General features: G+C 43.9%; 15 protein-coding genes, 1 long non-coding RNA gene and 1 pseudogene across 26 annotated transcripts; 8 read left to right on the top strand and 9 right to left on the bottom strand.

Moving 5' to 3' along the window:
• The first annotated feature begins 2,184 nt into the window (after nt 1-2,184).
• On the top strand, nt 2,185-9,643 carry LOC114794363 (immunoglobulin lambda-1 light chain-like). 2 transcript variants are annotated; one of them, XM_028986871.1, is made up of 4 exons: nt 2,185-2,224; nt 2,303-2,630; nt 8,620-8,657; nt 9,142-9,643. In XM_028986871.1, exons 1-4 carry the CDS (start codon nt 2,185-2,187, stop codon nt 9,462-9,464), a joined length of 729 nt encoding a protein of 242 aa, XP_028842704.1. In that variant the 3' UTR covers nt 9,465-9,643. The 2 variants fall into 2 exon arrangements, with proteins under 2 accessions (XP_028842704.1, XP_028842703.1); XM_028986870.1 differs by lacking the exons at nt 2,185-2,224; nt 2,303-2,630 and adding exons at nt 7,679-7,778; nt 7,871-8,196 and having other exon boundaries at nt 8,624-8,657; nt 9,142-9,611.
• A 9,298-nt stretch (nt 9,644-18,941) lies between these two features.
• LOC114794354 (tetraspanin-10-like) lies at nt 18,942-21,149 on the top strand. Its single transcript, XM_028986858.1, has 3 exons — nt 18,942-19,139; nt 19,261-19,862; nt 20,567-21,149. Exons 1-3 carry the CDS (start codon nt 19,047-19,049, stop codon nt 20,892-20,894), a joined length of 1,023 nt encoding a protein of 340 aa, XP_028842691.1. The 5' UTR covers nt 18,942-19,046; the 3' UTR covers nt 20,895-21,149.
• A 634-nt stretch (nt 21,150-21,783) lies between these two features.
• LOC114794367 (retinal rod rhodopsin-sensitive cGMP 3',5'-cyclic phosphodiesterase subunit gamma-like) lies at nt 21,784-23,958 on the bottom strand. Its single transcript, XM_028986878.1, has 4 exons — nt 23,838-23,958; nt 22,780-22,956; nt 22,486-22,526; nt 21,784-22,360 (listed from the first exon to the last, which is right to left on the bottom strand). The coding sequence occupies exons 2-4, from the start codon at nt 22,950-22,952 to the stop codon at nt 22,284-22,286; spliced, it is 291 nt and encodes a 96-aa protein (XP_028842711.1). The 5' UTR covers nt 22,953-22,956; nt 23,838-23,958; the 3' UTR covers nt 21,784-22,283.
• A 1,635-nt stretch (nt 23,959-25,593) lies between these two features.
• LOC114794361 (coiled-coil domain-containing protein 137-like) lies at nt 25,594-29,730 on the top strand. The gene is made up of 6 exons (XM_028986868.1): nt 25,594-25,727; nt 26,093-26,229; nt 26,432-26,666; nt 26,981-27,063; nt 27,135-27,214; nt 27,331-29,730. The coding sequence occupies exons 1-6, from the start codon at nt 25,675-25,677 to the stop codon at nt 27,517-27,519; spliced, it is 777 nt and encodes a 258-aa protein (XP_028842701.1). The 5' UTR covers nt 25,594-25,674; the 3' UTR covers nt 27,520-29,730.
• On the bottom strand, nt 28,844-33,037 carry LOC114794351 (G-protein coupled receptor family C group 5 member C-like). The gene is made up of 5 exons (XM_028986853.1): nt 32,730-33,037; nt 31,085-32,051; nt 30,071-30,165; nt 29,788-29,904; nt 28,844-29,655 (listed from the first exon to the last, which is right to left on the bottom strand). Exons 2-5 carry the CDS (start codon nt 32,043-32,045, stop codon nt 29,623-29,625), a joined length of 1,206 nt encoding a protein of 401 aa, XP_028842686.1. The 5' UTR covers nt 32,046-32,051; nt 32,730-33,037; the 3' UTR covers nt 28,844-29,622.
• A 2,660-nt stretch (nt 33,038-35,697) lies between these two features.
• Nucleotides 35,698-40,827, top strand: LOC114794343 (BTB/POZ domain-containing protein 17-like). Of its 2 annotated transcripts, none has more exons than XM_028986842.1 (3): nt 35,698-36,051; nt 37,487-37,769; nt 39,216-40,827. In XM_028986842.1, the coding sequence occupies exons 1-3, from the start codon at nt 35,958-35,960 to the stop codon at nt 40,288-40,290; spliced, it is 1,452 nt and encodes a 483-aa protein (XP_028842675.1). In that variant the 5' UTR covers nt 35,698-35,957; the 3' UTR covers nt 40,291-40,827. The 2 variants fall into 2 exon arrangements, with proteins under 2 accessions (XP_028842675.1, XP_028842674.1); XM_028986841.1 differs by having other exon boundaries at nt 35,701-36,051; nt 37,484-37,769.
• Nucleotides 40,828-42,835: 2,008 nt separating this feature from the next.
• Nucleotides 42,836-54,316, top strand: LOC114794357 (dual specificity mitogen-activated protein kinase kinase 6). 2 transcript variants are annotated; one of them, XM_028986860.1, is made up of 12 exons: nt 42,836-43,042; nt 48,780-48,843; nt 48,998-49,046; nt 49,158-49,271; nt 50,081-50,200; nt 50,270-50,386; nt 50,760-50,808; nt 51,612-51,739; nt 51,817-51,894; nt 52,124-52,263; nt 52,362-52,407; nt 52,590-54,314. In XM_028986860.1, the coding sequence occupies exons 1-12, from the start codon at nt 43,024-43,026 to the stop codon at nt 52,665-52,667; spliced, it is 1,002 nt and encodes a 333-aa protein (XP_028842693.1). In that variant the 5' UTR covers nt 42,836-43,023; the 3' UTR covers nt 52,668-54,314. The 2 variants fall into 2 exon arrangements, with proteins under 2 accessions (XP_028842693.1, XP_028842694.1); XM_028986861.1 differs by lacking the exon at nt 42,836-43,042 and adding an exon at nt 44,121-44,257 and having other exon boundaries at nt 52,590-54,316.
• Nucleotides 54,317-56,262: 1,946 nt separating this feature from the next.
• LOC114794348 (5-hydroxytryptamine receptor 3A-like) lies at nt 56,263-84,758 on the top strand. Of its 4 annotated transcripts, none has more exons than XM_028986847.1 (11): nt 56,270-56,406; nt 73,902-73,973; nt 81,944-82,023; nt 82,139-82,287; nt 82,369-82,413; nt 82,496-82,602; nt 82,702-82,874; nt 83,099-83,220; nt 83,395-83,605; nt 83,684-83,839; nt 83,929-84,758. In XM_028986847.1, the coding sequence occupies exons 3-11, from the start codon at nt 81,981-81,983 to the stop codon at nt 84,192-84,194; spliced, it is 1,272 nt and encodes a 423-aa protein (XP_028842680.1). In that variant the 5' UTR covers nt 56,270-56,406; nt 73,902-73,973; nt 81,944-81,980; the 3' UTR covers nt 84,195-84,758. The 4 variants fall into 4 exon arrangements, with proteins under 4 accessions (XP_028842679.1, XP_028842680.1, XP_028842681.1 ...); XM_028986848.1 differs by lacking the exon at nt 56,270-56,406 and adding an exon at nt 73,726-73,748; XM_028986846.1 differs by lacking the exon at nt 73,902-73,973 and having other exon boundaries at nt 56,263-56,406.
• Nucleotides 56,937-65,826, bottom strand: LOC114794370 (uncharacterized). 2 transcript variants are annotated; one of them, XR_003750342.1, is made up of 5 exons: nt 65,464-65,826; nt 65,039-65,217; nt 58,257-63,439; nt 57,882-58,126; nt 56,937-57,745 (listed from the first exon to the last, which is right to left on the bottom strand). It is a non-coding gene; the product is annotated as an uncharacterized LOC114794370 (long non-coding RNA). The 2 variants fall into 2 exon arrangements; XR_003750341.1 differs by having other exon boundaries at nt 57,882-63,439.
• On the bottom strand, nt 66,403-75,230 carry LOC114794345 (inward rectifier potassium channel 2-like). 2 transcript variants are annotated; one of them, XR_003750336.1, is made up of 3 exons: nt 75,139-75,230; nt 71,684-73,355; nt 66,403-67,066 (listed from the first exon to the last, which is right to left on the bottom strand). XR_003750336.1 is itself a non-coding variant. In XM_028986843.1 (2 exons), exon 2 carries the CDS (start codon nt 73,113-73,115, stop codon nt 71,790-71,792), a length of 1,326 nt encoding a protein of 441 aa, XP_028842676.1. In that variant the 5' UTR covers nt 73,116-73,355; nt 75,139-75,230; the 3' UTR covers nt 71,234-71,789. The 2 variants fall into 2 exon arrangements, 1 of the variants encoding a protein (XP_028842676.1); XM_028986843.1 differs by lacking the exon at nt 66,403-67,066 and having other exon boundaries at nt 71,234-73,355.
• LOC114793831 (inward rectifier potassium channel 16-like) lies at nt 75,593-76,613 on the bottom strand (the record flags this gene model as incomplete). The annotated part of the gene is made up of 1 exon (XM_028985961.1): nt 75,593-76,613. A coding segment is annotated over one exon (912 nt), but the record flags the coding sequence as incomplete, so codon positions are not given.
• Nucleotides 84,759-84,891: 133 nt separating the features above from the next.
• On the bottom strand, nt 84,892-87,126 carry LOC114794366 (nucleoside diphosphate kinase-like). Its single transcript, XM_028986877.1, has 5 exons — nt 86,790-87,126; nt 86,038-86,168; nt 85,857-85,958; nt 85,365-85,477; nt 84,892-85,249 (listed from the first exon to the last, which is right to left on the bottom strand). Exons 1-5 carry the CDS (start codon nt 86,893-86,895, stop codon nt 85,129-85,131), a joined length of 573 nt encoding a protein of 190 aa, XP_028842710.1. The 5' UTR covers nt 86,896-87,126; the 3' UTR covers nt 84,892-85,128.
• Nucleotides 87,127-88,725: 1,599 nt separating this feature from the next.
• On the bottom strand, nt 88,726-106,857 carry LOC114794642 (exportin-6). Its single transcript, XM_028987330.1, has 25 exons — nt 106,388-106,857; nt 105,570-105,660; nt 104,252-104,364; nt 103,875-104,072; nt 99,534-99,693; nt 99,379-99,456; nt 98,024-98,486; nt 97,757-97,883; nt 97,310-97,419; nt 96,851-96,959; nt 96,018-96,110; nt 95,758-95,827; nt 95,177-95,336; nt 94,987-95,079; nt 94,751-94,898; nt 94,376-94,522; nt 93,234-93,405; nt 92,482-92,637; nt 92,264-92,378; nt 91,639-91,717; nt 91,445-91,537; nt 91,205-91,366; nt 90,512-90,610; nt 90,195-90,425; nt 88,726-89,323 (listed from the first exon to the last, which is right to left on the bottom strand). Exons 1-25 carry the CDS (start codon nt 106,388-106,390, stop codon nt 89,222-89,224), a joined length of 3,372 nt encoding a protein of 1,123 aa, XP_028843163.1. The 5' UTR covers nt 106,391-106,857; the 3' UTR covers nt 88,726-89,221.
• Nucleotides 106,858-106,925: 68 nt separating this feature from the next.
• LOC114794644 (protein N-lysine methyltransferase FAM173A-like) lies at nt 106,926-109,775 on the bottom strand. 3 transcript variants are annotated; one of them, XM_028987332.1, is made up of 6 exons: nt 109,636-109,771; nt 108,271-108,434; nt 108,077-108,181; nt 107,721-107,861; nt 107,589-107,639; nt 106,926-107,512 (listed from the first exon to the last, which is right to left on the bottom strand). In XM_028987332.1, exons 2-6 carry the CDS (start codon nt 108,430-108,432, stop codon nt 107,309-107,311), a joined length of 663 nt encoding a protein of 220 aa, XP_028843165.1. In that variant the 5' UTR covers nt 108,433-108,434; nt 109,636-109,771; the 3' UTR covers nt 106,926-107,308. The 3 variants fall into 3 exon arrangements, with proteins under 3 accessions (XP_028843165.1, XP_028843166.1, XP_028843164.1); XM_028987333.1 differs by lacking the exon at nt 107,589-107,639 and having other exon boundaries at nt 109,636-109,775; XM_028987331.1 differs by lacking the exon at nt 109,636-109,771 and having other exon boundaries at nt 108,271-108,441.
• A 122-nt stretch (nt 109,776-109,897) lies between these two features.
• On the top strand, nt 109,898-113,954 carry LOC114794293 (jmjC domain-containing protein 8-like). Its single transcript, XM_028986759.1, has 9 exons — nt 109,898-110,055; nt 110,125-110,220; nt 111,809-111,857; nt 112,011-112,107; nt 112,230-112,298; nt 112,461-112,580; nt 112,797-112,864; nt 112,955-113,089; nt 113,675-113,954. Exons 1-9 carry the CDS (start codon nt 109,979-109,981, stop codon nt 113,753-113,755), a joined length of 792 nt encoding a protein of 263 aa, XP_028842592.1. The 5' UTR covers nt 109,898-109,978; the 3' UTR covers nt 113,756-113,954.
• A 3,125-nt stretch (nt 113,955-117,079) lies between these two features.
• Nucleotides 117,080-122,101, top strand: LOC114794445 (interleukin-4 receptor subunit alpha-like). Its single transcript, XM_028986994.1, has 9 exons — nt 117,080-117,192; nt 117,316-117,386; nt 117,477-117,603; nt 117,697-117,860; nt 118,134-118,282; nt 118,421-118,574; nt 118,656-118,746; nt 118,834-118,909; nt 119,446-122,101. The coding sequence occupies exons 2-9, from the start codon at nt 117,335-117,337 to the stop codon at nt 119,953-119,955; spliced, it is 1,323 nt and encodes a 440-aa protein (XP_028842827.1). The 5' UTR covers nt 117,080-117,192; nt 117,316-117,334; the 3' UTR covers nt 119,956-122,101.
• An 888-nt stretch (nt 122,102-122,989) lies between these two features.
• Nucleotides 122,990-127,143, bottom strand: LOC114794444 (E3 ubiquitin-protein ligase RBBP6-like; annotated as a pseudogene).
• Nucleotides 127,144-137,834: the final 10,691 nt, after the last annotated feature.

The following is a 137,834-nucleotide window of genomic DNA, read 5'->3' as shown; positions in this document are numbered from 1 at the left end:
CTTAATTCATTAAAGAGATGATGGAAGACACTCCTGCAAACAAATGGAGTGATTTCATTGAATTTTTCTTCAACAAGTTCATTCCGTTTCAAGAAATCTCTTGTTACTTCATGAGACTCTCCTGTGTATTACTGTGGAACAAAGGATGACTCAGCTAAAGAGTACGTATCACAGTGATTGACAGCATGACGAAAACCTCCTGACTGCAGTTCAGCTTCTGCGAGATTTGTGTGATGCAGGGATCTTCAGTCCACCAGTAAATGTTCTGAACAATCAAGTAGAAAAGAGAATTGATGCTTTCAAAGCTGATGCTCCAGCTGGAGACGATCTGATTCCTCCACCATAGCAGCATCCTGCTGTTTTCTAGTTCTACACCTTCATCATCATCTCTCACTAGTCCTGTATGAAGAAGGATGAGTGTTCAGGAAAATGATACTTGAGTTGTGATGAGAAGAATTAGAAGAGAAAGTGACTGGCTGGAGGGAACTGGAGGCTTCAGCTTCTTCCTCTCAGTTCTGAACGTGAGGAGGTTTTTGTACGGGTGGAGATATGAAATGAATCACTGTGGTATTCGGCAAAGGAACCAAGCTGTTTGTCACGGGTAAGTCCACTTTCCATCTCATCCCTTTCATTTCAGTTCTCACTTCATGCTGTAAATTCAACTTTTGAACATACTTGGTATTTTTATTAAAATCTGAATTATTAAAATTTTAATTAAAGCTGAAATGTTTGAATATATGAAAAACAGCCAAAAGGCAATAAAAAGAGCAGCAGTTACTGTTACAGATTAAAAAGAACATACATTTAACAATTACATTATTTAAATAATAATTACTGTGAAATTAAATTATTGCTTAATTTAATTTCTGATTGTTTTTACACTTAGTATTACTGAGCTGTGATTCCTGAAATGCTTGAACAAGAATGAACATTTTTATTTTTATTATTTTTTCTTCCAAAGGTTCCAATTTGTAATTGTATATGTAATATGATTATTGTCTTTACTCTTCATAATTAAGTATTAAACGTTTCTTCATTGTAACTCTCTGTGGTGTAAAATGCTGTTAAATCTTGTTGCTGAGCTCGTTTCTCTCTTTGTTCAGACTCCACACTTCCTGCTCCTGCTGTGACTCTCTTCCCTCCATCCAGTGAGGATCTCCAGACACACCAAGTCACTCTGGTGTGTTTGGTTCAGGACGTGTCCGTGGGCTTCGCCGATGTCCGCTGGACCGTCAGTGGGAGTCCAGTCACCAGTGGGGTCTTTACTGGTCCTGCTGAGCAGCAGCCCAACAAAAAGTTCAGAATGAGCAGCTATTTGACCACACAGACGTCTGAGTGGAGCAGCGACAAGGAATTTTCATGTGAAGTGTCTGCTGCTGGGACAAGTGCCTCTAAAAAGATGAAGAAATCTGACTGCAGCGCCTAATTTCACCCTTTTATTCTCTCAGTTGCTGCTGCTGCAGTAAAGTTTTGTTGATTTGCTCTTGTCTCCTATTGAGTGTTTTTTCCTGTTCATGTTCTGCTGCAATTAAAGTCTTTTGATCAAAAACCCCACAGATTATTTTTGGATGTGGTGGTTGAAAGACGTCCTAAATAAAATCACCAACATGTTCAGCGAGTTCATACACAACTAGAGGATCACTGCAGTTTTCTAATAAAGCTCTAATTCAAATGCCATTTCCTTTAATCACTTGATGTGATGGTTTAAGGCATCTAAAATAGAATACTGTTAAAATCCATCAGTCATGTATTTAAGACTTCAGAGCAGATACTTAAATTCAAATAATATTGATATCTTGAATTGAACCCATTAAACATTCAATGGACCACCAATGTCACACCTTCCATTCCATTTATCTTATTTTATGTTGTTAATTGAAAATAAAAGTAATAGCAGGATACACCTGCTGTTCTCTGGTCAGTATTTATAGCTCTATGTAAATTTGCAGCTGCATTTTTTTGCTTTCAGTTCTTACAGGAACAAACGTATGACTGTACAACTGTTGCAGCTGGTGGATCTTGGTCTGTGTCTGACTGGGACAAACTGGTCTCTTAAATGTCCCCAAAGCAAAAGCCACGCCCTCTTAACGCACAGACACCTTATTTGAGACCCTGCAGTGTCTCCTGTCCTCACTGCTAATTTCTCAGCTTGATCTTAAGAGGGACTCCACCACACACTGCGACATGCTGGGGATCCTCTGCACCCTCATCACTGCTCTGGCAGGTAAGGGACGACTGGACATGGTTTTATATTGAATGTGTGAGATCTGCCTATTATACACTTCGTCTTGTTCTTTCCCAGGTATCAGTGGTGTTACTGTGGTGACACAGAATCCTCCTGATCTCACCAAGAGTAAAGGACAGACCGTCACTATGGACTGTAATCTGGGGACAGTAACTAATTTTTATGCTCAGTGGTATAAACAAGTTCCTGGAGGAATTCCTCAGTTTGTGCTTTTCTTCTACCACACTAATAGCGCTCCAACCTATGGTTCTGGTTTCTCATCTCCTAAATTCACCTCTAAACACACATCAAAGTCAGATTACAGTCTGATAATTAATGATGTGGAGGTGGGAGACTCTGCTGTGTATTACTGTAATACATGGGACAGCTCTGCTAAAGAGTACGTATCACAGTGACTGACACCATGACAAAAACCTCCTCACTGCTCACATTCACTTCTGCTTTCAGAAGACAAGAGAAGATGCAGAAACCTTCAACATGTAGACAGTGTGTACATTAGGTACTGAGAGAAACAAGGTCACTTTATTTAATGTCATTAAAGGCTTAATAGAAGCCACTCAAAGAAGACACACAAAGTAATTAATTTAAACAGACTATCTCAGTAGTGGCCTAGCGGTTAAGGAAGCGGCTCCATAATCAGAAGGTTGCCGGTTCAAATCCTGATCCGCCAAGGTGACACTGACGTGCCACTGAGCAAAGTACCGTCCCCACACACTGCCCCCCGGGCGCCTGTCATGGCTGCCCACTGCTCACCAAGAGTGCTGGTTAAAAGCAGAGGACACATTTTGTTGTGTCTATATAAAGGGCGGAACCCCCTTGTGATTGACAGCATGCTGGTTATATAAGCCATTTGGGATGGTACAAAATCATTCTTTGAATAAAAAATAATAAAAACAATATTATAGCATTCTTGACTTTGCTCCTTGTGTCAGAATTATAAAGTTAAATCTATAACATAATTAAAGTATCTAGTGGAAGGGGAAACTAGCAGGCTAGCAAGCTGTACATAATGGTAGACGGTGTTAATATTGTTAACCTGCATTTGGCAAAGTCATTTAGAAAATTTCCTCACAAGGAGAGACTCAGAATTAAACAACAGGGCAGACCGACGCCCAAGATTCATTTTGTACAAAAATCACGGAATGACAAGGTCCTGGTTTGACAAGGTTATCTGGCTGACTGGAAACGTGGGGTTTGTGGATCTGGGTAACTTTGGCAGGGCATTAAAAGGCAAGAAAACTACAAAGAACATGGCGACTGGACTTGTTGTACGAGCCAATTATTGGTTAATGCATTTGGGTGATAATTACATTAAAAAGGGGATCATTTGTGGGAAAACATAATGATTGTATTTGTTGAATTGCATGATTTAGTTAATATGTGTTGCTGTATTTTTAATTATTTCTGAGCTTCACTTGTATCGTCACTTGTAAAAGTTCAGTGGAAGCTTGAGACGTTGAAAGCAACACAGTTAACACAGTTAAGTAACACGAGTTGCCAGAGTGATTTACTTTGTGTTCATTCAAGTAAACAACATTTATTTCTTATATAGCCCAAAAACACATACAGTATGTCTCAATGGACTTTGACAAGCCCTACAGTTGACACCCCCACACTTGACCCTTCTGCACACAAGGAAAACTCCACACAAAAAAACTCTAGGAGAGAGAAGTCCAGAATGTAGCCCACTGTCAGATTACGTGTCCATAATGATGCTACTGGTCCACTTGAAGATCCCTGAAGCTGTAGCTGTAACGGTGGTGGTGACGAACCTCTGGTTTGTTTCATGGTATGTCCTTGTTTAGCAGTTGTCAGGAACCAGGATTTATTTGCTGGTCTCTTCACTGGGGTCTGCCAGTAGTCTGGGTGCTTGATTCCGTGTCTCGGAGAAAACAAACAGAAGCAGCAGCATACGGTTGCACTGTACGACCAATACTGAAATATGTGGTTATAGTGGTATATTGGTGCTACAGTGGCCCGGTACCCTAACTAGGACAGCCTAACTAGGGTGAATTTAACTTTGTCTGTGTCTAACAGGGGGACTCTGTGATAAACTGGACTTTATAATTGACACTGTGTCAAAGTGAAGTGAAATGAGGACTTTAACAAAAATCCAGAGAAAACAGATTGGATTTAAACACTGAGACTGTGTCTGAGTCCCGGACACTGACAGGCAAGCCATTTCACTCTGGTACTGCAGGGCAATACCATTTAGAGCTTTATGGGTCAAAAGTAGGATTTTGTATTCAATCCTAAATTTGATGGGTAACCAGTGGGTAACTAGTTCTAGTTAGAACTCTGGCTGCAGCATTCTGAACTAGCTGGAGTTTACTTATGCACCTAGACAGTAATGCAGTAATGCAGTAATCTAACCTTGATGTAATAAATGCATGGACCAACTTTTCTGCATCATGCATTGAAATTATATTTCTTATTTTCACAATATTTCTAAGGTGAAAGAACGCTATCCTAGTGACATTATCTACGTGTGAATTGAATGAGAGACCTGCATCAATGATGACACCTAGATAGAAAGGCTATCCAGGGTTATGGTGTAGTCAGCCAGATTATGTCTGGCTGCTTGAGGCCCAAGTACAAGTGCTTCTGTCTTGTCAGGGTTTAAAAGGAGAAAGTTGATGAGCATCCACTGTCTAATGTCCTTCAGACTATTCTCTATTCTGTTCAGCTGCTGCCTCTGATCTGGCATTGCTGGTAGATACAACTGTGTGTCGTCAGCGTAGCAATGAAAGCTAATACCGTGTTTGCGGATGATGTCACCTAAAGGTAACATGTATAGGGAAAATAGTAACTGACCTAGAACAGAACCTTGTGGAACGCCAAACTCTACTTTACTATGTGAAGATGAAACACCATTGATGTCCACAAACTGATACCGATCGGTCAGATATGATCTGAACCATACAAGGGCTGTTCCCTTAATCCTAATAACATTCTCTAACCTGGCAAGGAGAATAGCGTGTTCGATAGTGTCAAACGATGCACTCAGATCAAGCAGGACAAGCAGCGAGATGTTTCCCTGATCAGAGGCCAACAGCAGGTCATTAACCACTTTAACCAGCGCTGTCTCAGTGCTATGATGAGTTCGAAATCCCGATTGATATACTTCTTGGATATTGTTGCTGTCTAGGTACACACTCAGTTGCTGGGTTACGACTTTAAGATTTTGGATATAAACGGAAGGTTTATCGGTCTATAATTTGAAAGCTGACTGCGATCAAGATCAGGCTTTTTGTCTGATGACTGCTACCTTGAACGAACTTGGTACGTGGCCGGTGCTAAGCGACGAGTTAACAATTCTGAGGATAGAATTTATAATATCGGGTGCTGTTTGTTTAAGGAACCTTGTTGGAATCGATCCAAAGCGCAAGTACATTGATTTGATGATGAGATTAGTTTGATTAATTCATGCTCTTTAATAAGGTTGAAGCGTTCTAATCAGTGGTCGGCTATTTGAAGATTATTTTCCATAGAAATATCGGCGGAGCTATTTGTTGTGCTTTTAATCTTATCTCTATTCATGACTATTTTAGTATTAAAGAAATTCATAAAATCATCGCTACTATGATGATATTGAGTGGTAGTATTCTTTTCTGTCTTCTTCCTGGTTATCTTGGCTATAGTGTTAAACAGGTATCCGGGATTATTTTAGTTTTTGTCTATTAACGAGGACAGATACGTTGATCGAGTCGTGCTAAGAGCCTTCTTATAGTTAAGTAGGCTCTCCTTCCACGCTATTCTGAATACGTTTAATTTACTTCGATGCCATTTACGTTCTAATTTCCGTGTGGTCTTCATAAGTGTGCGCGTGTGATCATTATACCAAGGAATTAAGTTTTTATTTCTTACTATCTTCCTTTTGAGGGGATCGACTTTATCTAACGTACTACGCAGTGTTAATTCTAGACATTTGGTCGCTTGGTCAAATTCAGCAGGGTCTGACGGTGAGTTCATCAGTGTGGATAAATCTGGTAAGGTATTAATAAACCTCTGCTCTGTACTTGATGTAATTGTCTGTTTGTCTCTATAACGAGGGGGGTTGAGTTTGTTGTGTCTGAGACACAACAAACCGAAGGTATTTAAACCGAAGATCGAGCGTGTGACCACCTTCATGAGCAGGTCCAGTTATATGTTGGTTAACTCCAACTGAGTCTAGTAAAGACAGGAATGTTTTTCTTAGTGAGTCCTCTAATTTATCACAGTGGATGTTAAAGATACAACTAAGTTAGAGACAAAATCTGTAAATTCACTAAGAAACTCTGGGTCTGTAATGATAATCAATGGAATGAATTTATGATTTTTATTTTGTGAGACTACATGGGTTATGTTGGTATGTAGACTCTCAAAAGAGTTAAATCCATGTCTGGGTTTATGAGTAATACCAAGGTTATTATTATGAATTACTGCGACACCACCTCCTCTTCCAGTTAAGCGAGGTTGGTGTACAAAGCTGTATCCAGGAGGACTAGGCTCATTTAATGCTACAAATTTGTTTTGTTTTAACCAAGTATCGGTCAGGTACAGTACATCAAACCCCTGGTCTGTAATAATTTCATTGACAATGAGCGTTTTAGGTGTAAGGGATCTAACATTTAATAATACTAAATGTTTTTATACAAAAGATCTGGACTCGCTTGCATTTCAAACACTTCAAAAAGTGGCACAGGAGAACAAACCCGAGCGCCACTAAACTTGTTATGGATCCTTGAAAACGTTTCCATTCCAGAGGGCTTTCTCAAGTCGGACTGACTGGTCATAGAGGCAGGTTTATAAACCCTGTGGAGCCCTGAAGGTGGTAGTTGGTGGTCACCTGTGGATTGTCCTTCTCCCTGGCCTTCTCCCTAGCTTTCACCCTGAACCAGGGTGTGAACGACTTCGAAACTGAAAGAACTGCATTGTAAATGGATGATAAGTTACGTCTCTCTGTTTAATAGGGTTATTCGATCTTGCAGTAAACTGCTTCTCTCAGCTTTAGAAAACTCACCAGTTTTACAATGATTTCTGTACAAAATTCTATCTTTTATTAATTCACTCCCACAAACTCTCACATGATCACGTTCCCATGACCAGGAGAACACTGTATTGAAGCTGATGGGCGATAGCTGTCATTTGCTCAGTCATTGTGTTGTTCTCCAGAACTTCAAAACCCAGAAGGCTCGATCCTCGTCTTGTCCTTCACCTCCTTCACCGGTGTGGCTTGCAGCTTCGGTTGACTCATGTTCGCATAATTAACTGGTGGAGATTTACTCACTTTTCTCATCTCCTCCCACACAAACTCTTTCTATTTTGTCTACCTGCGCTGTGTGTGATACAAACTGCAGGAACAAATCACAATCACCTCATTGGCTGTTTGTAAAGCTCCTCCCCACTACATCCTGGTTCCTTATTTGAGACCCTGCAGTGTCTCCTCTCCTCACTCCAAGCTGCTCATCTCTCAGCTGCATCTTAAGAGGGTCTCACACCACACGCTGCAACATGCTGGGGATCCTCTGCACCCTCATCACTGCTCTGGCATGTAAGGAAATCCGTTTTGTGGTTTTAGTTGGATTCTGTCAGTTCTGTTCAGTTCTGCATGTGGTATTAAAAAAATTATAATTTACTCCACAGATGCCAGCAGTCAAAAAGTTTTGTCTCAAACACCAGAACGGTCAATGAAAACGGGTGAAGAAGCTGTATTTGACTGCAACATTGGAAGAGAAGATAATAATTATGTTTCTTGGTATAAGCAGGTTCCAGGTGAAGCTCCTCAGTTTGTGTTGAGGTTCCATAATTCTCACAGCTCACCTGATCTTTATGGAAGTGGCTTTTCATCCAGTCGCTTCACATCTAAACTGGCATCAAGCCTAAACTACCAGTTGATAATCAGTAATGTGGAGGTGGGAGACTCTGCTGTGTATTACTGTGAAACATGGGACGACTCAGCTAGTGCTGCTGTATCACAGTGATTGACAGCATGACAAAAACCTCCTGACTGCAGAGCCGGCAGCTCTGTACAGTTCAGCTTCTGCAAAATGTTCATGTGATGCAGGGATCTTCAGTCCACCAGTAAATGTTCTGAACAATCAAGTAGAAAAGAGAAATTATGCTTTTAAATTATGAGCTGATGCTCCATCTGGAGACGATCTGATTCCTCCACCATAGCAGCGTCCTGCTGTTTTCTTGTTCTACACCTTCATCATCGTCTCTCACTAGTCCTGTATGAAGAAGTGTTCAGGCTTTGAAATGATTGTTGAGTTGTGATGAGAAGAATTAGAAGAGAAAGTGACTGGCAGGAGGGAACTGGAGGCTTCAGCTTCTTACTCTCAGTTCTGAACGTGAGGAGGTTTTTGTACGGGTGGAGATATGAAATGAATCACTGTGGTATTCGGCAAAGGAACCAAGCTGTTTGTCACGGGTAAGTCCACTTTCCATCTCATCCCTTTCAGTTCAGTTCTCAATTCATGCTGTAAATTAAACTTTTGAACATACTTAAAATCTGAATTAATTCTGAAATGTTTAAATATATGAAAAACAGTCAAAAGGCAGAAAAGAGCAGCAATTACTGTTGCGGATTAAAACCAATATAAATTTAACCATTACATTATTTAAATAATATTTAAATTAAATTACTGCTTAATTAAGTTACTGCTTACACTGTTTTTACACTTATTGAACTGTGATCACTGAAATGCTTCAACAATAATTTAATTTTTTTTTTTATTTTAATTTTTATTAAGGTTCCAATTTGTCACAATTTTTAAAAATTGTATATATAATATGATTATTGTCTTTACTCTTCATGGTTAGATTTTAAGTATTAAACGTTTCTTCATGGTAACTCTCTGTGGAGTAAAATGCTGTTAAATCTTGTTTCTGAGCTCGTTTCTCTCTTTGTTCAGACTCCACACTTCCTGCTCCTGCTGTGACTCTCTTCCCTCCATCCAGTGAGGATCTCCAGTCACTCCAAGTCACTCTGGTGTGTTTGGTTCAGGACGTGTCCGTGGGCTTCGCCGATGTCCGCTGGGTCGTCGGTGGGAGTCCAGTCACCAGTGGGGTCTTCACTGGTCCTGCTGAGCAGCAGCCCAACAAAAAGTTTAGAATGAGCAGCTATTTAACCACACAGACGTCTGAGTGGAGCAGCGACAAGGAGTTTTCATGTGAAGTGTCTGCTGCTGGGACAAGTGCCTCTAAGAAGATGAAGAAATCTGACTGCAGCACCTAATTTCAGTTTTTAATTCCTTCAGTTTTTGCTTTCTATTGCATAATGCTACCTGCACATTTTAAAGCTTTTTGTTAAACTAAAATAACTCTTTTGCACTATTAAAATTGTTTTAATAAAGAGCATATTGCTAGCATTCGTATACCAATGTATCATGGATTTGAATATTCAAAGGTACAGCACAGACCACATAGAACAGCACATAGAATGTAATATTGAAATAATTTCCCTTAACTGGACTTTCTTTCTTTTGAAAAGAATATGGTCTTTCACTCATTCAGGATACACCTGCTGTTCTCTGATCAGTATTTATAGCTCTATGTAAATATGAAACTTCATTTATCTGCTTTCAGTTCTGACAAGGACAAAAAAACTCACCAGTGTTCGCAATGAGTAAACGTGAAATCTCTTGTACAAACTGTGATTAGCACTCTTTTCATTAGCAATGAGTTATGCAGAAGTTCTAGTTTAAGATATGCTTTAGATTATGTAGGAACAAAATAACAGACCAGTAGATAGTGAAAAATATGTGTTATTTTCTTTTTGGAAAGGACTATATTATTTAACATGCTCCAGCTTTTTAAAATTCCTCTTACTCTTACATTCATGTTTTATGTGAACCACCATGGTCTCTTAGGATTATTTTTTAGTTATGAAAACGACTGATTAAAGGAATGGCATTTGGTCAGAATATGTATAACTGATAAGAGGTGCAGTTTGCACATGTCTTTTCATGATGAGACATTTCCACAAGTCGGACAACAAATATGTACAGCTTATCTTTATGATCGGACACTGGAGATGGGATGCAGCACATTTCTTCATGCTAAGGCCCTGGGGGTTTCTGGCCTCTCATTCTCTGAAGCAAGGGTCCAGCCTTCTGGGCTTTCAGTGGGGCTCTCAGGGATAAACGCCCCGGTACCCTCTTGACTGGCTGGCGTGGGGCGTTCCACGCTGGGGGCTTTGGCTTGGGGAATTTGCCTGCCTGAAGGTCATCAACAAAAGCCTCAATTCTGTCGAACTTGGTAGTCAGCGCGACCAGGTTCTCCTTCAGTGAGTTGAACTGCTGATACAGATCACTCAGGGCACTGGACAGTGGTTTGATCCTGCTCAAAGAACAGAGAACAGAAATGAATGTGAAATACTGTTTTGCTGTGAGATACAGTCAGACCCAATAATCAATCCAACAGTGCCATCAAGTGGTGCTTTATCACGCTCAACACATCACACACACTTATCACACAGTGGTTAAGGTTGCCAGTTTGAATCCCGATCTGCCAAGGTGCCTGAGGTGCCACTGAGCAAAGCACCGTCCCCACACACTGCTCCCCGGGCGCCTGTCATGGCTGCCCACTGCTCACCAAGGGTGATGGTTAAAAGCAGGGGACACATTTCGCTGTGTCACCGTGTGCTGTGCTGCAGTGTGTCCTTTCACTTTCACTCAACACTATTCTTGTCATGAAAAAACGAATTATAAACGAATAATGATAAATTATTATTTATAATAGTTGGCAAATTGTATGATTAATTATGAATAATTATGGACACTGATACTATGCGTAGTAACAGCTTTAATATAACATTAAATGCAAAAAGCACTTGTATTATTTTAGTATCAATTTTAGTACTCATTAAGAATAAATGAAGATGGCACCAAGCAGAAATGAAAGAATTATTTTTTTACACTTTTTAGTAAAACAACGTGTTTTCAGATTCCATTAAACCAAATGAATTATAAATTGTCATATTAGTGGTGTAATTAAAATGTTACATAATTTAAAACATAATTGCACCCTGCCATGGCGGCTTCCTGCCACTAGTAGTCGCTATTTATAATCCCTGTGATAGTTGGTCTGACTGGGCCTCCTACTGTGCTGACCTGACTCACCTGTCCCTTGGGTTCCCTTCACCTTTAGATGGTGCTTTGGATTCCTCAGTCTTTGCTTCACTTTGTCCTTTGAGCAAGTGTCTACACAGTCTGCACCAGAGTTTGCCTTTTGTATCCGCTCTTTGTTTTGGAATTTTGCCTTTTTGCAGAGTGCCAGTGACAGTTTGCTATGTTATAAAGGACATTAGTTCCTGGGAAGAACTACAAAAGTGTACATTTTGTGTTCCATTGAGGAAGATTAATTCCTCGTATAATCCTTGCAGACTCTGGGAGATTTTAGATTTCACCATCAGAATGAAGGGGTATAAAGTGAGTCAAATTTAGATAAAAGTTAATGGGTGTCTTTCCTAAACACACATGGATATGGACAAAATCTAAAATATGAAGATTAACTGCCCCTCTTGGATCCCCTCATGTTCTCCCTGTTTCTCCAGAAGCCAGCTCAGTTTTCACGGGATCTGGAACGTGTTCTTCTCTGTTCAGCTTCCAACATGAGCTCACTGTAGCAACAGAGTACACACACACACACACACACACACACACACATCATGCTGCCATGCATTTCTCAATCAAACACTGTGACACAGGGACTAGAGCTGTCCTTAAAAATCACATCAAAGCTCCATCGGTAAAGTAATACTTGGGACTTCACTTATCCACATTCCCACACACATACCCACAGTTACACTCCTCTAAAATTCTCCCAACAACTTCAATTTTCATTTGAATGGGACGTACCTCACATATTCAGGAAGAACAGATTCATGGTCATTGACAAGCAGGTCTTTCACCTGGGTCATGATGGCGAACTTCCAGTTATCCAGAACCTGGGTCAGGTTGGAGCAGCTTTTCCCGTTGGGTTTTTCTGCAAGAGATGCAGAACCCTGCAGTTCATTTCTTCACATTCAAATCGCGGATGTTTACTGATGTTGAACATCTTTTTTGCAGCTTTTCTTCAGTGAACAGATGCGGCCTGACCTCTCTCTTCCCATTCAGCCGTCTCCTGTGTCCATTTCTTCTGAGCCAAGCACAGCGAGGCCAAAGACAGAAGGGCCAGGGTCCTCCTCATCATCATCTTCATCGGTAAAAACAACCATGATGTCATGCCGATTACACAAGACCACTGATCAGTCTAAAATATCTAAAACAAGTCTCTCCCGGCTTGCATAAAATACACGTAAGCAGTAAAATAAAAAAGCTCGCAACAGAGACATATTCTGCTTTTTTAAATATCAAATTTGTGAATTCTCTGATGTAGGAATGGTGTATTTCCCTGGTGTACTTCCTAGCAGTCAGACCATATTCAGATTCCAAGATAATAATTTTAATGAACCTAAATAAAATGATATTCTTTGGATGCATACCTGAGTGGGCGGATCTGTTGCACCAATCGTATTGCAGTCCCGGGTGCTGCAGCTGCTTTGCAGGACTGGAAGAGCCGAACGTAGGAAGCTCTTTTTATAGGTGCTTCCTGACCCATCCCGCAAGCCGTTCCCGCCCACAGTCCCATAATGAGGTGACCTCTAACTAAAGAGTTACACACAGTCTCACACACAAACACACACACTGCTTCCACTCACCCAGAAAAAAACCCGCAACATCTGCATGCACACCAAACATATCTCTTGGTCCAAAACGGCTGATTCTTACATCTCTCGTCCAGTCCAGTACTGGTTTAACACCAGACCACAGCCACTCTCTCACCCAGCCGCTGCATTCCTGTGACCTGTCACAACCGCCTGCGCAACATCTGGGCCCGACTGAACCCGGTCTGTGCCGGTCCTGCTCCGTTTTGGGAGAGGTTACGCTGGCAGAGTGCGAACTGGAAAGCGTGGCACTGCTAATGTGCTCTTGTGGCCCATAAAGATATAATCAGGCCACGACACAGACTGTTGGGGGAAAAAAAAACACAAAAATGACTTACATCATAGTTTAGGCTGAATCACAAGCATGTGACACGGTGAGTAAAGAGTCATAAAAAGGTTTTGTGCATTGACGTACAATATTAAGTACGACAGTTTTAACAATAATTCATTTGATTTACTTTTTCATTTGTTCCACCTTAAGTTATTATGCAATGATATAAAGCAATAATGCATATATTGGATCTCAAAATTTGAGTTGAGTTTCAGCCGAGGCATATTTAGATGCATAGCTTGTTTATTCTTTCATATGCAGTCTCAAGAATTGATCATTTGTTATTATACCATTTGCATTAGGAAGAAGCATCCCTATGGAAAACTTACATTGAACCAATTTTACCAACTGCTCCATAATGACTGTTCTCTATATGAAGACTGACCTACTGCATGTGGGTCTCCCAGAGAATCATGTGACATGGCTGATGTAGCAATTAGTGAACTTAACCAAAATCCAGTTCACAGATTCAGTTCACAAGATGACTCTTGCCCCAATGGAAACATCAGGTGAGGAAGACACTTTACTCCCGACTAACAATAATAAAAGAATAAAAAACATATTTTAAGGGGTGGCATTTCATGATGTAAGAGTTACATCTGGAGATGCTGTAATTATCCATCAAAGAGATGGGGGAGACGAAAAAGAAAAAAAATTGGAGTCACTCCTTTTCTTCCATTGGCTGTGATTCCTCAGCTTTGATCTTTTCTATCACCCACTGGCTTGTAAGGGTTAAGTTGAAATCCTGTGTGTACTGACAAACTGAAACTTTTTTAATGACATCCAGTGACAGCTTCTCTAAAACTTTTTTGTTTCATCCTCAGCTCAGGACACATCTGTCCACGAAGTCTCAGGATGGCCATTTTTAAATATTAATCGCAGCAAAGCAAACTGCGTATTGTTTTTCTGTGGTCATGGAGGGGATTTTAATCAGCTCAAAACTCGTGCTGTGGTCTCATGTCACAAGTTGGAAATGCGCCATTTCAAGGTAATGTGAGATTCACAGGGAAAAATGATGCACAGCACCAGAGTTTCGTGATGAGATAAAACAAGCATGTTCACAGGTGACTGGCTCTTTCCCCTGAACTGACCTCAACTTCCTCAACGCGTGAGGAAGATTGTGGCTGGACATCTTTTTTTCAGCTAATGTTAACAGTGCCTGTGAAAGCCGCCATTGGACGTCATGTATTCCTGAATTGAAAACATTCATCTTTGGGGGGGGGGGGGCTGTTTCTTTTGGCATTTGCAAAAAAAAAAATGCAGACAAGAATCGAGGGTTTTGTTCATAAACGGTTTAGATAAAGAACAGAGTTCATGTGTGGAGCACATTTTCTATACTTGAGCTGGCTTGAAATCTAGCAGTCATTGATTAAAAGTAGGTCAATTGCAAAAAGTTTTTTATTTAACATTGAACTGTCTGCTAAGATTTTATACATGCTCAGAACATCTGGTGTGGTAGTGATCAATTTGTGACATCAAGGAAATGCCCAGACATTAAAAAGCATTTTAAAAGCAAATTAAAAATCATTTAAAAGGTTCCCAATATAAATAAAACACATTTTTATTCATCTTGACACTTGACCTTGCCACACCCTGATTTATTCATTCATTTATTTTATTTCTTCTCATTAATTAGTACCACATATTTTATCATCATTAATGGCAGTGTTAGACATTCGCTTCTAATTATCTTGTTGCAACATCTGCTGCTCCATCAATCTGGCATCTACTGAGCTACAGGAAAATCGAAGTGGGTGATCTTTTTAAATGACTTTGAGAGATATCTGGATGCATCAATAAGACATAGCACATTGGATGTGTTCATGGATGTCAGATTTACTAGTTCTTTAATAAATGCGTTGAATATCTAAGTGGTTGGTTACCCAAAATGGCTCAGACATGATAATAACGAAGATCAAATTGTGATCTTCAAATTCAGACAGGATCTTGCATGGGTATGGTAGTATTGGTAGGTTTGTATATGATATTTTGGGAAAAGTAGTTTAAATAAGTTATGTGTGTGAATTTCTAAACTGGGCTGAATAAATCAGGTATCTGGCAACACTTCTTGCACTACTTTGCAGATGTAACATGACGGCAGCGGGTTTAAGTCATCCGTAATTATGAAAATTGATCTGTCAGTATTCTCCCATGGAGTCTGATCATGAAAAAGGAGTTCTTTCTTTTTATCTATCAATTTATGTAAAGGATGTACTTGGCCTGACGTTAGTGAACAAACCCCACACACTGCATCTTTTATAGGGCTCTTTATTTTAGTGTGTAATAACATGTCTAATAAAATTGTCCTGATATGATGGAACTGAGGAAAGGGTTAAAGACAAGCTGAGTCGGGGCCAATATGAGGATGTCATATCAGGAAGGATTCACATATCAGAGTGAGAGATTTTTGGAAAGCTGTGCACGGCGGTGATCCAGCCCCTCGAGCATAGGCAACCCATCCTGTCAACAGACCCTGTAAATCTCACTATAAGGGGAGAGGAGGGACCAGATGGATGCCATTACAAACCATTCCCATCACATCAAACGATGTCAGTCAGAGCCGAAGAGCAGAGGAGTCTGCACTAGTAATCCTGGTTCACACTGATTCAAGTTAATGGCTTAACCAAAACAGGGGGTCTGCTGATATGTAAGGCACAGATGATCACTCTTTCCTGTAGGTTTTCCAAACTTGTATCACAGTGAGGAAGCACAACCATGCCAAGGTTTATTCCGTTGTGCATGTCCAAAACAAGCCAGGCTATTATTCATTGTCCATGTTCACATTCACAGTTTCATTAAAACGGCTGAAAAAATGATAACCGTCTATCAAGATGTGTTCCAGAGTCGTGAAGTAAGAGCCTAAATATTAAGAACAATGGGCAACCAACATCATCTGTAACCAAAGAGTGAGTTCTCACCCTAACAAATAGGGTGTTCGTAGCCTAGTGGGTAACACACTAACAAACCCCACTTATTGCCATTGTGTCAGTGAGCAAGACACTTTTCAGAGTGTCTCCAGGGGGACTGTCCCCTTAAATTCCCAGAGGCCTGGTATGTTACAATACCCATTGGATGCTGGGAATTCTCCTTCCTTCATTATTTTGGATCATTGTGGAGTGCTCTAGTGTATTTGCATGCAGCACAAATTGCACAAATGTTCGGTGTGAATGCCCAGAACCCACCTGCTCCAGCTGGATCACCACCTTTCTCCACCACAGGCCCTTATCCACTCCAGAGACCTGGGGCAAGGCCAACAACCCATCAGGCCAGGCCAACAAAAGGCTAGAGGAAAGAATGATTGCACCAGCACTGTTTCACCATGCCAGTGGACGTGGAACAAAATGAAGCCCCTCTCCTCCTCGGCTACTCCTTATTTACACACAGTAGGACCTCATACTCCAGATGATGACAATATCAGACATAACTGCAGCAATTTGTCTGGAAAAAGCCATGAACTCCTCTTAGCCTCACGATGCCTCTGTAGAAACACTGTAGGAAGGGTGCCTGGTGACCAAGAAAAACAAACCGGGACCAATCTGACTTCTGCCTGCATGGAAACTAACTGTTATTATGTTCCAGCCACCCTTTTTATATTTTGTAATGGCAGATGAATGCAGCAGATGCTCCGCATGGTGTGGCTGTTATTGACCCTTAAACGCTTTTATTCAGTCATCATGTAAATGGACTGACTGGGAATCCTTTCAGGGTCTCTTTTTTATGGAAAGCCTGAACACTCAGGTCCAAAAGGAGAAAAGCACACATATGCAAACACCTTTGGATGATGGTGAGCGGAGGAATTTTCCATTAGCCTGAACTCCTGTTATGGAAAAGAATAGATGTGATTCCCTATAGATGTGATACATGTTAGTTAATTGCCTGTACCTGTATGGAAAATAAATTAAATAAAATGTAATAAACTATTTAATAAATTATTCAGATTATTCAGGATGGATCAGTTTACAACAGACAAATGCAAAATGAATGTGATAAAATGCTAATTTCTGTAATAATTGAGACAACAACAACATTTATTTCATATATAGCCCATAATCACATACCATATGTCTCAATGCACTTTGACAGGCCCAACAGTCGAAATTGAGCATTGACCCTTCTGCACACAAGGAAAAACTCCACTCTAGGAGAGAGGAAAAAGAAAGGAAGAAACATTGGGAAGGAGTGATACAGAGAGGAACCCCCTTCCAGGGTAGAGTGAGTCTGTAACTGGTGTCAGTGCAGGGTTGGTGATGATTTGTCAAATAAAAGAAAAAAGTCCAACACATGTAGTGGTGGGATGACCAAAGTGTATTATAGAGCATCTGTCCATGTTTGGAGGTCATGGACAGTGCAAAGTAGGTTTTAGTCCAGTGTCATGGTGTACATTACATGTCCATTGTGATGCTACTGGTCCATTTGAAGATCCCTGAAGCTTTGGCTGTTATAGTGGTGGTGGCTGTGGTGACCCTCTAGTTCGTTTCATGCTAAGTCTTCTCATCAGCAGTTCATTGTTAGGGACTAGGATCCCTCTTTTGGCCTCTTCATTGGACTCGGGAGGAGGTCTGTGAGCTTGATTCAGTGCCTCGGAGAGAACAATGTGGTTATAGTGGTATATTTGTGCAATAGTGCAATATAATGGGATGTCGTCTTGCACCTAATATGGTTTAAATATTAATGTACCATGCACCACTTAGTAAAACACCAGCTACATCTGTGAAAATTTGAGAGTGCCAGAAGAAGCAAATCATCCAGTCCACGGGTGAATAGCCGTGGAGGTAGAAGTCGGAAAATCTGATGATTCCATTCTCTCGATACCTACGGTTAAAAAATAAAAGATAAATTATTAAAGCTTACGGGGAAGCTCTAAAGACCATCCAACGGTAACAACAGCCAAAGCATCTGGAACATCTGGATCACACCACCAAGAGGGATGTTGGCACTTCAGCTCACCTGTCAAGCAGCCCTCGGTTGGCGTCCAAATTTAGCCAGCGATAAACAATACTGGCGCATAAGACTTTATGATACAGCTGGAATTTAAATCAAGTAACTGATGAAATGGTGCGTGTTCGTAGTTTACAATACACCGCATAAAAGTTAAATGTAACGTATTTGTTGTAATCATTTTTTCCTTGGAGAGAAATGTTGATAAATGGAGATGCAAAGTGCTGGCTTAGGTCAGGGTACAATTCCTTCCTGTTGTACTACTGCCCCCCTGTGGCCTTAACTCGTGCTTGTTTCAGAAACCAGATCAAAAACAGTATATTGGCTAAAAAGACAGACAAATTCCGGAGAGTCTCGAAAAACAAATCGAATGCTGTGATTGAGGTCAGTTATTTTCATAATTTAAACAAGGAAGACAAACATTCATATTAATTTAATGTTCACAGAAAAAAAGAATAAAAATGTTAAATTGCGTGTAATTTCCAGGCCTTGTAGCTCACACGCTTAGAATCACTGCAGCCCAAACACAAAACCACTAACAGGACACTAGCTGTCTCACTTTCACAGAACTCCCAGGACTCTTAGAGTCATGTGTCCTCTCACCATTCTCTTTCATTCTCTGTTCTTGCTGAAACACACGGAGTAGTGTGTCAATTAACCCTCGGGGGCCTCCAGCTCCTAGAGCCCGCCCCCCTGACATCTACTAATCTCTGCACTGTGACCCTCACATGATGCCGCCGCCTCTACTCTGCACTCCCCAGAACTCGCTCCACTCCGGCTGGCTCTTCCCGGTCTCCAGTTCGTCCAGCGGCTCCGACCTGGGGCGAGGGCACGGAGGCTAGATGAAGAAGCTTCAGGTACTTTGGAGGCTTCCTTTCCCTTGGAGAGAGAGGGGCACCGCTGAAGATGGGGAAACGAGCCTGCTTGTACCAAAGGTACCGTGCCGAAAAACGGACTCTCTACACACAGCTCGCGCCCGGCCTTGCTCATTTGTCCCTGGCTTTCTGGGTGAGTGATGGTGGCGATTAACCGATCGGTGCGTGGTGTACCTTACAGGAGAAAAGCAAGGGAGAGACAGCGACAGCCGTCACATACCAGGGAACTGAGAACACGGCACAGGCAGGATCAGAAGAGGCTCAAATAGGGGACGGATCCGGGGACCTGTTGTCCCACCAGCCTCAGCGTCCCACCAGCGTCCGCAGCTGCCTGCTGAAGAATGCCCTCTTCATCAGCAACCTCTTCTTCACCGTGATGGGCCTGGTGGTGTTGGGGATGGGCCTGTGGGGTCTGATCACCAAAGAGTCTTTTGCCCAGGAGCGAATCGGCCATATTGGAACGGACCCCATGCTGGTCTTCGTGTTTCTGGGGCTCACGCTGTGTCTGCTGTGCCTGATGGGATGCGTGGGCTCCCTGAGGGAGAACTCCTGCCTGCTGCGCCTGTTCTCGGGCGCCGTGCTGATACTGGTCGCCGCCCAGGTGCTGGTGGCCATCGCAGCCTACAGCCTGCAGGACCAGATCGTCCCCGTCCTGCGCTCTGGGATGCTGATGGCCATGGTCCGCTACCAGGACGACTTGGACATGAGGTTCATCACGGATGAGATTCAGATGAACCTGCAGTGCTGCGGAGCAGACAACTACAGGGACTGGGAGATGAATCTGTGAGTGGGAGATTTTTTTTCTGTCGCAACGTACCCAACCTGGTTTTGAAAGGGAACAAGTCGAAGAAGACAAATGAAAACCCAGCAGCATAAGTCAGACAACATAACCCGGTTCAGGAAAGGTCTGGCTCTCCATTTACATTTTTCCCAAACCAGGATTCATGGGTTATCCGGGGTAACTTTTGACCAATGTTAAGAGACTTATGCATTTTAAACAGATAAGGGGGATTTTGCCCAGCATGGCTTTACACTGCCAGTGAAGGAACACCACTGGTGCAACCCGCACACAGAGAGCATAATTCATGCAGCACTGAGGTAGTTCTGTAAAACTAGTGAGGAAATGAGCCCGGTCATCCAGATAGCAGTGGTCAGGATGCAAGATCGGATTAGATTCGACTTCGTGTGTCTGCCTGTGCAAGAGCTGGCAATACATGTGCGGTTAGCATTTCTACATTATTTTGTTTTACCAAAATGTTGAGTGTTTCAGGCTTAACAGAATACATAATTTATCAACACTCAAACCAGTGATGCAAACCCTTGGACAAATATGTAATAAAGGAATTAAGTATTTAAACGGTTAGTGTTTTACGTAACTTGTGTTGTATAACGCCGTGTGTTACGTTTTGTCACGTGGTGACCCAGTTCACCGTGGGAAAATGGTGTAACTCTGAGTTGTAAGTGACGCCTCACCCTGTTCTCTGAAGGTACTACAACTGCTCTGCACCCGGGGTACAGGCCTGTGGGGTTCCCGCCTCCTGCTGCATTGACCCCCTGGAGAACGGAACGGTGTGGAACTCACAGTGCGGCGTGGGCGCGCAGCAGCTGGTCGAGTTCTCTGCCCAGAGCGTGATCTATCTGGGGGGGTGTCTGGGGGGCATTGCGCGCTGGATCGAGCAGAACAAGCAGCTGATCGGCATCGTTGGCATCGCCCTGCTGGGGGTGCAGATCCTGACCCTGATCGTCACGACGCGACTCCTGGACAACATTCAGTGGAGCAAAGCCATCAGCAGTCAGCGGGACGTTGAATCTTGAACCACCCTGATGCCCAGGCCTGAACAAACACACACACACACACAAACACAAGCAAACAAACTGGACGCAGCTGGGATCCTACATCCTCCAGATGAGGCTCAGCTACTGTTACAAGGGCCAAAACCTTGCAGAATCAACACATCTGTGGCTCTGTCTGCTTCTCTGCACTATGATAACAAATTGTATTTCACATTTTGTCTGTAATTATATATTATTAAATAAACAAGTGCATGCATTAAACATCTTGGATCATCACTTTGGCAGGAAATGGTTCCCTTATTGTTCACTGGTCTTTTATGGGTCTTTTCCGGATTATATCCCATAATAATGTAGGCATATATTACCTAAACCAGGTATGGTGGAAAGATCTCGTTGTGCAGGGCTAGTTGAGCGGGCCCAGGTTGGCGATTACTATTCTAGACTACTGGGTCAGAGCATCTCCTAGACTAACGTGTAGTGTTCTGTTGTTATGCAGTGGTTGTCACCTAACCTAGTGGTCAACTGCTTTGGTGTCTGAGTGTGTGTGTGTGAATGGCAAGCCCATTTGGTCCCGAGCTACAGAAGAGCTTGTAGAAGATTGTAGCACAGATCTAGCAGACCAATCATATTTCTTAGAAGAAATATTATTCCCTGGTGGCACTGGTCTCTTTTGGTATGATAACACTCCCTGCCACACAACAAATCCTGTTGAGTAGTGGTTTGAGGAACATGGTATGCAAGGTTGTAGGTGTTGTCACTCCCCAGACGTCAATCCGACTGGATATGGTCGCAAAAAAGGGATTTTTTGCTAAGGTCCTGGTACCTTAATTCATCTGAGAAATGAAGTGGCATAAAGACAAATATAGTTCAAGCACATATGGGAAAAAAAACACTCTTGACCATGAACAAATAAAGAAATATTACAAGCTTTATTTGAACTTGTAAGGTTCCAACACATTTAGTGAGGAGAGACGCCCCCAGTCTACAGACATTTTAAGGCCAGCAGCCCTGGCTGAGCTCATCACACAGAGCCGATCCGGGGCAGAGCTCCGTCTGCAGGCATCGACGAGGCACAGATACAGCGCTACAGCCTGAGAAACGACTGACTACGTAAAACACAGAAATTGCTCATGGCACAGAGAACACTAACCAACATCTAACAGGGTGCATCTGGACTGGAACAATGAGACGTTGCGAGCAGAATCTCAGCAGTGGCACGTGATGTGAACAAATACATTTACTTTGGTTGGGCTTGTGTTTAATAAAAACGGAGCAAGCATGATGAAGTTGCAGTTGTCTTGTTTATCACACATGGCCTCCTACCTTTATCATTACTGGTTTGTTGATGGTCACACAAAGCAAAAAGTTCTAGATTAAATGTCCAATTAAGACTTTTCTCAGATGGTTTTTTTAGATAATGCCATACTGGGCAAGTTCATGCAACTCCAGGTGACTGTAAGCTTCCCATGGACAGATCACTGTGATGTCTGAGGAAATAAATGGGTTTATCAAATTATAAATCCTAAATTCATGTTCATTTCTAGATTTATTGATATTAGTTGAATTAGGTTTTGGTCATTGATAGAAACAAAACTTTTCTTCATGAACTTACCCATGCCTAAGCCTTCCATTCCAGGGATGTCCTCTCCAAACCTGAAGACAACAATACCCAGTAAGCTTATTCATTTCATTTGTGGCATCTATCAGACGGCCTTATCCAGAGCGACAATCAGTAGTTACATACACTCTGGTTTAAGTGTCTTGCTCAGGGACACAATGGCCGTAAGTGGGGTTTGAACCTGTAACTATGTGGTCTTCTGGTTCATAGGCGAGTGTCTTACCCACTACCGACCAAGAATGGAATAAAATAAGATGAAGAGCAGGTGAATGAGAAGACAAAACCTACCCAATGACACCTTTTTTTGGAGGCTTGCTTTTGAACTGGCGTGTTGACCTTTGCTTGAACTTTGGCTGGTTCTTATTGGGTGTGCCAGGCCTGCCACCACCAGCCGTGGCCCTCTTCGCAGTTTTGCTTGCAGCCTTAACTTCAGTTTTACCAACCTCCAGCTCCATGTTCATGGTCCTGTGATAAAAAGAGATACGTAATGGTGATGGATTCATGCATTTACAAAGCGCCACTCAGTTAGCCGGGCCCTACACTCAAACATATTACAGCTTAGCATCTGAGACAGTGTAAAGCCACAGAATAGCTAAGTAATCATTAAGTCCCTTTAGAGCTCTGAAGCGCGTTCAGTAAATTCCTGTGGTGCACAGACACGACCACATCTCCTGTAATCCTCGGGCAGACCTCGACTCAAACACTGAGCTGGATTGTGTGTAATCTTATTATCCCGAGAGGACACTGCAGAATGCGCAGAATTTTCCAGAAGACAACACGCTCATCAGCCCACCCTTTAGATCTAACAAGTTCAAGTCACTTCTTTCCATAGTCAAACCAGTCGGAACCTCTATGGCAACAGTGCATCACTGCATATTACACCAGATATTGGTGTTTTGTACAATAATTTCAGCAATGCATTAATAAATCAATTCGTGCAATGCTTAGTCACAGACCATTAAAATGAACAAAATATCTACATGATATAATGTACCAAACAGAAATTATCCGTTGTAAATTTTATGTCATACATTGCTTTTTCTTAACATTTTCTTGTTGCTTTTCTTATTGTAACAACCAAACACTAAAAACTACAAAGAAAAGGTTACACTGAGATGTTTAGGTAAAATGTAAAAGCCCTCAAAAGGTTTGCTTTTTGTTCAGTTTTTAATTCAGCCACTAGGTCCAAAACAAAACCCTCTGGTTGGCGTGAAACACCTGCGAGGGTTTTTACCCTCTGAACTTGAACGTTACACGACATATCCAAATAGTAGCATCGAATAGTACCTGCTTACCATCCCTGCAAAATCAGACAGTAAAAAGTTATGGTCTTATGGTCTGCTCACCTGTTCTGTTGCTTTCCTGTCTGTAGATGTCTGTTGCAGAGCAAGACTTGGTGTGTTTTGTGTATTGAAAGGCTGCCTTGGGATGTCTTTTATATGCCAAGGGGATTACATTTCAGACTGAGTACAGTAAATTCATGACATCAGTCACCCCTCCCTCCGGGGGGCATTCCTACCTGTTGCAGCATAAGGGGTTCGAGGATATTACAGTTTTTCCACTCATGTGGAATATGCAGATGTAAGAAATATTTTCAGTATTTAATAATAATTTTTTAAAAAAGCTTTGATCTATTTTCAGGAAATACCCCCAAAAACAAACCTAAATGTTTAATTTCTTAAGTAGAAATTAAACATTTATTGTAAATGATTAAACTTTATGAATTATTTTTTTGTGCTTTCACTCACTCACTCTCCATCCATAACTATATAAACCAACAGCAGGGTCACGAGCGCAAGGCAGGCACTCAACCCGGGTGGGGCGGCAAATCAAGCCTCTTATAAAACAGACCATTCATAAGGGTCAAGTTATACCTCCCCGTGACTATAAATAAGAAAGCTGCCATTCCCTGCTCATCAGCAGACTCGCTGGCTGCTGCTAATCCCTGATTGGCTGTGTGTGGATGTGTCATTGATATTACTGTCCAGATTAATTATTCATGCGTCTGATTGCCAGAAATAACCTAATACATGACTGCATGTCAAAAGGAGCTGACACAAACATGTGCATACAAACAAATGAATGGAGGGAGGGCTCCTTCACACACACATACACACACACACACAAACACACACATACAGTACAGGCCAAAAGTTTGGACACACCGTCTCATTCAATGTGTTTTCTTTATTTTCATGACCATTTGGTAGTAGCCTAGTGGGTAACACACTCGCCTATGAACCAGAAGACCCGGGTTCGAATCCCACTTACTACCATTGTGTCCCTGAGCAAGACACTTAACCCTAAGTTGCTCCAGGGAGACTGTCCCTGTAACTACTGATTGTAAGTCGCTCTGGATAAGGGCGTCTGATAAATGCTGTAAATGTAAATGTAAATTTACGTTGGTAGATTCTCACTGAAGGCATCAAAACTATGAATGAACACATGTGGAGTTGTGTACTTAACAAAAAAAGGTGAAATAACTGAAAACATGTTTTGTATTCTAGTTTCTTCAAAATAGCCGCCCTTTGCTCTGATTACTACTTTACACTCTTGGAGTTCTCTTGATGAGCTTCAAGAGGTCATCACCTGAAATGCTTTTCCAACAGTCTTGAAGGAGTTCCCAGAGGTGTTTAGCACTTGTTGGCCCCTTTGCCTTCACTCTGCGGTCCAGCTCACCCCAAACCATCTGGATTGGGTTCAGGTCCGGTGACTGTGGAGGTCAGGTCTCCACTTTTTGTTAAGTACATAACTCCACATGTGTTCATTCGTAGTTTTGATGCCTTCAGTGAGAATCTACCATGTAAATGGTCATGAAAATAAAGAAAACACATTGAATTAGAAGGTGTGTCCAAACTTTTGACCTGTACAGCATTTATATTAAGAGAGAGAGAGAGAGAGAGAGAGAGAGAGCATTGGAAGCTAATTATAATTATGAACATATTCTTATTTACTGAAGATCATTTTCTTCATAGGGCTTTTTGCACATTACATGTCGGCTGTGTACTTTATACCACATATACCCTTACTGTTATTCTCAAAATTCTATTCATTCTCCAGGCCAGTAGATGGCGGTAGCGACACCTGCATGAAAAGGTTTTCAAACGGCAGAAGAAGCGCGCATGTTTACCCACGTTGTTCATGTAGTTCGCTTCTACTTAGCTTTGTAAAATAAAAATAAAAATGCGGAACAACAAACACTCAAAACTTAAAACGGAGACTCCTGACAAGGAAAGGTAGGACCGCGGATCCATCAGATTGCACTGTAGCATTAGCTGTTTCAGCTAATTATCGTGATAATTTGACGCACGCAGTACAGAATTAATGCCGCAGAACTTGTCTTTGCTCTGGTGTTGTCATAGTTCCTCGTTCGTTGTTGTGCAAGTACAACTTGGTGACAGGGAGGGCTGCATCGGTCAGCTTTGTGATGTAAATCCTAGTTTTCCTATTAGAGGCTGGTGCAACATTTTTATTTGACAGGTCTGACTTGGTCTTACATTACCTGTTAAGTGTTGTCCAGCTACGCGAATATTTTGACAATTCATTTACATAATGTCTAATTGTGGAAAATGTGTTTCCCTGGCTGGCCTGGATAACTCAGAAAAAAGAAGCCTAAGCGCGATAACAAGCCGACACCAGAGGAGCATCTGAGCCAAATACCCTTCCGCCTGAGAGAGATCATGAAGAGCAAAGAAGAGATGAAACTGGGACCCGCTAAAAAGAAGAAAATGCCAAGGGGTCAGTGATTTCCTCTCTCTTCTCCACAGAGCTACGATGTTAGCTCACAATGGACTGTGCCCACCAAACATTCATCAACTTTATATTGACTTTTTTTTTTGGTGAATTTCTGCATTCCCCTTTCACATTATAGCCTCTTCAGTACACCACAGTTCACCTAGCTTAATGTTTTTTCTTTTTCTCCTCTCGGTTCTCACCCTAGCTGCTGTCCAGGAATTTCAGATAGGTGAGATCAAGAATGGGGACATACCTGTCCCGGTGTTCCGCAGAAAGAAAAGGGAGTCGGAGAAGGCGTATGTTCATCGGATGTCCCGGGCAGCACAATACGTTATGTTCCTAAGTAATAACCAGGGACAACGGCAGCCCGAACTAGATCTGAAGATGCCTGAGAAACAGGAGAGCAAGACTGAGAAGCAAAAGTCTGAAAAAAAGAGAGAGTGAGTTTCTCTCTGTCTTCTGTGGAAATGAGGGTGTAACCACATTCTGGATGTGTCTTAAATGATTATTTGGGGCAGGGGTGGCCTAGCGGGTCAGGAAGCGAACTCGTAACTGAAAGGCTGCGGATTCAAATCCCAAACCACCAAGGTGCCACTGAGGTCACTTTGATCGATGTAGCGTGTCCCCAGGCGCCTTTCATGGCTGCCCTCTGCTCACTAAGGGTGATGTGGGGTTAAACGCAGAGGACAAGTTGTGTGCTGTGTATCACATTCACTTTAACTTCACCTTTTCCACTTCCGCTTCTTTTTGACAGGTTTGACAGACTTCGGTTGCAGCGGTTAAAGAAGAAAAAGACGGACAGGAAGGAACAGAAAGAAGAAGAAGAGATGTTCACTGGTATGTTCTTCTTTAATGTGTTATGTATGAGGAATTTAGGGGATAGTTATTGCTTATTTTTGGCTCTGTAGATAAAGTGGAATTTGGTGAAGTAGCCATGGCTCCTCCTTCATTGAATGTGAAACCGAGGAAGGCCCATAAGAAACCTCAGGTAAGCAAACGGAAGCTCCAGTCTTGCAGTACGAAACATGACTAGTACATCTCGCACAATAATTTGTAATTTAGTTAGTCCCTGCTTTTTAACAACCAGCTTTTGCACACCACCAGGGGGCGCCCAAGGGGCTGTTGCTGAACACTCTGTTGGGCCACACTGCCGTCTCCTCAGCCAACCCTTCCATGGCGAGGAAGCGGATGATGGAGGAAGAGCGTGAGCGTGTGGTGCAGGTCTACCGGCAGCTGAAGAAACAGAAGCAAGAGCAGCAGGAATTGAGGGTAGCCGCGAAGCAGCCGCAATGAAGAGTTACTGCAGGACCGATCTTCACGTGTTAATTGAACGGCAGAAAAACATCCAGACTGCCCGGGAACGCCCTCCTCTGGCTGTTGGACAGGCCCTGAGTGTTTTAGTTTAACCTGACTGGCCCTCTTATATTGACTGCTCACAGTCCCAAAGGCTGGTTAATGGTGGGCTCATTGTGCGTTTGTGGCTATATTCTATGTACATAAGGGCTATAAGGGTGTGTTGCATATTTCACATGTGATAACACAGGTTTTTAACATTTTTTTTGGTTTGTCTATACACTAGAAGGTCTTGGCAAAGGCTATCGGAGACAAATATCCAATGTTTCCTCTCTTTGACTACATGGTAATTGTAAGAGCATTTGCATATTGAGGTTTCAGATGTGAAGGACTGCTTTAAATGCAAATAATGCAGGATGACTGGCACCCGGGACATCCAAATGCCTACAGTAAATGTAAATTTGTTGTAAACACCCTGACTAATCCTAAATATTCAAATAATGAGAAGCTCCTCTTTGTTAAAATTGTATCTGAAATCGTTGTTTAAACAGCACCCTTTGTTCAGGATCCCAAGTGTTTGAGCCACCTGTCCCTGGTCACACCTAAAGACCGACACCATAAGCCTGTGGCTGCGTTGTCATGGCGATGCCGAGTTGCCAGGTGACGGTGGCAGGTGTCACTGATTGCGTCCTTTGGGCAGGGCTTAATTGACCGCCGGTTTACTGACCACAGGCACAGGAAACGTCTACTGTTTCCACGGAATATAGCTCAGGGACAATACTTCACTGCACTTTTCATTTTCATTAACTTAATATGGCTACTTTAAAAAAAAAAAAAACATGACCATGCATCATTGGTACCACCATAAAACCATGAAGTAAATCTTTCATATAGTTGTCTAAATTTATTGGCACATATATCCCTCAATGTCCATTTTTGTGGTCCACTGTTTGTGGTCTTATGACTAAAGGCTTCAGTTCATCTGCTCACATCTGGCCCATTTACCTGTACACACCTGCAGAATCTGCATCACGCCGGCCATAAGATGCGAGTTACACTTCTTCATGCGTTACGTCTTCGTAACTCTAAACTGAATCTGAATTTATTTGTCATTGCATTTCAGACATTAACCAAAAATGTCACCTCAGGCTGGTTTCACTGGCCACATGAATAGAAATGCTCCAATTCCTATCTAGGTGTGTGGATCAGTCTCAACACGAACCAGTGAATCAGTTGGGTTTTTAATGCAGCAGTGAAGTGAAGCGGTCTGCAGTGAATCTGCTGTAACTGAACCCTAATAATGAGCCGCTGCACCAGCTTTTAAAAAAAAAAAAAAATTCATTTCGTTTTGAAGCATCAACACAGCAGCAATACAGTCTAAATACATAATAATTCATACTCTTTGTGGAAATGCCATTTAGCATAAATATCCACAAGTAGCGCTGCTAATTTAATTAACTTGCTACTAATGCAGGTCCAGTCTATAAGAAATACACCGTAGCCAGTAAACACAGGAAAAACTAGCCATTTGGTAAAATTAGTTTTCTGTTTGTTTGTTTTTTTACAAGCATTTTAGATCTTATTCCAGATTAATTACATTCAAGATAGGAAAGTGTGCGGTCATTCACAATTACAGATGCAGTTGCAGAGATTCTACCTGGCCAGTGGCCACTTTTAAAGTTCTACGGTTCCAGCAACTTGAAAAGTGAACATCAGCTGACATTTCAGTAAAGGGTCAGAATTTGAATGCGTTTAAGTACTTCGCCGCGCATCACGCACATCAGCACATTAAGTGAATGTCACCGTTCCCTGTCCTCCCGTGGCAGGGTGTCTCTGGACCTCATCGAAAAACACAAGGTGGAGCAGCATGTTTAAAGGCATCTAGGCAAATAACGTGAGATATGCAAATACAGGCCAGTGGTTTTGCAGTCTTCTGCGGCTTGCTGAGCTCAATCTGACTTTCTGTCTTGCCAGACGTATGGTGGAGCGTAGTCATGGCAACGTTTGGTGTCAGGTTAGGACGGGGATGATAACTCAACAGTGCTTCGGTGAGCCCTTATCAGTCACTCTGGCTCATGTCCTGATCAGCTAAGCGCATAAGATTCACCAGAGAGGTCTGTTGCCACCTGCATTTCCCTGAAAAAAAAGCGTCCAGCATTTATCAAACAGCTGAATCGAACTGTATATCACAAAATAATTTACTATCACAAAAAAATAAAGTCATAATGTGATTATATGTATTGTAATTTTTTTTTCTTTCATACTTACACCGCTTAAGACTGGGAAAGGCTCTATAGCTTTGGGTGTGAAGTTGATCCCACCCTCACTCATGGAAGAAGCTGAAGCTCGCGGGATGATCGACTCGTGAGAGAACTGCCTTTGAATCTGGAGGACGCAGCTCACACCACACAGGCGGCCATATATGGCAGAGAGAGGAAGGAAGAGGAAAGGAATCATTAGGTTTTGGCCTGGCGCTCTCTGGATTTGCATTTTACTCTGCGGCTGAGTCCCTGCCCTGGGCTCGGGTCTTGCAGGAGCGTGGCATACTCACATGAGGTAGGCCCTTGGAGATCAGCGCCAGCTCAGTGGGCTGGTAAACACCGCTCCGACCCTGCCCATTATAACCATGGTACGGGGATAGTGTGCCTATGGAGGAAAATAAATGTCTTTTCATGATTAGTAATAAACTATACGGCACTGACCATATTATAACAAAATATTTTTTATTATGGACTGATAATGCCACAGGAACAGTATTGTTTCCTCTTGAGTCATGCCCCACAAAACAACATGTTATGTGCACCTAACAGCCAGACAGGCCAGCCGATGCAAATAACACGTCCATTTTTAGTTCACTCATCTGCTTTAAAGTGTAACTACTATCTACCACTGACACATGGGTGCCTGTCAAAACACGACTGTCATGGCGAATGGGGTGTAGACTAATAATACAGCATACATATTTAATCATTTTCTCAATTACGTTTCATGGAATAATCTTGACATAGAGCCAGGTCAGTGTATTAAATATATTTTAAAAGTACACCAATTAGTAAAGAAATCTATTCTACACATTTATTCATTATTGCTTGCTTGTATTTGTGTTCTTTTTTTCATTATATTAGTATAAATAGTAGCAGCGTGGCTGCTTCACTATTCAGGACATGAATAGCATAGAAAAAGCTAGAGGCTATGTCAACAGTCATATTGCGACCTATGTCCTCGACGAATTTCACTGCTGAAAAACTCATGTAATACTCTCAAGCTTAGATTTAGTACCAAGGTGATGCAAAGTCATTTCGCTATTCGTCCTGCTAAGCAGGAATTTGCCATTTTAAATAATCCACTTAACACCGCTTTTCACAAATGTGCTCCAGAGTACAGCACATCATTTAAATGTGGTATATTTACCACTGAAATCCATTATCAATTAATTACTAAACATTACAGTGAATGAAAAACTCAAGAATTTATACGTCTGAAATACATATAAAATGTGTTCTATTACATTGCAAGCGTGAATGTTGGTATGTTTCTTTTCTGTGTGTGTGTGAGTGTTACTCACCTGGTTTGTGCTCGTCCATGACAAAGCCCCTGTTTTCCACATATGTGTTGTTGTGCATCTGATCCTTCGTAATATTTTCATACACTAAACTATTGGCTTGGCATGAATCGTTGTCATCTTCTTCTGACCCGTTGACCACTCTGGTCATTATGCAGAGTCCAGGAACAGTGTACAGAAGGAGAAAGACCCAACCGTTTGACACCAGGCCGATGGCCAGCGTGGGGTCATCCCAGGAATTCTTCCCCAGTCTCGCATTTCCACTGACGTACATGATGATCCAGGTCGTCCAGATGCTGGCGGAGACGGTGCTGGTCAGCAGGATGTACAGGGCGTCTCTGCGGAACGGCTTATGCTTGTGTGTGAGTAAAAACAAGGCCACTAGGAGCACCGCCACCAGAAGAACAATCACGTAGATCAGGGCCATGACAAAGTCCACATGGGTGATGCCACACGCTAAGTTTGCTGTGGTGTTGCCCACATCAGACTTGGTTATGGTCAGCCATTCAGTGTTGATGATGACCTCAACCAGCCAAAGGGCCAAAACACCAAGCGACAGCAGCCAGCCACGGGTTTTCCACTCCTTCCTCTCCAAAATGGCCAGCCACAGTCCGTGGACCAGCAGGCAGGAGAAGCAGCCCGCAAAAAGGACGCCGAAAAGAAATCGCCGCGCGACGCACGTCGTGGCGCTCTTCCCAACGATGAAGGCGAAGGCCAGTCCGAACAGACCAGTCGTGAAAACCTGGAAAATGGCCTGCAAGGGCACCATGCTTTTGCGCATCGTGTTCGATACAAAGGGGAGGCTGGCTACCTGGATGATCATCAGCAAGAAGGAGGTGACCACACCGGCACCAGCGAAGGCCTCCACCACAATTCCCCACGCGCTTCCCAGATCACAGAGGTTGAAGTAGAGGGGATCGACCGCCGAACTGCAGCCATTTGGAGGGTTCCCAGTGGGGTTCATAGCACTCTGAGCAGACAAAGCCAAGATGTCGTTAGCTGGAGAAAAGTCACATGACATCGCATTCGTACCACCGGTGGTTACAGGTAACACGGGGAGGTGAGCGAAGGTGATCAAGCCGTCCTCCGACCGACGCACTGGCAGGAAGATGCAGCCACGCTGCTGCCGTTCCCCATAGCAATTTCAACAGCAGTGCTGACCTTCATTTATCCCACATATTCATTTATCTTCTACACAGCGTTTATTTCTCTAACTCACTCGGCTAATATCAGGATATCTAAGCAAATTTGTTTCCTATATTTACCCATAATATATATATATATGTGAAAAGCTTATTCTATCACACATTTATTAACCAGTGGAGAACACTGCACTTGTTTAAAGTGAAACGTCTTTTGATCTGCAGTAAATTAATTTGCACAAAAATTATCCCTATTTTTAATTTTTTTTTTCTACAAAACCTAATTTGACCATATCCTGCCCTATAACAGATATATGTATTTATTATCGTTGCGTGGGTTAACACACTTGGCCGATATATTGTTTAAATGATTTCTACATGACATGGATATGATATAAAACAAGCCCACGCTGCGTTTCATTCCGTGACGTGGGCTACGTCTAGATCACATTTCAAACATGTTTGCAGCAATCATTGCCTCGTCTAGTTGGGTTTTTACTACTGACCTCCGTCTAGCGAGCGGGTCTTTACGCGCAGAAGTCGCCGCTCAGTTCGCTCCTGTCTCGGCTTCCTGGAGCCTCCGGGATGCGCTCATTGCGACGTTCTGTGCGCAGACGACCGGGACGGAGGTGACCCGATCGTCGGGAGCGACACTCCCCCCCGGCGTCCCGCCCAGCGCGCCAACGTCGCCGCCCACGCGTCGCGCGTCCCCGACATCCGGAGCGCGAAAAGCCGCTTACGGGCTCGGTAATGCGCTCGGCCTTCTCTCCGCACAACGGCGGCTCTGTTGAGGGGACCCGAGGGGTTCCATCACGTGTCATTCGTCTCCGGCTCCAGCGTGGAGGTGGGGGGGTCGTCCGTCAGGTCCCAGTGGCGCTGAGCTGAGGCCGAAATAAAGGCCGTAACATTGTGTGCGGTGAAGGTCTTGTTGATCAGAGAATCGGAGGATTTGGGCGACTTCGACGAGGCCCGGATCGTGATTGCTTGACGTCTGGGTCTCAGAATCAGTCGCTCTGCTGAGACGTCCCTGCCCTGCAGTGCCAAGAGCAAAGGAACAGGGGAGTTAAACCGGCAAACAGGCGACGGACTCATGCCTGTTGGCCCAAAAGACGAGCTACACGAGCTGGTTCCGATGGAAAGGTATCAGAACACAGAACGCATCACGGTTTGTGCGTCGCAGGGTGCCCGCGCTGTCCCACCACCAGGATGCCCATCAATGGGTACGAGAGCATTACAACTGGAACAACACTCACATGAATCTGAATTGGAGGAACATATAGAAGGACGGATGGACAGTATTAGTATTTTTGGGTGGTAATACATCACAAACGGCACTACAGATCTCTAAATACAGTACAGGCCGAATGTTTGTACACACCTTCTTGTTCAATGTGTTCTCTTTATTTTCATGATCATTTACATTGGTAGATTCTCACTGAAGGCATCAAAAAGTGGAGACCTGGCCTCCACAGTCACCGGACCTGAACCCAGTCGAGATGGTTTGGGGTGAGCTGGACCGCAGAGTGAAGGCAAAGAGGCCAACAAGTGCTAAACTCCTCTGGGAACTCCTTCAAGACTGTTGGAAAACCATTTCAGGTGACGACCTCTTGAAGCTCATCGAGAGAATGCCAAGAGTGTGCAAAGCAGTTGTCCCGTTTGCGAGCTGACGGGGGAAAAGTGAAGTGATTGTCACATGTGATACACAGCAGCACAGCACACGATGCACACAGTGAAATTTGTCCTCTGCATTTAACCCATCACCCTGAGTGAGCAGCGGGCGGCCATGACAGGCGCCCGGGGAGCAGTGTGTGGGGACGGTGCTTTGCTCAGTGGCACCTCAGTAGCACCTTGGCGGATCGGGAATCGAACCGGCAACCTTCTGATTACAGGACCGCTTCCTTAACCGCTAGGCCACCACTGCCCCTAAAAGCGCAGAGGAAGCGCAGAGGAAGCGCAGAGATGGGACATACTGTGAACAAGGATATATTAAACAATAAAGAAACATGGCACTATGGCCGAGAACAGGGGAAACAAAAGGGGAGAATGAAAACAAACCCGCCGGCGTGTGGCGATTGGCAGAACTCAAAAACTATGTACATGCATAAATCGGTCCACAAAGCATGTCGCAGCCACTGATGGGCAGCTGCCTAGCGCCTTTTAACTGCAGTCCTGACTGGGCACAGGCGAGTCCCCAGGTAAATTTATAATTTATAAAGTGAAGTGATTGTCACATGTGATACACAGCAGCACAGCACACGGTGCACACAGTGAAATTTGTCCTCTGCATTTAAGCCATCACCCTGAGTGAGCAGTGGGCAGCCATGACAGGCGCCCGGGGAGCAGTGTGTGGGGACGGTGCTTTGCTCAGTGGCACCTCAGTGGCACCTTGGTGGATCGGGATTCGAACTGGCAACCTTCTGATTACGGGGCCGATTCCTTAACCACTAGGCCACCACTGCCCCCAATCCTGACAGCAGTAATCAGAGCAAAGGGCGGCTATTTTGAAGAAACTAGGATATAAAACAGGTTTTCAATTATTTCACCTTTTTTTGTTAAGTACATAACTCCACATGTGTTCATTCATAGTTTTGATGCCTTCAGTGAGAATCTACCAACGTCATGAAAATAAAGAAGACACATTGACTGAAAAGGTGCGTCCAAACTTTTGACCTGTACTGTATGCACCTGTCAAATTTTGTTATGGTGTATATTGCTAGTTGAATACTATTGTTTCCACAAGGCATGACATATATTAAAAGGAAGCTGATACTTTGAAAGCTCAGCCAATGGTAACCAGAAATCCAAAAAATGAAGAGGGGTTCTGGAACTTTTTCGTATGCTTGTATATTAATTTTCGGCCACAACTTCTAATGGCCATCCAGGTCAAAGTTACTATTATGTGTTGTGCAGCCTAGAATGCATGGAGCATGCCAAAGTCATAGTATTGATCGCCTGTCTGATTGAGGTCATTAGCATGTTCCCTGCCTGCAGCAGCCAAACAGAGTTCATGTACAAAAAAGCCTGGTCAGACACAAAGCACGAATAGCAAACGATCAATCACCAAGGCACATTTACTGTCAAAAATACACACTTTGTGAGTGCATTCAGTAAAAAAATGTAGAAAAAAAGGAACTGTTTATTCGTCTCATGCAATGATACTTCTCTCCAAAATGCAATTAATGTATTCGCAGCAAATGGAGTGTTGGGTAATAGCTACTTTATTTTCACACTTCACTCTGTTCAGACACAAAATGTGCTCACGGGGTGGCTAAAAATATACTGTAAGTGCTGTCTCACCGTATGCATGTGGTTACGTCTAAATGCTGTGTAGATATTGACTGTCACATGATGTTTATAGTAAATGGCAGAGTGGAGACCCCAGCCCACTCGCTCACCCACCGATAACCAAAATTAAGCATCCCTCAGCCCCCCCCCCCGGGCTGGCCAAACGCCACAGATCGATGCCATGCAACACTAAAAAGGGAGAAACTCAAAATCAAAGCTGTAGTCATGGCAACGGCTCTGCCAGATTCCACCAATCAATGGGGTGCGCAAGGCAGCGAGATGCGCCAGGAAAGGGCCGGCGTCCTACATAAAGAGTGCAGGACTGGGAGCCAAGGGACCGCACAAGGCGACCCACCTCCCGAACAGTCGCAGCGACGGCACCGAACGGACGGAGAAGTCTGCAAACTGAGAGCGGAAAAGACGAGGGGGAGGAAGCAAAGAAGACAAACATGTCCCTGTCCCTACTGGACAAAATCCCAGCCCAGCTCGGTCTGGTGGCCCTGGTTGTAGGCATTGGCTTCCACGCTGCGGTCGTAGAAGGAGGTAAGGCCACGACGTTCAGTTCTGCCACTGCATCCTTCGAGCGTCCACTGTGTCCTACACTACACCAGTGTCAAAAGGAAGTGGCGTCCTTCGATGTAAAAGTAAGGTGAGGAGGAGCAATAAGCAATGGGACGCTGTTCGAATCGCGGCGACTTTACGTAAGACGGCGTTCGGGCGTGCATTCGTTCTCCAGCAAAGCTGGCAATTCCTGAGACGGAACCAGAAAAAAATCTCTGCATGCCCATCGCTGAGCTGAAGCGACATCATTTTTTTATATTTCCTGTCATGCGACCCGCCACTTCACTCCTCACAAGCGTTCTTTTATTCAGCGTCGGAGCGGAGGCTTTGCGCGCAAATGTGTCACGGTCGCAATCACTCGTTCGTTTCATAATAACACATATTTAACTCTGAATCGAACCTTTCCACGGGAATGTGTTGCTCGGTGTGAGTATTGTTGTTGTCCCTGTTTGTGTCGCAGTATGCATGCACGTAGGTGTCCAAATCAGCCTGAAGAACAGTCCCTCCTGGTTAGCTGAAGGCTGCGGAGCCGGTCCAGGCGTCTCATTAAAGCCGGAGGAGCAGACAGCAGCTGCAGAACCTTCGGAGGATGAAAGCCCCCCGTCTGCCCTGCCGAACGTCTAATTGGCGGGGGGGGACGGGGGGTCCCTGAGCCCCGTCCCTCATTTGCCATTCCAGCGGCGGGGCCCGGGCATTCAGGGTGCAGCTGACGGCACAGATGCTCCTCGTACAGAGCGGCAGGGGGTCCCGGTCTCCCTGTCTTTTAGTGTCAGGCTTTGCGGATGCGCCTTGCGGATGAGAGTTGCGTGTCGGGCTCCTCTGGCGGTGCAGGGAGCTCCACACACCACACTGACCTAATGGCACAGATGCCACGACGGTCGCTTTTAACTGACTGCCGGGTCGATGACCACCGAAACTGTGCCGAGCAATCGAGCAAATGTGAAGCCTGAGCCACAGGGTTTGTTCAAGTAAATGGGGTGTAGAAACCTAGCGGGTAACACGCTCGCCTGTGAACCAGAAGAGCCAGGTTCAAATCCCGCTTACTACCATTGTGTCCCTGAGCAAGACACTTAACCCTGAGTTGCTCCAGGGGGGGACTGTCCCTGTAACTACTGGTTGTAAGTCCCTCTGGATAAGGGCGTCTGATAAATGCTGTAAATGTAAGTAAATTGAGCCTTTTTAATTCTGTCAGAAGAAAGGGAGCTGAGAGATTATCACATTATTTTGGAATAAGGTTGAAATTTCATCAGAAATTTCATGCTAATATATGAAGCACAAGCTCAAGTAAGTGACAAAAAAAAACAGTGTTGGTGAGAAGGATGAATTCACAAAATGGAAAAGTGAGCGGTGAGATAACTTAGAAAACAGACTATTACATGAAGGTAGCATGCAGTTTCCTCTTATTCACCAACAGCAGCGCTGAAGCAGGATGCAGGCCCCGAGAACGGCGCTACCCTGCTCAACCACTCGATGGCGCTGGTGCAACGCATGGAGGCTTTGCTGGTCCAGGGGAACGCGAGCGACGTGACCCTGCGGGTGCAGACCACGAACTCGGACGAGGTCAAGGTCATTCAGGCCCACGGCCTGGTGCTTTCCCTGCAGAGCGACGTGTTCGACGAGCTCCTGCAGAGACGCAACAGCAGCACCCTGGTCCTCAGCGAGACTCCGGACTGCGCGGCCCTCTTCGACAAATTCATCAGGTAACAAGCTTTAGGAAATTATATACAGTACAGGCCAAAAGTTTGGACACACCGTTTTCTTTATTTTCATGACCATTTACGTTGGTAGATTCTCACTGAAGGCATCAAAACTATGAATGAACACATGTGGAGTTATGTACTTAACCAAAAAAGGTGAAATAACTGAAAACATGTTTTATATTCTAGTTTCTTCACCCTTTGCTCTGATTACTGCTTTACACACTCTTGGCATTCTCTCGATGAGCTTCAAGAGGTCGTCACCTGAAATGGTTTTCCAACAGTCTTGAAGGAGTTCCCAGAGGTGTTTAGCACTTGTTGGCCCCTTTGCCTTCACTCTGCGGTCCAGCTCACCCCAAACCATCTGGATTGGGTTCAGGTCCGGTGACTGTGGAGGTCAGGTCTCCACTTTTTGTTAAGTACATAACTCCACATGTGTTCATTCATAGTTTTGATGAGAATCTACCAATGTTTTGAATGAGAAGGTGTGTCCAAACGTTTGGCCTGTACGGTATATTCTGTCTCAGCCATCGCCATTCTGGTCCGGCTTAGTATTTTAAAGTTAGACAGCACGTCGGTGTTCTGAACATCGGTTTAACACTGCCATCTGCTGTTCTAATGTTACATGCGCAACTTTAGGCTATTAGGTTTCACACCCCTGCCAAGCTCTCCAGAATTTCCCTCACTTTCCCGTAACCGATTAGTCCTACTCTGCCCAACCCAGGACACCGCGTGCAGGGCGGGGACTCACCCGGGGCGGCGCACACCAGCAAATGTTACATGCAGCACCAGGTTCCGGAGAAACGTTATTTGGTCTCACTGTCTAACAATGTACTGTCTAACATCTATACAGCTGAAATGCAATAAAGTACTCAGTGTTATTAAGATATTAAAATATTAAATATTAAAATGCCCTTCGGTTGGCTGGTGGTCTGCTCTGGTTGAGAGCCCGCCCTGTTCCAGGTGAGACCAGGACGGGCTCTGGCAGCCGTGACCCTCAGCAGGACCAAGCGATTCTGCAAAGATCAGTCAATTTTTTAGACCCTTATGCCAATTGCAAGATGAAGGAAGGAAGACATTTTAATGTCAATTCATTTCCCATCACTATAGTGGTATATGCCATGAGTCAGGGCAAAGGTCAAGTGCCTTTATCTTATCTTGGTTGGTGGTTCGAGCCCACCCAGGGACAACAGATCGTTTGGGGCAGTGGTGGCCTAGCGGTTAAGGAAGGGGCCCCGTAATCAGAAGGTTGCCGGTTCGAATCCTGATCAAGGTGCCACTGAGCAAAGCACCGTCCCCCCACACTGCTCCCCGGGCGCCTGTCATGGCTGCCCACTGCTCACTCAGGGTGATGGGTTAAATGCAGAGGACAAATTTCACTGTGTGTGCTGTGCTGCTGTGTATCACATGTGACAATCACTTCACTTTACTTTTATGCTGTTCGCACAGGTACTTGTACTGTGGTGACATCTCTGTGCGTCTGGATCAGGCCATACCCCTGCACAAACTGGCCAGCAAGTACCAAGTGTGGAGCCTGCAGCAAGGCCTCACCCGATACATGACCCAGCATCTGTCCAGCGACTCGCCCACCGGCCACGTGGTCAACTGGTACCAGTACGCCGTGCAGCTGGGCGACGCCGCCCTGCGCGACAGCTGCCTGCAGTACCTCTCGTGGAACCTGTCGTCCGTCATGCAGAGTGCGGAATGGGGCTCCATCAGCGGCGAGCTGCTGCTGTCACTGCTGCAGCGCTCCGACCTGATCCTGCAGAGCGAGCTGGAGCTCTACGACGCGCTGGAGGCGTGGATCGGCCAGAACCAGCCGTCCGGCCTGACGGCGGAGAACGCGCTCCGGTCTGTGAGGTACGGCATGATACCCCCCCAGCAGCTGTTCCGTCTGCAGAAGCAGTCGCCGCTCATGCTTAAGTACTACGAGTCCGTCCGGGACCTCCTCTTCCTGGCCTTCCAGTTCCACGCCGCCTCTCCCATCCAGCTCGCCAAGTACTTCGATGTCAACTGCAGCATCTTCACGCCGCGGAACTACCTGTCACCGGCGTGGGGCTCGCCGTGGGTGATCAACAACCCCACACGCGACGACCGCAGCTTCAGCTTCCAGACACAGCTGGGCCCAAGTGGCCACGACTCGGCCAAGCGCGTGACGTGGAACGCGCTGTTCTCGCCGCGGTGGCTTCCGCTCAGCGTGCGCTCCACCTACACGGAGCACGGTGCCATGCAGCCCACGCGCATCGACAACGGCCGCCCGCGCGTCATCATCACGCCCGCCACTTCCAGTCCCGACTTTGCGGGCGTCGGCTTCCAGAAGACGGTGATCGTGGCGGCCAAGCAGCAGGGCAAAGTGGTGGTGCGCCACGTCTACAACTTTCACCAGAGCACAGAGGAGACGGGGGACTTCCTGGTGGACGCCGACCTGCAGCGGCGCACGTCTGAATACCTGATTGACAGCTCCCTCTACCTGCACATTGTAGTCAAGCCACTTTACCATAGCCTCATTGTTTCCAGAAAGTGAAAAATGTTTTTTTTTTACATTTTTGACCAGTTCAGTAATCTTAGTCCAGTCTCCCACGGTCACGGCTCCTTAGACTTATATCGAACGCTCCTTTTATTACCTTTACTTCATGCACTTCTTTATAAACTGGCCTCTAGTCCGTTCATTTGGCGCGGTGTTCATCCCAGTGGTGCAATGTGATAATTCATTCTTAAAACAAACAATTGTTAATCCACTATTTAACATCAGTGTTGCTTTTAAATGTAAAGCTAATGATGACGGCAAAACTAATTTACATTTTATACTAAATATTCTGTTTTTTTCTAGCTTTGTTGGTGCTTCTAGACATTTTTTGGCCAAATTCAGCTCCACAGAAGGCATGTTTAAATTCAGGACGTGCAGTCACACTGCAAAACAATATTATTTTAAACCATTTTAGTTCAAGTCTCTGTGATTATAATGGAAATGCTTCGTGTTTAATCATATTTTGTTATTTATTGGTGTAATTTGTCCCTTACGTATTTACCACAAATAAATAAAAAAATTCAATCTGTTTAATTTTTTGCTGTTAAATTAAATTGACAATCTATGTCAGTGGTGGTTAAGATGAATGAACTGATAAATAAAAATCCATATGCTACGTCCATCTGTCCTCCATCCGAAGGCATTTATAGCACTGGAGGACAATAATTTTCTGCATATAACTGTATATTACTGAATGAACACAGATGAAACAGACACAAGTGCATGTTATGTGTGTGCACGATACAGATTATGTGATTATTTAATGTCAAAATGTCCCACATTAATGCCAGTCCCAATCTGCCCTACCAGTCTGGTGCATCCATGAATCATCTGGTGTGCGATTAATCAAAAACACACTCATGACTATCAGCAATGTGTGGCAGCCTACAGGAATACATCAGACCATTCTAGAAAACGAGCAGATGCTGAGCGGAGTACAGAGAAATAAATTAAAACGTACAAAATGCGTTGGTGTAGTGGTATAGTGTTGGTGACTGGGTTACAAATGGTGGTGTGGTTCAGGACTGAAAGGGACTTTTAAGGACTGAAGGGGTGGTAGTAGCCTAGTGGGTGACACACTCGCCTATGGACCAGAAGACCCAGGTTCAAATCCTATTTACTACCATTGAGTCCCTTAGCAAGACACTTAACCCTAAGAGTCTCCAGGGGGAGACTGTCCCTTAACTACTGGTTGTAAGTCGCTCTGCATAAGGCAATCTGATAAATGCCGTGTCTATATTCACAAACATATGTGACAGATAAGGTAATTCTGAAGAGCACATTCAAGTCAAGTGTGGTTCTGTCACTGGATCTTGTGTATAGTAAGTCAGGACTTTGGGGTACAGCTGTCATAGTGGTCCCACCACTTTTCCCATAGAAATTAAAACCAGCGTTACCTTCCCTGCTCGTCAAAATGTTTATTTGTCATAGTTTTATAAACCTGGTTGAATGTTCTTGCTGCTGATATGGACAACGTGCATCCACACTTCAAGTCAAAAGATTGGATGCACGTACTTGTTTATGTTTTTTTTATTATTATTATTACATTATAGAATAAAACTGAAGACGCTGGACTTAATAAGACACGCGAGGTGTCACAGCTATTGGAAGACTTCTCCCAAGCATGGCCAGGTCCCTGGTGCCCACGGGCCCTGGTGCCCATGCCACATCCCACCACCCCACACAGAGCAGCGCAGGAACCAAACCACGCGATCTGGTTAACTGGGTTGGTCTGGTTAAATGGGTTGATCTGGTTAGATGGGCTGGTCTGGTTTACTGGGCTGGTCTGGTTAACTGGGTTGGTCTGGTTAAATGGGTTGTTCTGGTTAAATGGGCTGGTCTGGTTAACTGGGCTGGTCTGGTTAAATGGGTTGATCTGGTTAAATGGGCTGGTCTGGTTTACTGGGTTGATCTGGTTTACTGGGTTGGTCTGGTTTACTGGGCTGGTCTGGTTAACTGGGCTGGTCTGGTTAAATGGGTTGATCTGGTTAAATGGGCTGGTCTGGTTTACTGGGCTGGTCTGGTTAAATGGGCTGGTCTGGTTTACTGGGTTGGTCTGGTTTACTGGGTTGATCTGGTTAAATGGGTTGGTCTGGTTTACTGGGCTGGTCTGGTTAAATGGGTTGGTCTGGTTTACTGGGCTGGTCTGGTTTACTAGGTTGATCTGGTTAAATGGGTTGGTCTGGTTTACTGGGCTGGTCTGGTTTACTGGGCTGGTCTGGTTTACTGGGTTGGTCTGGTTTACTGGGCTGGTCTGGTTAACTGGGCTGGTCTGGTTAAATGGGTTGATCTGGTTAAATGGGCTGGTCTGGTTTACTGGGCTGGTCTGGTTTACTGGGTTGGTCTGGTTTACTGGGCTGGTCTGGTTTACTGGGCTGGTCTGGTTTACTGGGTTGTGTGTGAGTTGCACGTGTATTGGCAGCGCGGTGTGAACGCGGGGAGGACCTGCTGCTGGTCGCCGCCTTTTCTGCTGAAACGGCTCGGGCCGCTATCGGAAGGTTCTGGTGAGTCACGTAAATCTTGTTCAGCGGAAGCCGGGTGACGGCCAGAGACACGGCGTGTGTGTGTGTGAGTGTGTGTGTATGAAGATTATTAGGAAGTGGCAACGCTGCCGCGCTGCATTCTGAGCTCCCGAAAGGGGGAGATGGACTGAGTGAGAGAGAGAGAGAGAGAGAGAGAGAAAGCAAAGTCTTTTGTGATTCCCCTCCCCCTCGTCATCGCAACGGGGAAATGTCTCAGTCCAGGCGAGGTAAGTTTTCATCCCTCAGCTGGTACGTGTTATTTAGTAAAAGTTTTACAAAAAAAAAACGTACTTTAAACATTGAGGTGCATTCGAGCGCGTGCACGGCACCCTTCCCTTCCCGCTGGTCGGATTTCCACTGCACTTTCGTTTCCTGTTTTCTTGCCAAAGTTCCCAAGGCGCCTTCGTTTCGCTGCAAGTCCGCCTCGGCGGCCGGACCGGACCGGGCCGGACCTGTACGAGCCGGACCGGGTCTGCACGTGCGCGCGTGCTCGTCGGCTAGCCGCGCCGCGTTAGCCCGCCGGCCGGACGGACGGACGGGCCACTAGCACGATGCCGGGCTCCCCCTCCTCCTGGTAGCGGGCTAGCCGCCGCACTAGCCCGAGAGCCGCGCACCTGCCGGAACGTGCAGCCCCCACGGAGAGGACGAGTGACGTTAACACGCACGTAACTCCACGGCGACGCCGGTTAGCAAGCAGTTGCATACAAAAAATACATATTTATATATATAGAGAGGGAGAGAAAGAGAGAAGACGACGCAACTGGCCATACGAACGTGGAACAAAAGTTGAGAAAAGGTCGCGGTCGGTGACGCCGGACTGTGACAGGGAAGCGGAGCCCGGTGACGTCAGCTCCCACGCATTCCTGCCATTCTTTCCACAATTGGCGAATGGAGCCGCACGCGTGACGTCAGAGGAGCCCCAGACCCCCGCCGGGAGATGCGTGACCTTTTCCACTCCCACCGTTTCAACTCTGTGCGCTCACACTGGAACCGAAGCACGACTTCATTATTATTATTATTATTATTATTATTGTATTTTAATGACTATTTATTCGTTTGTTAGCTGCATTATCTGCTTTGCATGCTGGAAACAGCATTAAAGGCTGGCTGGGTGAGTGACAGCCGCAGGGAGGGCGATGACCTCGCCGAGGAGCGCGCCGAGGCCTGCGTAACAGGCCGCTGCCGTGTTTTTGCGTGTAAGGGCCTGATCTTGCGGCCGGGCGCAGGTTATGTGTGTAGTTTTTTTTTTTTTTTTTTTTCCTTCTCCCCCTCGTCTGAACCTGCGCACTCGCCGCTGTTACACAATCTGTGTTTGTCGTACTAATGGCCTGTTTTTGAGGCGTGGTGTCCACCTTTGTTTGCGTTCGTCGCTGGCGGTGCCTGAACCCCGGGGTGTTTTTTCGTGTCGCCTCAGTCACCCTCGTCGTGTTCACGCCGCACAGGTGCGTTCCTCAACAGTCGCGCGGGATCCGGTTAATTCCGTTTTTTCTGCTTTCGAACGGGACTGTGCGAGTGCTGGACACGACTGCAAATGACACACCTGCCTCAGTGGGAGGTTTTACTGCAGCTCGCCGTGCTGGCATTAAGAACCGTTTAAGACGCTGTCCCTGGACCCTGGCGTGCTCGGGTTTCGTCAGGTCGCGCTGCGCCTGAGACACATCCTGTTGCGTGAGCCGCGGTCATCTGTCATGGCAGCGGAGCGCAGGAGTGTACCCAGGGATTACTTTACGGTGACATGATATGATTAGTGTGCATCGTGTGAATGGAAGGGCCTTCTTTTTTTTTGTGTACGGTGAATTGAGTAAGACCAGCGGGCCCTTTTCTAAGAATTGAGTTGCACGGAAAGCGGCGCGCCTGCGATGTGGAGAGCTCTGACGCTGTCACCGAAAGTCGGCCTGCTCCTGGGCATTCGAGGAAAACTACGAGAGAGGGCAGGTGCTCGTTTTTCACGTCTGCGAGTGCTTGTTAAATGTGACTCAGCATAGTTTCACTTTGCTTGAATCAGACTACGGGAAAAATAGCGGGAGAATATGGAATATTAAATGGACAAAATAAGAATAAAATGATGGCTTAGTCTCCAATGTTGTATATTGGCCTAACATTAAGACCGTATGCATAATATTTCCTAATATAGAGTAGGTCCCCCTTTTTCACTTGCAAAAAGTCTTGACCTGTTGAAGTAAATCCAATAGGATTACGAAAGTATGGTATAGTATCTGGTACCGACCAATGAGGAGCAGATCTTCTAAGTCAGTGGATCTTTTTTCCCAACCTGTGGCGGGCAGAGAATTGTATTGCAGTGAGGTCACCAAGATTATATTAGTAAACATTAACTGTATAAAATCCCAAGAACACGCCCAAACTCTGTATAATCCTGCATGCTGTAGGGACTAGTTGTGTAAAACGTGGCCCGAGGTTCGTGCTCCATTAGTATCAGTTTAGTCGGGCTCAGGCCGGCTCGAGCTCACGCATTAAATGGACCGTCAGCAAACAGGAAATTCGTATGATTTGCTGATTGCAAATTTGTGTTGGTGATTTTATTGAACGTCACAAGAGAGATGCTGAGGAGGTGACACGGAGGCAAGCATCTGGCGATTTATATTATATGTCCTTTCCCTCTTTGTCCGGTGCTCGTGGCCGGGCCTGGCCGGGTCATGGCTTTATGTGTGTGACTGTCATTTATTTAAATGCACCACACGGCCTAACAGTCTAGTCGGGTTGTGTCGTAAGACGGTATCTCCATGGACATCACACCGATGTATGACTGGACTGAGTTCTGCAGAACCTTGAGGTCGAGCGCCGATGGAGGACTGGACTGAGTTCTGCAGAACCTTGAGGTCGAGCGCCGATGGAGGACTGGACTGAAATCTGCAGAACCTTGAGGTCGAGCGCCGATGGAGGACTGGACTGAGTTCTGCAGAACCTTGAGGTCGAGCGCCGATGGAGGACTGGACTGAGTTCTGCAGAACCTTGAGGTCGAGCGCCGATGGAGGACTGGACTGAGTTCTGCAGAACCTTGAGGTCGAGCGCCGATGGAGGACTGGACTGAGTTCTGCAGAACCTTGAGGTCGAGCGCCAATGGAGGACTGGACTGAGTTCTGCAGAACCTTGAGGTCGAGCGCCGATGGAGGACTGGACTGAGTTCTGCAGAACCTTGAGGTCGAGCGCCGATGGAGGACTGGACTGAGTTCTGCAGAACCTTGAGGTCGAGCGCCAATGGAGGACTGGACTGAGTTCTGCAGAACCTTGAGGTCGAGCGCCGATGGATGACTGGACTGAGCTCTGCAGAACCTTGAGGTCGAGCGCTGATGGAGGACTGGACTGAGTTCTGCAGAACCTTGAGGTCGAGCGCCGATGGAGGACTGGACTGAGTTCTGCAGAACCTTGAGGTCAAGTCAACACCTGAAACTTGGCACATTATACTGCTGAGGGCACTGCCACCGGGGAGTAATGTTTCCATGAATGGCTTTACTTGGTCGGCAACGATACGTAGGCGGGTGGTCTGTGCCAGAGTAACGACTCCCACAGCATCACACTGCCTCTGCCGGCTTGCGAGTCTGGAAGACATACCAGGTTAATGACACACACTCAAACGTCTGGACATCATCAGACCTGGCCACCTTTTGCCATTGCTCTGTGGGCCTGTTCTGTGTTCACATGGCGCTTTTGGTGGTGGACATGGGTCAGCATGGGCACCCTGACCGTTCGGCAGTGGCGCTGCCACATACACAACATTCTGTGCACCGCTTTTTGTGTGAGTGTGAGAGCACTCACTTACACCCATCAAATCCATTGAATTATATTGCATGTCTGTAGTGGGTGTGGTAGTGGGAGGGAGAACATTATTAAAGTTTGTGTTTTGGGTGTCAGAAACTCAACACGAGAAAAATAGTGATATATGCGGAACTGTCAAATTGCCCCCATACCTATATAATTAATATATTTTATTATTAATAATAATATTTATATGCAAGTTATTTATATGCTGAGGCAGTTTTGGACATTGCCCCAATTCATTTCTGACAAGTGTGGTATGACGGGCATGCAGAACGCAAACGTGGGTGGGTGTGTCAGTATTTCGTCAGTTTTCATACATCATAAAGAGAATGATGGTCATTGTGATACACAACAGCACAGCAAATGGTGCACACAATGAAATGTGTCCTCTGCTTTTACCCATCACCCTTAGTGAGCAGTGGGCAGCCATGACAGGCGCCCGGGGAGCAGTGTGTGGGGACAGTGCTTTGCTCAGTGGCACCTTGGGATTCGAACCGGCAACCTTCTGATTAGTGGGAAATTGCATAAAAACAGAATTATTTATTTATTTATTTATTTTTGGGGGGAATTCCATGACTCATTCCATCTATATTTTGGGGTGTTGTTTATCGAGATGTTATGTCTTCAGGAATGGCAGAAAGTCAGTTTAATTACAGTGCTTATAATCGCTCAGCGTTGCCAGATTTAATGGATTATAGTCCATTTTTTTCCAGTTTTTTTGGGAATGGTGCTGAAAAATCTAAATCTCTTTTAAGTATGTTAAGTAGTCTGAGCAGTTTTGTGTTTTGGCAAACAATCTGGGAACACTGGGTTTGCATCTCAAATCATCCTCATCCCATTTTTTAAATATTGATTTATAAAAAGTAAATATTCCAGACAACAGGAATAATTACACACCTATAACGGGATATTTAATCCCCCCCAACAGTAAAGATAACTGTCAGGTCTCTATGTCTTGTTTTTATTTGTTTCTGTAAATCCTGAGGACCTCTTTTGCCCTACAGGCCACTTGTGGTGCTTTGAAATGTTCAGATGTGTAATGCTCTGCTTTTATGTAATCTGTTTATATCTTCACCATCATGATTTGTGCGGTTGTCTCCTATTACATTAAAATAAAGGGCATTTTGAACTTTCTTCAGCAGGAAAATAGCGGGGTGTTGTGATGGGTTTTTGGTGCAAGATCATGGTGTGACCATGGGGTGATAGATGATGAAGGAGGGCGGTGGATCAGAATGATTTTATGTAGCATGGTGGACCAGGTCAGGCTGCATTGTTAGAACTCTACAGTCAATCTGGGGTAAATAAGATGTCCACCAAGTTATGAATAATTTGCATTGTATTGTATGAATATTTATGATCATGGGTTTTGTGATTCCAGCACAAGAAGTCTTTCTTCATACTGCTTACATGTTCTACTGGGCGATTCTCTGAAAAAAAAAATTCTGTAATGTTTGCACTTTTACTTGTACTTATATTTTTTAATTACTAATATTTAAGATGCATACCCAGATAATGTGGAACATCATTTAATTTTAAAGTAATTTTTAAAATGAAGGTTTTGCAGACATTTGAAACACGGTTACTTCTCACAATGTTTTTACTACTTTAAATTAAATTCAAGGCAAATTATTATCATAACAATTATATCATTATTATCAAATAGGCACAGTGCATCAGGTAGCTGTAGCTTTTAGATGGGGGACATTGTTGTTCCGTGCATCACACCATCTTGGTCGTTTTAGTTGCATATATTGGCATTGCATAAACATTATTTTATTGAAGTTTTGGACAGTTTTGACACCCATTATACATTGAAATATTTGGTGCAATAGTTCAGTCTGATTGCTTATAGAGTTCACAGAAATGTATTGTGGAAGTTGGTTTTAACAAGTGGGACTGGTTTTCTGTGTCCCGTGCATCACGTCAAGTTCTCAAACTGCTTGTATGGCTTTTGTAATAACTTTATATTGAAGTCCCCAGTAATAAGGCACGACAAGTACTACATACATGTCACGCTTGTTCATAGTTCTGACCACTAGTTATGGGGATAAAGTAAGAAATCGTCCTGCTGTTTTCTTTTAGGGGAACTTAAAGAAACAAATATATTTTTTTTATGTTTATTTAAATGTGAGAAATAATTAATTGAGGGAAATATATCAAACAATTATTTCTGTGATCTTTCAACAGGTAAACACCCACCCAAGAAGAAGCTCCCCAAGCTTTTGCCAGTAGACCCGGAGCCACCAGCAACGTAAGTCACAAGTCTCGCCTCCTTTCTCCTCTTCTTCCCTTGGTTGGCTTTGCTTGTAACTAGTATACTTTACCTTGGTGAAAACAGCCAGTGTTACATAGCGCCTCCAAAATCCCATAATCCCGTAGTCTTTACCCATTTTTCTTTTTCTCAGGCCTCCTAGAGATCTGAACTCCGAGGCAGAGGTGACTATTGGAGAGAAGGTATGGTTCTGGTGAACTTTCTTTCCATGTTTTTTTTTTCTACTTTTATTTTCCAAATCCAAGAAGTATTCCCTGCTTTCCTTTAATGTTCCTGCTTCCTTTTCTTGTCAGAACGTTGTGGTGAAGGCTGATGATTTGGAACAGATTGCAGAGCTGGGAAGGGGGGCTTACGGCGTTGTGCACAAAATGCGACATGTGCCTAGTGGCCTGATCATGGCTGTGAAGGTGAGCAGTCAACCTCGCTTCCTATCATGTATAAAAGGATAACTGAGAGGACATCAGCATCATAAATAAAAAATCTGCTTTTACCCTTCTCATTTAAGACATGAATACGTGCTTTGAGCCTTCCGCAATGAAACAGTTCCATCACTCAATGCGTCGCTCAGTGTCACATGACATTGCAGCTGAAAACATTTTAATAAAGCAGATTCATATTCAAAGTGACGTTATTATGTAGGAGTGTTTATTGGCAAGGATCTCACAATATGATTATATAGCAAAATATTGAGATACTGTACATGTTGCAATATTTTTCAGCTCACTAAAAATGTAAAAACGGAGCTGAAATACATGATGCTGTGATCGGTCTGTCATGTCTTGCGATTTCACTCTGCCTGAAATGCCAAGCCGTAATTGAAAGTGCCCAGCTGTGCAGCGCCATCTAGAGGACTGAAGGTTGTAGTCGCACGCTGATTCTCATCTCTGCTGACCTCACTGAAGAAAATGCTTGACAGCACCACCCGGTGGACTAAATTTCTATACCAAAAAAATCGATATTTCATATCCCTGTATAGATACAATATCACATTCGCAAAAATATTGCAATATATTGCTGTATCAATATTTTCTAACACCCCTGTTATTGTGTGATTTATGGTCACTCTAAGGACTTTTCTGACTGTACTTACACTTTTATTTGACCCTTAAATGAAATGTTTAATGATTGTCTTCGTACTGTAATACAATTATATTATAGCTCAAATGTATTTAGTTGTGGTTTGATATTTGTTTTTGTTTTTTTTCCCTCTTAATAGAGAATACGGGCTACAGTGAACTCACAGGAACAGAAGAGGCTGCTGATGGACCTGGACATCTCAATGAGGACTGTGGACTGCTTCTACACGGTCACCTTCTATGGAGCGCTCTTCAGGGAAGTACGTCCATTTTACATAGTGCAAATAACATACACAGACACAAAAACCCACAGTCTTATGGCGTTGCAGGGCGATGTGTGGATCTGCATGGAACTCATGGACACATCTCTCGACAAGTTTTACAAGCAGGTCATTGCCAAGGGTTTGACCATCCCTGAGGACATTTTGGGGAAAATCACTGTATCGGTAAGGATTAATTTTTTTTTTTAATTCATTAGTGAACTCATTAACACCCATTTTGAGCCCAGTCACCCATGCTGTCTTTTTTTTATTCCATTGAATTATTGCATTAATAGCATATAGTTACTGAATAATGAAGAGAAGATGTCTGTGGTAATTAATTGGGGTTAAATGTATTTAGTGCCATTGTGGTGTGAAATATGGAGTTAAAAAAATGGCATCCCACCGTTACTGATGGATACCAGGCAGCCCTATCGCCATACTACATACTACAATCTGTGTTTCTGGAGCTTTGTTTTATAGTTCAGTGTGATTCACTGTTGAGACATTACTGCTGGCTAATATTTCCTTCCTTCCTCCCGCTCTCTCTTCTCCTTAGATTGTCAAAGCCCTGGAACATCTGCATAGGATGTCTGTGATACACAGAGGTAAATAAAGCTATGGTGAGCTGAGTATTGGTTGAGATTACTTGGCTCTCCGTGATCCACTCTGACTAATCCTGATTAATCCTTTTTTTTGTGTTTTCCCTCCTTCTCTCTCCCTCTCTGTTTTCTTAATCTGTAACGGGCAGGATAATGTGCTGCATGTACTATTCAACTTTTAGTGATGCCTTCCGTTGCAGTTTCTAATATGGATTGTATGAAAATGGTTATTAACATTATCAATTTGTATTATATAAAGGCACAGAACGATAGCATTTGGACTGCACAACTGGATCTTTGTTGTGTTTTATTTTTTGCATTGTTTCTGGTTCAGTGTTTTTCTAAGCACTGCCTGTTTTTTTTGTTTGTTTGGTTTTTGGTTATAGAATTTGATCAATCTCTATCCTAAATACAATAATTAATATATTTGAAAATATGTCTATTTTCCTTACTGTTTACTGATAATGCTTTTAATTAAATTTTTAGGCATATTATTCAGTCAAGTAGCCATACACATTAACTTTGGTACTGATGCAGTTGTCATGCACTGATGATGGAATATTGTTCTCAGAATTGTTCATTTAATGAGTTGTCAGATTTTATAAATATCTTGCTAGGTTCTGTAAATTGTATGAATCAAAGCATTTAGTATGTTATTATTTTAATTTTGAGGCTCATTCTATTTGTCTAATATTGTTCATTATTAATAAAGTTAATTTGTGTATTAGAGCCTATTTGCATACGTGTTTGGAAATGTATAATAATCAGCGTTTCTGGTATGAACAAGTTTGCTCCTCTGTAAACTGTAGATGTGAAGCCATCAAATGTCCTGATCAACACAGAAGGCCAGGTGAAAATGTGTGACTTCGGGATCAGCGGCTACCTGGTGGATTCAGTGGCGAAGACCATGGACGCAGGCTGCAAGCCATACATGGCGGTGAGCTTTCAGCTCAGTCGAAGTGCCACCTTGTCCACCTTGTTTACTTTTACTGCAACCCAGTTCCTTTGTTCCAGCCGGAGCGGATAAACCCAGATCTCAACCAGCAGGGCTACAGTGTCAAATCGGACATCTGGAGTTTAGGAATCACGTTGGTAAGTGTTTTTATTTTACTCATCTGCATGAAACATGCTCGTAGCTAACATTACAGTTGAACATCTTGTAGCATTTCACTGCAAAACATCACTGTGCCACAGGAAAAAAGGTTGTATCTTAACACGGTACGCCATGTTAGGACATGCCTACAGCATGCTCAGCATCTTTTTTGGCCATGCAGGAACGTCTGAAATATGCATCTGATCGCGTTTGTGCCTTCTATGGTAGATTGAACTGGCCATCCTGCGATTCCCGTATGATTCGTGGGGCACGCCATTTCAGCAGCTCAAGCAGGTGGTGGATGAACCCTCGCCCCAGCTGCCTGCCGACCGCTTCTCCCCCGAGTTTGTGGACTTCACCTCCAATTGGTGAGGCACTGCCCACTTCACTGAATCGATCCAGGGGTCCAGAACCCCTTACATTCATGTTTCACGTTTTACATGAATGTTTCCGGGTTTCCTTCTAGCTTGAGAAAAAATTCCCAAGAGAGGCCTGCCTACCCAGAGCTCATGGTTTGTTTTTGTAATATAATTCTGAAATTGATTTCTTATTTGAAATGACCACCAGAGGTCAGACTTGTTTAAAGGAAAGTCTTTTTCGCAGCCAGAAAGAGAGCAATTTGACTCACTCACCCTAACTATTGCATCACCTCCTCCCCACCCCACTTCCCCCGAACCCCACACCCCACCCCCAGAAACAGCCTTTTTTTATCCTGCATGACTCCAAGGAGACGGATGTGGCCAGCTTTGTAAAGACCATCCTCAGCGCCTGAGGCCCAGACGATTTACGGAAAACGGTGGGACAAGGCGGCAGGGACTGAACTAAGCAGCACGCAGGCCCTCCTCTCGACACATGCACAAGATCGACTCCCCGGATTAGACCCACACCCCTTCATACGTACGCCAATTGTTTAGAGTGTGTGCACTATGAACTGGGGCAGGTCTACACCCACTCTCCCCTGCGCTGACCTCCAGCTCTGAGCTTTATGGACTGGTCCCTTGACAAGAAACTCTTTAGTTCCATGTCAATCGTACAAGTTCCACCTCAAAGAGGGGCTTCATAAGGGCAGCTCTAATGACCTCTGTCTGTGAACCACCCACTGTGTGTTTACGTACATCCCGTTCTGGTCCTTGCAGAGGTGTGGCCTTAACTAGTCTCATTTAATTTTGCAGATCCTGCTTACCTCACTTGGTTTTGCAACTGCATTCATTGTCCCCTGCAAACAAAGGTCAGAGGTCACAGCCGTCCCAAACGCCTTAGTGTTCATATCAAGGAGCATATGTTCTCCACTACTGAGATGGCACCTCTGCAGCCAGGTCATTAAGTCCCGGCCATTAGTAAACCACATCCTGCTTACCCCTGATTTAAATGAATGCTCTCTGTTTCATGAGTTGAGGAGTGGTCTCACGCTCAGCTAAATCCAGTCTGAGCCATGAAAACGCCACACGTGGATCATTAAGGGACCGGGACCTGCTTGACACTTACTGTGGACAGTGTGGGAACTGCGGTTTGGTCCATTGTCCACGTGTCCATTGTCCACATGTCCTACGTGTGGGAAATACACACATTGCACTAGTTATGCAGACAGTAATCCAAATGGGTCCTCCTCACATCCTGGTGTCAGAGGTCATCGTTTGTCATACCCCTCCCCCAATCAGGATTCAGGTTGATAATTAAACTGCTAGCCATCCTCTGAATGCTAGTGGGTTTGAGTTTGGCAGGATGGCCCGTTCAGCCTTATTTTTTATTATTGTTCTGTGATCTTTGACCTTGAACGCTAACCTACCAGCCTTCAGTGATCTCAACCAGCCATCCACTGAATTTAAGTGAAACTGGTTGTGAAATAACCAAACATCTTACAATGCCATTATGAAGCTGCTCGGTTTCTACGTTGTTTTTGCTCATCTTGCCCATCAGTAGAACCATTTCAACGTCTGATTAAAGAAAATAGGATTGTCTCTGTGAGCTTCTGGAGGCTTTACTTTTTCACGTTTTGCAATTAGAAGTGTGTGGAAGCCGAAATAAAGGTCTTATTCTTGAATAAAGAGGCTTTTGTTGAGGAGGAGATCGTCCAGTAGTTCCCTGATCTTCTAGGTGCAACCGGCTGCACGTTCTTTGTATTAGACCAGTGAGTCAAATGTTCTGATCGAATGACCGCTTTAAATACAAATCATCCACCTCGGAAGCCACCCCGCAGGTTGATTGAACTTTTTTTATGCAGAACATTATACGTTGCTCCATGTGCTTTTTGCCTTTCTTTCAGTTAATGGCCCCTGGCACCCTTTTTTTCTTGTGAATTTATTGAAAGATACAGTAAAGGCATTATCCTGTCCAAGAACACTGGGGATGCACTTGAGATGCAATGAGCTGAACTTTTGCACTTTATCAGAGCATTGCAGAGGGGTTGCCTTTTTTTTTTTTTTTTTTAATAGCCGACTGCTTTATGAGGCCATGATTGAATTTTACGCGTTTATCAATTCATGTGTGTAAGGGTGTGTGCTGTTTTCTTTTTTTTTTTCTGAGTGTCTGTATAATACGTCATGTTGATGGAATAAAGTTTTTAAATCAGAGCGAACAAGGCATTTTTTCTTCTCTCTCTCTGTCAGTGTTGCTCCTGGAATACAGACAGTGCATTGTAAAGCAGTGGTGTAATTTTGCAATGGGAAGTAATGTAAGTGGAGATTAGGCCAGGCAGCCAGAGCTTTCATCGTACATCCTCACTGCCTCCAGGTCAGATAAGGTCAGTCTTATCTCCTGGCAGTCTTACATTTGATGTTCCACAGTGCACAATTTAAATATATCTCAATTCTCAAATATAACTACAATTCATTAAACATTTGCAACTTACTAAATTAATCACTACTCTTTAAATACCAAGCCCTAAATCCCAGACAATGTTCACAGTATGTTCTTTGTTCTCAAGCGCCATCTTGAGTTCAATCGCTGAGCTTAGGATCATTTGACTGCTCCAGTGTTCCAACACTGGAATGTTTGCCAGGAAAAAAATGCCATGCTGTCAAAAAGATACTCAACTTTTTATTTTCAATTGTACAGTTAAATATACACACACTGCTAAAAAATATAAAGCAACACAAAGATAAGATTTGAAGAAATCCTAATGATCTGATCTGAATGAAATATTCTTATTAAATTTGCCAATCTTGGTGTTCTCCTGGCAAATGCCAAACATGCTGCGTGGTGTTGGGCTGTAAGCACAACCCCTACCTGTGGACGTTGGGCCCTCATCCCAACCTCATGGAGTCTGTTTCTGACATCTGCTGGAGGTCATTTTGCAGGACTCTGGCAGTGCTCGTCCTGCTCCAGCATAGGAAAATGATTGTCAATCAGTGTTGCTTCCTAAGTGGACTGTTTGATTTCAGAGAAGTGTGATTGACTTGGAGGTACATTGTGTTGTTTGAGTGTTCTCTTTAATTTGTTGAGCGGTGTATATACCAGTTCCATATTATTTTTTTTCTTAAATGCTAAAACACATTTCACAAACGTTTCCTCCATGTTCCCCAATGTCTAAACACAACACTAGGGCTGCAACTATCGAATATTTTTTTTGAATCGAGTATTCTGTTGTTGTTTTTCATTGATTAATCGAGTAATCGAATAGCTTTTTTTTTTTTAAATGTTTTTAAACAACTCTGTCAACAGTGAGTTATGCAACATGAAAATCCTCTTAAAATGAACAAGCAATTTGCTGTTATTCCTCACAAAAAAAGTTTTTTTTATTCAAACTCAATACTTTTATTAGATCAAAGCTTAAAACCTTTGGGTTACTGGCTCCAGAACTAATAATTTAATCAATCTTTTTGTGAAACATTCATGATGTACATGAAAAAAAACTATGAAACATAGGTTAGTCTATTTGTCCTTAGTTTTATTTTAATAAAAAAAAAGGGGTGTACCCCCTGCTATAGCCCATCTGAGAATAAAGAGAAAAAAAGTATAAAGGTACAAAATAGTAAAAAGAAACAATTCAAGTATTACTAATAATCCAACTTAAACAATACAGTTCAGTTGTATCCAGATGAGGTAGGTAGGTAGAATGTTTGTCTTTGTGCAGTGTTATGTGCTAAATCGAAAGAGAGTTTGTCTTATTGCATGTGTGTGCAATGAATGTGCAAGCCTGCGCTGTGATGTACTGTGGGCAAGAAAATGCTATAAACTCGCCCAAAAGTAAATCTATATGCTAATGAATGTAGATTTGTCCATCTGTTGCATTTATTATTACTACCTTATGTATGGGGAAGGCGTGTTTTGAGATGAACCTATCAGTGTGTGTGGGTGTGGGTGTCTGGCTGTGTGTGGCGCGCAGGAGGGAGAAATGGGGAGGGATGAATTACATGAGTGAGATCTCATGCCTTATCATGCCTCATCACTATCGACTCATAACACAAGATGCGCTAATGTTAGTTAGCAATCATAAAAATATGATACCTTATGCGGTTTACGTGAGGATATTTTCGGTTAAGGTGCTGTAGTTTTGACGAAGTACTTTTAAGGTAAGCCAGGTCCATTTTAGTGTATACACTGCACTACGTTGTCCACGTAGCGTAAAATGGTCACACACATTAGATATTTTATGCCTTTTACACTCACCGGTATCTTCAGTTTCCTCCTTAAATGTTTGAAATGCACGTCAGTTAAAACAGTCCATGTAGAACAATGATTCCGGTGCTGCACAGCTCCGCTCTGCATAGCTCCACGGGAGTGATATGATAATAAATGTACTTTGGTGACTAAATAAACGAAGCCCCGAGGCAAAGAGTTTCCTCAAATATATTTTGTAATCGAATAATTCAAGTTATTCGAATAATTGTTTCAGCTCTACACAACACCCTTTTCTAAAGCTACATACACAAAACGACACCTTCCCACTTAAAAACTCAAACTTTCACACCAAAAGAGTAGCTCGAAAATGTAAAAAATGTAAACGCTATACACATCATTACATACTACAGCAAAACAATTGAAAACACAATGCTCAATTTGTGAGAAGGATCTTTGTTTCATAATCTGCCATTGCATATTTTAGAAACTTTATAGAAACGGATTGTCTTACATCTCTAGCATTTAGATTTGAGAGTTTCATATGAAGAGTATAAATCTATAGAAAATTCTGCATGTACACTACTGTAACACAACTCAATGCAAAAACAGAACCTATTGCACACAACAGTACTCTTGAAAACATGATCAGGGTGTGAAGTTTTTTAATTTACTTTATTCACACCACACACACACCACAATCACTGTGTGACATCATGTCGTTGAACTGCATCGGACCACACCACCTCATCCACATCGCAGGCTATGTTGTCTCTTGCCAGGCACCGCGGGCGAAACACCCTGGAATAGCGAAATCATCCTTGGAAGCTCCATTGCCCTTAGGAGGATCTCTCTAGTGTATGGTTGTCTGTCATAGAGCTCCTCTATAGGGTTCAGGAAAGGGGAGTAGGGTGGCAGACGGACGTTTAAAAAGTGGTTACTGTTGGTGGTGAACCACTCTTTGATATGGTTTGTTCTGTGGAAGCGGACATTGTCGCAAATGATCACATAAATGTGATATGCGGGCCCAGGATGGTGTTGTTGGCAGTCCAGGAGGATGTCTCTTAGCTCCTCTAGGAAGGAGACGTTGGGTGTTGTCCACCGGCATGCTGTCCTTAGGTCTTACAAGCCCCTCCGAACCCATGGCCGCACAAAGAGTAATAAACCCTCAGTGATTGCTCTTTGGCCAATGATGTTATGGCCTCTTTGCCTTCGTTTCTGCAGGTTGAAGTCAGCCTCATCCAGGAAGAGGTACTCATGAGGTCTGGCCATCGCGTCAAACTGTAATATCCTCTGTGAAAATGTGAACGTGCACAGGTGTTCAGAACAACACTCCATCAGGTAGCACAGTATTGTCCAGAAGTAATGTAGGCTACTGAGCAACACATTATGTCCACTAACTGTACTGTGAACATGGATGTATGCTTACTTGCACATACTCGTAACGTAGGTCTTTGTTGCGCTCAAAGGGAACCCTATAGACCTGTTTCATCCTCATATTTTGGCGCCGCAGAACTCGGCCTATTGTGGCCAAGCTGACATAATCAATGCTCTCAAAATTGACATTATCTCTCTGATCTCTCAGAGTCTGGTGGTACCATATCCACAATGAGGGTTTCTTGTGCCGCTGTAAATATGGCGACCCTCCCACTTCTATGTGGCATTCTTTCAACTCTAAAGAAAGAAACGTGTTGTCAATTGACATGTTTTACAATAACAACTTGATAACAATTTGAAACCAATAGACTACTTTCACAGGCTTGTAAAACTGTATTGTGACAAAGAAAGCAATAAAGTACAATACCTGTTATGTTGTCTGAATGCCCTGACCACGGTGGCCCGCTGAACCTACTCAGGTTTGGACGGACTCTTAGTCCTGCTTCTGCCATTGTCATGCCATGGACTATGACATGGTCAATGACTGCTCACATCTCGTCCGTAATGATGGTGCGAGGTTGTCTTGCTCTCCATCCTGGACCTTCTCCTCTCCCTTGTTGGCCTTCCTCGTTCCTTCCTCTTCTTCCACGGCCAGATTGTCTCCATCCTCTGTCTTGCGTTTGGAATCTTCAGCAAACTGTGCACTCTGAACTTGCTTTTAAACATGTGGTCACTGCATTAGCAACAAGTGTCTTCAATTTTGAGTCATTGTGCGTAATGACTGACGCCGGGTGTGTTCATTGTGACTGTGACTGTGGCAAGCATTTTGCATCGAATGAGCTTTCATTTGAGAATGTGAGCAGAGTTCTTTTGCAACTTGTGATTTAGCAAAGAAAAATGTGTTTAGATTTATGAGAACGGAGGATTGTGTTTTGTGAATTGTGTCTTCATGTGAAATGTGTTCATGATATTGGAAAATAATGGCTAGTTTTAGTAAATGTGTTTAGACAACTGGTCATTTGGTTTAGAGGATTGGCTTTTGTGTTTAAGCATTTGAGAAAAACTGTAAAGAATTATATTTTCAAAGGCATTGTCAATAAATTGGCATGGCCTCGCACCTTAACAATGAAGTTCCCTAATCTTTAATATCATGAGTACCAGTCTTCACCTATTTGCAGATTCTTTCGCAAATAGTGCAAATAAACTACACACATTGGCCTAAATGCCGAGCACTTCTCAGTCTACCTCTGCCCACACATCACCGTCATTAAGAAACCACTATCTCTATATAAAGCAGTTTTTCTCTTTCATCTTATTCATCACTGTTTGACCCAGAACATAAAAAAACTGTTGTGCAATATGTCACCCACAATATTGTGTAAGTGTACAAGAGGGCCTTTTATACCACTGGTGCTTTGGGATTGTCATTAATAAGTCCCATTAATAATGTTGTCGAAGTTCAGCCGCCTCCTCATTAGAGTGGCTTGATGGAGATTTTCATTTTGTGACATTATTCCTAACCCCACTTGGCAGTCACACATAATTGCATTTTCATTAATCCTTGTAGGCCTACACTTAAGGCCCTGGGATTTACACCTTTCCCAAAGAGAACGGCATGTTTACTCCAAGCAGAAGTGCTCCGGTTGGTGTTACAATACAGTGTAAAGTATATTTTTTTACATTGTATTTCCAAAATTTCCCTCAGCTCCTCTGCTTTGTGCTTCAACTCAGTAGGCATAAATAGTCTCACTTCCCGTTGGACACAGTGACCCTAGATGGCACAGGCCATTTTCAGAAAGGCTACGGAAAGGAGCCGTACGTGCCAGGAAGGAGGGCAGTTCTCTCTGGAGATGGCGCATTTCATTCCTGGTGACAAGAATTTGAAAGCGGATATGCTTCAACCGGGCCTGGGCAGTACATAGCTTTCTTATGTGCTCTCTGGGTAGGATCTGTTGCACCTTGAGTGGGGGTTCCACACTGGACAGAGCATGGCTTTCTCCAGAACATTCTGCTCCCCCCCAAAAAAAATCTGATCCAGCCGATATAACCTCCGCCAATATAATCACATCATCCTAATTAATAAAACCATTAATCATCTTATATTAGTAACTTGGTGGTTTTCTTTATTCATTTCATTTGCGGTAATGAAACATTCATCACATCATGGGCTACATTCCTAATGCATTATGGCAGGGGTTTCTTGCTATGTGAAAAACAACATTTTACACCGCTGTTTTAGAAAACGCGTTTCGTAAGATGGTGATCTGTGGCTGCTTTGCCGGACCATACATTCGACCCCTCCCATTTGACCCAAAGATACGTCCTGCCCTAGCAGTAGAGTAATATCAATGTTTAAGAAACTAGCTCCATGACAGAGGCAGTACTGTTAAAAGCTTTTACACGAGTCTCCCGTTTTCAATGCCTTCAGGGCAACTACAGTTCTTAACAAAATCTGGAGCCAAATGGGATTTTAAAAGAAAGCGTTCCATGAATTACGCATATTTTCAGGGTTCCAAACAGCTCCACAGATGCGTGCGCAAATTGTTTCTAAAGTGGCATGTACAGAAATAGTAGAGTACGTCACAATGCATATTTCTTTAAGGCATCAAAAACATTGCTCTAAAAAAAATGTCCACTAGTGCATTTAAAGAGTCTGTTGTCCCTTTTATACTTGCTTGCAGATAGAAGCCATGCAGGTTCAATGATTTCTTTACTCATCTGCAGACACATCTGCAGTGTGTCTTCCATTAACAGAACATTTTCAACCTCAGCCAGGCCTAAATGCCAAGTACCTCTCAAGGCAACGCTGTCTGTGCCCACATAGCCTCATTATTAATAAATTGGCTCTCAGTTAAACCCCTTTTCTTTTCATTCCTATTCACCATCGGTGGACATGGAACTTTAGATCAGTGTCTGGAAATTCACATTCCACACTGTTACAGCAACCTATTTTATCATTATGACACAACAGTATCTCAACACACTGTAAAATGAAGTGAGATTCACTTTGTTACTGATGCATGGGCTTCATTACAAATTCTTTTGCATTTCTTTTATTAACAAACCCTCATCAGAGGTAGCAATAGTAGCATGTAATTTTAACAAAACGTCTGGCCTTAAGCTTGTATATTTTTAATATTTATTTATTAATTAATTGCAATGTACAGGGCACGGGGAACAGAATCCACCTAGTCAGAACATCACATGCTAGTGTAGAAATATCTAACCGGTTTATGTTTTCAATGACATGATACTGTAGCATATCCTTAATACCCTTAATACTTAGCTTTGTTTTCCCCAAAGTGAGAGGACTGACATTCCTTCTCTTTCAGGGCTATAAGAGTCCATGTGTAGAAACACATAGTGTGTTAACAGTGTGTATATCATGTGTAGCACAATGTAAAAACACAAAACTAGATTAGGGGAAAAAAAATACCAAAAGGTCAAGAGCCAAGAGCTGGTCCCTTTAGATTCCCAAGGTCCCTAAAGCCACAGGAGCTCAAGAAGAATCTGCGTGTTTAAAAAGGAGCTGTAATGTGACACAAGGGGAGGCAAAATATGGCCTGCATGTGTTGTTTACCAGCACTTTGGAACATTTTTACTATTTTAAAATCACAAGAACCCTGAAATGTAATATGCACACTGCGATGAGGGGTAAACTAGGTCGATCGCCATGAACTGAACAGCTGCAGCTGCGCTGCTGATGCATTTGACTGTTTTTAGCCGCTTCCGTCTGTCTCGCTGGCCCTTTTGCATGGCCTCGATTCTGATGCTTCTCATTATTGTCACCTTCCGAGCACTTTTTTTTTTTTTTTTTTTTTTTTAAACATTTGCCTCTGCAGTGATAGTACTGCACATGAAGTAAAAGGCCAAAGAAAGGTCAAGGCCAGAATCGGCGTGATTACATCAGTGGACACTGCCGAAGTGAGCAGGGCCCGGCCGGTTCTTGCTAGATCCAGCAGACTACGAGCATCGATTTGAAAAATGAATTGAAAGGGAACCTACATCCCCGCCCGGCACGATTACATAACCTCATTTCCATCTGTGACCCCTGGCAGCCCTGCAACAACGTTATCGATTTCTGTGATGCACTGTAGCGCTGGGGAGGCTGTCACTTGTGTAGAAACTCAGAACTTTTTTTTTATATCTAGAAGCTTTATTAGAACGAGATTTGCTCCCCCTCTAAAATGACTCTGAAATGGCAGAAACACACATAGTAGTCGTCCTCTGTTGCTATGACTACTTAACACGTGTAGACATGGCATGCAAATATAACATTCTGCTGCTCAAAGTGCTGCTGAGAGTTATTCACTAGCACTTATCCTTGATGCCTGGTTAGACAATCAGCCAGTAAGGTCATTATTTTGAGTGACCCTAGCGTTCTTGTAGTATAGCTGCCCCTTACTCCCATACGGGGGTATCAGGGTGATTGGTGGTGGTGTGAGGGGGGGTGCTCTGCATGACTAATTGGCGGAAATTTGTAAGTGCGTGGTGTGTTTATATCTTAATTTTTAATGCAATTAAATAAAATCAGTGAAATGACACTGCAAGAGCATTTCAACCCCATTGGGTAAATAATACAATAAAATTCTGTAATAGGTCCTAGACCTCTCGTGTTACAACGATGTTTTGTTTATATATAAATGCTGACCTCTACGAAAAGAAGCTCTATTTTGGGGCGATAATCCAGATTGTTGCAATGTGCTGCTGCAGTGGGTGACGCCATCTGACAAAAATGCACAGGGAGCAGACAATTTGGGATAATCTGAATGATCTCCATAAGCATGTCGATGCAACATGCCCCCAGCAGAACAGTAGTGCAGGGGAAGAGGATGACATCTACTGACCCCTTCTGCTCTTAGGGTGGAGTGGGATTGTTGTACGTTAGGACGGTGGCAGTCAAGCAATCAGCACGTTTGTCACGTGGCGACATCATGAGCACATTAACAGGGGCATATTTTAAATAATAATTCTCTCTATTTTATTTTACTACAAAAATACACCGTCTGGGGTCTTGTGACCCAGGACTATGATGAAGATCATAGTCCAGAGTATTGATTGCTGCATTTCTGCTGCCTGTTTTCTCCCAGGGCTTACAGGACAGGTCAAGATGTCCCTCTCTAATTTCCTGTTCTTGAGACTGGGCATGAGAAAACCTATCCCTTGCCAGTCTGATAGTGTTGTATAATCAGCCCCTTGCCAAACCCAGTGCGTTGCTTTTGATGAGTAAACGTGTTGCGTATCTTCCCCAGACATCAGCAAGGATGCATTTTTTTCCTTGCAATTTCTCTGTCTTAAGCCAAGCGTAAGCCACCCCTTTAATCTGAAACAGAACAAGAGGACAAAATTGCGTGATGACGCATGGGTCTAATCTCATGTGGAGAATGCCACATTCTCAGCTGTGACACAGAATTTGGTCTTTCTCCATTCCGTATCTGCAAGGCTTCTAGTAGGTGGGGAGAATCAGCGTGTGACCAGAAGCATCTCCGCAGACCTAGTCTTCTTTTATCCTGGAGCGATGGTCACATGGTCACATGAGGAACCGCATTGCCAGCCAGCTGTGGGGTTTTTCCCACTCTGGGTGCTGAGTCAGCAGAATCTCACCCAATCCTGGGAAGACCGGAGATCCAGTAAGCAGCAGAAACACTGGATGTTTTAAAGTGAAAAGTACTTTTAACATATTTAACAATCAGATGGGGATATTCAGAGCGCCCATAATCCCAGTGGCAAAATAAAATCAGCCATCTGTTGGACTTGTGGGATTCTATTCGCTAGACAAAGAACAATTGGGGCGGGCAATGTCTATTTCTCCTCGTGGTTTGAGTTCAATGTCACTGCTGATTTGATTCTCTAATCTTTCTAACACCAAGTTAAATATGAGCAGAGAGAGATCGTTCCTTCCCCCAGCCATGCCAATGCTCATCCAGCCCCAAACATTGATCCCGCCACCCTGCCCCGTCTTGTCTATAGGGCAAGACTATGTGTCTGCTAATTCACTCCACGGGAGATTAGGCCCCCAGCTAGTTTATTTTGAGACTTGAGATATCCGGAGTTCCCTGTCTTGAGTAAACACCGGCAAAGGGTTCTTTTCACGTTCAAACACCTGCAGCTTACATTCATGTATACACATTGGGTAAAAAAAGTAGGGAAAAGTAAAGCATCGGTAAGTTCTCTGAACTTAATCATAGAAAACTTAAAACTGCTTCGCAAGCAGTTGCTTCAAATTTTTTACTTTTTACACTGCATGACATACGCATTCCACAGTAAAGCACAGAACAACTTTGGCATTAACAGCATTTCCACCGTTATTCCAGAACATAAAGACCTTTGAGAGAACAATGTAGGTAAAGATTCAAGGTCCACTACAGCAACTGCGGCGTCTTGGTGTATACATTTAAAACCAATGGGAGGACGCAATGGGAAGGTGCTTGTCTCCCATCTAATCTATAGCTACACTATCTAACAAAAGTGAGTAGAGCCCTTGTTATATCTTTCATTTGGACAACACTGAAGATATGAAACTTTTATTATAGTGTAAAGTAGTCCAGCTTGTATAACAGTGTTAATTTGCTGTCCCCTTAAAATAACTAAACACACAGATATTACCGCCAACAACCACAAAAGTGAGTACACCCCTAGGTGTCAATATTTTTTGTGGCCACCCTTATTTTCGAGCACTGCCTTAACTTCCTTCACAGGTTGCTACTGGAATCCTCTTCCATTTATAATAAAACCTCCTGCCGATCCATCACAAAATGGTAAATCAACCTCAATTGAAATTAATTGAATAGACCACCCCTCCTGCCACAGAATCAGCATAAATAAGCTTTCAATAAGATTTTTTCTGTTCCCATAAAGAAATGTATTTTTTCCCAAATGGCAATCACTCTTCCATTGTCTATCAAAAGCTTTCATTCAGCGTTTGGCAATATTGCAATAGTTTTTTTATTGGCCTCATGGTAACCCCACATGGCCAACTGATCCTGTAAAAGCAAAAGATACAGCAATAAATGGCCATGTCCATTGCCAGGTTATTTCCTCCATGCTGAAGGGTAAAAGCAGATCAGAATGTTGTAAACCTGTCTGACTTGTGCTGTAGATGGATGCTTGTGCTCGCTATGGCACCCTTTGCACTGGGGTAAAAAATTCATATGTTATCTTTCATTAAGCACGGCGAATGGAAAAGGGGCAGCACTTTTTCCAACTTACCTGTGGCCCAGTTCTCCTTTTTTCCTCCCCTGAGGGTCCCCTGATATCAGGCAAAGGGTCAGTATTTCTGCGTAAGCGAGTGCGTGTGAGAGATTCCAGCCGAAGATTCTGAGAAGATTCGCAGAACGCTGTCATCAGGGGACACACTGCGTCAGCAACCGACACAACTTCATCTGAATCTGACACACAGACATTAACATCAGCGTGTTCCAACGTATGCCCCTACCAGAAGTCTTTTTGTGCCGTTCTCCATGGCCAGACTTCAAATGTCATGGGAGGTAAATAATTCACATTAACGACATGCGGCAGGGCTGATTGTAAACAGCTATAAATGTTTAACAAGCAACTTGTTACTAATGTGGAACTTAATTTATGGGCTTTCCGATGACAGAGGTTATCTGAGTAACCTTGTCTCGCACCGATACCTGCTCTGCGCCTTCGGGCTATGGCAGAGGTGTCCACTGGCCCAGGAGAACCTGCACACGCTCTGGCTGTGAGCATGGGCACACGCACAGGTTACAGGAGCTCAGCGCTGCAGCTGGAAAATCTCCGGAGCGTCTCGGGGGAGGGGGAGCAGGGGGACGTGGGTAAAACAGCTGCTGAATCAGAGCGGTGGGGCTTTTTATAACACTACTAAGTGGTTTAGCATTTCCACAAGATTCGCGTCTCGAAGGTGAAACGCAACACGATCGCCGGCAGCAACGCTCAAGGCTGAAGATGATAGCTGGCCGCTATTAACAACTGCGTATGTTGCAGAGAGGGTCCTCATCAGTCAAAATGTCACTGCCAGGGCCCAGCACCCCTCTACACACCGTTGCAGCAGTGGATTTATCAAGAAAATCGAATGAGTGCAGATCTCCCGTTTATGTCATGAAATGACACATTAAATAACATTGATTTTTGTTTTTTTTGTGGAAAGAGAATCAAGTTCCTCAAGTATGCGACTGATTTGGATTCTAGTTCAAGGAAGTGGAGGCCCTCCTGGACTGATTTAGCAGGAGATCATGACTGACCTCTTAAACTCACCTTTCAGGCCGAGTCCAGGGTCTCTAGGCCTAAAGTGGAAGATATTCTGCCAGATCAAATGTAGTCTGCCGTTCACTCCATGGTGTAAATCCGGCACACCCCAAACTGAGTATAAACAGGGCAAAACTGGTGCCAAAATGGAGCTTGAACCCTCACAGCCCATAAACACGTGACTCTCTAATCTGATGAGTTTGGATAAATGGACTCATTTACTTAAGGAGCGAGCCACAGATTCCATTCAAGTTTCATTTCATAGTTATAACTTCTGCTTAAAACTGCAATTCCACGTTACACATCCCATATGATGCTTAGATCCTGAGAGCCATTTGAGAGCATCTGAAAATGTATATGGATATTTTAAAATAATTTTAAAAAACAATATTTAGACAGACCAATAGATAGCATTTATGGAATCCTTCATTTATATTTAATTCAGTGGGCTGAACATGGTGTTGGCAAGAAAGACTAGAGCACAATTACAAAGTACATTTAATTACATGTATTTTGGGCATTTAAGCAGGAGGTTGAGTTACAGACAGGAGTCGAATGTATCAATTATATTAAAAAAAACAACTGAGATTTAAAATTAAACTCTGGCCTCCTAAATATATAACCTCCTCTCCTTACACTCTGACTTCGCTGACATTAGCTATGATTGCTTAATCGTCATTTGACCCTACTACCCTCGTGAATTTACTACTAAAGGCTATGAACAAATGAAGTTTATGCGTCAGGCTTATACAGGAACAGTTTACTTTGTCAAGATGAATAGAGTTGTCATGTCAAGCATCAAAAATGTCTACTAGTGGTCATGAGGAAGTGGCTGTTGTACTTTAGGGCAAAAGGCTAATCATGTTAGAGCTATAGGGTTGGTTAGTGACAATCCTCTGAGCCATGTGCAGCTTACTCACGTCTGAAGGGATTTCGCCTTTGATCCGGATTCAGCATCCATCCGCAACACCCAGTCCTGCCTCCTGGACTCCATGCTGCTTAGCATTAACCCTGCATAGAGGCAGATGTCATGCATTCGTGTTTGTGGGCTCAAAATAATAAGAATATATCATATTAATTTGTTTTGTGCTGTTGCCACAGTGCGTCTGCACACTTTGGAGTTTTTTTTGTTCTGCAGCTTGTCTGATCTGAATTTGGAGTGTTGGTCTAGAAAGCTCCTGATTCACACATAAAAAACATTTTTACAGACATTGTCAATTTCCATCCCTTCATTGTCTATTCTTCTTTTTCCACAGTGAACTGAAATAAAGCAGATGTACTGTAAGGTGATCAGGGCTTGCACTTTAATTACATACAAAAATAATGAATAAATTCTCTTTCCTGTTTTCTTGAATTTTATCCAATAAATCCAATAAATATTACATACTGTGCTTTATTTACCAAATTAATACTTGTAAACAAAATGTACCACATTAATGGTAAATTATAATAAACACATATTTAATTGGTAAAATAGTATAATTTGACATTATGAAAGTGATCATTTTAATACTATTATGATTGTCATACACAGCAGAACACACAGTGCACGCAACAAAATGTGTCATCTGCATTTAACAGTGGGCAGCCACAAAAGTGCACCTCGGTGGAACCTTGGCCTTGTGGAACCTTGCGGGACCCACAACCTTTCGATTACGAGTCCGCTTCCTTAACCTGCTAGGCTAGGCTACCACTGCCCCACTTATCATGCCGAACAAGGACAGAATGTTTTCAACCCGTCCTTATATGCATTCCAACAGCAGCACGTTGAATGGGCTGGAGGTTGGGGGGGGGATATTTATCAGGAACCTAAATTAAGATGTCGTAAAAGAACTGCATGCACACACACACATGCTGCACACACTCCGGCACAGCATCAGAGGTGATGGGAGGGGGGGACTATTGCATCCTACCCTGTGGGGTGACAGGGAGCAGCTACAGCCCACGTCAACAGCGTTTGACCTCCACGCACTTAACCTATATAGAATTCAGCCTGGAAGTGCTGCCATTTTACGCCCTCCTCCCCGTGGCGAAGGCCCTCGGGGACGTTCCCCACTTCCTCCTGCCTCTGATGTTGACCCGTCTGAAAAAGACTTGGCCCCGCCGCTCTCTGCGCTCAGAGATTTTGAGAGGAGCGGCACATTTTCAGAAATAAGCAGACGAACTCGTGTGCGTCGCACTGCTGGGCCAGCGGCTCCCTTTCACGCTGAAAGAGGAGCAGGGGACTATTAGCCGCAACCTCATTCTGCCGCTCAACGGCAGCACTGGCCAGGACTGCTCCCGCCCGCTCCTCACACTGGATCCAGCGGAGTCGCCGGCCTCGGTGTCACATCGCTGCGCCGTTATGTCACTTTACGTCACTATCAAGTGCAGGGACGGAGTTGGAATGGGATGCATACGTCAAAACTCAGTTGATTATCACTTGGGGAAACGTGCCGATTATCACCCAATTTGCCCTTTGAGCGTGGACAACCAAATGCGGTCGTCAGAGACGCGTAAGCAATAAAAATTGACGATCCAGCATACAGCAGACGTGCACGCACACGTCATGAGTGCAAGCTACACCACAACTACCTCTTCATTTAAATTTTGATAAATAACCATTAAGTGCCTAAAAATCACACATTAATTATGACCACAGAAGTCATATTTAAGATTGCTATTCCCCAGTTTTATTTTCTTAAGCCTTAAATCACTTTTTAAGAATAGCCGGAATTGTGGGTAGCCACTGCACCTTTATTACAACTAAATCCCGGCTTAGAGGACATTTCATTGGCTAATGTGGAAAAAGCCCTCGGGCACAAGCCGGGCTATAAGTAGAACACAATCACATCCACCCGCCGCGCCCCTTACGGATTGATTCCCCAACTTCTGTTTGCGCTGAGTCTGAGTCTGTTTACGGGCTGCGATGCAACTTTTACTTTTCGCACGTCGCGCAGCATCGTTTTGCAGACATGTGATGCAGGGGGCAGCCACGGAGCCACCGGGGAAGAGAATTTGTTTCCCTCCCTCCACCACAGAGGCTTTATTAACCACAACTACTAAAGGTTACATAAGTTGTGCTTGCCCACGGTCTGCTGGACAACATGAGATCAGACCAAAAAGGCTCTTAAGAGTGTGGCTATATGAATCAAGTGGCCCGTGGGCTCTTCTATATCCTGAAATCAGCAGACGACGCACACAGAAGCAGCACAGAGGCATATGAATTTGTAAATTTGCAATATCAAGATGAAAGACATTTTTATCATTTAGGTTTTATTGGAAAACAAGAGCAAAGCAATACAATAAAATGCTATTAGCATCACCTGTAATATATTATCTACCCTTATATATACTCACTTTATAAAAACTGTACAGTTATTTGTGTACAACAATAGGAAGACTTTTAAAAAAACTGTACCCAGAAGAGGACAGAGGACAGATATTTACATGGGGAGGATAAATGTTCTTCGTTACCGAAGGACATGGCTGGTATTATCAGCAACTGCCAAATGATTACAGTACGCAAGATCTTATTTTATTATTGTTCTTATTCATTTTCTGTCCCTCTCTCCCATAACATACAGACAAAATGCTGTTACGGTGTTGCAGTGACTCAGTTTATGAATCGTATCTTGTGGAACAGTCTCCGAATGTCAGGCAGAAGCACCACAGACACTCATGGTAGGTACAGAAAGACCAGGCCCATTCAGATGTGCGACACATTATTATTTTTGTGTGTGTTACCTCATCACAAGACCATGAAAGCATGAAAAAAAAAAACAAATCTGCAGTCGCTCAGCGGTGAATCAGTGCAGGAAATGCTGTAACACCAATACACAATTTCTACAATGTCCTACAATGTCCTATGACGACTGAGGTCTTTTAAGGCTGTACAAGGACAGGTTTCAACAAACTAACAAATGACAGATGAGGTTGTTGTGTTTCTTATTTACATTTGGCTTATGTAAGAAAATAAATGAAGAAAGTGCACTGTTGTTTGGTTAATATGCTGAATACATGCCACACCTCTGGTTCTAACGTCAATTCAGTTTGAGTGTATAAGAGACAAGTCATCATTTTGGCTCCTATAGCTTGCTCTGCGAACCTTTCCAATATGTTACTTAGCAGCAATTAAGTTCATTAAACATTCATTTGCAATTCAATAGCATCTCAAGGTTCTCGGTTCCATTTCGTTTCTGTTCTGAAGCTCATTAGCCTAAAACAGTATTGCACACAAGAGCTTGAACATTGGTTGCCATGATCGCGATAGTCTTTAAACATGCCATCCTATGAGAGAGCAAAATTCCAAAATCCCACTAGAGGCAGCGTTCAAAAACAAGAGACCAACCCCAAAAGAAGCTATTCTTAGGCAGGATAAAGACTGAGGGCCTGGTTTTACCATCGCTATATAAGATGTAGCGCAAGGGGAGTGTTCACTAATGTCACGTCAAGTTTGTACTTCACGATTTACATGAAAATAAAATTGGTACAAACAAGAAAGAACTGCTTGCTAGTTACCAGTATCTTGGATGAAAGGAACTAACTACCCACCCAGCACTTTGTGCATAATTATTTCTGTCACCCACAAGATGAACTTTAGCTTTAGCTAAAAAAAAAAAAAAAAAAAAGGTAAAGTGGGAGGAGCCCATATGTATGATTGACAGTTCTCACAGCTCCCTGTCCTTCCCGTTTTATTCAAATGATCAAGCGACTGTGAGAACGACCCTAAGAAGCAGCAACAATTATATACATATTTAAGAACCAAACAATAAAAGAACTGTTGCTCAGGATACATTGTAGATGTAGATCATTTTTTTATGAACATTATTAACCATTCTTTCATTCTTCTTCTAACCGGCTAATAATTATATAGACTACTTGAACACTGAAATGGAACATAAACGTAAAACTTTAGTTTTAAATACACTTTGTTCACGGGACCAGATGAGGACTTCACATGTATGATGTTGGTTCTAATCCTCCCCGGACCACACGTGAAACCGAAGCTAACATGCAGACAGCTCATCTGTCTTTAAGTCATGTACTCTGACTGATGAACACTCCCCACACTCTAGATATTAAATAACGCAGTTTGCCTGTATGCACAGACTCAAAGGGAACAGAACTCGGTGGGTTTAAGGGACACTAGTTTGCTTTTATTCTTTCAAATAATTATTATTTATACTACATTATAGCTTTTTTTTTTTTTTAAACGTTATTAGATACTTTTTAAGAGACCAGCTCATTAAAAAGTAATTGCACAGCCCATACCACATTTTAGACAAATGATAATAAATACTTTGTCTTATAGAAACTAACTGACTTTTTAATTTTCAAAAAGGGACAGTCATTACATTTCTATTTAAATGGCTGCAAAAATAATCTGCGTCACATTATGTTGAGCATTCATTTACCTGAAGCAAAAAAAAAATAAAACAGTGTATTTGTGTTTAAGTTAGTTCCACAAACGAGCAGAAGAATGTGCTTCACAACACACTCCAGGACCAAAACGCACTGGAGAAATGCTGCTACACTTTGTGTGCTATGACTTAAGTTATACTGCATCACAATCTCATGGCCTTCATGCATTATCATCTTATGGCATCATGCAATCACGTAGCTCTCCGTCGCTCTACGGTGACCCACCTCTTAGCTCCATCGTCTCCAATCCACTTTTGACCGAAAAAAATCTAACCACACTTTGGAGTTATTTTTAATATTATTACTATTACTAGCTTCCAATCCGCAGCACTCATATTTCAGACTCCCTCCTCAGAGACCTTACTTCTAAAGGCAGCGTGTCCTGAATGGACAGGGAGTCTGAGACGGCACCAGTGCTTGTGCGTTCCAGCACCACACTCTCACTACCAACGTTCTCCACACCTCCGTCCTCCTGCCCCTCTTCCTCATCATCCAGATCATCCTTATCCATGAGGGCCACCTCATTCTCATAACAGAATGAGTTGGAGCTGGACATGATGTATTTCTTCTCCGCCAGATCCCTGGCACTGCACAGAGGTGTGCTGGGCACTTCGTAGGTGTTGTCAAAGCGAGAATAGTCCACCTTGTAGAGGTTCTTGTCCTCAAAGAGGACTGGCTCGAAGCGGTGACCCCACAGGATCTCGCTGGCCACATAAGAGCTGCGACACTGAGTGGTCATGGCGGTGGCTTCCACCATGCCCTCAAGGATGACCACGATCTCAAAGTCTGAGGTCTCCAGGTCCTGCTTGCTCATGTCATAGAAGGGGCTGTCCTCGTCGATCTCATGCACAATGGTGATGGGCGACACCAGGAAGATGCGGTCAATGCCGCTGTCGAATCCTACGTCGATGTCCATCTGGTCAAGGGGGATGAACTCCCCCTCAGCCGTGGTGCGGGACTTGAGGAGCTGAGCCCTGACGTGGGCCTCCACCAAGTGGCTCTTGCGCAGGTTGCCCACCCGCCACATCAGACACAGCTTGTTGTCCCTCATAGCTACGGTGGCATAGTGGCTGAAAACTAGGGTCTCATTCCTCTTCTTGGGCTTGGCCATCTTGGCCATGACCGCACCGATGATGAAGGCATCAATGATGCATCCCACAATGCTTTGGAAAACCACCATGAAGACAGCAATGGGACAGTCCTCTGTAACGTAGCGATAGCCATAGCCGATGGTGGTCTGGGTCTCCACAGAGAAGAGGAAAGCCGCAGTAAAGCTGTCAACATTCGACACGCACATCTGCGTGCTGTTCTCTAAGTCCCCGTAGGACAGGGCCACCAGCCAGAAAACGAAGCCAAAGAACAACCAGGACAGCACAAAAGACAGGCAGAAAATGATTAGCATCCAGCGCCAACGGATGTCCACGCAGGTGGTGAAAATGTCCGCCAGGTAGCGCTGGCCCTTCTCGCTCATGTTGATAAACTGGACGTTGCAGTGGCCGTCCTTATTGACAAAGCGGCTCTGGGGCTGCTGCGTCGTGTGCACCGTGCCCCGGGCGTTCCCATTGCCATAGCCGTTCGGCACCGAGATGGTTGCCAGCTTCATCCCGTCCTCCTCCGAAGACACGATGCTGTAACGGTGGGCACGCACGCTCCCCATCACTTCCGGCTGGGAGGCCTGGGCCACTTCTGCCTTGGAAAACAGTCTGAGTTTTTGGAAGAAGCGTTGGAGAAACAGTTTTAAAACGTACGGGGGGACCCAGCACACGCGGGAAATGTGGAGGACGGGATCCTGGGGACCAGGGCCTACTGATCTCTGGGATGCTCTCGCACGTGGTGCCCTGGCAAGCGCTGATCAGTCCTCGCTCAAGACTGCCTTAGATTTCATCAGTTGAGTGGCCTGTGGAGAGAAAGTCACGTTTAACCAACTGGAGGAAATGGTTTCCTGTTACCTTAAATAATACATCCAACACTCAGTGCTGTTTTACCGCATTAGAACATTTAAAAACTGTAGAAAAAAAAACTGTCAGGCTGGCAGATTTCCATTCAGACACAAGAGATCCACATATCTTCACCCTTGATGAGAGTATTAATTGGATCGCCAACTGATCATCGAGAGTCACTTTACAGATCAGATTTGCATGTGGTAATTCGCCAGGTAACTGAAGCAAAGGACACAAAATCACAGCACAAAATCAAAGCCCTTAAAATAAAAAAAATGTAAAATTGTGCCACCCTGATACCCCTGCAGCAGCTAGCCAGAGATGACAGGTCACTCTCCTGCGAGGCGGAGGTGAGCTTATATAACGTCGGTACAATTTGTCAGCAACACTTCACATGTTGTTAAATAGCTAGATAACAAGTAATTCTTTTGGAATATGTAAAAATGGAGTAAGAATGATTGGGATAGTTTAGAATTGTCTCTTTGTTTGCTCTTTGACACTAGATTGCCATTGGTTGCTGGAGAAGTTTGCCAGATTTCTCATGTGGAGGATATGGGATGATACAGCAGCTTTCTGTAAGACATCTTTGACATCTTCCATCCAAACTGTGCAATGTACACCAATCAAAATGTTCAGTTAGCATAAGCTACTCCACTGTTACCAATTAGAACTTTGTCGTGAAATAAAAGGAAAGATGTTCCAAATTGTATAATTAAGTTCATTATCACGTTTACTTTTTACTTTGAATCGTTCGTTAAACATGTGACTCCATGGCTCATCTGGGACAAGCTGCAACTTGCTGGCTTGTGAGTGGTCTCCAGGGGGACGTTCCTGCCCTGTCCTGTCCCCGCTGTCATGCCCACAGCCCGGTAAGTATTAACACGCAGATCCGGTTACGGGGCTGCTCTTCAAAGATGCAATCAGAAACCGTTCGTGGTCGTGAGCGCCACTGGTCAACCTGTGTCTGAAATCGACAATCTGATTGGAGAGTTACTATGTGCGACTGTGTTTCTTCCCCCGCTCCAACCCTTCAAGATGATCGTGCATCAAAGACCCAACACCCAGATCCCAAAATCAGAGTCGCGAACCCCTGAAACACACCGCCTCAAACCTCCATCAACAACTTAAGCCACCAGCACGCAGATCTCAGCTTTACATATTTAGTTAATATGTGCATCCTTTTTGTTGTTTGTTTTGTGCGTGTGCGTGTGCGTGTGCGTGTGTGTGTGTGTGTGGGAGGGTGTTTCTGTGTGTGTGTGGGACGGTGTGTGTGTGTGTGCAATTAGGCTACACAGCAGAAGCAGATGGAAACTTGTTACATAAAGCCGCTCTATTTTTACTAGAAAGAGATCAATTAAATTCTGTCCGATATTCAGTAGCTGGCCGATGCAAAATGACCTGCCAAAGAGAGAAATTAGCGTAGGTCATACAGTAGAGCAGCAGCTCCCTGGTGCCCATGAGTCCTAATGAATGAACATCACGAATACCCGACTTAGTTATGCATTTTATGCATTTATTGATAAAAACACCACAGTTCGAGCAAAGCTGCGTGGTGGAGCTTTCTTTTTGTTTAAAAAAGATAATAGAATTTAAACTAATTCATTTCCTAATACCTTACATTGCTGTTCAAAAAATGTTTTTTTTTTTCCTCTGCCGCATTTTTGCATCATTGTTATTCTTATTTAATAATGTTTTTAAAAGGTTATTAGAAATCCTCGCGCCAGAGGAGAAAGTTCTTACCTGTTGAGCGCGTCACTGCCGCGGCCGCCGCTGCCCTCGGCTGTTAATGCCCATGATGCCCGGGGATCGGCGTCCCGCGCGGCGCGCGTCGGTCGGGGGGGGAGATGCGCTTAAAAAGCGCGTGCGCGCGCGAGCGTGAGCGCGCCCGCCCGCCCGCCCGCGCGCGCCCGAGAGAGCGAGAGAGAGCGAGAGAGAGAGAGAGAGAGAGAGAGAGTCTCCGCCCCGTCCGCCAGATAGAAACATGTTGACCTGCTTTAGTGCGTTTTCAATCATGGTCGTGACTGTCCCAATGTTTTTTTTTCAGCGTTTTTATATGTATATTAGTCATTACATGCATTTGAATTGCATAAAAAAAGATTCCGAGTTTTGTTTTTTCAGCACTTTAAAGTGAAATGCACAAAACATGTACAAAAAGACAGTGTACTTAAGAAATGATTTACATGTATTTGTCCCATCAGTTGAATTCAAATAAAGCAGTTCATGCTTCTTTTTATACAGGCATCAAATATATTTACATATATTACAATTCTTCAGAAACTGCGGTGATGACCAGAAAAGGGCCTCTACTCCAGGGTGGTGTAGTGAAACAGACTGTAGTCTGCATGATGGTGACCATTCTCAAATCTAACCATGTCCACGAAACGATGCCCCCACTGGATCTCTTGGGGCCTGTAGGAGGTGCGGGTTTGGCGCAAGACACCCTTGGAGTCGTCTATGTAGGTGAAGGTCACCACGACCTCAAAGTCCTCCTGTCCAAGGCAGTCTGGACTCAGACTGTACAGTGGACTGCCAGGCTGAAGCCGGTGGACGACCATGGCTGGTACAGCCAGAGTGATGGAGGTGCTCTGGAGACCCAGATTTTGCCAGGACAAATGGACCTCGCCCGTGGGGGATTTAGTGTAGCGCACCAGCTGTGCCCTGACAGAACCTTCTAGAATGTGGTTTCTTCGAAAGTCGCCGATGCGCAACAGCAAGCAGAGACCACCGTCCCAGACACTGATGACAGCGTTTTTGCTGAAGCCAACAGTCCACGCCCTCTTACGAGCGTTTGCCATCTTTGCAATGGTGATGCTAATTATCAAACAGTCGATGAGGCATGAGAGCAGGTCCTGGATGCTCACCACCACCACAGCAACCACGCAGTTCTCATTCATGCTCCGGAAGCCGTAGCCAACAGTGAACTGAGTTTCCATGGCGTACAGGAAGGCTCCAGTGAAGGTGTACACGTTGGATACACAAAGTGTGTTTTCTGGATTGCCAAGGTCACCGTTCTCATAGGCAATCAGCCAATAAATGAGACAAAACAGGAACGATGTCAAGACGTATGATAGAGCGAAGAGAAGGAGTATGACTCTCCACCTGCTCTCAACCAGGGTGGTGTAAATGTCCACCACAAAGTGCCCCCACTGGCCAGGGATCTGCTGGAAGGCCGTGTTAAAACGGCCATTTTTGTGAATGTAGCGCTGCCACTGTGTCTTGTTGGTTGGGGGCTTCGTTGGCCTGGGCTTGTGTGTCTTCTGGGTGCTGATAAAGAGGTCTTTGCCTGGATACATGTCTACAGCACAGGTCAGCACCATGGTGTTCATGATTATGAAATCTGGAAAATTCAGAAGATGAGAAAAGTGGTTAGTGGTTGGTGAAACCAGATTAAATGCAGATATCGTTCCCAACATTACTTGTGTTTGTGTGCTTGCTGGCGGAACGAAAATATGCTACCGCCTAACATCAAAGTGATGGGAAACATAGGGGTCAGCCTGCGGGGTCACAATCTGATTCATGAATGACATTAAAAGCACAATATTGCCAATTAGGGAGATCACCTGGAACAAGTCTGTTTGGGTCAGCCAGCCAGAACGTGGACCACAGGACAGAGAGTTAAAGAGCAATTTTCCTCAATTATATGTCACCAAAATCTAATAGCCCTGTGTGATTAATGAGGTTTAAAACCACACAAGCCACTCGGTCACCCAGTGCCCAGGGATACGCAGGATTTAGAGACAACAAGAAGTAGGAGTCATGGAGTGCAGCCAGAGACTCTGAAACCTCCAGGTAATATTTTACCCAATGGGAGTTGAAACCGCCTGCTAATGGGGCTTTACTGTAACATTACAAGGCAAAACAGTAAGAGAAAAATCTTTGCTTTAATTGGTGAAAGTTTAAGGTCTTACTTGCGGTCAGGGATCCCAGCTGTCAATCAACATTGTAAGCACCCATAACAGATACTATGCCACTGTGCTTGTGATAGTGAAGATATTGGTATTGCTATAAAGAATCCTGTTTTTGTTTTTTAAACCTGTTTTACAGTTGTGGTGTAGACAGTCAGTCCGTAATTCATGTACAAATTTTGATTGTGGCTCAACATAATCTGTACTTTTGTTAAATATTCACACATATTTTGCACATAATTGCACATATAACATTATGGCTGTGACACCTTTCTTTGCTGTGGTGACGAATTAGCATTTTTAATAACATGACCTGTGACGGGTGACGTCATTGACTGTGACAGAAATGTTAACCCCAGCATGATGCAGTTTGAATGGGACCCAGTTATTAATGTCAAAGTTTGGGTTTTTTCGTAAGTGTACAGATTTAGATATCTGGTCTTGTGTGCTTTATATGTCTCCATGAGGTACATGCTCTGTAGCAGACAATGTGAAACTTGGTCTGGCTGGTATCTGTTCTAAATAATTTTAAAAGCACGAATCAACTCAAGGATTTCAGATGCATTGTGCAGTATACAGTACAGGCCAAAGGTTTGGACACACCTTCTCATTCAATGTGTTTTCTTTATTTACATTTACATTGGTAGATCCTCACTGAAGGCATCAAAACTGTGAATGAACACATGTGGAGTTTTGTACTTAACAACAAAAGGTGAAATAACTGAAAACATGTTTTATATTCTAGTTTCTTTGCTCTGATTACTGCTTTGCACACTCTTGGCATTCTCTCGATGAGCTTCAAGAGGTCGTCACCTGAAATGGTTTTCCAACAGTCTTGAAGGAGTTCCCAGAGGTGTTTAGCACTTGTTGGCCCCTTTACCTTCACTCTGCGGTCCAGCTCACCCCAAACCATCTGGATTGGGTTCAGGTCCGGTGACTGTGGAAGCCAGGTCTCCACTTTTTGTTAGGTACATAACTCCACATGTGTTCATTCATAGTTTTGATGCCTTCAGTGAGAATCTACCAATGTAAATGGTCATGACAATAAAGAAAACACATTGAATGAGAAGGTGTGGCCTGTACTGTATATGAGACAAATACATGAAACCTTGATAAAAGACTAGTTGGTTTCATAAATTAATGTTTTAAATCTTGATTGGACAAGGCCTGGCTGACACGGAATGGATGGTGGTCAAAATCAGCTGGGAGCAGAAATCTCAGGTACACCACGTTATGTACCTTTCAAATCCAATGAGAAATCTGGAGAGGTTGGGCAGGGCTTGTGATGGGTTTGAGATGACAGGATGAAGCACGCTGTGAAGGAAGTGCGCTCCTGAAAGATTATCGAAATGTTTCAAAATTAATGAAATATTAATGTAAAAAGAAATGTCCAATCAGAAAACATCTACAGTACCAGCATATTGTCTCACAATCTATATCTAATTAAAATGTTGCACTTTTCCACAAATTTGCAGATAAAGTGATTGTGACTTACTTGAATGTCAGAGACAGGAGTAAAGTTGAAAACCGGTGATCAGATCTCTTGGAGATGCAGAGTGTTTCTCGCTTCATGGACTCGGGCACTTAAAGCAGTTGCGTCTGACCTGGAGGTCAGGTCTGCCCCGTCAAAGCACCAATCCTGGCATGCGCTGTCTAACAGAGGTGCATAATTCCTCTCTGCTCCCTGATTTATGGCCGGCGTGTTACACAAAAGCGGCTGGACCAACAGAGTCTGTCAGCAGGCTGTAGTCTTTAAACCGTCGGAAGGATTGTCACTGAGACGTGTTTCCACTCTGCCTTGACGTGTCTTGCTGATAAAGAAGATTATTATTCATTACTGAGTCCGCTTAACCTTTGTCATGTCCAGATGGAAGCGTTTCATCCTGTACCTGTTCCTAGGCACAACTGCTGAACATATTCTGACAAACCTTCTGTGGTTTTGTATTTAAGCTATTAATAAATGCATTATGATCTTCTCCACGATACACTTTGGGGATATTTACTTGTTTTAAGTATCACTACTTTGTAGTCAGAATAATATGTGTTTCAATTGAAAGAATCTGATAAATAATAACACACAGATAAATAGATTCTCCGACATGTAACATGCACTTCCACTTCTTTGGGATAAACTGAAACGCTCAAAAGCCTTTGTGAGCCCAGAAGGTAACTCAACCTCATCACACAAGGTGCAGACTACAGGACAAGGAAGTTAAAGCAGATTTAATAAGTAGCTAATCCTTCTGGCTTTTGCATCTTTTCCATTCTTTGCTAATAGCCTGGAAATGATGAGTCCCACTCAGGGTCAAAACAGAACGACTGAACTTTTGCACACAAAGTTAGGTCTTGTAAAGCCATGGTGTAGTTTGCGATTACAACTGGCCTTGGGACAAATGAGTTGTAATGAGCTTCCCTTTGACCTGCTCATTCCATTGGAGAAAGGTCGCCTGGAAAGATCTGGTTGTTACTTCTGTCACAGCACTGAAGAATAGGATTTTTGTTGCCAAGCGAACCAGGGGGGGATGGCATGTAAGCTCATCTCATATTCACTCATTTTCAGCTACTCTAATGCCATATCGGAGTCACATTAACATAGATAATCACATTTCTAGAATATGTGGTTGATGCCAGTCAGCTTTCTTTGATGTATATCGCATTGTATATCACACACCCTAGTATAACAGCAGGAATGTGACCTCCTTAAACTCCTTCTCCACTGCCATTACAGAGCCTGCAGCCTCTGGGCACCCTGCTTGGATGAAAGAGCTAAAGGCAACAATAGGGTGGCCAATGTACTCATCATGTTCTGTAAAAGCTAAAGACCCATGGGCTCAGCAGCATTGAGTCTTACAAAGTAAAAAGGACGCGGCTCTTGACCAGCACAAGTGTATTTAGCATGAGTGTAAGCATCCCTTCATGTCAGCTGGTCTGTCATGAGCACATTTCTTGCCTAGGTTATGGGACAGTGACACTGGTTGCTATGTGATATAACAGCCTTTATTCTGAATCTCCTTATGTTACATAAAGGAAGTGGAAACAGTTGAGATGAGGACATTTAACCCCTTTAGACCCCCCCACCACCAACACACGTGCACACACACACACACCCACACACACAAACACACATGCAGACACCCTTCTCATGTCTTCAGTCCGTGCAGTTATTGCATCCATGAATGTTGCCAAGGCCTTCAGTGTTAAGGTTAAAAACATGATTTTCGGTTTCAGGGGAGTTGTTTCACCCCAAGAAAACTGTATAGTGGAATAAAACTGTTGTTTTTAAGTTAAGGGAATTATCACAGACCATTTTCAGTTAGAGACTACCCAAACTTCTATGTAGCTGTACTACAAGGCTTTTGGTGAGTCGGCAGGGACGCTTTTGGAATCTGGGTAGGCTGGAGGAAAATAAAGTTAAAGTGAAGTGATTGTCACATGTGATACACAGCAGCACAGCACACGGTGCACACAATGAAATTTGTCCTCTGCATTTAACCCATCACCCTTTTGTGAGCAGTGGGCAGCCATGACAGGCGCCCGGGGAGCAGTGTGTGGGGACGGTGCTTTGCTCAGTGGCACCTCAGTGGCACCTTGGCAGATCAGGATTCAAACCGGCAACCTTCTGATTACGGGGCCGCTTCCTTAACCGCTAGGCCACCACTGCCCCGCTTGGTGTTAATAAACCCCTTGAACTCTTTATTCCTTTGTGACGGAACAGTTTTTGGACAGCTTATCTTGTTGAAATGTGAATGAAAAGCCTTCAAGAAGTATGATTCTGGCCATCAAGGAAGAACATTGCCATGAGTGAACGTAGGTGGTCTGCAAAAAAAAAAGGACTTTCAATCCTGCGGCTTCCTGCTGCCAGATTCCCTCAGATGAACGCTGCATACATACCTAGTAGTCCACAGGATCTAAAGGAAAATGTGCTTTGTCAGCCAGTCTGTCAAGCGAACATGGGTTACTGAAGCCGCTCTGCAGCATCGAAACCCAGTACACCAAGTTATGAAGTAGCTCTACATGATCTGAACAATACTGCCCTCCAGTGGATATAATAGACTGCCGCATTGAATCGTTCCCATGAACAGTATAAAAGACGAAAGAACGTACTAAACATCAGCATTGAGATGTGCAATGCAATTAAGCATGATTAAGGTGCAGCACAAATTCAACGCACATAGAGACTGCAGAACACAAATATAAAAAAAATCATCTAAGTAATTACCATTGACATTACAGACACAATCGATTGTCATAACAGCCGGTATTTCAGCTCGTTTCTGGTTGTCATAACAGAATCAGGTAGGTGATGCCTCAGTAGTGATTTGGTCTTTTTCTGTGTATTAAACACAACTGCCTGCTATACAATCATCACCCAACAGAGCATGGTTTATTCAAGCTCAGAGCAGGTGGAGCACTTTAATGAATAAAACCCCATAATGAGATCCAGTGCTGAGCCATGGATCATGTGTATGCTTTGATTGTTAAGCACATGTCCCTTTGACTGAACATGTTTGCTGGGTACATATTAATTCAGAGCTTTGAGCTTTATAAAGGGTCATCTGAGCATCTGAGTTTGGCCCCAATCATTTGAACGTAGTCAAGGCACAACACAAATCTGGATTTTGTTTTATCTGTTCAATCAGCCTTAGAATCCTCATATGAAGAGTTAAGAGGGAAAAAATGCAACTTCTGGGACCCTTTCTCATCCTCGTTGCTTGGGAAGGTAAGAAAGTTGAGAAATAATTATGAAGTAATGTCGCATCCTCAGGGAAGCAGCTTGATAGATGGTGCATGTTAAGTGGAACCACATGACAATTCTAATTTTTGCTTAATACCAGTGCCTGGCATCCGAGCTGAAACGACCTGTGTGACTCAGCGATGTCTGGCCAATAATTTGGTCTCGAGTTATGTCATCACCATGCCCCAGTCTCAGTCCTGCAATCTGCCAGTCAACCTGTCCATGATCGATTACCAGACCACATACGTTGTGAGTATTTGTGCATTTTGAGTTAGCATGTGTCTTCCTGCTTTCAAACATGCACTAATTTAATAAAAATTTTCCCCAAAGGACACAAAACTGATGCAATTCTCTAGTTTACTGACGGTCACAATGGTAAGTTTTAGAATGTATTCATCCTTTTGGACTTCTTATACATCATATAGAACATTCTACATAACTTTTGCTGTGGGAACAGATATGGAGGGATCCGAACCTGGCTTGGAACAAATCAGAATATGATTTTGATGTAATTGTACTACCTGCCAGTCAAATCTGGACACCCCAGCTGACAGTGAAAAATGCGTGAGTATTCGTCTGAAGAAGGAGCAATATGGTCCATCGCATCCTGAACATTCCACAGTTCCATTCCGCAGTCACTCTGCATTTATCCATTGACTTTAGGGTCACTGCAACATCTGAGCCTGCCTATCCCGATGTAATGGTGTCCAGTGACGGAGATGTTGAATATGCTGTCCTCATGGCAATTACAGTGAGCTGCAACATCAACCTTTTCACCTACCCATTTGTCACAGATTCCTGCCCTGTTGCCATCAACGGCTGGAACGACACAAGAGGTATTGTCTAGTCAATCTCCGTTTTCGTACTCACTGAAGTCATGTTGATTACTTAGTCAGTGTGTTAATCCAGTCAGGAACATAGCTAGAATTTTGTAGAATTATCTTCTCATAAGGAGCGTTCTGTGGTACAATGGATTGCACACTGGACCTCTAGACTTTTGATATGAAGATTTGATGCTTTATATGAAAACAGTCACTAACTTTCAAAAGTTTTATTCCAGGATGTGGTCTAAGCCTGGAATATGGGACTGTACAGTGGATAGGCGGAAACAATGGAGATTGGGAAACCAAGTCTGTGACGCTTCAGGGGACGGATAATCATGACAACCGTAACTATCTTAATGTGAGGGAGTGGCTCTTTGGTCAAATAGCAATTTTTTGCTTTCTATGCGTCTCTCCTATAGGGAGAGATGTACAACATGAAGCGATGAAGGTTGTGGGGTTTTTTGGGAGCTAATTTTAGTGAGAGAATGTGATAATGAGACATGTTAAAAAGTGGTGACCTCTGACCCCTCAGGTAACAGTCTCTATCAGACCCTTTAGTCCCTTTGTGACCCTGGTCATGCCCAGCATTCTCATCATGTTGGCTGACCTGGCGAGTGCTGCCCTTCCATTTGAAGGAGGCGAGCGCAACACCTACAAGGTGACCCTGGTGCTCAGCTTCATCATGTTCCTCAACGCGCTCACCCAGGGGCTCCCAGATGACGGCCCATGTAGCCCAGTGATCAGTGAGTGAAAAACGAACCCACGCATACTGAGTTCTTTGTTCTGTGTCTGACTGCGATCTGTTTCTCTGCTCTGTGAAGGGTATCACTACTGCCTCTGCCTCGTGGTTCTCGTGGTGAGCCTGCTTGTCTCCTTGGTGCTGAGTCGTTTGGATGCAGATGGCAGCATCCTGCCATGCAAATCTCTCAGATGTTCTGAAGGAACACGTAATGAAAAGAAAAAACCCGGCAAAGAAGGTAAAGGTAGCGTTATGATGTTTAAAATGTAGCTTTGTAATAAATACCGAACTATACAGCAGTGACTTAAGACAACTCTCACCACACAGGTGTCAGCGTACTAACTGTGACTGACTCAAAGGAGCATGGAATAGAAGACTCTCTGCTGAAGGTGCTGAGCTTCCTGGAGGACATGGAGCAACATCAGGAGGCAGAGTATAAGCGGAAAGCTTTCACCACTGAGATCGACAAAATCTGCTTTTGGATATATCTGTGCTTTGACATCATTTATGCCATCTGCATGCTGAGCATTTCCCAAATGAACTTATGTGAGACAAACAATCTCAGCTTTTGGTCAAAAAAATTAATTCCATGAAGAGCATTTGTTGTTCCTGGCAGATTTTCATTAAAGCATGTCAGTATACTCGATGCAAATATACACTTTTGCATTAAAATACACCTTTGCTGTTTGCAGATTTAAACAATTTTCAGCTATTGATATTGATTGCTTCTCTAATCAAACACCACAAAAAAACACATAGGGGGCAAAAAAAAGATCATTAAAAATATTTAAGTTATATGAATCAGTGTTTGTATTGAACGTACTATAACTAATAGCCATTAGAGTGCAGTAGTGACTATTTTGTAAAATTAATTATGGTAAAGATCATTTTAAAGTATGCTGGCAAACACAGAATCAATGTTTTGGTCAACTTATTCACTTCATATTATCGCAAGTGTATAATAATGGCTTATATGCCACACTATTGTCACTTAAAGTATGTATTGTTATAGATTCTACTTTAAAACTAGTACCAACATAAAAGATCAATAAAAATCATGTACACAGAGAGCATAGAAGCTTTTATTTTTCCTACATAGTTCTTTTAGTTAAGTCCATCAAATATATGTATCTGCATTACATACAATTACATAATGTCTTGACCTGATTTTCTCAACTTCTTTATCCACTGAGGCACTGTTGGTTCAAAATATTGTTTGAAAGATGCTAGATTTTATTAAAAAAAAAAAAAAAAAAAAAAAAAGGTAAATCAGTTTGCATTTTTGACCTGTATTGTGCACAATATCCATGAACAATGATGATGGAACACAGAGATATTTATTTACAAATTATATGAGTTTAAAAGATTGCTGCACTGTCAAGTCTTAATATGTGCACTTAGACACAATACATAATACTGTTATGTTTAGTATTTTTTCTAAAAGATTCCAGGAAGCCTCTGAGACATTACAGAGCGTTACTTTTGAGGTAGGACATTGCTTTGGTAACGCTACTGTGCACCATTATCCTACAGTTGGTAGACGCTGCCATGGTCACAGCACTCCCACTCCATCAGCTCCGAACGCCGGAACCAGAGAGCGATCTCCGCCTGGGCCACTTCAACAGAGTCAGACGCATGGATAATATTCCTACAAACAGACATCTTTACGTCAACACAAAACAAACCCACAGGGACAGAACAGTGTGTGTGTGTGTGTGTGTGTGTGTGTGTGTGTGTGTGTGTGTGTGTGTGTGTGTGTATACCTGCTGATGTGGATACTAAAATCACCTCGAATAGTCCCTGGCTTAGCTTCAGCAGGATTGGTGTCACCAACCAACATCCGTGTGGACTTCACCACATTATGGCCCTCCCAGACCTAAAAACATTTCACACACACACACACACACACACACACACACACAAAAAGGCAATGCACACATGTAACAATATGTAACAAACTGTTACCAGAGGTAGATCAGGTGCTTATTCATCACAATCACTACATTTAGAAAAGTGCAAGTGGGACGCTGGGGTCTACCGAGGTGGACGTTGACAGAGCAGCAGAAAAGGAAGGCGGCCAGCAAACAGACTTCCACAGCTCGGAACTAATTTGCTGTTATCACTAAACGGGATCAGCGTGATCCGGTCTAACTCTGTATACACAGCTCCACCGAAACATTGCAAAATTCAGACAGATGACGGGGGAAAAAAATACATTGATAAAAGTTTGGGTCTATAGGGGATGAAATTATTACCATAGCAACCACAGGCCCGGAGTTCATGTAGCGGAGCAGGCTGGGATAGAAGGGCTTCCTGTTCAGAGATGCATAGTGCTGAGCCAACAGATCCTCAGAAGCCTGAGAGACAACGACACAAGGCGGGTGAGACGGAGGACGAAGGAGAACTTTTCACTGGCTGAGAGAGTCAGCGTCCCACCTGCAGCATCTTCAGACCAACCAGCTTGAAGCCGCGCGTCTCGAACCGCTGGATGATCTGGCCGACGAGACGCCTCTGGACTCCATCGGGTTTCACAGCAACCAGTGTCCTCTCTCTCACGCCTGGAATATCTACAATTAGGCACGGGGGCTTGAATTACACACTAAAAGTCCATCTTACCTCACTTTTCAAAATGGATTCGGCATTAGGGTGGTTTTCCTTCATAAGCAGGACATGCATATTTATAGTCTCATTATAAATATACGCGAGAGAGAGAGAGAGAAGTCCAGTCCTAGAATTATAAGCACTTTTGAATGAATAGATGTGCAATTCCAGGGATGAACACGTGCTGCAAATGACCACACGCTCGACAGAACACGGGGCTAAACACGATAATTAACTAATTCCGGGGGTCGTGACATGCGTGCGCTCACTACTCGCCTCCTAACACAATAAAACAGAGTTATAAAACACCAAAAAAAAGGCGCCGTAGTCGACGCTACATTTTACAGACAGACAAGACTAAAACTAAGTAAAAAAAAGGACGAGTTTGAACGTGGCTCCTTGTGGCTCCCCATTGTCCCGCCGTCCTGCACGCGAGACTACACTTCGACGACATCCTTCCACATCTCATCATTTACGGTTCTTTTTAAAAAGCACACGCAACGCTTCTAAACGACACGTCGTCGTCGCAAATCACACACACACACACACACACACACACACACACACACACACACACCGAAACGTACTTGAAGTGGAGCTGAGGGCGCGCGCTCGTTCGTAAGGAATTCTGGGAAGAGCTCGGGGTCCGAGTGGAAGAACAGTCCGCAGCAAACATTTGTGTAAAACGGTCATCGTAAAACGTAAAAAGAAAGGCACCGGGACGAGTAAACACGAAGGACGCGAGTCGCCTGCTGTCCCCGCCGCCGCGCGCGCCCAACTTTTGTCGCGTGAGCAAATTATCTCCGGATGGGGACCGGGGGGCGGAACGAACAGCGGTCCACGCACAAGACGTCCCCCGGCGGCTGGCGCTTATATGTCCGGCATAAGTCCAGCAGAAAAATAAACACACAAAGCTGCGGCGGCGCCGGCAACCCTGCAGGTCATTTACCTGGAAAAACGTGGCGCCGACCAGCCAATCAGCACGCGGCTCCCGGGGTCGTGACCTCACCCTTCAGGGCGCAGCCGGCGGGGTCACGTGGGACGAGACCAGAACAGGCACGCCGCGCACTAATGACTAAATTGGCAGCGAGTTCCATTAACATTTACATTTACAGCATTTATCAGACGCCCTTATCCAGAGCGACTTACAGTCAGTAGGTACAGGGACAGTCCCCCCCTGGAGACACTCAGGGTTAAGTGTCTTGCTCAGGGACACAATGGCAGTAAGTGGGATTTGAACCTGGGTCTTCATAGGTGAGTGTGTTACCCACTAGGCTACTACCACCCCACAAACACAGTCACTCCCGCTCACAGACGCTGCCTGCGAATGTGGGGGCGCTCGGAGGGAGTTGCGGGCCAAATAACCTTCTTCTGCAGAGCCTACAAACTTGCCCGGGTCCCCAAGACCATGACAAGACACTCTGCTGATCGCAGGGCCCAACATGAACTGACACTGGTTTGTGTAACACTACCGTTCAAAAGTTGAAGGTCATTTAGAAATCTTTTTTTTTTTTTTTTTAAAGACAATTAGAATAATCATTAACAAGCTTAAAAATAACAATTTAGTCAGTCAATCCCACATCTGCTGGTGCACTAGATACTGTACTAGTGCGCCAAATGCCAGTTTGGTCACGTCTTTAATCGGTGCAGTTATTTTCAATCACACGAAGATGAAAAGTTTTCTAATGATAAATGAATCATTTTAAACTGACAGACGTGGGGTAACAAACACAATTCTATTGGAAATTAAGACGGCCTGTTGCTGATTGTTCCTCTCTTCATGTATGCAGACATTAAAAAGAATATATCAAATGAATGCATTCTAAATGTTTGAACAAAAGTGTAAATTACAGTTGGTTTGACAACGTGGCCAGTAGAGTCCTAATGAGTTAGACATTCATAAAGTCACAGGTTCAAACTCCACTGAATACCACTGGGTCCCTGTAAGTCGCTCTGGATAAGGGCGTCTGCTAATGTCACTAATATAAACAATAAGTAATGGATATATGGGTCTTAAGTGATAAAAAAAAAAAAAAAAAAAAATTATACTGACTTTTGTTTTAAGTGATATGGCAGAGAATTAAATTGGCACATATATAGATGGTGTGAAATGCCCTTATCTCATGGTTAAATACATTTCCTTCTTGAAATGTATTTTCATCTTAGGGCCCTATGCAACTGCTAATTGCCTACCTAGATTTGAGGACCCTTATTGGGATAAATCAAGAAGAAATCCCACTAACTACCACTAAGCAAGACATTTCTATTCCACAGTCATAGAAATTCAAAATGGCCCGGTAATTAAACAGTAGTACCAAAGGACACCAGTTCGTATTACAAAATCGTGGCAGTGAATGAGGGCAAACAATGGGGCAATGAATCAAAAATCTGCAGTCTGCACAAGAACATTTGCAATTGCAAAATAATTGCAGGTGGCGTGTCTGTACACAGTTGGCAGATTTTGTTTCAACACAACTTACAACATACAATTACTTTCACACCAAGCAGACTCTATAGTCAACGTCATTATAAAAAAATACTTTATTGAGGATCTGTTTCACCTGAATCAGGATGGAATGATGTGAAAAAGGAGTGAATCTGTCTCCATGGAGATGATGTGAAGGCGATACAGTCAGAAAATCAATAACAAGATGCCCAGTGCGTGGCCATTAAGTCCTCATCTGACATCAGTCCGCATCATTAAAACTCCGATCAGATCGGCTCTGGGCAGCAAAGAGTCACTGGGCTCTCACCCTTATGATCATTGGCAACATGTGAAATATAGCAAATTAAAAAATAAAATAAAATCTGACCCCTGCAAAAGAGAGGGGCGTGGCTCATATGTAATGACGGTCCGGACATGCCACTTTTATTCACGCCCCCTCTAGCCAGCCCCACCCCCTCGTGGTTCACTGCAGCAAGCTGTGGAAGGGCAGGTCTGGGGAGGGCCTTGGCCGCGATTAAGGCGAAGTCTGTGCAGGCTGCCGCTACGGTTTCGTGGCGTGTGCAGGCCGTGGCGCTACAACTTCAGAGTGCCTGGCGGCAGGCTCCCATTACACAGTCTGTAATAGCGCAGGTCATTCACGAGCCTGTACACACTCTGTGTGAAAGACGGCAAGTCCTGCAGAGAGAGGGCAGACAACGCACATTCAAATGTGGATTTACTAGCAGTCTATAAGATTCAAAAAGAGTCTGAACGAGCTGAACAGTATCAGCAGCCAAAACACACAGAGGCCCGATTGAAAATTACCTTAGCATTGGGTCCCAGCCAATGTATTAAGAAACAATATCCTAATCGAACTTGATGGAATAGTTTGTGTGATTAATGACTAAACTTTGCAATACTGCCACATTTCCACATTAGTTTACATGAGTGCCAATGTGTAAGATTGTCACCTAACAAAGATGTTTCCACCTATTTCTCAGGGTCAGGGCTCCTGTCTGTATAAAATATAATACAGTATTTATATTCTTCCTCAGTAAACTACTGTATCAAATTTGAATGATTGGTAAAATATACAAAAATAAAGTAGTACTAAAACATCTAAATGAGATTACACCATCTCCTGAGTTTTAGCTGAGCTGATAATCTAAACAGCAATAGTGTTTGCGCTGAAATGTGAAAAAATGAACAAGGAGTTGGTTTCCATAGAAATTCCATCACCAGAATGTTCGATGAGACTGACCGCTGCAAATTGGTTGCCATGTTAAAATAACTTCCGTAAATATATATTAGGTAGATTGAAATATTTTCCAATTCTGCCTTTAACTAAGCACTAAAATATATAACATTACAGAGAAATGATTTGCCAATTTAAAGAGATTTTACATGTTTTGCATGAATGTACTGTTTAGGTCCTCAATGCTCAAATCTGTTTCACAGGTGACTTGACTGAAACCTGTTAATTTCCATAAGAAGTTTAAAAATGTTCATTAAATGATCATCTGCCAAATGTATTTCCTTTCCTGCTCTCATCCCCAGTCCAACTTACCCTCTCAGGTGTGAAATTGCGAGCAAGTGTGGCCCGCTGATGTGGGTCCAGGCCCTGGCAACCATTCAGGAACTCCGGTAGAAAGGAAGAGTAGAATGTTGTGAAATCAACAGCAGCCATATTGTACACAGCCACTGTGATGTCTTCCTGCAGGAGGTCGTGACTTTTGTGCAGAAGCACCTGCAGCAGCACATTGATGAAATGGAAAAGCATTGTGCTCCGGAATAACTTCTAAAACACAAACAAAGACATGTTAGTTTAGTCATTGTTGGCGTTCTGGGGTCTGAAAGCTTTTGTTTCTTGCTTGTGTCGCTCACCCGGTGGTACAGTTTATGTTTCGTATTGAGGGTCTCCAGGTAGCTCAAGTTCTGTTTGAATATATGAATATCTGGCTGCAAGAAGGACTGGCCAAAGGCCTAAACATTCAAAACAGAGACAAGAGTAAAACACAAAATCAATACTGATTTTGGCAAAAAAAATTATTTAAGGGACATGAATCTAAAAACTTTAGTGAAGTGATTGTGATACGCAGCAGCACAGCACACAGTGCACACAGTGACATTTGTCCTCTGCATTTAACCCATCACCCTCAGTGAGCAGCCATGACAGACGCCCGGGGGGCAGTGTGTGGGGACGGTGCTTTGCTCAGTGGCACCTCAGTGGCAACCGTGGCGCATCGGGATTCGAACTAGCAACCTTCTGATTACGGGGCCACTTCCTTAACCGCTAGGCCACCACTGCCCCAAAATCAAAAAGTACCATCAAGCACCATTCATAAATTGATCTGAGTATTACTGCACAGTCAACAGGTTATATTGGGTGGAGCTGAGCCAAAACATACATTTTTATTTTTTCAAATGTTAGCAACAATGATTATTGTATATAAAATGTACATATAATGATTAATTTCCAGACATTACATTTGTATACTTAATAATCAAATAGACTGTTCAATATGATACCATTAAGTTCATTTTTGTATGACCATGATTTTGTCTGCTGTCCTTTACCTGCATGGCAGCAGTGAACTGTGCCTGGTTCTCCATCTGTTCCTCGGCTCCTGCCCGCTGCACACTGCTCAGGACGGAACTCTTAAAGAAGAACCTCCAGTTTTGGTGGAGAATCTGGAACAGGAGCTCGAACATTTCTGCCTTTACATCTGGACAGGATCGCTGGAGAGCGTGCACACATACGTTACTTTATTGTGAACACATGAAGCGTGCTGTGTGTAGGTGGGTGGGGTCTCTCACCTCAGCAACAATAGGGTAAACCTGTTCCATGCACAGGCTCAGGATGCTGGGCAACAGAGGTTTAAAGGCCTGTCCAGGCTCTTGGACCACCACCTACAGCAAACACAGTTGAATTTAAAATGTGCATCAACTGATACTGAAATGCAAAGTGAAGTCAATGAATTTATCTGGAAACACGCATAGAATGAACAAACCTGTAAAATCTTCAGGAACTTCTGTACGACCTTTGACCCTGCACTGCCCTCCTGCAGAATACTGATCGCCAGTTGCTCCCTACATCACATAAGAGAGTTAAAACTCAATCACATTTCACAAACACCAGGCAATGTCTTGAAATGCTAGATGTTCATGTTTACACAAACCCTACAGGGCTGATTGAGCCAGTAGTAATAAAGGCACTCAATGGCTTAAAAAAAAAAAAAAATAATAATAATCATAATGCATATCATTGGATACTGGTTGCACCCAGCTAAAATAGTCTTTGCAAATCCACCACTGATCAAAAAAAAAAAAAAAAAAAAAAAAAAAGATCAGCAAACATCATAATGAACTTTGTATGCAGTTCTATCACAGTATTAATGTAATAAATAGTTTCTTAGATTTTCCCCACGCCTTACTTGTCCATTTTTAAGATCCTGAATTGTATGTTACAACATGCACAGACAAGCTCTACAGAACTTTTGAAAGATCAGTAAAGCTCTGTGGTGGAAACATGCATTACATGTTATTCAGTAACAATTCTGTTAGCATAGTTTAGGTAAACAACAAAGTTCCTCTCTGTGCACTGCTGTGGTGTGTGGGTGTGGATGTGTTTGTAACCTTGTGAACATGCTGAGGAAGGTCTGTATGATTTGTTCAGTGAAAGCCACGCCCATTTGCACACGAAGTGCCTGGAACAGCGTGAGGAAGAAACTCAACATCTCATCAGTGATATCTGGAAGAAGGAAAATAAATAGATAAATAAATAAATAAATAAAAACACAGCCTCAAGTGTAAAAGATGCAGTCATCTAGATCAGTATAGTGCCATCTGCTGACCTGGCTGCTGAATGCAGAGGGGGAACAGAGCCAGGGAGACCTGCACAGACTCCTGCAGACTCTGGTAGCAGATCTGTCGGGATTTGGTGGATTCCCCTGAGATGCTATTGACTAAATCTCTCAACACTGACAGGGTCTGCTTCATCACTGCTTTACCTGTGAGAAATGAGTTGTGGTAAATGGAAGAGCCAGAATAAGAGCCAGAATAATGTAATGACAAGCTGGTGTTTCAATGGATGAGAGGAAAACGTAAGCATTACATTTGAGCAGACTGACCTACGATCATTAGTTAAAAGCACAGACACCAAGGAGAAATTCTGGGTTCAGGAGGAAAACTACCAGAGTAGTGGTAGTTAACAATATTGCGACTGAACACATAAGAGAAATTGTGTTTTTTCATATATGTAGACCACTCCAATTTGATGGCCATTTAATTATTTTGACATTACTTCATGAATAATAGATCCAAGTATAACTTACTTGGATCTGTACAGTCATTACAATTACAATTCCTGGTCTGTTGGCCAGCTGAATATTCAGAAACAAATCAACATTTCATTTGATACCATGATATTACAGACAGTCTAGTCCGGATGTATTTTTAGGACTATCAGCTCTCCCGAATGAGCACAGAGCTGGTAAAATTTCACCATTAATGTATTATTAATTAGAAAATCATAGTAATACTCTTCAGTTCTGCAGCATCTTAGACACCACTGTCAATTGTTTTGTAGGTAGTTAACTACACTTACTGTTGTCATGGTGGCCAGGTGGGCGGGGCAGAAGGCGGTACTGCTGGGTGAGCGTGCTCAGTAGGCGAGCGTGGCTGGAAGAACGGCTGGGCCACTGCTGCTCGGACTCTGGCAGACACGCCCACGGCAACAGCAGCATGTTGGAGAGAGCTCTACACACCAGCACATGGGCCTGAAACACAAGTACCACAGACCAAAAACAAATTGTTAATACACAGATTTAAATTAGTCTCTCATGCACTTTCTATCTCTGTCGAGGGGGGCATCCAGGAACAGGATATGGAACCCCTGCTTCAAACTAACGTGGAGACAGCTGGTTAACAGACACAATGGTAGGGCTGCATGATTTGGGGAAAAAGACATTGCGATTATTGAGATCAATATTGCGATATGATAAAGGACACTTGCTTGTATATCAATGAAAAGTTGCATACTAATAGTGAAATGTTTAATTTCAAAGTGAAACATAACAACCTGAAATGCCCAGTGCTTTCAAAATACAATATTCTACAAATATAAAATAATCACAAAAAATATTAAATAAATCACAAAAAACTCTTTACATTACTGTTGAACGACAAACCCTGGTAAGGCTAAACAACTGTTTTGATTCTATTTGGCCATTATAAAATCCCGTATTATAGCTCTTACGTTTAACCAAAACGTTGTTTGGAGGCTGACTTGAACACAGGAATGCATAGCTTCGCTAGCTTAGCCTAGCTTAGCTAAGGTTAAGGGATTTTAAATGGCCAAATATATTCAAAACAAATGAAATGTAATCCCCCGGGATCTGGTTTGGAGCGTACAGCGGTTTGTACAGCCCCAAGCAGCACAAGAGTGAGGCATTTTTATGCACTTCTCTCCATAGACACGTATATGCTTCACGCCACAGCAGAGCCTATCGCAATATGGCGGCGATGTTGACGTACGGATGCAGCGAGTCATGCGCCGTCTACCCATATGTCTCCGAATCGAAAGTCATGTACCATACACGTCACATCCGACTGAGATGTGAGACTTCAGTCAGCTCGCCAACTTTGAGAGAATGGATCGGCAACATATCCAATCCATCACACAGACTGACATCGCGATTACGATTGCGATTAGATTAATCGTGCAGCGCTACACAATGGGATACAAACCTCCGGAGGGAGCTGATGGCTGTGGTTGTCTGTAATGAGGTTGAAGATGTTCTGGATTGTGCGCAGGGACACCAGAAACACAGGGCGCACAGTGGTCGCCATGGACACCAAGAGATGGCACGCAGACAGTAAAAGCTTCTCTGGAACCTACAATTATTGGAAAGATCAAACAATACAGCAGACAAACACACTACATGATTTATGATAAGTGTTAAATGCTATACATAGTATAAAGATTAAAATCTGATTTATGGATATTTATTCTCCTTCCCCCCTCAAAAAACATATTTAAAGACAAAGGACTATGAGCCAAAACATTAAAAGGCATCCACTAAATTTGAACTATCAGAACCTACACCGCGTTGAGGTTGGTACCTTGGCACTGATCAGGGGTGTGGTTGCAGCCATGGTGGATGTGATCAGATCCACAAACTGTGTTTGGTCCTGCTGCCGCTGAACCTCACTGCAGAACTGTGCCAACCAATGTGAATACGCCTGCAGTGCCGCCAGCGACTGGGCATGCCTGCACACACAATTGCACAAAGCAATCTTACAAACACACAAAAGGATATTGTGCAGAGTGTGTCGGTTGAACTGAATGACTAACTTACACATCTATTAGGTCTGGTTTTAAGACAGAGGGAACCGCTGTTTCTACATCGTACAAACTGATCTGCGAACCATAACATGTGACCTCCACCAGCCTGTCAGAAGAGACGAGAAGGAAATGATTCCAGTTATAAGTGAAAATCACTTTACAAAAGCAATCTGTCATGAAGTGAGCATCAACACTATCCCCACCTCTGCACAATGGCGAGTGCGTCTGAGAACCGTGGGGTGAAAACGTCACCAGTGAAAAACTCAGCCAATCGGCCCACTGCCTGCAGCAGGGAGCTGAGGTCCCTCAAGGCACAATGTAGCTTCCTGCAGTCCGCCTCCGCTGTGATATTCAAACGTCGACCTGCATGAACACCACATCACATATGTAATCATTTTTCACAGCACAATAATTCTCCTCTTATCCTGAGAAGATTCTTGAGTTAATTCAAGAGGCCTACATGTTGCATGTGCATAGACTACTCTGTACTTATTGATATATGTGCATTTACATGTTCTGAAGGGTCACATGTAAACCAGAAGATAGAATTAAAAAAAAAAAAAAAAAAAAAAGCCAGCATACACAATTTAACCCACTACAATGCTCTGTTTGCCCATAAATCGGTACTGCCTTGAATGCCATGTTAGGTTGTGCACTTGAGAACATCATGCATACACAACCCTCTATTTTTAAGATAATTTCAGAAACAGTGGACTCAGATGTGGTTTGCAATGAGGACGGGTGGGGGTGCGCAAACACACACACATACACTCAATATGCTCACTTGCTCCTGTTGTAACTATGAACTGCTGCAGGCCAAGATAAATATCCAGGTCCTCTTGCAGCACTGGAAACTGTTGACCACAACATATAAATTCACACCATTAACAGACTTATTAACAACAATGTACATTATAACACTGAGCACACACCTAAACTGCTGCGATAAACGTAACACACAATTAATATTAACAATCAAACGTGAAGCTCACTTACTCACACAAACAAATTAGCCTCACGACCACCCACACGACATGAACTCACCAGAGCAGAGAAAGTCTGCGAGGGAAGTAGTTCCATCACCTTAGCAACAACCTCTAAACTCTGACGCAAGTACCGCTGCCACTCAGTCTGTTGCTATGGAGATAAAAAGATCAAAAGCAGAGACCATTTCAAGGCCACAAAGCAAAACAGGGAGACAGACAAACAAAGGAAAAAAAAGTTTTGTTCCCTAGGTGCACCAAATTTTCCACTGAATTGCTTCACTGACATGAAATTAAAACAAGATAAACTCAATGAAACAAAAAAAAATGAACTTGATTATCGTCTCGACCTGATTATCTGTTTGGTGCTGCCCATTGCTGAAAGGCAGTGGGGAGAGGGGACACAGGGTCAGTACATTTATCACTGCATGTAATGTGATTGATAGATGCAGTGTACTTTCTCATAGCTAAATTTCTATCGTATTAATCGGGCTTGCCTGGTAAATGAGCGGTCCAGTGATTCATTTCGTTTAGCGCGAAGACAGATGCTAATTAGATTTTCAATTCTCGGCAACTGTTGTCAGGCTATTTGTTTTAATTATCATGAGAGAGATGTGAAAATGCAGAGGAGGTGAAATAGAGGCAAGCATCTGGCAATTGTTTTAAAAGGCACATATTTATTTTTCGCACATAAAAAAAAAAGCTTGCAAACAAAGCCAGGAATTTAAAAGATGTACTTGTCAGGTCTGGAGTTTATGAAGACTTTTTCTCCCCCCAAACTGCTGTTTTTAGTCAAGCCATTTAGAAAACCTCTACACCCCTGTAGTACGTGTCGGTACGGTTTACATTGTCCAAATAATTTGGACAATTCATGTCTGCATTGTGTGTTCTTACATCATCATCCAGTGTCTCATCGTCTAGTTCCTCCAGTTGGCTCTGGTTTGATCGGAACTGAATTCTATTCAAAACCTCCCTGAGCAGCAGAACCAGCGCATCTTTATACCTGATTAGAAATAAATAAGGATGAAAAGGAAAATAAGAAACATATCAATTTATAACCAATTCATTCAGCTGATTATGATGAAGTATAACTGCAGCCTATAGTTTTATATTCAGTCAGGGATAGAACACACTAAACCTGCAGAATTTGAAATGCTTATTTTTAAAAAATAAAATAAAAATGTTCCATGAAAATTGTTACTATAGCAACACATACAACTTCCACTTCAGGAGAACAAAGAATGAGCATTCATCAGACGTCTATGACTGGATCAGACCAGCGGTCAAGCTTAATTAAGAGTCAGTGAAGATGAGTAAGTGGATCAGAAGGGACACGAGCACAGGAGCGAGCACCTGTTCAATATGCTGTCTCTGTCGGCCAGTCGACTCCGGATTTTGGTGCTCATGTAGTCCAGAAAGATACTCCAGATATCAAGACAGGCCAGGTAGCCTTCATGTGTTGGCTGCAAAACAATTAGAGAGTACTTCAGTATCTATATCCACCCCCATAGTGGGTTTACAAAGTTATCAGTCTCTACTGTCAAAATGAATATATATGCAATAATCATTATTCAACATAAACCCTACAGATAACATTTTATTAATGTACATTGGTTTTATTAGTAAAAACTGAGTGCTGTTCAATAATGAAATCAAAAAATATATGTTTGTATTTATTTGATCAACCAGATGCAATTAACTGATCAGTGAAATAAAGGAAAAAATACAAATAGTAATAAACAGTCAGTCTAACAAAGGCTAAATATAGAGTATAAGTAATGATTTGGTAGCGTTTGTTACCTGGTTAAATGTGTATTTAAACAGCAGGGCTAAAAATTCGACGAGGGGGAACTGATCGTTGGACTCAATCCTCCTCAGATGAACACTGACAAACAACCGCAGGAAATCGGTGAACTTCTCCACATAACTGAGGGAGAAAGAAAGTGGAAGGTGAGTTTACTTCAAGACATCCTAAATCCACAGAAGCTGTGAGCAGATACCAGTAATGTCTGTCTAGAACATCTTGTACTGCGTATTTCACCATAGGGCACAAACACTTCCTCATACCTCTCGTCCAGTTCCTGAAGTCGGTTCCTGACCGAGTGTACATTGGTGTTTGTGTGCGTGTTTGTGTGCGTGAGTCTTTGCAGCAGGTAAAAAGTCTGCTGGAACATTCGCAGCAGAAACTCCTCAAAGTCCAGGGGAACACAGTTTTTGCACATGAGCTCGTTAATGCAGCACATCGCTAAAACGCCCAGCCGCGCCCTCTCTGACTGGCCCACCGGCTGCACCGATCGCTGCAGTCCTGTGCCCCCGTTGGCCGGGAGTGGGTTTAAAGTGGAGTCCCCGTTGGAAGTGGGCGGAGCTTTGGCCTTGATTGGCAGCTGGCAGCCGAAGCGAGCGAAGTGGAAGATGGAAGCCAACAGGGAGGGGGTGATGGAGGAGGAGAGAGGGATCCAGCTGAAGAGATGAGCCAGGCATTCCAGAGCCAGAGCACAGAGAGTACTGCTTTCTGATCCCAGAACCACACCTACAGAACAAGTAAACAACAACAACAACACATAGAACAATTTACATAAATCATATCAAGTGCTACAAAATAGTTCAATTCCGACTGTAAAATCTGATTGGTTTCACCCTTCTGGCTTTTCCTGTTGGCGGTCAAAACATGTTTTATGCCCACCCCTACCAACATGTCATGTGACTTTGCCAATGGTAGTAAAGTTGGTGAACCAACGCCTATGAACCAGAAAACCCAGGTTCAAATCCCACTTGCTACCATTGTGTCCCTGAGCAAAACACTCCAGAGGGGACTGTCCCTGTAACTACTGATCGTAAGTCGCTCTGGATAAGGGATATCGGATAAATGCTGCAAATGTACCAATCCTGGTTGGAATATCACAGCTAATACCTATGGTGACCCAGTGTCTTGTTTTTAATGTGAAAGTTGTCATTATTGTGATACACAGCTAGCACACGGTGCGAACAATGAAATGTATCCTCTGCATTTAGCCCATCATCCTTAGTGGGCAGCCATGACAGGAGCCTGGGGAGCAGATAGTGGAGGGATGGTACCTTGCTCAAGGGTAGTAGCAGCTTGGCGGTTCAAGATTTGCACCCACAACCCTTTGTTTACAAGTCTGCTTCCTTAACCATTAGGCCAACACTGCCCCGTACGCCTGCTTGTGTGTGAATGATGCATGGAAAAACTATATAATGCGTTCATTTACTATATTATGCCATGCTCAATAAACATTATACGTTTTTTTTCCTTTGTGTGACAAGTAGATTTCTTTCAAATCACCCACACAAGATGCAGAAAACGAAAGAAAAAAAACTACAAAAAAAATCTAAACAAATTAATATAGGATTGCATAAAGTCAGCAAAATCAACCCACACAAACAAAATACAACTAACTCACCACTTTCTCCAGATGTAGGTGACGGAGGAGGGGTTGTTGCAGAAATGCTGTGTTTCTCCCACACAGTCTCGAGAATACCTGAAGATGAAACACAAGTTATTTCACAGTCCTCACAAAATAAGACCCTGTGTGTGCGCTCGACTGCACGTTCTCACCAGTTAAAAGATTAAGAACAGTAGGAATCTGCTCCAGCAGGAGTTTGCGGAGTTCTTCTTTCCTGGACACACAAAGATCCTCTCGTGGGCAGACCAGCTCCTCTGACGTCATCTTCAGGAGCACCAATCCCAATGGGGCCATGCCAGGAGACTGAACCAGCTACGACACAAAGCACAGTAGCATTTACATTACATTTACAGCATTTATCAGATGCCCTTATCCAGAGCAACTTACAATCAGTAGTTACAGGAACAGTCCCCCCCTGGAGCAACTTAGGGTTAAGTGTCTTGCTCAGGGACACAATGGTAGTTATTGGGATTTGAACCTGGGTCTTCTGGAAGGCGAGTGTGTTACCCACTAGGCTACGATCACCCAGCTAGCAATCACCATATGCTTTTTCCCATGACTCAGATTCTCTGATATTTGTTTGCCAAAAAATAAACAAATAGTAAAATTTAATAAAATACTGCTCAACTAAATTAATGAAAACCAAAAAAAAAAAAAAAAAAAATCAGCTTTTGCCATTTTTCACAATCACAACCCAAATTATTATGGCGGTGGCGTTCGAAACTGGCACTCCTTTCTTAGGAGCCTGGATGGGTTAAATGCCGAGACCAAATTTCACCATGTGCACTGTGTGCTGTGTCACAAGTGATTACTATTCACTTTCACTGAGAAGGAAAGGAAAATGAGCGGCTGTAAATATTTGAATGTTACATATTGAGATGTATGTTAAATACAGAGTGGGTGGGTGGTTTGGCACCATCTCTGTTGTGCGGTGCCAGAGAATAAGAGGAGTTATACATTCATGTGTCAGTCTGATTTCAATCACTTTTCCATTACTTTATATGTTTATTTCATATTCCAAAACTTTAGGACCTCTCTTCAAATTCCATGACTTCTCCAGATATTTAATGACATTAAGAGCGAGTGACCAAGTTAGATTTTTTTTGTCAACTGTTTCAAGTTGACTTATTTACTGTGCTGAATTCTACTTCTGGACAAACTGGTCAGCGATGGAGCTGACCACAGTGCTGAAATGTCAGACAAAGATGCAGCGCACTCTTGTATTAGTGTAATGGCATTAATAATTACATTACTGCAGATATCCATACCCATTGCGAAGTGAACATGGAGATATGTCTATTAAATATCTCTCCATTTACAGGTTACTATTCTTATACTGCTGAATACATGTGTTGCACATTAACTTAAACCGGATCCAGATCACACACAACATGAGTTCAGGGGTTCAGAAGTGAAAGTGCCAATCTTGCCGTGGGGGTTCAGCGCAAAAAGCAGGCATGGTTAACACAAGCAGTGAGCACCACCCTCACATTATGCGTTATATAATTAAATCACATTATTTCTATTTCATAAAAGTACACTGACAACAACGTGCAACCAGCGTCCTGTCACGGAGCCAATTACAGTCCTGGACACTCCAGACACTGTGCATTCTGGTTGCACGATGGCTGCGAAACATCACGCGTCACTATGTCACATGGTAAACAAATCTTACGAAAGCAAGACTACATCAGACAGATTGTGAACTGCCTCTTGCCGGGCTGCTAAAATGGGGAACCACCACAGTAGCAACACAACTTTGCCCTTATTGGCTGATGTGTGAGTGTCATTTTTTTCCCCAATCACACTTCACAAAAAAAAAAAAAAAAAAAAATGAAAAGGGCCTATTCATAAAATACACCGCCAACGCCACCTTGCTGCGCTCTAAAACATACAGAAGAAATATTCTGTGGGGCACATCCACAAGGTTCTGCGTCCAGTCTAATAATTGGTCTAAAAAATCTACTAGACTTCAACAATTTTCAACAGGCATTGCAGCGGGCAGCCCCTCCTTGGTGACTTGGGAGACATACTTGGAACATGGCAGTGGGCGAAAGCAGCTCCAGCTACTTGTTTGCTAGGAAAAGTAAAAAGCAAGAGCACGGTCTTGAAGTATTGTGGCTATCGACCAGATGAGCGGGGGAAACCAAAAGTTGTAAATAAGCCTGGTTGCAAGATGTCCCGCAAAGTTGTCACTATCAAAGCAAGCAGCAGGACAAGTTTAGCAAAGCATTAAGAAACCACATCACTCCGAATTATACCCAGAGTTGAGAGAAAGGAGTAAAGTTGTTCAAATATAATGTCACTGTCAAGCAATACTGTTGAAGCAAGAGAGTCTCTGCATTTTACAAATATATAATTAAAATAAATTTTTAATTAGTTTTAATCTACTTATCAATGTATTTGTGTAGAACAGACATGTTAGGGCTGAACAATTAATGGAATTTTAAATCACATGTTCTGCTGTATATCAAAACTTTCTCAACCAAGTGTCAGCCAACCACTGGGGGGAGAACGGAAGCATAGACAATACGAACAGCAACCTCAAATTGTGACAGTGAGACGTAATGTTGGGAGAAGTAGGTGACAACATGGATCTACACCATAATAATTGGACAGGGCATTGGTGGCCTAGCGGTTAACCAGAAGGTCGCTGGTTCGAATCCCAGTCTGAGCATGGTACCGTCCCCACACACTGCTCCCCGGGCGCCTGTCATGGCTGCCCACTGCTCACCAAGGGTGATGGTTAAAAGCAGAGGACACATTATGTTGAGTCACTGTGTGCTGTAGTATTTCACAATGACAATCACTTCACTTTCACACAAAATGTGTACGGACCTGCCCTGATTTCTTCCAAATAAGCAGATAAATGTATGTTAATCATTCACATTAAATTTTCATAGTTGTACATAGGGCTGCACGATTTGGGGAAAAAAGACATATTGCTATTATTGAGATCAATATTGCGATATGCGATTGTGATATGATAAAGGACACTTGCTTGTATATCAATGAAAAGTCGCATACTAATAGTGAAATGTTTAATTTCAAAGTGAAACATACAAACTACTTATAACAACCTGAAATGCCCAGTGCTTTCAAAATACAATATTCTACTAAATTAAATAAATCACAAATAAATCTTTTACATTACTGTCGAACGACAAACCCTGGTAAGGCTAAACAACTGTTTTGATTATATTTGGCCATTATAAAATCCCGTATTATAGTTCTTACGTTTAACCAAAACGTTGTTTGGAGGCTGACTTGAACACAGGGATGCATAGCTTTGCTAGCTTAGCTAAGGTTAAGGTTTGTAAACTGAGGTGAATTTCTTTAGGAAACATTCAAAGTTTGAAAAAAGTTAACTAAACAGCTAAGAACAGTCTAAATAGTTAATGCCTGCGTTTAGCCAAAACGTTGTTTGGAGGCTGACTTGAACACAGGAATGCATAGTTCGCTAGCTTAGCCAAGGTTAAGACTTATAAAACGGGATTTTATAATGGCCAAATATATTCAAAACAATTGTCCAGCCTTACCTATGAAATGTAACCCCCCGGGATCAGGTTTGGAGCGTACAGCGGTTTGTACAGCCCCAAGCAGCACAAGAGTGAGGCATTTTTATGCCCTTCTCTCCATAGACCTGTACATGCTTCACGCCACAGCAGAGCCTGTGAGAAAGCAGCCCCTTAAATGCTACATTCCGGTGAATTTTGTACATTCATTCAGACACGACAAGAACAAACACAGTATAAGCCTATATTTTCAGTAGCAACTCCGTGCAGAGCACCAGCGCTCTGTGGACCCTTGGCCTGGTAGGCGTGATCAGTAATCAATCCCTGCTTTAAACTAGTCAACTTAACTAGTTAACTTGTCTGCCCACCTACTGCATGTACAGCATACTGAGACTAAGATACTGCAGCCATACCAAAAAATTCTAAGGCAATTATAGTACAAAGTAAACTAGGAACTGATTAATAGCCAGTGAGAAAATGACACCACAACACTAAAAAAAAAAAAAAAATTGCCCACTTTAGCTTCTCAGACAGACGCTTTTTAAATGCGCTGCTTCCAGACGGACAGATGTGCGAGGGCCTGTTTAAATTAGCCACACGATCGCTCATTGAGGGTGGAATATGGCTGTTGCCCCCAGCAAATGTAAGGCCCGACCCGGCCCGAGCCAGTCCAGACAAGCACATTCTTTCTCTGTACGCGCCAAGACCACTAGACGAAAAGGGGAAGGAAATGTGCGTCGAAACGAGCAGGTTTAAAACAGCAGAAGCTAGCCTCATTAGCATCAATTGCGCATCTCTCTCATGATGACCAAAATGAATCATCTGATGACTGTGGCCAAATTAACAATTTTCCAAAACTAAGAGACTTAATAAAACTAATTTACAACATGCAAAACACTTTTACCATTCAACGAAACAAATTTTCAAGCAGTGAGTAACACTATAGACCTGAACGCAGTGAAACCAGTGAAAACCTACCTGCAAGGTGTTGCTGAAGAAGTCATGGTAGAACATGGGCCAGTCCTGCCTTCCAATGTCCACAATGACCTTACACAGCTTGTTTCGAATGAAGAACGGCAGAACCGCATGCTGGGAAAGCAGTAACTTTGGCAAACAGCTCCGAAGCTCAGCCTTCTCCTCACTGGCGACCCCCACCCACATTTTGTTCACCAGGTTCTACAGGGGTGTCAATCAGAGAGCACGTGTGAGCAGAACTGGCAACCAGAAGTCATGTACTTAATCCCGCAGTTAATTCTGCATCGAAATAACAAAATCACAGGCCGGTCGTTTAAGACGCTAAGACGGGACATCAAAAAATGATATGAATCTGGTACTTTCGTACTCTACTTTGTTACCTCAAAAACAGTGAGGCTGTACATCATGACGTATTCATTCCTGCTGTTGGAAAGGAAATAGAGGCAGTGTCTCCATGACCCAGCCTGCGCTGCAAAACTGTTCAGCAACTCCTCTGCAACAGAATGAACACATTAATAAATTCATGAGAAAATGGTTCCATTTGGTGAACTGCTTGCCTTCTCCCACCCAGATTAACCAGACGGGAAGGAGGGGATTACAATTAAACTTCCAGACAGCACAATCAGCGGCATAAGGAGTCAAAACAGAGCTTCGCATCAGAACAGTTTACTACTGATGCATGTAAAACCACAATCTCCTTTCACTGCAGCAACATATGACGGACAACGGTAAAACGTACTGCTGCTTTTGTAAACTGCGATTGTTAATAAAATGCACTAAACAAGACAGGAACAGACTACAACAAACTTGTACAGACGGCAGAAAATATAACCCGTGTCCCCCTGTTATCCACCCAGGACCAGTGAAATGGCACGAACCCCTCACACCCTGGACATGTTGCCCTCCGGCAAACCTTATTGAAACTCGCAGCCAAGGGACCAGACCAGCTGACACAGGACAGGTTTCCTTGACCTCGCCATCACCCTCCTAAACAACTTAACAGTCACACACGTTGCAGCTGCACTTTATGTACACTTGAGGTATTATTTCTGTAATCTCTGTATTTTTTTTTATATGAAATTTAGCCTATATTGCACATGGTGGTTTTATACTGAGACACCATAAACCCGAAACCAACTTCCTTGTATGTGTTTGCTCACATACTTGGCCAATAATGGCAATTCTGATGCAGAATAAACAGGACGTCAAGCCGCCAGAAGCAAGTTCTCTGGCTCGGTGGCTTTTGTAACGTGCTGGATAGAAACTGGTTCGCTATAAAGAAGGCGATTCAGACGAACTTCCCATCACTGCCACAGAAAATCCTGTTATCTACAGGTCACCTAAAGAGGGAAGCACGCTATGCTGACTAAATTAACTGACTACACACAATACGGAGCGATAGAAAGAAAAAAATAAACAGAGCATGTGTGCATCACAAAGGAAAAGGTCTCAAAAGTCGGGAGTCGAGGGAAAAAAACCCCGACCCGGACTTCCTGGAGAAACAGTTACCTGATGGCAGTCATGGAGGAGTGTACTTACAATGACATGCCGCACATGGTCAAATGAGCACATCATATACTAAAGCCTGACCTGCACTGTGCCAGTGGCCTGAAACCACAGGTTCTGGAGGGTTGGACCAAAGGATTTGTGAGCGTCTTATCAGATGTTTGTGTATGAGGGTTTGAGTTGAGGCCTCACCGATTTCTCTTTTGCGCTCATTGGTGGTGCAGTTGTGAAAAAACTCGGTCATCAAGCTCTCGAGAGCGCGCAGCGAGGCCTCTTCGGTCGCCTTCATGGAATGGGAGAAAATAAGAAATAAAAAAAAAACAACATCAAATACATTAACAGTTTGTCTGTCACAGTTTCAGGACAACCAGGCTAAACAGGAAAAAAAATAAAGCATTTTATTAGAATTCATTATTCAATAAGCTAAAACTGGGTTATTCATATTCAGAAGGAATTTCCACTTGGAACAACAGGGAACATGGCGACGTTCGCTGCTGGTCAGATGAAGGCGATGGGATTTTGCTCTGGTCCTTCGTACTCTGCACGGGATTGAGCTGATGTGATTTGGGGGCCACGGAGCCTCGAATTCTTGAAATGAGTCACGACAAGTCGCGAGTTGCTCAACGCGCATTCTTCGCCGCGTCGTGACGTCACCGCCGAAAAGTGGCCCGATCTGCAGGGCTTCCTGGAACCGAGGAAGCTCGGCGGTACCGTTATCCGCCCGCTCGCCTCGCACGGCCCGGCGGGCACGGGACGCGCTTGCGGGGCCTGCGGAGGTCGAAACGGGTTTACAAAAATGCGGGTTGGCAGCGCGTTCGCGGGCGGAAAAACGTCGCACGGCACCTGTTATGGAGGACAGGTGACCGGGGCTGCAGGGCCCTGCCCCGGCTGCTCGTCATGGAGTTAAAACGCACAATCACCACCCGCCGCGGCACGCAACCAGGAACCGCCGTCTGGCCGATAAACAGCGGCGACACCATCCAGCCCCGCAACTTTCAGCGGACACTCACCATGGCCGGGACGCGTCACGTCCAGCTCCCGGTTCAGCTGCGTTCAGACACAGGGCGACGGCTCATGCTGCTCCCGAGGTGCGGGGCCCTCTCACCAGCCGAATACGCACCGGCTCCGCATCGCCGGGCCCCGGACCGACACACGAGGCCCGGTGCGGGCTGCTTCCCGGGGCGAGGTGTTGCCGCACGGCTCGGAGTCGGGGTAACAACCAGCCCCACGGCACGGAGGCGCGCTGCCCGGATGTCGGCGACGGCACGTCAACACGGACGCCTCGGTCGTGGTGGAGACCGCTTCGCTGGCTGGGCCGGGTGTGCGGGGCTCGTCGGTGGGCGTCTCGCTGGCGGACGGCGGTGGTTTGACATGCCTCGCGGTGCCCGCTTCCTCCTTCGCCGGAAGTGAAATCTTAACCTCGGGCCGGATGGAACCGGCCGAGGCGAGAAAACGCCCCGCCGCCCGCAGACGTTTAAATACGTCGTGAGAGCTGACGTGCGGTGAAATACAACCTCTTTTCAATAATGCTTCATTATCAAAGCAAGGTTGTTTTTTTTTTCATTTCTTTTAATGAATCAGCCACACATTAACATGCAAAAAACTCTCCGCTGCTTCCCGTGTGTTGCGGTGCTCACGACACCTCAGAAGTGGGTCACTAGTTGTACAAACTTCAAAATATGAGCGTAAAATACTTAAAAACTACAACAAACAAAATAGGAATTATATGTAGTGAAAATGAAAGAAATCTGACTGAATTCACCACTCTATGAATGAACAGGCCTTACATACAAAGTATGTACAGTTGAGCAAAACAAAATGACTTTTTATCAATGTCTTGTGTCACCTGTAGCTTGCTCATAAAATAAATTACTAAAAACAAAGACTTAAAAATTGCACTTTTTAAGACCATTTTCTTTAAAATCCTTTCCTCACGGGCCGTCCTCGCCGATTCGCTCGGTGTCCATGCTCCATTTGCTCTGTTGTCTTAGTGACTGCACATTATAGGCCCAGGCGCGGTCCACGCCTTCGCCCACCACCTCGCATGCCGTCCAGTCGGGGAACGGAAAACGACCAGACACGACCAATGCATCGTTAGGTAGGTCCGTCAATAACTTCTCCTGCAACAGAGTAAGCTGGCCAACGGACAGACAGTTCACTCTAATGTAGTTTATGTCCAAATATGACGTGGATATTAAGCAGGTCACTTACCACACTGGGGGCCAGAAAAACTGTGACATTATTACAGTCTGACAGGTTAACCTGCCAAAATACATAACTGTTTGGGGAACTCAACAAAATACAAGTCTGACTTCTACTTCTGACACAAAAGTAGACTCTTACTTTCCACAGGTCTTCTCTTCGATAGGACACCTTTCCATAGTATCCTGCTCTCCACGCATGAAAGTTAGCCAGCCGTACAAGCCATGGGTTGAGCTCATAACCAACTGCTGGTGAGAACCCTTGTCTGAAAGCTTCCAGCACCTGCGCCAAGAAATTTACATTCATGACATTTCGCCGATATCCTTATCCAGAGCGACTTACAATCATTAAGTCCCCTGGAGACACTCAGGGTTAAGTAAGTAAGTGGGGTTTGAACGTGAGACTTTGTGGTCTTCTGGTTCATATGAGAGTATGTTACCCACTAGCCTACTATCAGAATACACTACATAATATGTAAGCTGGCTCAAGAAACTCACAATCCGGCCATCTCCAGAGCCCAGATCAGCCACACTGCCTGATCTGCCTTTTAACAGAGTCATGACATTCTTCACCTGGGCCTTGCTGGCTGGAAGGTATGGCACCTGGTGCACAAAGTTGATAAGAATAGTTTTATTAACCAACTTTATTTAACCATGATAGTATTTTTTCTGCCATTCAAAATAAAGGTCACCTGCAGTTTTAGAGGAACCCTGCGGAACCCTGGCATAAGAAGTCCTGCCCACACCGCATAAACTGCCAATCCTGTGCCAGCTGTTACCTGCAGCAGCCCCCATACCCCCAGACGCTTCTCTCTGAACTCTGCAAGAAGCTCGTCTGGGGTGTCTGCATCCATACCTGGCATAAAGGAGAAAGAAATTGGACGGCTTATTTTGTGATGTACGTATTGAAGTTGATCACGTCTACCATGGCTTATTAAAGTAATTCAGTGCCGTTGCGGCCACCACCTGAATGATTGTCATATGCATGATAATCATAATGGAAAAATAAAAATACTACTCCAAGGTTTAATTGGACAAAACAAGATATTAGCTCAAAATATTAATTAGCGATTAATTGTCCCTTTTTAGAACATTAACTGTAATAAATATGGAAGAATGCAGATGAACGCACAGATCAAACTTAACACATACATTATAACCATTCACATTGGTAGATTCTCACTGAAGGCATCAAAACTGTGAATGAACACATGTGGAGTTATGTACTTAACAAAAAGTGGAGACCTGGCTTCCACAGTCACCGGACCTGAACCCAATCCAGATGGTTTGGGGTGAGCTGGACCACAGAGTGAAGGCAAAGGGGTCAACAAGTGCTAAACACCTCTGGGAACTCCTTCAAGACTGTTGGACCTGAGCTCTTGAAGCTCATCAAGAGAATGCCAAGAGTGGGTAAAGCAGTAATCAGAGCAAAGGGTGGATATTTTGAAGAAATTAGAATATAAAACATGTTTTCAGTTATTTCACCTTTTTTTGTTAAGTACATAACTCCACATGTGTTCATTCATAGTTTTGATGCCTTCAGTGAGAATCTACCAACGTAAATGGTCATGAAAATCAAGAAAACACATTGAATGATAAGGTGTGTCCAAACTTTTGGCCTGTACTGTATGTGGCTCAACAAAAAAAGATGATCTGATCAACATGCTAAGCCGTATCAGTCATTAATACAGAATTTAATATGACGCATCATAGGCTCAGCTTATCTGACTGATCATCAACATAGCTCTTCTTTTAGGCACTGACCTGCAAGACATTAACATGCCGCTTGTCACAAAATTATATCTAGTAGAAAGTGAATCAGTTGAATAAAAAAACATTTTTCCCCTTTCATTACTGGAAACAGTAAGTGGAACTACAGAGAGTTATTGTTATCATAATGACAAGGATGTAAACAAAGTGAGACTCCAGTTTTGTCGTAATAATTGTCGCGATTCACCGAGTTGCCAGCATAGAGCCACAATGGCTCATTAAAGATATTATATTTATTTAAATTGTTACAGAAGACGAAACAAGAAAGAACAGAAAACTCGACCAACCTTCAGGACAGTATGGGTCCGTCCCTATAATGTGCCGTACCTTCCCCCATTTCCGTGACCGCGTCAGAAACTGTGTTCCGCTTCAGTTGAAATGTTTGAAAATCTGAAACTTCTACAGACCCGTCTTTTTATTTGAAACGGTGCATGGCATATAATGCGAGTCCCTGTTTTTGTCTTTAATAGTTCCAATATTATTTTTGACCCTGGGATTATCCGGCCCCGCCCCTTTTCCTTGTGTGGCTGCGTCCTATTGGTCGTCCCGCATCAGGACTTGTTGACAGATGCACGCGGATGCGCGAGTCTGATCAGCGGCGCCGGCTAATCGATATCGCGAATTTAACACATGGGACAGGAGGCGCTCCTGCTGTTTTTTGCCTTGGCTGCGCGAGTGAAGGCGCCTGCGGATGGTGACGGGGGCTGGTGAGCGTTTGCCGAGTCGAGCAGGGCGCCATATGTCGGCACGTTTACACCGGCTTTCCGCTGTTGCAGGTCACAGGGTGCGGAGTTCAGCCTGAAAGATGAAGGACCCTGTAACATCGACATCAGGGACCTGACGTCCCTAACCCACGGCGAATTCCTGCAGCAGTAAGTCTATATATGTCCTAACTTTGAATCTGGCTAATGTCAAAAGAATAAAAAGTACAGGCCAAACGTTTGGACACACCTTCTCATTCAATGTGTTTTCTTTATTTTCATGACCATTTACATTGGTAGATTTTCACTGAAGGCATCAAAACTATGAATGAACACATTTGGAGTTATGTGCTTAACAAAAAAGGTGAAACAACTGAAAACATGTTTTATATTCTAGTTTCTTTGCTCTGATTACTGCTTTGCACACTCTTGGCATTATCTCAATGAGCTTCAAGAGGTCGTCACCTGAAATGGTTTTCCAACAGTCTTGAAGGAGTTCCCAGAGGTGTTTAGCACTTGTCGGCCCCTTTGCCTTCACTCTGCGGTCCAGCTCACCCCAAACCATCTGGATTGGGTTCAGGTCCGGTGACTGTGGAGGCCAGAATCTTTACTTTACTTTATTTTGCAGACGCTTTTATCCAAAGCGACTTACAGGAGGAAGACACCAGCAATTCTCGTTCGATTTATATAGATTTTGAGTTTACAAACTAAGAGCCCTGATAAGGCCTAACTTGTACGCAAAGAACATGCTTGGAGATTGTTAAGTGCTAGACGAAGAAAAAAAAAAGTTTGTTTATTTATTTATTTTGTGAGTGAGTGCATGTGCGTGTGTAAGTGTTAGATTTGTCTGAAATACTTATTGAATAAGCGGGTTTTCAACTGCTTCTTAAAGGTGGTAGTAGTCTCAGCTAGTCGAATGGAGGAGGGCAAGTTGTTCCACCAGCCAGGGACAACAACGGAGTTGATTGGAATCGGAGACCCAGTGAAGAGGGAATTTTCAGTCTCATTTCATTTGCAGATCTGAGAGGGCGTGCAGGAGTGTAGGTAGTATTGTACTGATGTAGGAGGGTGCAGTTCCATTTACAGCCCTATTGACAGCATCAAGGACTTGAACTCAATGCGAGCAGCTACCGGGAGCCAGTGGAGGGAGGTGAGAAGAGGGGTGACATGGGTGTATTTTGGCTGATTGAAGATGAGACGGGCTGCCACATTTTGGACCATCTGGAGTGATTTTATGGTGACTGCAGAGGCTCCAGCCAGGAGAGAGTTACAATAGTCGTGTTTGGAGATGACCATTGCCTGGACGAGGAGCTGCGTAGCCTGTTGTGAAAGGAAAGACCGAATCTTGTGAATGTTGTAGAGAGTGAACCTGCAGGATCTGGAGATTGCAGCAACGTGATGGTTCAGACTCAGTTTGTCGTCAATCCAAACTCCCAAGGCTTTTTGCAGACGTCGTGGGTGTTAACAGTAGCGAGCCAATTTGAATTTAGAGGTTTTGCTGAGGGGAGTTGTTGCCCGGAAGGATCAGAATCTCGGTTTTGGATAGGTTGAGTTGGAGGTGTCGCTCAGACATCCATGCCGATATGTCTGAGAGACAGGCCGAGATTTTTGTCTCAGAATCTACCAATGTAAATGGTCATGAAAATAAAGAAAACACATTGAATGAGAAGGTGTGTCCAAACCTTTGGCCTGTATCATATATAAACAAATGAATTATGACAGTTTATGATATATTCACTGCGTTTTTTTTTTTTTTAAGATATGCATACACAAGGCCATTGATTATTCGAGGAATTACTGATAACACGGTAAGAAGGACTCTAACAGTAGTAAATATATCATTAGTGCAAAAAAACACTTAAGTTGATGCAAAGATTGCAGGTGGAATATGTGATTCCATTAGCATCCATTGGGATCTGTGAAGTATTGATGTGATCAGTAAGACGCTGTGTGTTTTGTAGAGGTTCCGTTTCTTGTGCTCTAGGGCCAGTCTGCTCAGCGAGTATGGTGACAGAACAGTCCGACTCAGCACTGCAAACACACACTCCTATAGCAAAGGTACACACACACACTTTATTAAGCAACAAAAAATATAAACTATCTGTATAACACAGCCATATAAACTGATAAATGAATAAACACCAATATATGAGTATAAACAGGTTTTGCTTTCTCTGCAGTGGACGTACCTTTTGAAGAGTTTGTGGAGTTCCTATTGACCCCTCAGGATGTGAGCACCCTGGGCAGTGGTTGGTTTCACCATTAACACAGTAACTATGACACTTCACAAGCACATTTTCAACTACATTTAACTTTCACATTTAAGATACACACGAGGCACATATTACTCAGTTGAATTTGAGGTGTGACCGTCACATTCACTTGAAAAGACTTGTTTACGTGTGTTTCAGAAACGTTGTATTTCTTTGGTGACAATAACTTTACGGAGTGGCATTCCTTGTTCAAGGAGTACAAAGCACCAACATTTACTTTGCCTAACACCAGTCCAGCATACAGCTTTGGTATAGCAGGTATGTTCCCGAGCGCACTCATGCACAAGTACACACAGTGCAGTCAGTTGGAATAGCTACATTCAGGCTGTCAATTCTTCCTCAAATATGAGGGTGACATTGCTCTGTTAGTCTTTTATGTCCAGAATTTATAATATGAAGTGAAGTGATTGGAGAATAAGGAGAATAATATATAATAATAATGTACAATAATGTTAACCAATTCTTATCTTTCAGGACCAGGTACTGGGGTTCCTTTTCACTGGCATGGTCCAGGCTACTCTGAGGTCATTTATGGCAGGAAGGTAAGCCGACATCATTTATTAACAAGTGTGATGTTACATAATGGATGTCCGTAGGTGGTGGCCTTGATGAACTGTGTTCAATCACTACAGCGCTGGTTCCTGTATCCTCCTGACAAGGGCCCTGAGTTCCATCCCAATCGCACCACTTTGAACTGGCTTACAGAGTGGTACCCAACACTGGGGATTCATGAAAGGCCCTTTGAGTGCACAATTCGACCTGGGGAGGTTGGAAAACACACACTTTTATACAGCTTACAACTGAAGTGCTGAGTTCACTGTTTTCCCATCCACACAACTAACAACAAAGCTGAAAGTCCCACTCGCACCCCCTTTTAAATAAATATACTTTCACTTCATGTACAGAAACAAAACTGGTTCTAAAACATCTACTTTTTCTGACACATTAAAGCAATAAGCCACTTGAGGATGTGGGTTATGGTGATCTCACTGCAGCTCAGAACAAAGTGATGGCAGTAAAGAAAAGAAAAAGAAAAAATAACGCTTTAGAGCCATTGTAAAAGGCTCAATAATTTGAATATTCTCCAGTAGTAACAGATAAATATGGCCTTTAAATTTGCCACCGCAAAATCATTCAGACTCAAATCCTCTCAAATCTTATTGCTTTAACAATTAATTGTTTTGGAAGCATTACAGTAATAAACCTCACTGCATATTGTTCAATACAAAAGTAGTATAGTATCTAGTATAGTATAGAGTAAAAACAATATGTTAACATTAAATATTCCATTATAAAATTCATGTTCTGTAATAAAAAAATGTTATCTGTTGTTTTTATGTGTTCATCTGTAGGCATTATACTTCCCTGACCGGTGGTGGCATGCAACACTGAATCTGGACACCAGTGTCTTCATATCAACATTCTTAGGCTGATTGCTTGCATCACTCAGTGATGACTATAAGGGGTCAAAAGGGGTTTGTGTGCATGGTCAATACTTGAGAGTCGTCACTGAATTGGTGATCTTGAATGTTCTGATGTACTGCACAGTCCACTCAGCATTTATTTTACTGTTAAAAGGTCACTTGAAATGTCTTTGTTATTTTAAAGTATGAAATAAATGCTTGTTTTCCATTCTGTTTAGCTGCTTCTGCTTTTTGAAATAAATGAAAAAGAGCAATTCAGCATTGTGATATTGGGGAGGATTAACATGATACCTGGCACGTCAACAGATAGCAAGGAATCCCAGGACTGCCATTTTCTCATAATATTTTCTCCCTGAAAATTGCTTTAATTTGAGTGGTGTTTTGTTCAACATAAAATGGCACTATTAAGTCATTGGAAATATGTCATATACAGTACAGGCCAAAAGTTTGGATGCACCTTTTTATTCAATGTGTTTTCTTTATTTTCATGACCATTTACATTGGTAGATTCTCACTGAAGGCAACAAAACTATGAATGAACACATGTGGAGTTATGTACTTAACTAAAAAAGGTGAAATAACTGAAAACATGTTTTATATTCTAGTTTCTTCACCCTTTACTCTGATTACTGCTTTGCACACTCTTGGCATTCTCTCGATGAGCTTCAAGAGGTCGTCACCTGAAATGCTTTTCCAACAGTCTTGAAGGAGTTCCCAGAGGTGTTTAGCACTTGTTGGCCCCTTTGCCTTCACTCTATATTAGTGGTTATCGGCGTTAACGTGCTGCGTTAACGTGAGACTCTTATCGGGCAAGCTATTGTGCCGGAGTTAAATAGTTACACTAGATTTATAAGTATATTTCTTCTTTCTTGTGTCTTTTATTTTCTTATTTTCTAAAGACTTTTATTTTGTTTTTGAGACACGGTTTAGTTCTCTTGGACACATGGCGTGAGAGGTGCGTGGGGTTTGTGTGCAAAAGGTTATTTCTTTCATTTTAATTTATGTACATATTAGGAATATTTTGCATGTGTGTTATTTTGTGAATATTTTTTTTATGTTCTTTTAATACTGTATATTGTAGAGAGAGGTGCAGAAAGTCGCGATGTGTGACGCGATGTTCTGACGCGACCTTGCTTTTTGTACAGAATACACTTTGCACAGAAAATCTCTTGGGTGTCAGCTCATCATTTGTGGTTCAAGAAACGAAATCAAAAAGTTACACAACGCAGAAGAAGAACCGCTACACTATGATGACTTTCACCTTGATATTTTAGCGCGGATGTATACCTAGCCGAATTGCACTGTAGGGGGCGAGAACGAGTCTTCGAACTGTGAAATTACCACATCAAACGTGACGTGGTAACATGGATGCAGCTATTTAACTGAATAAACAGTTGGTAAACACAAGTACATCTTATTGAACATAATTTATTTTCATCACCAATTATCATAGTAGAACAGCTTTCTCAAGCAGTTTGTGAGGCATTTTGGAGACAGGAGATGAGCCCCTGGTCTAATGCGCCACCTGGCTTGAGAAACCCGTTCTCAAAGACTCATTATTTGGGTAGCACACATATTCTGAATGCCTTCGGCAGAATTCAAATGAGCCATTTTAATCTAGATTAATCTAGATTAATTTTGATTACTCTAAATTAATCCAAGATTACAGTGAGATTAACCTATATTAAGAAAATTAATCTATGCCCACCTCTAGTATATATAAACACACACACACACACACACACACACACTTTTTGATTACTTTCCCAAGGCTTTCCCACACGCCAAAATGTCTCAGGATGTGAACAGCTGATGTCCCCATGAAACCATTGTTGGTATACCTATACGGAATTACGGAAAAAATTAAACTTATATTTTATGTACTTATTACTTTCATTTAAAATATGTGTATCCAGCCAAATGCTTCACAAACACAGTGAAAAACGGGGTGGTAGTATCCCAGCGGGTAACACACTCGCCTGTGAACCAGAAGAACCAGGTTCAAGTCCCACTTACTACCATTGTGTACCTGAGCAAGACACTTAACCCTGAGTGTCTTCAGGGGGGACTGTCCCTGTAAATACTGCTTGCAAGTTGCTGTGGATAAGGGTGTCTGATAAATGCTGTAAATATAAAATCGGAGAACTGGTGAGCGGAGTCCCTGTATTAGTTTGAGTCTTTCATATAGACCATGCCTTGATTTATTACTTTTATAATATAAATGTAAACACTGCATTACCAGCTCCAAGAATGTGTTACTGTTACCCAAATATAAAAACAGAGATCATTTATTATTATTTTGTTAATGTGTTATTTTGCAACACATTCATTGTGCATCTTGTGTCTCATACATTACCGAATTTAGTTTAGTTTATATATATAGAAAGAGCCATGCACAGTTTACGGTGACTTTGCATTAAAGTTCGATTGAATCTGCTAGACATTTGGTTCTGCTGATAATGTTTCCGTTCCTTCAGCTAGCATATTAGATATGGTGTGTTCAATCATTTATTTCTGTGATTGTGATTGTAGCAGCATATACTGCATCCTGTAAATGTGTGAAAGTTTGTCGAGGGTTCTTGATTGTGTTCTTGAGTGTACGTTTAGGTTCTCTTTACTGCTCTTAAAGGCCTCTTTTCTATAAGAATGTTGCTTTTGGGACTGTGGCACTGTCATGGTGAAACAGGAAAGTGATTCTTTCAAACTGCTTTCACAACTTAAGAAGCACAGAATGGTGAATGAGTTGCTGTTTCACATTGGTGATGGAAAGTTTATCTCAAAAATGAACTTCTGCATATTACAAATGGTGGCTGCTTCCAAAAATGTTGATGGATTTCTATTGTAACAAGTGGTAGTACTGTATGTAATAAAGGCCTGTGAAGAGCAGAAATGCACCGATCACAGCGCCATCAGTCACCCCCTACCCCTTTCACTAATTAAGACTTTACCCACTGACATGGTAATACATGGACTATATTCGCTTCTTCTTTATGCTACATGGCTGGTAAGACCATCCGTTCTAATGGGGCACAAGGAGCAAAACTGGGTAGAATGCATGTATACATATTTTACGGCATAACCTATGTGTAATCAGCTGGAAAAATAAACAGTCATGTCATACAGTCACTGTACATACAGTATGCTCTGAACATGCAAAAAAGGCTCTCAAACCTTCCAATTTTTTTTTTATCTGCCAATCAAATATAAAGGTTTTAACGTCATCACTTACCATCCTTGCGTTTACACTACAGCTTAACAGAGTACAGTAGTGGCATTTTGATCAGATGAGGAATTTCCACTTCCGCTTTTCCCAGACTTCCAGTAACGTGGCCACGCCCCTCCTGCGCCGCGCTCCGCGTTTCCTTCGACGCGCTTTTACTTCATTCCGCGTTTCTCACCTTGAGCGCTTCGCATGAAGGAAACAGACGAGAGTTTACGATGAAACGGTGAGTATTAAACTCGTATAAAAAAACGACTTTATAAAATCTACTAGAACTGGTCCATTCGGTTTTAGGTGCGTGTGTAGTTGTACTTGGTCTTTGTCATGTTGGTTTTCATAACTCTTTCAGATTTGGAGGAATATGAACCATGCGCCTGGAAATTGTTCTCGTTTTCCAAGGCTTCCTCCTTGTTTTTCCTGGTGGGACATTTGATAAACGTATTTTGGATTTCGAAGTTTGAACCATTTCTCTTCCTTGAGCTGAACGTCACCTCCTTTTTACTCCTTTAGCACACGGCTTCCTGGGTGAACTGTCCTGCTCCAATGACTATGATGAAACTTTGACTTGTGCTTTTACACCGATGAGCCGGGTTGACTGCTCAGAACTTGGACTGCGAGTCGTGTTCAGCCCATCAAGGTAATTATCCAAAATTCCCCATCAGCAGAAAGCAACATGTTATTATGACAGTGATGGTGTCTTATATTAATAATCGTGTTGTTTGGTCCCCAGACTTTATTTTGGTGCTTTTGAGGTTCAGTATGAAGGTGCTGAGATAAAGTGCCAATGTAACCTTCACGTTAGAGAAGGTTTTGTCTCAAATGAAGAGTTCACGGCTGAAATATTGAAAGGAAACAAAATAGAAAGCAACTCCAGCTTCATTACCCTTGAGACGAGTAAGTGTCCTCAAGCTTCTAGTAAATGTTGTAAATGTTTGGGTAAATGTTGCTTTAAAATATCAGTAGGTCAGGGATAATCTACAATGTTGCTGGGAAAATTGTGTTTAATATATTATAAAATTCTAATATACAGATGTCAATATATCGAAAATTACAGTTTTTTACAGAAAAAGTATGTGGACAAGAGGAAGATTGTTTTTAACAGTATTATTATGTAATATTTTCATCCAACATAAAATCATCCTGAATTTATCATGAATTTGTTTGTAGTCAAGCCTAAAACCCCAACCATTACATCTGCAAATCAAATAAAAACTAACGTTGACGTAACTTGGAAGACGAAATATACTAAGGAAGATTATTTCGAAAGCCTCTTGAATACGGAACTTAATTATAGAGCTGTGGGGGCGAACGACTGGGTGAGTTATGAGCTTTTTCAGTATATTACACCCATGTATTAAGCATTTAACTGCAGCAGCAAATGGCTTTTCATCACGTAACGCCTGCACCTCTGCCTTGTACAATTAAGTGATATTTGCTTTCATTTCTTTCTGAAGGTGTCTGTTAACATCACAGAGTCCTTTAAAACCAACTTTGAGATACTGGGAATCAAATTAAAGCCAAACACTGATTATGCAGTGAGGACCAGGCTCTTGTCAAAGTACAATTTCGCATTTAGTGACTGGAGCGATGAAAAAATATTTACCTACTGTAAGTCGACGCATTTTCTTGCAGTTTTTCGAAATTCTCTAAGTCAGCCCCAAACAACATCTTTGTGTTTCCATTCATTAGATCCTTCATCACCTGACATGAGAATAATCATCCCAATCCTGTGCATGATTGTGGTGTTCACAGTTTGCACACTTGGCTTCTGCTGTTTCAAGTAAGTGGAAAACTGGCAACTGACTAAACAGATTTTTGGACAGTACGGTGTATCTCTGGAATTAAATGACTTTATTTCATTCTATAGAATCAAGAATAAGACGTGGAGTAAATTCTCTGCTCCTCCCAAAATTGTCCCATTCGACAATCTCCATAAGATCCCGGTGAGGAGGCTTTGTAAGAATGTGGTGTCTTTGTGCTTTTTAAACAAATGCAGAACTGTCTGACTCAACTTCTGATGGTCAGACTAACAGAATAAAAGAATGTGATTGGTAGTTTAGTTACACCTGCACAAACTGGACTAGAAGCCATGAGAATGCGCCACAATTCCCTCTAGGGACCTGGATGTGGTGGCATCTGTCTTCATGTGACAAGGAATAAGGGATCTGAAATGTACAGAGTTGTAAAGCTGCCAACATCACCACTCAATATGGCACCAGTTGTTTATCTAAAAAGACGTAAAAAGATCAAATGGAAAAAGTGCAACACTTACAAGCTGAAGTCGGCTCCCATCAGAGCGCAGTCTGGCATCCATCAGTTAATACATCAATTTATGTGCACTGGGACAAGGACAATAGTCTGATTGAATGGCCTGGTCAAGAATTTACTGCCTGTGTCAAGAAGCGATTAACATTTTAACTTTGTTAACTCTAAAAGCAAGTGTTTTCCATCATTGATTTTTTCCTATTTCCGTCCTCAGCTCCTTATTCCTGTAAAAGAAAATCTATCCATCATTGTTATCAGTGATGGAAAGAAGAGGCATCCAGAAGTCATCCGCAATCATTACTGCAACCAGCCAACTGAGGCAAGTTCTTCTTCAACATCAATCTTGGGCTCATCGCCGGATTATGCTCAGGTTGGTCCCTCAGCGGAGGTGGACAGTGGAGGACAGAGCAGAGACAGCAGCCTTTGTTCATCTGAAGCAAACACTCAAAGGACCAAAGACTCTTCCAGGTCTTCAGCATCATCGTTTGAAAATAAGGCATACCCTGCACCTCTATCACTCCACGAGTTGTTCTTCATCAAAGACTTCCAACCAATCTTTCCAATGGGCCCAACGTTCCAGCCACCCAACACTTCTTCTATTCTGGCTCCAATGGAGGATGGATATGAGAGCTTCAGTAAAGCAGTCAGCCAAGGAGATTTCAGGTTAAACATGGTTTGCACCGAACCTGGCTTGTCCGTTGTGGATGAATATCAGGCTTTGTGAAGTTGTTGAAGATGGAAAATACTAAATTAACTTAAAGCTTTCAACATCTAGGAGCAAATAGAAGGTAAGAAAAATGGACACGGTCTCCACAAAAGTAGGGCCAGCAGGAAGAGTGTAGTCTTTAGTCTTCCAAGCAACTGCTGGGTGTGTTCCTCAACAGCGGAGGCATCACTGGAAAGTTTTATTACTGCTTTGAATCCTGCAGTGTTAATGCAAATGGGCAAAGCGTACAGATGACCAGTTACATTTGCATACATGTAACACTGGCAAAAAGCTTTTCTAAAAGCTTTTGTACAAAATACCTAAATCTGCAAACATCAATTGTAATGTTTGAATGTTGTTCAAAGAGGCTTTAGGAAAGCTGACTGTCATTACTATGTCAGTCTCTATGGTATTCTTTAACAGGTCTTCATTAATTGTTGTGACGAGAACTTTTAGTGAAGGAGGAACCAGTCTGTATTTCAGTAGAATATACTTTTATGAGTAAATGTTGATGTCTAAACCTTTTACAAAATGCAAATGAAAGTCCAAGAAAAGAATGATTTTACTTCAGGATCTGTAGGAATGTCTCTTGATTTTTCTTTCTGAATCTGTGACCTGTGTTCAGCTATTTTGTTTCAATAATGGAAAAATAGAATGCCTTGAATGCTCCTCCCCTCAATAATGGAAAAATAGAATGCCTTGAATGCTCCTCCCCTCTCTTTGTTCTGACCAATACTCATCTGCACCTGGAACCATTTCCCGACAACTCATGGTGCATTAGCTACTGGTGCAATCTGCAGAGGCAGAGAAGTAATTGTTGTGATGAGAACCTTTAGACTGTGAAAGTGAAGTGATTGTCATTATGATACACTGCAGCACAGCACATGGTGACACAACAAAATGTGTCCTCTGCTCTTAACCATCACCCTTGGTGAGTAGTGGAAAGGCACCATGAAAGGCACCTGGGGAGCTTTACTCAGTAGCGGTTCAGGGATTCGAACCGGCAACCTTCCAATTACAGGTCCGCTTCCTTACCTGCCCTGTACTTTCAGTACAATATGAGGATAAAAGAATGAAAAGAATGACGATTAACGACTGAGAATTGCTAATATTTGTAGAACAAAAGGGTCATTAGCATGTTATAAATTAATGTTTTTATATATTCTTAATATATATAATAATATAAAAGAATATTCTTTTTTCACTGTACAAATGAAAAGCATATAATATGTTTTTTGTCACATTGCATCTCAGCTTCCATGGAACTAAGGCCCCTCCCTGTTTAGGAAGAAAAACAAACAGGTTCAGACCAGCCTTTATGTTCCAGGAAATTTAATCCGTCATGTTTCTGTTGCAGTGAGGACAATCATTATAATTTCAAACAGTAATATTTCAGAGTTTAATGTGAACACATACAACATTTTAATGAATAAATCAATTTTGGGATATCAGTTTAATAACATTAATGATTGTTTGAAATGCACCGTAAGCCTTCGCTTATATAATCATTTTGTCACGAACCTGACTTTGTGGGTTGCTCCGGCTTCTGTGTTCTGAGTTTTGAAGGTAAGCTTCTGAATTCCCCGACCCGTCTCTCGCCTAGTCACAGGGGAGGAGGACTTCTGAGTTGCTGGGCCCATGTGGTGGGGTGGTAGTAGCCTGGTGGGTAAGACACTCACTTATAAACCAGATGACCACAAACTCTCAAGTACAAACCCCATTTACTACCACTGTGTCCCTGAGCAAGACACTTAACCAGGGGGACTGTCCCTGTAACTACTGGTTGTAAGTCGTTGTAAACCTGGTCACTCTCAGCCCACTGGTTTTGCCCCCAGTGGTGCGCCTCTTTTACTGTCACACCCTCAGGCCCTCTGTCCTGTCTGTCCTCACATCATCATTATCATCGCCTGCATCTGTCTGCCCCAATCAACCCCTTGCAATACTCTACCTTACCACATTTCACTGTGTGCACTGGGTGCTGTGCTGTGTCTTGTGACAACTAATCACTTTCACTTTTATGTTTGTTCTCACATAGGGCCCAATTCTTGTGTCAGTTCCAGCAGCATACTCCGGTTCAGTAATGCTGCTGGAACCTTTGAACTATTTTTTGGGCTTCAACCCCCTTATTGTTTGTTTATTAATAAATCTTTTTAGTTTTTGGAAACGCTTGCACTTGGGTCCTTCGTCCCCATTATGTGACATGGTGTAATTTTTGCTTGGCATCTTATCCTGTTGCACCTCTATCAGTGCATATTTTATCAGTGACCAGATGACGAGCTGGTGTCACGCCCTCAGCCTGTCATCAGTCTTCGGAATAATGTCCCACCCACACCCTCACCTGTCCTCTGACTGCTCCTAATATTCAGTTAGCACTGGTACCCTGCGCCACCACACTATGTAAGACCTGACCTGTGATCACTGTGATTGAGTCCATCACTAACTGGACTAGTTTATGTTGATTTGTGATTTAGAAAACCAAATTTATTTTAAATAAAGGATCTCAAAGCACCATAAAAGGTAGCATCAGTAACATCATCAGAATCAGTGAACAGAAGTATCATTCAGCAACATTTCAACTTAACAAGATCACTAGTAGACATTTAATAAAGTACAAAGAAATTTATTTGCATGTATTTAGAGAAAGGCTGTTTATATTTCAAAAGTTCCGAGGTCTGTGCTCATCTTCTTCCTTCATGCCTGTGGTGTCTACTTTTGCCTTTTGGTGTCTTTCCCTTCGTGGTGGTTTTCAAGGAATCCTTGTTGCCTCCACAGCCTGTATCAAATTTCTCAACATACTTCTCCGAATAACCTAAGGTAGCATCGCAACCTCTAGGAAGTGGGCCATGAGGGGTAGGATATTCTTCTCGTCGACCCCTTCCATAGGGACAGTTGTCTCTGGGATGTTTTGGAGGATGTCTGGCACGAAGAGGAGGACAACCTTGCGTTTGGTTGCCGGAAGGGTTACTGCAACTCTTGTAGAAAGTCTCAGACCGTTCTCTGTACTTCCTTTCCTGTTCCTTATAGGTCTCCTTCTCGAAGCAAATCCGCTCTCCTTCAAACTGTGGGCCAAGTTCTGGTTTCCTGTTAATAGGTGAGCGACAGCGGGAATGGGAAGGCTCGAAGTCCCTGTAAAAGGGTGCACCATGTGACCTACAAAAACACATTCAAGTAAAAGTTAATAGATCTTTAAAAGTCTGTTAATAAGACAACAGTATTAAATATAGATGTTTCAGTCAGAGGTTATTAAGCATTCATTATACATCAATGATTTCTGAGTCTCTTGTATTAATGTGTATGATGCTGAAGTATAAATCCACTCACTCTTCCTTCAGCCGTCTTTGCTGCCTGAAGTTCTTTGACTAAACTGGCTGTGTTGCCAATGGTGGGATTGGGTTTGGAATTGAAGGCTGTGCACCAATCTGTACCTCTGAACCAGGGGTACCCCTGTACCCTAGAAGTGGCTGTGGAATGGGGTGCCATGGAGGTGGTGCCTGGGCTCTGGGTGGTCGATCACAAAGGGAACTTCCTCTTCCAGCGGACCTGTAGGAATAAGAAATGTTTAATGAATAAATCACATTCCCGCTCGGCTTGATTACAAAAAGACACGAATCACTTACAGATCCCACCCAGATGGCTGTGCCAAGGACACGGATGCGCTGCTGCTTTTGGTAAGTGATGAGGGTCCGGAAGCCTGCTGGGGGGGTGCAGGAGGCAAAGAGGTGGACTGTGTGGTCTGCAGTGGAGTATTATCTGCTGTAGTTTGGGGAGAATTAGCCAATAAGGGGTCCTGCTGGCAGGATCCAGGAACATTAATTGGTAGGATGGGCTGCTGCAAATGTGGTTTAGATTGTTGAGCTGCAGCCTGGGGATAATTTGCGGCAACAGCCCCTCTGATGAGTTTAATGTAGCCGGTCTCATTTTGGTACTTATTAATAACCTGAGTAAACAAAGCAAAAAAAGAAAAATTAAAACTTCTTGCCAAATTGAAAAGGTAGTAATGACAACAGAGATATAAATGTCCCTTACCTGGCGCAGACCTATGTTGGCAACTAGAGTATCTGGGGACACATCAGTCTGGTTGCAAGTGGGACACATATGCTCCTCAGACTCTAACAATGATGTGCGAATACCTACAATAAAAAAAATAAAATTCATGGAGGCCAGGAACAACAACTTCATGAAACAAATCTCATAAAAAAATGTCTTATTAAAACTCACACTCATCACAGTAGCTGTTTCCACAGCAGGGAGTAACTGCTGCATAATTTATGAAGTCCTTGCAGATGGGACACAGTAGCTCATCAGGCACAGGATCCTCTTCTTCTGAGGAGGAAGACGACTGCTCCTGGGAGAAGAAAGGATGTTTCTCCTTCTTCTTAATAGCATAGGACTCCCTATGAGAGAAGAACAATATTGGATTAGATTTACATTTTCCACTTATGACATTTAGCAGACCCCCTCATCTAGACCGACAATCAGTAGTTAGAGGGACAGCCCCCCTTGAACAAGTCTTAATTGTCTTGCTCAGGGACACAATGGTAGTGAGTCGGGTTTGAACCTGTGTTACCTACTAGGCCACTACTACCCTGTTAAAGCAGCCATCTTTAATACACCTCAGTTATGTAAAACACAGCACAGTTTTCACTTACGCATTAATTATAGGGATGGCATAAGCTCCGGTGTTTGTCAGCATGGCTCCCTTTACGCTTGTATCAGAAACTTCCCTCATGAAGCTGCTTGGTATCCCAGAGCTTTTTTTAATCTACTTAGAAGTGTCAAAGTTTTCATCCTGTGAGACGCAAATAAATGATTATTTCTGAGACTGGACTGGTACAACGTATGAATGTTAAAAAGAAAAGTACAGCTCACATACTCCAATTGTAGGACAGTTGCGTATGTAGTGGCCAGTTATCCCACATCGAAAGCAAACATAGTTTGGTGGGGGTTGTTCAGCAAGCTTGTCCATGTGCCTGTTAAAATAGAAAATAATCATGTTAAACCTATTATTCCTATAAATGCAGGTATTAAAAAGCTTCCAAGGAAGAACACTTACTGAGGTTGACTGTAGTACTGACTAGATTGAAACATCATATCTTTAATCTTGTCTTCTTTGGATGCATTTACTTCTGCGAGATTGGTAATCTGTATGGAAAGAAAGTTTTCATGTTCAAGTTCAAGTTTAAATGTATTTATTAAGCACTTTAAAAGAAATAATAACCAGTAAATTAATAATAACCACAACAAAACAGTAAAACCAACATCTCAGACAGATTTAAAAGCCAAGGAGACAAATGTGTTTTGAGGGAGCTCTTAAAAGCAGAAAGGGATTTGGCCTGCCTGATGTTCGAGGGCATTGTGCTCCAGAGTCTTGGAGCAGCGACTGAAAAAGCTTGGTCACCCATAAGTTTCCTCCTTGTCTTAGGGACAACTAACAATGAAAGTTCTGCTGACCTGAGAGTACAACTGAAGCAGATCGGACAGATGCTGTGGGGCAAGGCCATGGAGACCTTTAAAAGCAAACAAAATAATTTTAAAATCAATCTGATAACGAACTGGGTGCCAATGTAACGATGCTAGAACCGGAGTAATAAGCTCATGTATTTTTGTACCAGTTAAAAGTCGTGCAGCAGCATTTTGGACCAACTGAAGTCGAACAAGTGACCTCTGGTTAAACTCAACATAGTGCGATCCAGTAGTCCAGACGATTCGTGTTAAAAGCATGGATTAAAATCTCAAAGTGACCAAGAGAGAAGTTGTTTGACTCTCAATACACATTTGTATACATGTATAAAGTTCTAAATGTCTTAAAGCATTTATAACATGACTGATGTCATGGTCGATAAAAGTACAGTCATAAATAAATACACAGTGAATATTTTTAATTGAGGTAAAAATGTGTTGTTTTTACATACCGCTTTTAATGATCCACTTGAAGGTGCAGAACGATTTCTAGAAGACAAAAATCTTCGCTTGCTAGACTTCACTCCTTTAGCGGGAATACGTCTAATGATGACCGAGGAGTTTTTGGGTATGAGGGCATCATCTGTGTATTCTAGAACAGGAAAGCAGAAAAGGATTACCATAACCGTGCAACCAGAACCACCATAAAATCGAATGACCTAATACAGTTTATCAGCATTTAAATTATTGTAGTTTTGATTTTATGTACACTTACTGATAAATGCTCATTTGTTGACATTACAACAAGTTGAGTAAATACATCGAAGAAATTTAACAAGTGAGATTACATAAATTCATCATTCCGTAATAACTATAATTTATTTAAAATACATGCAGAGCTCTTCACTTTTTTTCTATACAAGTTTTTATGAAATTAACAAGTGCAGTGAGAATAGTGCCCTAAAAAAACCTTATGACTGGATTACATATATAGATAAAAATGTTTAGATGGTCAAAATGAACTACGTTTATAACTGTAGGAAGCATGCAGCTGAATGGGTTAAACTCTTTCAGGTATCACGCCATTTAATGCTAATATGATCAGAGTCTTTAAACAACCTGTCTAGTTATTAATACGTGTTTAATAAAACCACTGTGTGCTTTCTTTTATACGTTGTACAACTAACCTTCATTGGTCTGGGCGTTGCTGATCTGTAAATCACTGATAGTCTCGTTTATCTTTTCCTGACTCATGATCTGCCGCTTTAGATCTCTCATCATGATATGCTGACTATTAAACAGGACCATATTATGGTCGAGTTTAGAAAAAAACTTATAATGAACACAGAACATGTTTGAAACGCTGCTTATTTTTAGCAATCCACTACCAAAAATTAGTGAGATCCTTGTAAAATTAACATCTTCTTTTCCCCTATATATATTCGGTTGGAGTGGGCGTGGTTATGCGTTGTCCTGATTGGGTAAAAACAAAATGGGCGTGGTTACGTGGTTTACCTGACCGGATGAGTGACTCGTGGGCGTTCAGATGAACATTTGGGCAAAACAGGGCGGAATGTGGTTAATGGGGCGAATGGGGTGAGCTCATGTGCTGCTGAACAGAATTATGGTTCTGTCACTTGTCATCGCTTGCTGCAGAAAGTTTTTTTTTTTAAATTTAGGACAGCGCAAGCGCAAACCAAAACAAATCGGTTTCCATGACAACTATCTGGCCAATAAGCAAGAGTTTTCTTAAACTCTTTAGCACAGTCCATTAGAGTCCTCGGGGTTTCATTTTTCTGCGTGCTATTCTGCATAACAAGTGGCAAATAAACATGGCGAGTTCAGCGGAAACAGCTCCGCTCCTCAAACGCCACAAATGAGTGCAGATTAAAGCCGTGTGCGTGACGGGATGGCGGGATCGTGAGGGCGGTGCACACAGTCCACCATGCAGCACAATTACGGAGGGACGCGGCAAGTTCTAGGGTTGGAATCGTCCCGTATTTGAGAATGAAATTGCGCGTCCCGTTTTGAATCAATACGGGACGGGTTTTGTCCCGTATTTATTTAAATCGTTGTTTTTAAAGCAGCGTCTCATGCAAACCATCCCACACGCCTTGTATGAAGATGCCTCCTTTCCTACTTTTGATTGGATGATACTTGACGTCATCGTTAGTTTGATTGGTCTTTTTAACTGTCCAGGGAGGAGGGCGGGGTTTTTAATGTAGAGTCTGCAAAGTGTTGGCAGAGAGTAATAATAAAAAAAAATGGCAGCTGCTCCTCCGGGTAAAAAAAAAAAACGCGTCTTAAAGTTTCAGAGCTTAAACGCAAGCGGCTGCACAATGAGCGCAGAGAGTGGGAGGAAACAAATACTTGGCTGCGGAGTGTTGGCGGACAACGTGTCGGAGAGCGGTTTCTGTGGCTCATGGTGTCACGTCAGGCCTCCGGACACCAGCATTCCCGCAATGACACAGCTCACGAATGAGTTTGTTTGTTAAGGTTACGTCAGACACATAAGTGTTAATTTATTACATGAAACATTACATTTAATACATTAATAAACAACATAATGGCCATTTAAAGAAAATAAACTAGTAAATTGCAACTTCCCATATTTTAAAATTAGAAATAGGCTTTATAAAAACTTTACTACCTTATGTTTGGAGCTAGGTTATGTATGTGCTGTTTCCATGTTTGGATAGGTGTTAAAGTCAGACAAACCCCTCCCATTCTCCATACAGATAGATGCATCAAATAAAGGGAACAGGTAGATGTTTCCCCTTGCAGTACAATACTTTAGGCCAGAAATGGGGATCTGCAAGAAAATGCAGATGAGTCTGCTGCTGGTATTATAGTTTTTATAGAACAATCCCTCGATAAATTTGGCTTATCATTAAGTCAAGTTACTGCATATAGTGCAGACAATACAAATGTTAATTATGAAATCCACAACTCTGTCTTCACTAACCTAAGGAAAAAGCAATAAGATCTGCTGCAAGGGAACTGCCACGCCCATATTGCGTACAACACGGTGAAGCATGCGCTCGACCAGCTCACTGTAGATGTGGAAAATGTTGTGCTGAAGGTCTATGGCTACTTTTCCACATCTGCCAAATGAAGGGAATCCCTTAAAGACTTTTGCCAGTTTTGTGATGTGGAGTTCCATGAGATTCTACGACATGTTTCAACAAGGTGGCTGTCTCTCAATCCAGCCATCTCCCATAGTTTGCAAACCTGGACTGCTCTCAGGTCTTATTTCATCATCCTCGGAGAAGAGTGTCCCAGACAGATCAGCTCTTTATTAAAGCTCAGTGAAGCCTCCATTGAGGGAGATCCGGATGATGTGGAAGTTTATCTCCTGTTCTCCAATAACATCCTCTCCCTATTTGAGGAAGTGGTCAAGAAGCTGGAAAGTGATTCCACCTGTGTTGAGATATTTATGTCTGCAAGAGACAGGGTGGTAGTGGCCTAGTTGGTAACACACTCGCCTATGAACCAGAAACCCCAGGTTTTAATCTACCATTGTGTCCCTGAGCAAGACTGTCCCTGTAACTACTGATTGTCGCTCTGGATAAGGGCATCTGATAAATGCTGTATATGTAAATGTAAAATGTCTACCTTCAAGCAAAAACTCATACAGAGAAGAGATGACCAATGTTATGGCTGAGAGGATCAATAGTAAGCTCAACCTTATCCAAAATGTGAACATGGATGACCTCTATGATGAATGCACCACAGCAAATATAATTCTGAAGAGGCTCAAAGATGATGCAGAGGATGCATGGAAGTCCAAAGATGGCTGCCAGGTGGCTCTCTTTCAAGTGGCTATCCTGCCTAACATGCTGTACATAATGAGCCACATCTTGAGCATCCCAGCATTAACTGGCTATGTGGAAAGAATATTTTCCATAATGACCAATAAATGGAGTGACAGCAGGAACAGGTGCTCTGTGGAGCTCATTAGGAGTGAGATCTTGATCACCCTCAACTTTAAAGTTTTACTCTAGCTGTTTAAAAGACAAACAGCTACTCAGTGCTTCACGGAGTGACAAGAAGTACACTTACATAGAAAGTAGACCTGACATGCTCCAGTACTGCACACTTATAGTTCTGGTCTGCTGGTGTCTAAGAAAGGTTCCTTTGCAGTTTTGTGCAATTTTTATATTTTTCCAATTGTATTTCTGATTATAAAATATTTAACTTAATATTTAATAAGTTGTGAATGTGTAAATTTTAAAGTTATTGAAATGTGGTTCACATATCACAAGGTCATCCAAAGCCTGTTTTTGTCACACTTGTTTGACCTTTGTAAATTATTGTCAGCTATGCCTATGTGATCAGCTATGATTATCATTAGAGAAGTCTGTTGAGTTGTAAAAGAGGAAGACTGAATGCATTTCAATAAAAGACAGTTTATTTTAATGTGCAAGTGTTCATACTTTCCTGAAAAAAATATTTTAAGTTGCGTTTTACCACCACTGGAATGCCATTGGGCCTGTGATCACTGTGGTCTTGGACCCCAAGGGATGTGGCCCCTGCTGCAGTATGCGTCCCCTTTTTTTTGTATTAAAAGTGGTAAACCCAGCAGCAACCCAACACACCACCTCACACCCTCACTAACAGGTGTTCAAAGCCATTAACAATGTGTTTTCTTTTTATTTTATTTTTTTTTAATGTTTTTTAATGTTATGCCTTACATTTTTCTGTTTTTTACTACTGTTAGGGGTTGCCACAGCAACCATAAACCATCTCTGTTTCCCCGTTTCCTTCATCTTCCTCTTCCAAATTTATGAAACTCCTACTAGGCCTTCCTCTACATCTCTTGCCTTCTCCCATGAAGACACAGAGCAGGTCCTGCTGCACATCTTTCCCAGCTCTGTCCCTCTACTGAGACAAACGATCCGGATTCTTTTCTCCCTCCTCCAACTCGCCATACACCTAAACTCTCACCTCTCATTTCACCTGACAGATCATCTCTTTATACTGTCTGATTCTTTCATCACTCTAGCTATCCTTCTTCTTCACCAACCTCTTCTTCTGAGTCTACTTAAAAAAGGTAAGGCAACTTTTTGCATCAGATTATTGTGTAAATAAAGCAAGACTAATCTTTGTAATAGATACTTAATTTATTGTGTGTAAGACCTATTGTTTTAAAGTAAATCCAATTTAGTAAGTAAAATCAACGTTATTTTTCAAGTAAAGCCAACTTAGTTTATCAAATCAGTTAACTTAATTTTATGAGTAACATCTATTTAATAAAGCCAAGTTTTCTTTACTTGTAAAATTAAGTTGCAATTACTACCAAAACTCATTTCTCACACACAAAGACTAGCTTTACTTTATCTACATAATAAAGTGATGCAAAAAGTTGCCTTACCTTTTTAAGTAGATCAGACACAACAACTCAAATCATGTTTGGTCTACTCAGTATGTCCTCTATCTGTGACATTCCGCATCACAAATCAATGTGCGTGGAGCCAAGACTTGACCATAATGCTAAATAACCAAGAGCTGCAACTATTAGTTGATTAATGAATTAGTTGCTATCAACAATTTGTATAATATTCTCTGAGTCATATTTTGAAGAACAAAAATCTGATTATCTGATGTGAAAGTTTTAAATTGTGTAATTAACACCAAACAAGAGAAATGGGGTTGCATCTTTGGCTTTGGCAAACCAGTGATTGATTTTCACCATTTCCTTACAAATTGATTTATCACACATACTATTAACGAGTCTCACAAGAGTCAATCTCAGTATTATTTATGCATCTAAACCCAAAACAAAACTTGTCAGTTAGCTGAAACTGTCAGGATTGCCTGCAGCTGGGCTCCACACCTGAATCCAATCCTGACGCCCCATAAATGCCGGAAGTTTCCGCCCGTTCTGGGTCTCTGGCATTTTCGTGGACTCTCTGCACGAACTTGACCTTGTTTAGTTTCATGTGTTTTGAGTTCTGGCAATCGGCACACGCCTACGGGTTAGTTTCAGTTCTTTATTTAAGTTAAATCGTGTTCGGCCACCGCGCCATTGTTTATTTGTATTGCTTTATTGTTTGTTTATGAATAAAACCCCCTTCCCAGTATGTCAAACTTCTGCGCTTCCTTCCCTCGTAAGTCCGTAGTCGTGACAGAATGCCAGAGACCCACCCAAAAGCGCAGAGGTAAAAAGCAGAGGAGAAGAAACGCAGGACGCAGCCCGAAGGACGCAGCCCGGCGTGGCGAACGCGGACGCCAGGGGAGAGACGCGCCACCCATTCTGGTGGAGCGTTTTCTCCCCGAGAAGCCGTGGTACACGGCGCCGCGTGATGACGTCACCCCCGGGAAACTCCGCGAAACCCGGAAGCGACAACGTCGGCGGGTGAGTGGGCGGAGCGAGGACGTTGGCGTCGGCAGCAGCGAGGAAGTGACGTGGGCAGCGAGCGCAGAAGATGCGACCCCCACGATCTTCGCCATGTCGAGCCAAGAACTCTGCGCTCTGCTGGCAAGGCTCCCCGTGGACTGGGACGACACGGACGGCGACGAGAGCACGGGAGACGAGAGTTGGGCTCCGCCCATCGCGCCAGTCTGCGATCGTCGCAAGGTCCGTGGGGACCCACGTCACTTCCAGGGGGGTGAAAAGCGGCAACAACGGCGGCGTTCCTCCAGCGAGGAGGTGGGCAGCCTCCAGCCCGAATGGCCAGAGTACTGCCCATGGGAGCTTATCGCGCCATGGGTCCAGGATGTCCGCAGGGTGGACGACCCTTGGAGTCACCGGTGGGAGGACACGGATGACAAAAGCGATGATGACGTGGATTTTCGGTGGGCGGTCGTTGCCGGGATGGCTCCGCCCAGCGTGCGCGTCCGAGATCATCGCGGCGTCCGTGATGACCCATGTGACTTCCGGGGGTACGAGGTGGACACGGACGACGACCAGGATGACGCCGTTTGGGCAGTCGGTGCCGGGATGGCTCCGCCCATCGCGCCCATCCAGGATCGTCACGAGGTCCGTGGAGAACCACGTCCCTCCCAGCAGTGTGAGGAAAGCTGGTGGAAGAGGGCGACGGGAGGTCGCCAGCCAGCAACTGCGCTGCCGGGACTGCCTCGCAGGGAATCCTCCATTCCTGCTCCAGTCGCCGACCCGCCTTCCCTCTGCCCGGACGTTCCCCAGCGAAATGGCAGCACAGCACCAGCGTCCACACCTGCTAGAGAAGACGTCCACCCCCCTCCACACCACACACCTACCACCATCTCCAGCGACGTGCCCAGCCCCATGTGGGACAGCCCAATTGTCCCGGGACCCTTCAGTGGGGCAGCAGACACTGATAAGACCACCACCATCCTCTCGTGTCTGCTTGGGTCAGCATGGGGCTGGAGCGCAGCCCTCTGGCAGCAGGGAGATACAGACAGCAGTTTTCGGGACTTCCAGCAGAGACTGAGGGCGGAGTTTGATCGGCCAGAGCCTGAGCCAGGGATCGAACTCTGCCCCTCCACCACATCCAGCGCCAGTCAGGATCCGGGGCAAGAAGACCAAGCACTGGCGGGCGACGAGAAGGTCGCACCTCCCGAGATCCTGGCTGTGCCCCCTGAGGAGGTCCTGGAGAGCCCAGAGAGGGAGCCAGACGACCCTCTCTTCTGTCTGTCTCTGTCTGTGTGTGTCTGTGTGGCATATGTGTCCGTATGTCGCCCCCACTTCCCCTCTTTGTGTCCACCAGATGGCGACCCAGCCGCGGAGCCGAACCCCAGGGAGGAGGTTCCTGACCCGAATGTGCTGGTCCAAGGCGAGGTGGACAAGCCCCAAGGTACCCCTAAGTCCAGCCGGGGGGGGTGCTCCCCCAAAGAATTTTTTGGGGGGGTGCAGTTCGGGTTGGGGACTCCTCCTGAGGGGAGGGGAGGTGGGGAAGCGATGGAGCTGGGTCCTCCGGTAGCCAGTGAGGAGGGCGGGCCAGGCATGGGCCTGCGTCTGCCTCCAGAGGGGTGGAGCGCCATAGAGTCCCCGGGTAGGCATGAGGACCCAGCTGGGACAGGCAGGAAGAGGGCCTGCTTGTCCCAACGGACGCAGAAGGGGCTAGCCGGATGGTCTGGCAATGCCCCCCCCTTGGCACCAGGGCCGGGCAGCGAGAGGGGCTGCATAGTCCCAGAAGGCACCAGCCTGGGGTGCCTGGAACAGTCGCCGAAGGCTCTGGGACAATCTCCCTGCGCGGTGCAGGGGGTGACACAAGACGTGTCAGAGGGGACATGTGGAGACAGGGCCCACACGTACCCAGATGGATCGGCCCTGATTATTGTGTGCAGGTACGGGAGTCCGGGGCCGCCATGCGGGACCACGCCGGGGAGCCAGGCCGAGGGTCCGGGGCCGCCATGCGGGACCACGCCGGGGAGCCAGCCCGAGGGACCGGGGCCGCCACGCCTGACCACGCCGGGGAGCCAGCCCGAGGGACCGGGGCCGCCACGCCTGACCACGCCGGGGAGCCAGCCCGAGGGACCGGGTCCTCCAAGGGGAGGATACAGCAGGGCAGGAGCCCTGTGGTTGCCGCCGTCCGCCCCGCCGCCTCCACTGATGGTACTGTTGGGGCTCCGAGGACGTAGCCCTTGGAGGGGGGGCTCTGTCAGGATTGCCTGCAGCTGGGCTCCACACCTGAATCCAATCCTGACGCCCCATAAATGCCGGAAGTTTCCGCCCGTTCTGGGTCTCTGGCATTTTCGTGGACTCTCTGCACGAACTTGACCTTGTTTAGTTTCATGTGTTTTGAGTTCTGGCAATCGCCACACGCCTACGGGTTAGTTTCAGTTCTTTATTTAAGTTAAATCGTGTTCGGCCACCGCGCCATTGTTTATTTGTATTGCTTTATTGTTTGTTTATGAATAAAACCCCCTTCCCAGTATGTCAAACCTCTGCGCTTGGAAGACACACGCGATTGTTGTTGTAACGCCCGAGCGCTAAAAGCGGAATCCCACCGGGGAAACGGCGTTACGATAAACCGGCCGATAACAGTAGCTCGCGAGCTGAAGAGATGGAGGAACTCACGGTACCGGAGATGGAGAGGACTGGATACGGGAAACAGGTGAGAGCTCATGGACCATGAATTAAACACGATGTCTGAGCGAGGAGCAGGCGCCAGGACTTCCTGTTTATCTCCTGTCCTAACCAATCCTCGCTCTTCCTCGCAGTCACCTGACTTGCTCACCTGACAGGACTCCCCCATCGACGACCGGCTCCTGACGGTCCCGGACGAGAAGGCTGGCGGCGATGGAAGGCCGAGATGAGGTCCGGGTCCAAGATGAACCGGGAGGGAACCCAGGACCGTTCCTCGGGGCCGTAGCCCTCCCAGTCCACAAGATACTGGAAGCCCCGGCCACGAGGACGCGAGTCCAGGATCCGGCGGACGGTGAAGGCGGGACCACCATCGATGATCCGAGGAGCAGGCGGAGGGGCTGAGGGGGGAACGAGTGGGGAGGAGACATACGGCTTGAGCTGGGAGATGGACCTTGAGAGAGGAGGGGAGGCGCAGCCGATAGGCGACCGGGTTGATTTGAGCGGTCACGGGGTAGGGACCGACGAAGCGAGGCGTCAGCTTCTTGGAATCGGTGTGCAGACGAAGGTGACGAGTGGAGAGCCAAACTCGATCGCCGGGTTGGAAGGAACGTCCCGGACGGTGCCGACGTCGGTGCTGACGGATGTAGTCCGAGTTGGCTCGAGTGATGGCAGTCCGGGCCTTGATCCAGGCTGAGCGGCACCGCCGAACCAGGTCCTGCGCCGCTGGAACATCGACCTCTGCTTCCTGGTGAGCAAAGAGGGGCGGTGAGTAGCCGAAACAGACCTCAAAGGGAGACAACCCCGTAGCAGAGGAAGAGTGCAGGTTGTGGGAGAGCTCGGCCCAGAGCAGGAACCGAGGCCAGAGACGGGGCTGCGAGGACACAAAGCAGCGCAGGAAGCGGCCGAGTTGCTGATTGGCCCGCTCAGCCTGACCATTGGACTGGGGATGGTATCCAGAAGAGAGACTGCGGGTGGCACCGATCAGACGGCAGAAGGCTTTCCAGAATCCGGCGACGAATTGGGGCCCCCTGTCTGAGACGACATCTGTCGGAAACCCATGCAGCCGGACCACGTGCTCCAGAAGCAACTCCGCAGTGGTTTTGGCGGAGGGGAGTCCGGACAAAGCCACCAGGTGCACTGCCTTGGAGAACCGGTCCACGATGGTGAGGATGGTGTCCTTCCCGTCCACGGGAGGGAGAACGGTGACAAAGTCCAATCCCACATGTGACCAGGGGCGCCGGGGAACCGGGAGAGGACGCAGATCACCGACCGGACGAGAGGGAGAAGACTTCGACCGAGCACAGGTCTCACAAGCGGAGGTGAATTCTCGGACGTCTCGCCGCATGCAGGGCCACCACAAAGCGCGCTGGAGGAGGCGAAGGGTACGGGCCGGACCAGGATGCCCCGAGAGCGGAGAGGAGTGGGCCCAAAGCAGAGCCTCTTGGCGGCAGCAGGAGGGAACATAAAGACGACCAGGTGGCGTCTCCGGAGGAGCCGGCTCCCCAGGCAGCGCACGCCGGATGGAGTCCTCCAGAGGCCAACGAAGAGGCGCGACGATCCGCTCGGCAGGTATGATGGGGTCCGGATCTGGATCCGGGACAGACGAAGAAAATTGCCGGGAGAGGGCGTCTGCCTTAGTGTTCTTGGATCCGGGACGGTAGGCCAGCTGGAAATCGAAAGATTCAAAAAACAAAGCCCAACGAGCCTGCCGGGGGTTGAGCTGTTTGGCTGAGCGGATGTGGATCAGGTTCTGGTGGTCGGTCCAGATCAGGAATGGCTCGACAGCACCCTGGAGCCAGTGCCGCCACTCCTCCAGAGCCCACTTGATGGCCAGCAGCTCACGGTCCCCAACCCCGTAACGCTGCTGAGTGGGAGAGAACTTACGGGAGAAGAAGCAACACGGATGGAGCTTCCTGTCTGGACCACGTTGTGAGAGAACAGCGCCCGCGCCCACATCGGACGCGTCCACCTCGACAACGAACTGCTCGGCCGGGTCCGGGTGGCGAAGAATAGGAGCAGAGGTGAAGAGACTGATGAGGTGATGGAAGGCCCGAAGAGCCTCTGGAGGAAGAAGAAATGGCCGGGGTTGATGGGCTGGTTTAGTGAGAGTCGTCAGGGGTGCTACAACTGAACTGAAACCCCGGATAAAACGCAGATAGAAATTGGCGAACCCCAGGAAGCTTTGCAGCTGCTTAAGACTAGAGGGTTGGGGCCACTTGGTCACAGCTTTGACCTTCTGGGGATCCATGGCCACGCCCTGGGTAGAGATGGTATAACCCAGAAACGTGGTGGAGCGCTGGTGGAAGGCGCACTTTTCCAGTTTACAGTACAGCTGGTGGACAAGCAGACGTTTCAAGACGGCTCTCACATGAAGGACATGATCCTGTTCATTCTGGGAGTACACTAGAATGTCGTCCAGGTACGCAAACACCCACTGGCCCAGCATGTCCCGGAGGACATCGTTGATGAAATGCTGGAACACGGCGGGCGCATTGCACAACCCGAACGGCATCACTAGGTACTCCCAGTGTCCTGTTGGAGTAATGAAGGCGGTCTTCCACTTATCCCCCTCCCGGACGCGCACGAGGTTGTAGGCGCTGCGCAGATCCAGCTTGGTGAAGATGGAGGCCCGGGAGAGGGAATCCAATGGCGTGGAGAGGAGAGGAAGCCGGTGCCGGTTCTTGACGGTGGCCTTGTTCAGCCCCCGGTAGTCAATGCAGGGGCGGAGACCCCCCTCTTTCTTCTTAATGAAAAAAAAACCTGCGGCCGCAGGGGAGGTGGAGGGCCGGATGAAGCCCTGTTGGAGGGCCTCCGCGATGTAATCCTCCATCGCCCTGTTCTCTGCGGGGGACAGAGAGAACAGCCGACCACGAGGCAGCACTGCCCCAGGTAAGAGGTCGATGGCGACGTCATAAGGACGGTGCGGAGGCAGGGTGGAGGCTCGCTGTTTGCTGAAGACCTCAGCGAGGTCACGATAAGATGCAGGGATGGATTCGATGTCGGCGGGCGGGGGGGCTGGGGATTCTCTGGAGCATGTGCTTGTCCTGGGAAGCAGACAGCGCTGGCGGCAGGCAGGACCCCAGTCCAGGATGCGGTTTTCAGACCAGAGGACGTGTGGATCGTGGAGCTGGAGCCATGGATAACCCAGGATGAGAGGTGATGAAGGTGCCGAGATGACCAGGAAGTGGATGTGTTCAGAGTGGAGGCCGATGGACATCAGAACTGGCTGGGTCTGAGACTGGACTGGATAAGGTTGGAGAGGGTGTCCATCGACAGAGGTGACGGGAATGAAACGGGTGACTGCCTCCAGGGATATTCCCAGCTGGGAGGCTAACCCTTGGTCGATAAAGTTGTCGGCTGCTCCTGAGTCCAGGAGAGCCTCCAACTCGACCCGCTTGTGTCCCAGCTGGAAAGTTACCCTGAGCGAGAAACGAGAACTAACGATATGAGTGGACGTGCCAGGCAGGGCTCCCCCGACACCTAC

Source organism: Denticeps clupeoides, chromosome 7 (genome assembly GCF_900700375.1).
Source record: "Denticeps clupeoides chromosome 7, fDenClu1.1, whole genome shotgun sequence".
NCBI lineage: Eukaryota > Metazoa > Chordata > Actinopteri > Clupeiformes > Denticipitidae > Denticeps > Denticeps clupeoides.
The sequence above is the reverse complement of the archived record's forward strand: the minus strand, read 5'-3'. Positions and strand labels throughout refer to the sequence as shown.

Excerpts from the sequence above, each read along its gene's own strand:
- LOC114794351 (XM_028986853.1), bottom strand. The coding sequence starts at position 32,045 with ATGAACCCCACTGGGAACCCTCCAAATGGCTGCAGTTCGGCGGTCGAT. Across the intron at positions 30,166-31,084 it reads CATGGACGAGCACAAACCAG|GCACACTATCCCCGTACCAT; the intron begins GTGAGTAACACT and ends TTTCCTCCATAG. Across the intron at positions 29,905-30,070 it reads TCTCCAAGGGCCTACCTCAT|ATTCAAAGGCAGTTCTCTCA; the intron begins GTGAGTATGCCA and ends TGCGTCCTCCAG.
- LOC114794345 (XM_028986843.1), bottom strand. The coding sequence starts at position 73,115 with ATGGGGAGCGTGCGTGCCCACCGTTACAGCATCGTGTCTTCGGAGGAG.
- LOC114794363 (XM_028986871.1), top strand. The coding sequence starts at position 2,185 with ATGCTGGGGATCCTCTGCACCCTCATCACTGCTCTGGCAG. Across the intron at positions 2,225-2,302 it reads CCTCATCACTGCTCTGGCAG|GTATCAGTGGTGTTACTGTG; the intron begins GTAAGGGACGAC and ends GTTCTTTCCCAG. Across the intron at positions 8,658-9,141 it reads AACCAAGCTGTTTGTCACGG|ACTCCACACTTCCTGCTCCT; the intron begins GTAAGTCCACTT and ends CTCTTTGTTCAG.
- LOC114794445 (XM_028986994.1), top strand. The coding sequence starts at position 117,335 with ATGCGCCTGGAAATTGTTCTCGTTTTCCAAGGCTTCCTCCTTGTTTTT. Across the intron at positions 117,861-118,133 it reads CTTCATTACCCTTGAGACGA|TCAAGCCTAAAACCCCAACC; the intron begins GTAAGTGTCCTC and ends ATTTGTTTGTAG. Across the intron at positions 118,747-118,833 it reads CTTGGCTTCTGCTGTTTCAA|AATCAAGAATAAGACGTGGA; the intron begins GTAAGTGGAAAA and ends TTCATTCTATAG.
- LOC114794644 (XM_028987331.1), bottom strand. The coding sequence starts at position 108,441 with ATGCCAGGTATGGATGCAGACACCCCAGACGAGCTTCTTGCAGAGTTC. Across the intron at positions 107,640-107,720 it reads GAAGAGAAGACCTGTGGAAA|GTTAACCTGTCAGACTGTAA; the intron begins GTAAGAGTCTAC and ends GTATTTTGGCAG. Across the intron at positions 107,513-107,588 it reads TTTTTCTGGCCCCCAGTGTG|CTTACTCTGTTGCAGGAGAA; the intron begins GTAAGTGACCTG and ends TCCGTTGGCCAG.
- LOC114794366 (XM_028986877.1), bottom strand. The coding sequence starts at position 86,895 with ATGACCGTTTTACACAAATGTTTGCTGCGGACTGTTCTTCCACTCGGA. Across the intron at positions 86,169-86,789 it reads CGCCCTCAGCTCCACTTCAA|ATATTCCAGGCGTGAGAGAG; the intron begins GTACGTTTCGGT and ends GCCTAATTGTAG. Across the intron at positions 85,478-85,856 it reads CCGGGCCTGTGGTTGCTATG|GTCTGGGAGGGCCATAATGT; the intron begins GTAATAATTTCA and ends AAATGTTTTTAG.
- LOC114794354 (XM_028986858.1), top strand. The coding sequence starts at position 19,047 with ATGAAGAAGCTTCAGGTACTTTGGAGGCTTCCTTTCCCTTGGAGAGAG. Across the intron at positions 19,140-19,260 it reads CGAGCCTGCTTGTACCAAAG|GAGAAAAGCAAGGGAGAGAC; the intron begins GTACCGTGCCGA and ends TGTACCTTACAG. Across the intron at positions 19,863-20,566 it reads AGGGACTGGGAGATGAATCT|GTACTACAACTGCTCTGCAC; the intron begins GTGAGTGGGAGA and ends TGTTCTCTGAAG.
- LOC114794343 (XM_028986841.1), top strand. The coding sequence starts at position 35,958 with ATGTCCCTGTCCCTACTGGACAAAATCCCAGCCCAGCTCGGTCTGGTG. Across the intron at positions 36,052-37,483 it reads CGCTGCGGTCGTAGAAGGAG|CAGCGCTGAAGCAGGATGCA; the intron begins GTAAGGCCACGA and ends ATTCACCAACAG. Across the intron at positions 37,770-39,215 it reads CTCTTCGACAAATTCATCAG|GTACTTGTACTGTGGTGACA; the intron begins GTAACAAGCTTT and ends CTGTTCGCACAG.
- LOC114794293 (XM_028986759.1), top strand. The coding sequence starts at position 109,979 with ATGGGACAGGAGGCGCTCCTGCTGTTTTTTGCCTTGGCTGCGCGAGTG. Across the intron at positions 110,056-110,124 it reads GCGGATGGTGACGGGGGCTG|GTCACAGGGTGCGGAGTTCA; the intron begins GTGAGCGTTTGC and ends CCGCTGTTGCAG. Across the intron at positions 112,581-112,796 it reads ATACAGCTTTGGTATAGCAG|GACCAGGTACTGGGGTTCCT; the intron begins GTATGTTCCCGA and ends CTTATCTTTCAG.
- LOC114794642 (XM_028987330.1), bottom strand. Across the intron at positions 99,694-103,874 it reads TCTTCAGCAACACCTTGCAG|CTGGTTCAGTCTCCTGGCAT; the intron begins GTAGGTTTTCAC and ends TTTGTGTCGTAG. Across the intron at positions 97,884-98,023 it reads CTTCAGGAACTGGACGAGAG|TTATGTGGAGAAGTTCACCG; the intron begins GTATGAGGAAGT and ends TTTCTCCCTCAG.
- LOC114794361 (XM_028986868.1), top strand. The coding sequence starts at position 25,675 with ATGCGGAACAACAAACACTCAAAACTTAAAACGGAGACTCCTGACAAG. Across the intron at positions 25,728-26,092 it reads GAGACTCCTGACAAGGAAAG|AAAAAAGAAGCCTAAGCGCG; the intron begins GTAGGACCGCGG and ends TGGATAACTCAG. Across the intron at positions 26,667-26,980 it reads AAGTCTGAAAAAAAGAGAGA|GTTTGACAGACTTCGGTTGC; the intron begins GTGAGTTTCTCT and ends TCTTTTTGACAG.
- LOC114794348 (XM_028986846.1), top strand. The coding sequence starts at position 81,981 with ATGCAACTTCTGGGACCCTTTCTCATCCTCGTTGCTTGGGAAG. Across the intron at positions 82,875-83,098 it reads CGGCTGGAACGACACAAGAG|GATGTGGTCTAAGCCTGGAA; the intron begins GTATTGTCTAGT and ends GTTTTATTCCAG. Across the intron at positions 83,606-83,683 it reads CCCATGTAGCCCAGTGATCA|GGTATCACTACTGCCTCTGC; the intron begins GTGAGTGAAAAA and ends TGCTCTGTGAAG.
- LOC114794357 (XM_028986860.1), top strand. Across the intron at positions 49,272-50,080 it reads GCCTGATCATGGCTGTGAAG|AGAATACGGGCTACAGTGAA; the intron begins GTGAGCAGTCAA and ends CCCTCTTAATAG. Across the intron at positions 51,740-51,816 it reads GCTGCAAGCCATACATGGCG|CCGGAGCGGATAAACCCAGA; the intron begins GTGAGCTTTCAG and ends CCTTTGTTCCAG.
- LOC114794367 (XM_028986878.1), bottom strand. The coding sequence starts at position 22,952 with ATGAACATGGAGCTGGAGGTTGGTAAAACTGAAGTTAAGGCTGCAAGC. Across the intron at positions 22,527-22,779 it reads CCAAAAAAAGGTGTCATTGG|GTTTGGAGAGGACATCCCTG; the intron begins GTAGGTTTTGTC and ends TGTTGTCTTCAG. Across the intron at positions 22,361-22,485 it reads AATGGAAGGCTTAGGCATGG|ACATCACAGTGATCTGTCCA; the intron begins GTAAGTTCATGA and ends TTATTTCCTCAG.